Genomic DNA, 138,513 nt, shown 5'->3' on the forward strand with positions numbered 1-138,513 from the left:
AATGGCGCACCTTCCGGACGTCTTCCAGCGGGCAAAGCTAAGTAATCAACAATACCATCAAAATGTACCAGGTCTAATTCATCAGTTCCAGTTAACATGAAGTCAGGCTCGGGCCATCGTGGCCACCTGTCCCAACTGCCAGCTCCAGGCCATGCCATCACTGGGTGTTGGGGTTAACCCCCATGGCCTAGGGAGTTGCAAAGTATGGCAGACAGACATCACACACATTCCCAGTTTTGGTCGCCTAAAATATGTACATGTCAGCATAGACACATATTCAGGTGCGGTTTATACCTCTGCCCACGCAGGGGAAAGGGCTCTGCATGTCAAGCAGCACCTGGTGCAAGCCTTTTCAGTACTGGGGATCCCTAGGGAGATTAAGATGGATAATGGCTCAGTGTATGCCTCCAAGGAGTTCCTAGAGTTTGTCCAGCAGTGGGGAATGGAGCATAAGACAGGCATTCCCCACTCCCCCACAGGTCAAGCTGTGATCGAGCGTGCCCACCAGACGCCCAAACAGGTCCTGGCTAGGCAAGGCAGTTCTGCAGTGTGGATGACACCATAACAAAAGCTCTGCAAAGCCCTGTTTACGATTAATTTTTTGAATTGTTCATTTGAAAACATGAATCCTCCAACAGTGCGGCATTTCCAGAATAACAATCGGTTTAAGTTATCACAGCGTCCACCAGTTCTCATTAAGGGCCCAGAAACTTGGGAAACCAAGGGTCCTTATGAGCTTGCCACTTGGGGGCGTGGCTATGCATGTGTGTCCATCCCCACAGGCCCTTGATGGATACCCCAAAAGTGGGTAAAACCTTTTGTCCCCAAGAATCCAGCTCCAGCAGATGGAGAGAAGAAGCAAGCAGCTGTCGCCTCAAAGAGAAGACGCTGTCGGAAAGAGGAAGAAGAATCTTCCTAAAAGCATTAGCTGCATTCTGGCAGAACCCTGAACTGGAAACAGAGATAGTCCAATGCTTTTCCTTTTTTTTTTTTTTTTTTTTTTTCAGAAAAGAGGAAGGTGTTGTGGCGCACCAGTTTTGTTGTTCTCTTACACTGGGTGATTGGGAATTTGCACAGAATAGTTTTATATTGCACTGTATAGCTTATGTTATATTGTGTGGTTTGTTCCCCCTTTCCTCTATCACATGGTCTTTCCCTCACATATCCCCGTACCACCTGGTGGTCTCTTCCCTGGGTTACCCCTCCCCTTGCCACTCCTCACTGGTGTTCCATTGGCTGTGGACCTCTCTCTCTGCCCCCATCCCGGGGGGTATAAAAGCTCCCTGCCGCCTGGGAACACCCTCTTTTCTCCCATGGGTTTGTCCGCCTGATGTGTGTCTTGGAATAAAGGACAACATTTCCCACGTGGAGGAGAGTGCTTCTCAATCTTTTACCTTCGTCTATGAAGTATCGTGTGGGCAAGGGTCTATAGCTAGCTGGAGTGGACCCCAACAGCCCAGGCAACATGATTCTTCACAGTTTGAGGTGTCTTTCAGGTTGATGAGCCAGGTCATTTCTCCTTTCAGGGGCTTCACTGCCCCTCTAGGAATTTTGGAGCAGAAACTTGAGGCCAGAGGAGTCACTCAGTCACTCATTCTCATCTTTAGAGAATTGCACTGAAACCTTTGGAAACTTCCCTTAGGAAAAGCACGAACCAATGCAGTTCTATTTCTTTATAAAATATGCCCTGGTCCCTCTTAGACCATGCTCTAGGTCATGCAGGGAAAAATGGAAAGATGAGAGATTCAGCAGCAGATTGAGGCACAGGGCTTGTAGCCTCATAGAAATTTCTTGCTGCGATGACTTCGCTGAATGTGTGAGTCAAAGGTGCTCAGGTGCAAACAGAGCAATGTGCAGTTGGCTGCTCCCTCCTGCCCTCCTCTTTCTGTGAGGAGAACAGACCAAGCTGCCAGGGATGAGGGGCATTTGCTGATTGCTTCCAGTACCTCTCATTGACAGATGCACCCCCAACACTTTGTTGTAGGGGTAGGCAGCTGCCTTGGATGTACCTGTTCCTGGGCAACCAGGGAAAATCAGCCCAACGGGAGCAGTGGGGTTGGAGCAGAGCAATTCCAGAGGTACCTCCAAGCTGAGCCAGTGTGTGAAACAGCCCCAGGGCAGAACTGGACAAGAGGGGCTGTGCAGGAGGAGCCCCTTGCAGAGGTTTGCTCTCTGCTTTGCTGTGTTTGTGCAGGCTGTGAGTGTAGAGAGGAAAACCACAGCAGCGAGGCTGTGCTGTGCCCAGCAGCTTGAGAGCAGAGCTTCTGGCCAGGGAATGAGCTGCTTTGGCTCTGGCTTTGATGTAAGCAAAACAGACCTCAGTCTGTGTGAAATTTTAAATGTTCTCTGAACCTTTGCATGAAATTTTAATGAATTGCATTGATAATACCTCTAACAATTGCATTCTCTTTAGATTTTTTGCAATGTTTTCCACCTTCCTAATTACACCACATTTTCCTCTTGGTACCGTGAAAGAAAAGACTGGATTGCTGAAGAGTTCTGAGATGAAACAGGAAGGCTGACATAGAGAAAGAAGTAAAAACTTCAATTAAAATAAAAACAGAGGTGGTAATGCAAGAGAAACTGCAGTGAGCTTCTCAACCCTGAAACTTTTCTAAAATGTTACTGAAGAAAAGCAGAAATGCAGAACACTGTGTCAGCAAACTCCCACATTAATGTCACCTGGAGCTCTCACTTCTTTAAGTTTAGCTCAGGAACTCTCCCTTGGCTCCTAACCCTTACCCTAACCCTAACCCATTCCCAGGGTAACTTCATGTGCTCCAGCTGCTCTCTCACATAATGGACAACTGTCCCACTGCTGCTGCTGCTGCTGGTGAGCTGGGGGATGGCATTGCCTTGGGGCTCAGCACTGCAGGGCTGCTGAGCAGGGAAGGACAGGGCTGGTGCTGGGCACAGGGCATGGCCCAGGGCAAAGGGTGTGTGGAGCAGCCATGCAGCATTGAGGGGCAGACCTGTTCTGGGGAGGGCAGCAAGACTATTGCTTCCTCCAGCTCCCATGGACTGTTGAGCAAAGGGGGCAATTACCAACAGCTCTAAGGAAGTTTCAGGTCATAGTGAGAGACCTGGCAGATACTGAAGTGCTTTAGGAAGCCAAAGGCATCGACCTAGGACCACAAACCAAACCAAAATGAGCTTGGGCAGGTGAAAATCTGGGAGTCAAGGGAGATGCAGGAAGAAGCCACATGGATGGGAATGTGCTGGCCCAGCAAAGACTCAGCAATGGGAATGTGGACAGGGCCACAGGGCTGAGCTGGCTTGCTGTCCATCTGACCCAAACTCCATGGTGCAGGTGCCCGTGTGATGGCCCAGGTCATCTGCCGCTCTCCAGGGGATGGTGGGTAAAGGGATAGGGCCCACAAATGGACTGGAGATGTGGGTCTGGAGATGGGAAGGGAGACGGTCTTTGCTCCCCATGTGTGAACCCCTGGAAAGGAAATTCTTCCCCTTCCAGACATGAGGCATTTCCCTGCCCTGACAACAGAAACACTCTCCATGGCAATTCATGTGCCACCCCCCCACGCCAGGTTGATCTCCAAGCTCCTGACCTCTACATGAATCCCACTGCGGAACAGGAGGGGGAACAGGTTTTGTTTCAGTGCTAAATTGTCCCAGAGTCTCCTGTCACCTTGTCCTGGGGTGACTTTTTGATGCTTGTATCCCCATTCATCTGTTTAGCCCAGAAATAACTTTTGCCCCTTTAAGACTGGTTCTTTAAGTTCTTTACGTTCAGAGAGTGAAGTGGGAGAGAGAAGAAGCGTGAAGTTTGTTTCGTAAAAATTGCACTCAACGCCTCCACATTCCTGCTCCTGGACTGTGCTGTCTGTGGACAGACAGATGGCGGAACAGAGCTCTCTTTTGCTTTTAGTTAGTTTTTGGCTGGCTGAGGCAGTGAAGTTCCCTGGACGGTGGGTTTTCTTTTTCTTTGGACCTATTTAAACCTGTTCTGGACTGAACACCCAGAAGAGCGCTGGCAGCTCGCATCTGTGGCCCACTGGGCTGGGCCTGGGTCACACCATTTCCAGTGCTGAAGGGACTGATAAGAGACTGAGTGAGCCAAGCTACAGCCTACAGAGAGGACTTTCTGAGTTTGTCATTACTTTTGGAGTGGCAAGAAATTTTACTGTTTAATATTGTTCAACTTTTTGTGCTGGTGTCCTGGCTTGACTGTATGATGCTTTTATCCCCAGTCGTCTTCTTCTGTTTATACTGAATAATAAGTTTTACACCTTTAAGACTCTCTTCCAGAGAGTGAAGAGGGGAGGCAAGAAGCGCACAGTTTGTTTTCAGACTGCCCTCACTCCTCCACATTCCTGCTCCTGGACTGTGTTGTCTGCGGATGGACAGACAGCCGAACAGAGCTCCTTTTTCCCTTTTTTTTTTTTTTCTTTTTTTTTTTTTTTTTTTTTCTTTTAGTTAGTTTTAGCTAGCTGAGGCAAAGAAGTTCCCTGGATTGTGATTTTTTTCCTTTTTTTCCTTTTTTCTTGGACCTGTTCAAGCCTGCTCTGGACTGAACACTCAGAAGAGCACTGGCAGCTCCACCTGTGGCCCCCCTGGCCGGGCCTGGGCCACGGCGTTTCCAACAGCAGAGAAAGTGATCAAAGACTGAGTGAGCCGAGCTGCAACCCGGGGAGGGGACTGTTCTGAGTTTGCCTTTTTTTTTTTTTGGAGCAGTGAGAAGTTTTATTGTTTAATATTGTTTGCGTTCTATTGTTTAATAAACAAGTTTCTTTCCACTTTTTCTCCAAGGAGATATTTTCTCCCGAACCGGTTGGAAGGGAGAGGGGCAACTAAATCTGCTTTTGTAGAGAAGCTCCTTTGAAGGTTATCTCCCAAACTTGCCCCAAACCAAGACAAATATAGTTAGTGGCGCCCAACGTGCGGCTTGAGAAAGTGGGAAAAAACCCTTTATTGATTGCAGGTTGGTTGTGCTTGCTGTGTAGTAGGTTAAAGTAGCCAGTAGCCGTGTTTTTTGAATTTGTAATGTCTCTTAGGGAGGCCTTTATGTGGCTCTGGTCTCTAGACCTGTTTGAGGTTTCAATACCTTTTTGGTCACTAGGATTATTGTCCCTATCATGTAGTTTTTGCGGTAAAGGGGCACGGATTGGATTAGCTATTGTGCTGGCCTTAGTGATAATGATCTATAAGGCGTTTACAAAAATACTGGCGTCTGTTTACGATATGTATGGTTTATGGTTTCTTCGTCCTACCCTGCATCCCAGTTCTAGCAGTATGTTTTGGGAATTTTTTAGTAGTTGCACCCAGCTGGTTAGAGGAAGAGCAGGGAAGGAAGCTTTCCAGCCTCTCCTTTCCTTCTTCTCCTTTAAATCTGTTACGTCACTTTTGGAAAATGTTCAGTTTCCCCTGAATGTTAAAGAGACCATCTTTCTGGTATTTAATCTGGTAAGCTTCCTCTATATGGTCTGCAACTTCTCTAAAATGAGGGCTGAGATGTCTAGAAGAGCTGATGAGACCCCTGACCTAGAAGTAGACCCACGTGTGGAGAATCCTAAGTAGTGTGGAGAATGGGAAAATATGGGCCAAATCCTGAAAGAATTCTCTGACCCTATAGTCTGGAACTTTCCCCATGAACAAATTCAGAACCCAGCTGAGGTGGGGAAATAACTGAAAGAGAAATATCATGATGACCCTAAGGAGAAAAAGATCATTGCAGTAAGCTGGGCCCTGGCATATGCTTATCGCACACTGCTAGATACTGTAGGGCAGCAGACAGAGGAAGGGGGGCAGGGAGATACATCAAGAGCTATCCCAGTCACTCAAGCTGCAGCCAACACCCCAGGCTCAAAGCCAGCAGCTAAACCACATAGTGAGCCTAAGCCAGCAGTTAAACCAGACAATAAGCCTCAACCAATGGCTGTTACTACTAGCACTAGAAGTGAGAAGTGCACAGACAAAACCGATCGACCAGTGAATGATGATGATGATGATGATGATGATGCAAGAGAAGGACCCTCAACGTTTCCTGACATAAAATCAAGAGTCAAAACAACTGGCACAAGATCAGAAGCCAATATTGAGTCCTTCTCCCTGAAGGACCTGCGGGGCCTAAGGAAGGATTACACCCGACGATCTGATGAATCCATAATTAGTTAGTTAGTTAGTCCATCTTTGAGATGCTGCAAGCGAGGCTACAATTCTGAACGGCACGGAAGCAAAGCATTTGAGACCCCTGTCACATGATCCTGTCATCGACCAAAGCATGATGAGGGGGGCTAACCCTCACAGCCTCTGGGCACGGGTCTTGGACAGTGTAGCGCAAAGATACCTGTGTGCCGATGATTTCTACATGCAGCAAACACAGTGGAAGACCATAAAACAAAAGATTCAACGCCTGAAAGAAATGGCAGTAGTGGAGATTATCTTCTCAGATGACGTAACAACTAGGAATCCAGACTTGGTACCTTGCACATCTGTGATGTAGCGAAAACTAGTACGACTTGGGCCACATGAATATGCTCCTGCTCTAGCTATCATGAAGCGGGATGACAGAGATAAGACCGTGCTTGACATGGCAAAGAAGCTCCGAGCTTATGCAAATGCTGTACATGGCCCAACACATGCCAGAATCGCAGCGGTGGAAACACGTCTGCAGAGATGAGAAGATAAGATAGAGGAGAATCATAAGAAGCTCAGAGAAGAGATTAAAGAAGACCTTCTCCAAATCTCAACGGTACAGATCAGAAGTTCTGGTACCCAACGCAGACGTTCCCCAGATAGAGAGAGAAAGTACACCCCATGAGCTAAGCTGTAGTTCTTCCTGCGCGATTGTGGAGAAAACATGAGGCTATGAGATGGAAAATCCACCGCTGCTCTGGCACGACGGGTGCGTGAATTGAAAGAAAACAGAGCTCAAAGAAGAAGTTCCACAACAAAAAAAACCAGCTCCAGTTGCCCGTAGCCGAACTGCCAGGCATGACAATGATGATGATATGTCCGATCCCCTTGAAAGAACCTCTAAAACATATACCCAAAGAAAGAAAGATAACCAGGCTTAGAGGGGCCCTGCCTCTAGCCAAGTAGAGGCTAAAGACAATCATGTTTTCTAGACGGTGTAGATTCGTTAGCCTGACACATCAGAACCACAAGAGTATAAAGCTTTAGTTGACACTGGTGCGCAGTGTACCTTAATTCCATCAAGACATGTAGAGACAGAATCTGTTTCTATCGCTAGTGTGACAAGGAGATCACACGACTTTGGTAGAAGCTGATGTAAGCTTGACTGGGAATAAGTGGAAGAAACATCCTATTGGCTGGCCTAGAAGCCCCATGTATTTTGGGCATAAATTATCTCCAAAGTGGGTATTTCAAAGACCCAAAAGGACTGAAGTGGGCATTTGAGATAGCAGCTGCAGTAACAGAGGACGTCCAGCAATTAAATACCTTGCCTAGACTGTCTGAGAATCCATCTACAGTAGGGCTTCTGAAGGGAGAAGAGCAACAGGTATCAATTGCCACTTCCACAGTGCATCGTCGACAGTATAGAACCACTCGAGATGCTGTGATTCCCATCCATAAGATGATCCGAGAGCTAGAGAGCCAAGGAGTGGTCAACAAGACCCACTCACCCTTCAACAGCCCCATCTGGCCTGTGCGTAAATCTGAAGGAGAATAGAGATTGACGGTAAGCTACCGTGCATTGAATGAGGTGACTCCACCACTGAGCGCTGCCGTGCCAGACATATTAGAGCTCCAGTATGAGCTTGAATCCAAAGCAGCGAAGTAGTATGCCACTATCGATATTGCCAATGCATTTTTCTCCATTCCACTGGCAGCAGAATGCAAGCCACAGTTTGCCTTCACCTAGAGAAGTGTGCAGTACACTTAGAACCGGCTGCCCCAGGGGTGGAAGCACAGTCCTACCATCTGCCATGGACTGATCCAGAGTACACTAGAAAAGGGTGAAGCTCCAAAACATCTGCAATATATTGATGACATCATTGTATGGGAAAAGACAGCAGCAGAAGTGTTTCAGAAAGGAGAGAAAATCATCCAAATTCTCCTGAAAGCCGGCTTTGCCATCAAGAAGAGCAAAGTCAAGGGACCTGCTCAAGAGATCCAGTTTCTGAGACTGAAGTAGCAAGACAGACGGCGTCAGATTCCCACTGATGTCATCAACAAGATCACAGCAATGTCTCCACCATCCAACAAGAAGGAAACACAAGCTTTCCTAAGCGCCATAAGTTTTCAGAGAATGCACATTCCTGAATAGAGTCAAATCGTGAGCCCTCTCTATCTAGTCACCCGTAAGAAAAACACTTTCCACTGAAGCCCTGAACAGCAACAAGCCTTCGTCCAGATTAAACAGAAGATCGCTCATGCGGTAGCCCTTAGCCCAATCAGGACAAAACCAGATGTAAAGAATGTGCTCTACTCTGCAGCCAAGAACCATGATTTGTCCTGGAGCCTGTGGCAAAAGGTACCTGGAGAGACTCGAAGCCGACCACTAAAATTTTAGAATCGAAGCTACAGAAGGTCTGAAACCAATTATACTCCAACAGAAAAAGAAATTTTAGCAGCCTATGAAGAAGTCCAAACTGCCTCAAAAGTAATTAAGCACTGAAACACAACTCCTCCTGGCACCCCAACTACCAGTACTGGGGTAGATGTTGAAAGCAAAGGTTCCCTCTACCCACCATGCCACCAGTGCTACATAGAGTAAGTAGATTGCTCTCATAACACAGCGCGCCCGTATTAAAAAGCTGAATCGCCCTGAGATTCTGGAAAGAATTACAAACTAGCCAGAAAGTAAAAACTTCAGTCTCACTAATGAAGAGGAACAAGAAGTAACACGTGGTGAAGAAGCTCCTCCATATAACCAACTGCCAGCAGAAAAAACACAATATACTCTTTTTACTGATAGTTCCTGCCGCATAATAAGAATGAATCAGAAGTAGAAAGCAACCGTATAGAGCCCCACACAACAAGTTGCAGAAACCACTAAAAGAAAAAGTAGATCAAGCCAACTTGCTGAACTCAAAGCTGTTCAACTGGCCTTGGACATTGCTGAAAGAGTGAGGTAGCCAAAGCTCTACCTCTACACTGATTCATAAATAATAACCAACGCTCTGTGGGGATGGCTGGAGAGGTAGAAAGAAGCTAATTAGCAGCGTAGAAGAAAACCAATTTAGGCTGTTGAAGAGTGGAAAGACATCGCTACCAGAGTAAGAAAGCTATGTGTGAAAGTCCGCCATGTAGATGCCCATGTCCCCAAGAGTAGAACCAACAAAAAACACCAAAACAATGAGCAGGTAGACCAAGCTGCAAAGATAAGGGTGTCCAAAATAAACCTAAATTAAGAGCACAAGGAAGAGTTATTCCTAGCTCGATAGGCCCATGATGCCTCAAGTCATCAGGGTAGAGATGCCACCTATAAGTAAGCACGAGACCGAAAGGTAGATTTAACCATAGACAATATTTCTCAAGTTATCCACGACTGTGGGACGTGTGCTGCCATCAAACAAGCCAAGAAGGTGAAGCCCCTATAGTATAGTAGGCAGTAGTCCCAGTACAAGTATAAGGAAGCCTGGCAGATTGACTACATCACACTGCCCCAGACACACCAAAGCAAGCGCTACGTGCTCACAATGGTAGAAGCCACCACAGGGTAGTTAGAGACCTATCCTGTGCTGCATGCTACTGCCCGTAACACCATCCTGGACCTTAAAAAGCAAGTCCTGTAGAGACATAGTACCCTTGAAAAGATTGAATCAGACAACAAGACTCATTTCAAAAACAGCCTTATCAGCACCTAGGCCAAAGAACATAGCATTGACTGAGTATACCATATCCCCTACCATGCACCAGCTGCAGGCAAAATAGAAAGGTACAATAGGCTGCTAAAAACCACCTTAAAAGCCTTAAGTGAGAGATCTTTCAAAAATTAAAAGCAGCATCTGGCAAAAGCCACCTGGTTAATTAATACCCGAAGCTCTACTAACCGAGTGAACCCTGCCCAATCTGAGCCTTTACATAGAGTAGATAGAGACAAAGTCCCAGTAATACATGTCAGGAGTTTGTTAAAGAAGACAATTTAGATCAATCCTGCCTCGAGTACAGACAAACCCATTCGCGAAGTTGTTTTAGCTCAGAGACCAAATTATACATAGTAGATAATGCAAAAAGAGAGAAAAACACGATGTGTACCTCAAGGAGATCTGATTGTTGAGTGAGAACTATGTATAAATATCACTGTTTGCTGAATGTTACCACCATTGTCTGTGTATAGCTATATATTAGATGTATAATGTATGTGTTTGTAGAGTTAGAATATATATTAGTTTTAGTAGTAAGCTGACGATATGAAGATAAGGAGTAGAATGTCCTAGGTTGACTATATGATGCTTTTATCCCCAATCGTCTTGTTCTGTTTATACCGAATAATAAGTTTTACACCTTTAAGACTCTCTTCCAGACAGTGAAGAGGGGAGGCAAGAAGCGCGCAGTTTATTTTCAGACTGCTCTCACTCCTCCACATTCCTGCTTCTAGACTGTGTTGTCTGCAGATAGACAGACAGCCGAACAGAGCTCCTTTTCCCCTTTTTTTTTTTTTTTTTTTTGCTTTTAGTTAGTTTTAGCTAGCTGAGGCAAAGAAGTTCCCTGGACTGTGATTTTTTTCCTTTTTTCTCAAACCTGTTCAAGCCTGCTCTAGACTGAACACCCAGAAGAGCACCGGCAGCTCTACCTGTAGCCCCCCTAGCCAGGCCTTCAAGCCTCCTCCGTGCCACTCCTGGGAGCACCGGCGGCGTGGGCGCGACCCGTCGATTTCTCCCCACCTGAGCTGATTCTTTTTAAAAAAGGCCTTAAAAAGGAGAAAGATCTCCTGCCCATTTATTTCAGACTACAGAGCTATTTGTGGTCATTATGATAAGAAAACAACTGGAAATCTTGTCCCGATATCACCCTTTCTTCCTGTCTCTGGGATTATGCCTCCAACACTCCCTGCAGTCTTCTTTCCATAATCTACTCCTCTGCAGCTGGGATGTGACAAGTCAGCAGGGGGAAGAGGGAGGACAATGGACCATTAAAACTGCAAATTCTGTTTTTACAGCCTCTGGATTTCCAGTGCTTAGAAACTGTCATGTTTTCAACTCTCTGAACAAATCCCACATTTCTCCCTTTTTTTCCCTGGCAGAAAACCTTCCTTTGGCCCCATTTAGGAACCCACCCTGGGAAACACCTCAGTACAGATGCTGTTTTGTTGATTTTGCTAAGAGATGACAAGAAAATCAGCACAAGGGGGAGGGATGAGCCAGAGCGAAAAAAACAATTCCTTTCTTTTATCTTCCTTGTGGAAGCTTTCCTCTAGAGGTTGTGCTTCAGCCAGATACTTCTTGGGCCAAGGGCTGAAGGAAGCAATTCAGCTGAGGCAGCTGAGTCATCTCCTCCCTGGTTTGTAACCCTGGGGCTGGGAGGAGACACAGGTGCCCCCCTTGCACCCCACAACCCCCTGGAATGGGGGATTCCTCCTGCCTCTGCCAGGGGCTCCTTATCCTGGCATTACCCCTGGCCTGGGTGCTCCTGCTCTGAGCTCCCTGCCATGGTCATTCCTGGAGGTGGAGGGCAGGAGGGAGGCATTCAGTGCAAACCTGGGAGGTGCCAGTGGGGTCAGAGATGTCTGGAGGTGACAGTAACAGAGTGACGGACACAGGGAGAAGACAACACCTCTGGGAAAACCTCTTGGAAATTTGGGGGACTTTGATTGTAAAATACACATGCACACAGACACACAGACACAAAATGCTGCAAGGGTGTATTGATAATTCAGGGGAAACGGCCCAGGGCTCAAAGGGGTCAGGGTGTTCCTCCAGGCATGATCATCTCCTCATACTGCCAGGATCAGGACACCAGTGTTCCCACAACTTCCAATCCTAAAAGACAAAACCCAGAAGGTGACCTCTGATGCCCGCTGGGCTCTGAGAAGGGCCTTGTCCCCAGCCCTCTCCCTGCAGGCACTGCTCACTTAGGCATCCAGAGAGGCAGCCAGGCCACAGAACACCCACCAGCTTTTCAGCCACAGGGGGCTGGGGGAAAAGGCAGCAGCGTTAGAGACACACTGGGGACACTGGGCTGGGCTGAGAGGAAAGGGGGAAGCAAGTAGATCCATAGGGGAAGGGTCTGTGGAAGTCATGAGGTGCAGGAGCTGCTGTGCTCCTGCCCAGAAGCACTGGGCTCCTGGCCAAGAGGCACAGCTGGGCCAGGGGCTGTGTCCTGGGCCATCCAGGCAGGTCCTGGGGTGACAGCGATGGGAATGCAATGGGGGCCCTGGGAAAGGATCTGCAGGGCAGGGGTATTGTCTAGGGCATCAGCAGGGCTGCACTGGGCTGTGCTGGGACAGACTGGGATGGCCTGGGCTCTGCTGGCCATGCAAGGGCAGGGTCTGACACCAGCAGAACTCGTGCTACTGGAGGCATTTGCAGGATCTCAACATTGTCTCAATCCAACTGCAGAGAGACCAGGAGACCTCGCTGGTCACTGGGATGTCCCCAGTGCCAGCAAAGGATGCGGGGGAACAAACTGCTCCCCAATTCCCTGAGGGGATGCCCTCCAATCCCAGCACCCCACTCACCTCCCAGAGATCATCTTGGGTTCCATCCAGGAGTGCCTGGGGAAGGAGAACAAAAGTTTAGTCTGGCTTGGACCTTGTGGTGCTATTGGAGGACACGGGTGCAGGGAGCAGGCTGGAGGCAAAGGGATGAGAATTCAGGGCCTCCTGGGACATCTGTTTCAGGGGGGAGACCCAAAGACACTGACCTGGGCTAGCTTGAGAGTCCAATGGGCTGGGCTTGGTTGTGGAAGGAGCACGGTGTAAGGTACAGGGGAGGATAAAGGAATTGCAGTGTAGGGACATGGGAGTGCAAGGGAGGGGCTTGGTGGGGACAGACGAATAAGGACGGGTGAGGCCAAAAGTGACAGGACTGAGAGAGGGTTTGGGGGCGGTGTGAGTCAGGGAGTTGTACAGGGGGATCCTGCTGCAGTGGCCAGGAAGAAAGGCAAAGGATTGAGGGGGGACATGGAAGGAAAGGCCTGAGGAACTGCCAGTGGGAGGACATTGGGGACCCTGGATAGGACACAGAGCAGAGAGCAGGGAAAAAGTTTCTGAAGAGACCAACAAGGTGGGATGGGAGGCTACAAAGGGCAGGATGTGGGCACAGTGTTTCGCTGGTGCCTCACCTTGGCCTGTGCTGGGGGGCACAGCAGGGTGGAGAAGAGCAGGGCCACGCTGAGCGCAGCCAACTTCATCTTCCTCTGGCACTGAGCAGCACTGGCTGAGGCGGCATCAGGGCAGAAGCAACTTTATTCCTTGCTGGACTCCTCCCTGCACCCTCCCTGACAGCCCCCAGGCCAAAGCCCAGCTTGGCACAGTCTCCTGCCCTGGCAGAGAGTCCACCCTACCTGTGGCAGACATCCAGCCCCCTTGCCCAGCATCCCTCCAGCTCCCTGCATGGGGCAGCTGCCCCTGGAAGGGCCCAGGCACCTGGGGGGCAAAGGGGGGCAGGCAATAAGGTGAAGGCAGCTGGATCCCCTGTGCAGACAACCCCCCACTCCAACACAATCCACCCTCCAACAGCTCCCCAGAGCCAGATCCCCCATGTCCTGATGTCCCTCCTCTCCCAGAGCTTTCCCTCTGGGAGACCCCAGAGCTGACCCCAGCCCCAACATGTGGTAGGACATGGGGAACAAGGCACATGGGATCAGGTGAGTAATTGGCATCTCCAATCACAGGAGGCACTGGGGAGCACTGGGCAATGTTGATCACCTGCAGACAAGGCTGAGGGCTAGGCAATTGCTCAGGCGTGGCAATTGCCACATCCAGCCAACCCTCTATCCCTTTCCCTGCAGATCCCTAACCATCCAATCTCCAGCTGCAGAGGTGAGTCCAGAAGGGAATAAGCCCTGGCCTGACCCTCAGCCTTTAACACCTGTAGCCACTGTGCCCTTCCAGAGCAGTTGAGTCAATTCCCTGGCTCTGGGCCCAGGCAGGCACAGGCCCTGAGCAGGATGTGTCCATCCCAAGGGACATGGGGAAGCTGGAACCTGTCTCCATGCAGCCACTCAGAGATAATTGGGGTAGCAGAGATACCCTGTGAGGAGGAGGGATGCTGGTCCCCTGCCAGCATCTGGGATAAGCCCTGTTCACCCAGGGCCCAAAGCAGCAGGAGGACATTCAGACCTCTTGGGCTTTCTGGGATTCCCTGATGGAGGGTGGTCTGCACATGGGAGAGCTGGAAGCAGATGGATCCCTGGTGGGGACAATCCCCCAGTCCAACACAATCCATCCTACAACGGCCCCCAGAGCCAGATCCCCCCATCTCCTGCTGAACCTTCCCTCCCAGAGCTTTCCCTGTGGGACAGCTCAGAGCTGATCCCATCCCAAAACCCATCAGATCTGAGCAGAGTTGCCCCTATTCCTGTTCTGGCACTTTGAGGAAACAGCAGTGGGCACTGACCCCTCTTCCTGGGGCAGGACGAGCCCAGACCCAGGGAAAACAGGAATATGGCAGGACTTTAAATCAAGGGTAGGCAGGTGATTGGGATCTGCAGTCACTGGAGACACTGGGGAGCACCGGGCAATGTTGATCACCTGAAGACAGGGCTGAGGCTTGGGGAATGCCTCAGGTGTGCTTGTTCCCACAGCCAGACCACGCCATTTCCCCTTCCCTGCAAGGCCGAAACCATCTCCAGCCCCAGAGCAGATTCCAGATGGGAATGTCTGCTGGCCTGACCCTCACCCTGTCCCACCCAGAGCCACCATGCCCACCCAGAGCACCCGTGTCCTGCTCTGCACAGCTGCCACACATGCAGGGTGCCAGGGACCCCATCCCTAACAAGGCTCAAACTCCAGCCCTGTCCCTGGCTGCAACAGGCTGCAGCTTCCCTAGGCCCTTGTCCCAACACTGCGGCTCTGCCATGCCCTGAACCTGAACCAAGGCCAGCGCTGGCCCTGAGCAAGATGTGCCCATCCTGAGGGATAGAGGGGTGCAGGTGTTTGTCCCCAGGCAGCCACTGAGGGCTAATTGGGCAAACAGAGCTGCCAAGTCAGGAGGAGGGGTGTTGGTCACCTGCCAGCATCTCCGATTAGCCCATTTTACCCAGGGCCCCAGGCACCAGGAAGATATTCAGACATCTTGGCCTTCCAGGAAGCAAAATCCACTGAGAAGTGGTTCCCGAGAGTTGTCAAAGGCAGTGAGTCTTGTTTGCCGTTCCAGGGCCTTAGTGAAGGCTTCTGCTTCTCTCTTTCCACAGGGACCTGTGGATCCATCGGAGATGTGTTGTGGGCCAGGGAAACTGTCCCTGCAGTTGTGCCAGCATTTCAGGAAGGATGGGTTTCCCCTCTTCTACTGACTGTTCCATTCTCAGAAACAATTTTCAACAGGGTCTTCAGCACAGCACAATCTTGGACCCGATGGAGCAGTTCCAGAGCAGGCTGCCAAGACACTCCAAGGGCTGGAGCACCTCTGGGACAGAGCCAGGCTTAGACAGTCAGGGCTGTTCAGTGTTTGCCCTGGTCCAGGGCAAATCTGGGAGAGAGCCTCTGAAGGGGTTCCTCTAGAAAGCAGAGTCAATCGGCCCCTCCCTCAACTGCTTCATGAAAAATACTTCCCTGGAGAAAAGTGGAGAACACTGTTTCTTTCACAGGCAAAGCATTTACCAGCTATCTCAGGTTGGAAATGGGGGGTGTATTCTAGTCCTATCTGATGGGGCAGTTATCTTCTGTCAGCTGGGCAGTTGTCTTTATCTCTTCCACAACCCATCCTCCCTGCTGGGAGATATCTTCTGCTAATGAGCCATTGAGTCCCACTGCATGACTGATAAAAGCCCATTATCCCATTGTGAGAAGCTCCGCCCAGGGGGAGGAGCCAAGCTTTCCTACCTGGATATAACCAGAGGTTGGAAGACCAGAGCCAGCCTTTTCCACTGGATTCCCAGAGGAAGACCAGGCCCAACACCACCACCACTGGATCTTCAGAGGAAAACTCCACCCTTCTACAGGAACACTGCTTCAACAGAACCACACCTGCCACTGCAGGAGGACTGAAGCCACCATTTATTGGGACTGATGCCACCACTGTGACCCACAGGTTGTATTCTGAACCTGTCAGTGTTTTTGATTTTTACTATTGTATTTATGTTTTCATTTTTCTGCTAAATAACTATTATTCCTATTCCCCTACCTTTGCTTGTGAGACCGTTAATTTAAAAATTATACTAATTTGGAAGGAGGGGGTTTACATTTTCCATTTCTAGGGTGGTTCCTGCCTTCCTCAGCCAACACCTGTCTTTTCAAACGGAGACAATGCCCCAGGACAGCCAGGCAGGTGAGGAGGAAGTCAGCGCCCCTTTCCGCCTCTCTCCTGCTCCATCTCCCAGCCCAGCATGGCCACTGGCTGCAGGACAACCCCGCTCCAGACACCGTCCTGCCAGGGATGCACTGGGAGGATCTCCTTCCCCTTCCCTGTGGCACAGCGGCAAATCCCCTCCTGTCCTTGTCCTTCCTCCCCCAGGCAAGGAGCTGAGGATGGAGAGCAGGGAGGACAAATCCCCGCAGCAGCACCTTGTGGAACAGGCTGTTTTGAGTGGCTCCACGGCACAAGAATCCAACAGGGAGGAAAAGCCCTGGAGATCTCACAGGAGGAGGCGCTCCAAGCCCAGCCCAGGGTGCTCTGAGGAGGAAAGATCCACCCTGTGCCAGCAAGGTGGACAAAGCTTCAGACAGGGCTCAGAGCTGGTGGTGCATGAGCAAGAAGAAGCCCTACAAGTGCTCGGAGTGTGGGAAGAGCTTCAGGCAGAGCAATCACCTGCTCCGCCACCAGATGATCCACACTGGGGAATGGCCCTGCAAGTGTGGGGCATGTGGGAAGGGCTTCAGCTGCAGCTCCGACCTGACTGTGCACCAGAGGGTCCACACCGGGGAGAGACCCTATGAGTGTTCTGGGTGTGGGAAGAGGTTTCGGATAAGCTTCCATCTCCTTCTGCGTGAGCGCATTCACACAGAGGAGAGGCCTTTTCGCTGCCCTGACTGCGGAAAGGCCCTCAAGCAAAACTCCCACCTCGTCATCCACCGGTGCACACACACTGGGGAGAGGCCCTATGAGTGTTCTGAGTGTGGGAAGAGGTTTCAGACCAGCTCCCATCTCCTTCTGCATGAGCGCATTCACACAGAGGAGAGGCCTTTTCGCTGCCCTGACTGCGGAAAGGGCTTCAAGCAAAACTCCCACCTCGTCATCCACTGGCGCACACACACTGGGGAGAGGCCCTATGAGTGTCCCCAGTGTGGAATGAGCATCACCCAGAGATCTGCCTTGACCAAACACCAACGGAAGCACCAGTAAGGGAAGCCCTGCAAATGCCCCAACTGCAGGTAGAGCTTTGTGCACTGCTCCAGCTTCTTCTCCCACTGGGGGACCCGCATTGGGAAGAGCCCTGACAATCCATGTTCTGTGTGAACCATGCTGGGAAGACACCTGTCCCTTCTCCTGCCCCTGTCAATGACATGACGTGGGTCCAAGGACATCAGGGTCTGCCCATGGCCGTGTCATTCCATTCACTCCCACCTCAGGTCATTGCCAAGGGCAGGAAAGGGAGTTTCTCTGTCCCCCGTGGAGAAGGGTGTCCTTTCCAGGCAGGAGGATATAGGTGGTTGGGAAGAGACAGTTGGTGGTTACATAGTTTTCCCTGTCAATAGTTTTTCGTATCCCTTCGGTGTTCAATATTGTTGCTGTTTCTGTTTGTTCCTTATCTGGTTGCCGTTCCCAATAAATTGTTCTTATCCCAGCCTGGGATCTTTGCCTTTTGTGCTTTCCCTGGGAGGTGGGAGGGCAGTGAATGGCAGCGCGGTTTTAGTGACAGCAGGAAATTGAGGAATCCCATTCCTAAACTTTGGTCCGTGGAGACCGAGCATCCCAGCTAGTAGCAGCACAGGTTGCCATGGCAACAGCCTAGGGAGCCAGTCCCTGGCTGGGGCTGTGGCAACCTCTTCCCTCTGGTGCCCAGGGACAGGACTGGAGGGAACGGCTGCAGCTGAGTCGGGGCAGGCTTAGGCTGGATCTCAGGAAAAGGGTTTTTCCCCAGAGGCTGTCCTTCAGTGGACCCATTAACCCTTCAAGAAAACTTCTCTGTTTCAGTCTGACTTTGAATTGTTTAGAGGTTTTTGAGCACACTCTGAGGCACTGATGAGTCTGTTGCAAACAGCACTAAAGCCCTGAGAGGGGCATTAAAGTCTTTATGCTGTGTCTGTGCTGCTGAGCTGGGCCAGGCTCCTGGCCCAGAGGCAGCTCCTGGCAAGGGCAGCGCTGCAGAGAGACAGCTCTGGCCAGGAGCAGCTCCTGTGCACAGCCCAGCAGGGCTGGGGCACTGCCAGGGCAGCTCAGGCACATGTGCAGGGCACAGACAGAGCTCACAGGGGCTCAGCACTGGCAGGGGCTGTGGGATGTCCCAAACAGGGGCAGTGTCACAGCAGCACCTCTGTGGCTGTGTCATAAAAGCACAGAGCAGCTGTGATGTCAGAAAGGGTCTGTGTGACAGCACAGAGAGTGTTGTGTGACAGCACAGATTGGGCTATGACATCACAGTGTTTGCTGGGTGAGCTCATTGAGCAGCTACAGCATCATAGAGGGGACTGTGTGACATCATAGAGCAGGCTGTGAGGTCACCATGTGCTGTGACATTACAGAGCAGCAGTATGACATCACAGAGCAGGGTTTGTGACATCACTGCGGGAGCCATGATGTCAGAGATCATCCTAGAGTAGGGTGTGAGGCCACAGAGCAGACTCTACCATCATAGAGGGTGGTGCCCTGGGTTGACAGGGAAGTGAGTTTTTCGGGAAGTTGTGGTCAAAGCAATCAATGGTCAGATTTGAATGTTGGCACCTGGTGTGGCCACTGGAGACATGGACATGCCTCTGAGAACACAGGAGGTTAAAAACAGAGAACTCCTAAGGGAACTCTCTCTTGGTTCTGGTCGGTGAAGAGCTCAGACCTTCCCCAGCCCAGCCATGGGCTGGGTGGAGGAGGGGAAGCCATGTGGCCTGGGCTGAGGTTGGTCAGAGCCCCTGCAGGACAGAAGGCTGGAGGAACACTGAGAGGCATCAGGCAGCCCTCCGAGACAGAGAGAGCCTGTGCTTGTGCCACCTTGAAATTTGATGTCATGTGCCCACAGCGCATCCGAGAAAGAGAAGGAGAAGGGGGGCGGGGGGGGGGGTGGGGCAAGAAAGTGCCCGTCGCCATGGGAGTTGTGGGCGGGCAGAGCCCGAGATTTTAACCCTTTTCTTGGACAATGAAAACTTTACAAAACACTAGTCCTCCTTGGTTTGACCGAGAAGAGAGACAGACATGAAATAGAAGGAACTGGGCAGGTGTGGTGAATGTCTGAGCAAGTGAAGGATGGTCAGAAGAAGATGAGGAAGAATCCTAGGTGAGAGGAGATGATAGAGTGGCCTTTGGCTGGACTTTTCTTGTATAGCCGTAGATGGAACTAATTTCCTGTAACACAGAGACTGCATTTAGGGGGTTGCAATGTCTTGAGCCACAAGAGTGACCTGTTGGCAGTGATGCCAAGTGCAGGAGTGGAGGGAACAGAGGAAGATGAAGAGGGTGTGGTGGTGCCCTCTGTCTTCAGGGAAGATCTCTGTTCTCAAGACCCTTGGCCCCAGGGGAAGTGAAAATGTGGGGGACTGTTGTTCCCAGATGAGAGATGGTAATTCTTTGGTACTTGGCAAAGCATCCTTAAAAGGGAACCCTATAAGCAGTTTTGGTCCGTCAACAGTGGTGAGAGCACTGTGTCATGGAAGGAGGATGTCACGACGGCAGATTTTCTCCAGGCAGTGCCATGTGTGACATGGTGTGGCGTTCTGTGTTTTAAAAGTAGAAGTTGTTATAAAAATTAGTTATTCTTTGTTAGTTTAAGACATGGTCTGTTCCTTTTTCCCCTCTGTGTAAACCCCTCATGATGGTTTGTCCTGTTGTAGTGTGCTTTTATACTTTGTAATACTTTGTAATAGTTTTGATTTTGTTTCCCCTTATTTTCCCCAAATGATCTACCCCTTTTGTACCCCCTTCCTCTACCTGTGTAATCATTCTCCTGTGTTGAGATCATCCCCCAAATCCCCGCCCTGGCTCTCTGTCAGTCACTCAGCATCCCATCCCCTCTATCTAGAACTTTCAGTCAAAGTTGTTGAGTGATTAGTCTGAGGCCAGAAGTCAGCCCCCTAAGTATTATTTTATACGCTATCCCAAATGTCCATCCCTAAGGTTTCATCCCTGAAGGGTCTTTATTGGTCAGCAAATGTATCTACCTTCCATTTCCTCCTCCCCTTTAAATGTAACCTTGAGATTTCTTTGTTTTACTGTGAGCAAGGCGCCCACTGAGGTGTGGGGCTCCCTCGGGAGCTCCGAATAAACCTTGGACTGGCCCCCTGCTGAGAGTCGGCCTTTTATCCTCTTCTGATGTCTCCAGCGTCTCTTCTGCTGCAAGGGTGACTAGCCTAGCTGTCCTCAGTACCCTCGGGGCACCAGAGAGTGTCCCACTGCTGTCGGTCGCGTCGGGGCTGCCCCCCCTTTGTCTGCCGACCCGGGGCTGGCCGGGGTTCACTGGGAGGCACCCAGAGAGACGGAGACATTGTCCCAAAGTTGTTTTTCCCCTGTTTTTCCCGCCACTGGCCTGCCCATCAAAGTGAGTAGTCCCTTGTTCCTCCCCTCATGCCCTTATACAGTTATGTCAATCCCCGTGGTGCTGCCTCCCGCCCCTGTCTGTCATGCTAACTCCCCCTCCTTTTTTCGAGAGACTTCCTTATCACTCATCCCCAATCTGGTTCCTGATTTGTCCTCAGGGCTTCCTCCCTCCTCCATGTAATTCTCATTGGTCCTTTTGTTTTATGTAATACTCCCTTTGCCTTCACCTATTGGTTCCCTCATGTCTCCACACCCCACTCCCACTCTCTTCATAAGGGCTAGCCAGACCCTTGTTGGAATAATGTTTCTTTGGAACTTCTACAAGTGTTCCTTCTTTCATTCCTTTGTCTCGGGACCTCGTACCTCCCACCAGGCTGCATCACCCACACTGCAGCTGCCACCGCTACCTGGGCAGTCTCAGCGAGAGCCCGGCAGTGGCCAGTCTTGTAGCGCCCCTTGGGCCATCCAGGGAGCAGCTGGCCGGTGCCCCTTCGCTCCAAGTGACTGCAGCATACGAGAGCTACAGCATGGAATTACAAAAGGTTTGAACCGTGTTTGCTAAGGAAGACTGTGGTCCAAGAGAGACTCCTCTCTCCCTTGATGAACTGAGAGTTGATGATCTGAGTGGCGGTGATGAAGTGAGAATTGATTTTGCAAGGGATGGTAACTTGATAGAGAATCCAAGGTTTTGTCTCACCATGTTCTGGTAGAAATTGGGTGGGGGGAGGATGTTGGAAAGCAGGACATTCCTCTGGCTGCCCTGGATTGCTGGAGACCCTGGCAGGGGGCTCAGAGACCTTGGCACATGGTCAAAGATACCTGTGCCTTTGATTTAAGCCATGGAGAAAATCACCAGCTTTGTATAAGGATTTACAAGCCAGAAGAGTTTATGTAGAATGATAGTTAATTTGTCAGAGGGTAAAAAGTAGAATTTTAGGGTTTTAGAATGGGGATTCAGGAGACAAGATGGAGGGATTTGGGCGTGTCCTGTCCTTCCTCCTGTTTCTTCTTAGCCTCCATCTTCCACTGTGATGGTGGTACTTTTGGATTGGCTTGGAGTAGAGACAGACTGTCTAACATATGTGATAGGTATTGGAAAAGTATTGTAAATCAAGTAGACATCTTTCTTAGTATAAAATGTTAACACCACCCCAAGGGCAGGCAGTGTGCTAAGAATTGACCTGCCAGACAGACCTCTGCAGGTCAGAAAAAGAATGTTACAGATAAGGAGAAATAAACAACCTTGAAAAGCAGAACCGACGCATCTCAGTTTCCTCTTTGGTGGCGGGGCTGGGAAAAAAAGAGACTTTCTAACACCTTAGGGTCATCTTGACCCAAGAATCAAAAGGAGGAATGATTCAGAAGGTTTTCCTTCTGAATTCTGTGTGTTCTTTTTGTTACAGTTGTAGGTTAATAAAGTGCTTCCCAGGAGAAGAATCCTGGGCAAAGGGATTTTTCCAGAAAATATGTCTGTGACACCCAGCTGTTTTAATCTTCTTGCAATCTTCAAAACTGTTTGCTCTTGCCAAGGCTTCCTGTTATCAAATCTATTGTGCTAAAAATGGGCCAAAGTCCATCACCTGTCTTGTGTATCCTAATAGTAAAGATCTTCTGCAGCAATTCTGCCACTTCAAGAATTCTTTCAATTGCCAGATACTGGCTTTCTTCTTCACCACTTCTTATTTTTCTATAACTACTAAGCTGCTAATATATTATTTCACATGCTATTCTTCCATAGCAGCTTGATAGAATCCCAGGAGCTGATTCTCAAGAACGGCTTAGTTCTGTCTTCCTAATTCAGCTATTCATCAATAACAGATACAAACCACATTCTGGCAACTCTCTAGAGTAAAAGCTTATGAAAAATACACCTATCAGGATAACTTGATTCCCCACAGATCCTTAGAGGTAATAATACACAGGCTGTGATGCAGGCAAAGAAAGTGTGGCAATAGATCATCTTTTTCCACCATCTTATGTGCAGCCTATTTATTAAGTGTTCATACAGTATGTCGGTTAGACACCAAAAGAGAAAACCTGCATCAGCAGCAGCTGAAAACAAAGCTAGGATCTAAGTTGACACATTGCAAAATTTAATTTCTGGGCTTTAAAAGTCATTTGTCTCAATCCAGAACTCTATAAAGCAGTTTAGTCTCCTCTTGAAGAAATGAACATTGTCATTAGAACACATTTTCCAGTGATGCAGCTGCTGTTAGACAAGAAGAGGAAACATATAGGCAGGCACATTCCTTGCTCCTCTCTTCTCATCTCCATAAATTTGTCACCATTAGGATCAATCATGAGAAGCTGCTAGAACACAAAATTCTCTTCCAATTACATACATAAAAGGGTTTTTAATTTCTTCTTCCCAAGTCAATTTCTAAGGCTTTGATAAAGATTGGCATTATGGTCTTTTCTATTCCAGATGGACAATGTTTCATTAGACTAATTCAAGACAAGACTTCACTATCAACTCGTAACATGTCAGAATGTCACATGCAAACCAAAAGGCAGATTCTGGCCAGAGCACTGGTTTGAACTTGCTTCAGGCTGGAGTCAGCTGACCGAGTTCTTCTGGAGTGTCTTTAGAGTGTCTTGCATGTAAGCCATGCAAGAGCAAGTCAAAGGCAGGCATCATAGAAATAGACACTAAATACATAAAAGTAACATATTTGATTTTAAAAAAATGTGCTTTTCTAAGCTGAAAATCTTTTTGCTGAGCTGGAGACTGCACTGTATGACTGACATGAGGCTTTGGTCACAGATTATGCATGAACAATGCAGAAACTCCTGACTCCTTCATGAATTTGTGTCTTGTGTATTTCATCCTTGCTTACACAGGCTAGAAAGTGAAGGAAAACATGCACGATGATTAAGAAAACACAGTGCAATTTAGGAACCATTCAAGAAAATCATGGTGAAATCACCTATATGTTATATCCAGAGATAATCCAAACAATTGCTGCTGAAGAATTTGTACTATTAACTTTATTACAAATTTTCAAAGGCAGGTGGAGTTGCTCTTCCTGCTCCAATAATTTAACAGGATTCTTGTTATTAGCAATTAAATTATTATTTGATTCCATCTTAATATGATTTAGAGATTCATTGGAGCTCTAAGACTCTTGAATACTGTGTGCTTTGTGGATAAAAAGACCAGAGAACAGTTAACAATTCTAGGGAATTATGTCTATCATATAGATTGGTCAGGGCAATATGTGAGCTCCTGTGAAACCCTTTTACGAACCCTTTATCTTTTCTCATACTTAATTTGAAAGGATTCCCTGTCTTTATCAGGTGTTCATGTCAGAGAATCACAGAACCAACTGGGTTGTAAGAGATCTCTGAGATCATTAGATCAAGCTTTGGCCCAAACACCACCTTGTCAACCAGAGCAGAGCACCAAGTGTCATGTCCAGCTGGTCCTTGAACACCATCCCAGATGGTGGCTCCACCACCTCCCTGGGCAGTGCCTTCCAATGTTTAAGAATCCTTTCTGTGAAGAAATTCCTCCTGATGTCCAACTTAAGCTCCCTGGTGCCGCTTAAGCCTGTGTCCTCTTGTCCTGTCACTGGTTGTCTGTGAGGAGAGTCCAATCCCCATCTCACTACAGCCTCCTGTCAGGGTGGTGCAGAGAGTGACAACGTTCCCCCTGGGCCTCCTTTGCTCAAGACTGAGCCCTCCCCAGCTGCCCTGCTTCTCTCAGCCATTTCTCATCAGACTTATTCTCTAGACCTTTAATCAACTTCCTTTCTCTTCTCTGGACTTGCTCCAGCACCTCAGTGTCCTTCTTTGGATGATGCCAAGCTGGGTCAGAGGTCAAGCATTCCCAAAGTAGGTGCAGCCTCTGTGTGTTTGTCTGTTTCTCACCCCCCCCCCCCCCCCCCCCCCCCGCTGCTCTGGGATAAAGCAGCGCATCTGGATTCCTTGCATCCAAACCCCATCTGATGTGCCACATCTAGGTTCCTTGCATACAATCACTGTCTAACAGGCTGTGTCTGGCTTCCCAGCATGTGATTCCCAGATAACAAGTCACTACATGCGATTCTTGGATAACATGGCATATCTGGATTCCTTACATTCAATTCCTGGAAAATATTGCACATACACTCTCTGGCCAAGGATGGGGCTGGAACAAGACTTTCCCCTTAAAGTTTAAAGGATTTTTTTTTTTTCTGGAGAAAATGAAGCTTTGGCCTGAATTCTTGGCTGCCTCACAACATCTGTCTTCTACTTCGGCTTTGGCTGCTCTTGGCTGGGAGCCTGGCTGGAAAACAAAGATCCTATCTCCCCCACCCCCTGGGCATTGGGACTGCTGGCCGTGGCCATGCCACCCCTCGCCAATCAGTGCTTACAATAATATTTTTCAGCTGATCTGCTGGAGGACAGGAAGGCTGCAGAGGGCCCTGGATAGGCTGGATCCATGGGCTGAGACCACTGGCATGAGGTTAAACAGGACCAAGGGCCAGGTCGTACATTTTGGCCACACTAACCCTCTGCAGCTCCCAGCTGTGGAAAGTGGTTGGGAAGCTGAATGACAACTGAACCTGAGCCCAGGTGGGTGCCCAGGTGGGTGCCCAGGTGGGTGCCCAGGTGGGCAAGAAGGCCAATAGCTCCGGGCCTGTATCAGCAATAGGGCAGCCCTGAGGACCAGGGCAGCAAGAGCCTGAATGAGAGATGCGGGACTCCAGGCGGCTCTTCAAAATGCAATTTATTTTATCCAAGATGTTTCAGCAGTCCGGGGTTGTGGGTGACAGAGCCTGTGCCTACAGCTGTCAGCTCCAGCTGCAGGCAAGCCTGGAGACCCTTTAATTTTGGTTACAATGCATAATAAAATTTTCTTTGCTGAGTATCCTCATACAGGAAAACCAATCTATACCTTAATTTTTACCTATAGCCTATCATAACTACCATAATTCCCATATTCATGTAACAATTCTCCAGTCACTAAAAGTTAGTACATTACAGTTGAATCTCGAAATTGTTTTTCAGTTTCCTTGCAGTAGAAAATTCTGAGACCTTTTTTCTACTTGCAACATCAGCAGTTGTGTTTGCCTGTGGAATCTTTTTGCTCAGTAAAAACATCTTCTTGTCTGAGGTGGGTTTATCCTTTGCTCCAAGCCATAAAAACACGCTCTAACTAATGTCTCCATCTCTCTGGGAGCCCCCCAGGAACCCCGGCCAGCCCCGGGTCGGCAGACAGCGCCGGGCAGCCCCGGCAAGGCTGACATCAGGGGGACACTCTCCTGTGCCCCGAGGGTACCGAGGGCAGCTAGGCTAGTCACCTTTGCAGCAGAAGAGACGCTGGAGACATCGGTGGAGCATGAAAGGACCAACTCTTAGCAGGGGTTAATCCAAGGTTTTGTTCGGAGCTCCTGGGAGCTCCCCACCTCAGGGGGCCCCTGCCAAGAGTACCTGGGAGAGGTGCCAAGATTACGTTTTAAAGGGAGGTGTGAACCAAAAAGTAGATAAGTTTGCTGACCAATAAAGAACTTTCAGGGGTGAAAACTCAGGGAATGGACATTTGGGATAGCGTATGGGGGTAGCACTTGGGGGGCTGACCCCTGGCCTCTGACTAATCACTCGATGACCTGAACTGAAAGTTCTAGATAGAAAGGATGGGATGCTGAGAGAGTGATTGACAGAGAGCCTGATTGACAGATTGACGGGGATTTGGGGATAATCTCAACAAAGGAGAGGGATTCCACAGGTAAAGGGAAGGGGGACGATCAGGAGGAAACCATTTGGGAAAAATAAGGGGATACAAAACCAAAACCATTACAAAGTATAAAAACACACTACAACAAACTAACATATCCTTTACCTTCTTAGCTATCCAGTAAGACTGGCTCAGCAATTCTTTTCTTCTACATCAAAACTTGCTTTCATTTCTATTCCTTCTTCAGATTCTACATTCAAAAATCTTTCTGCCAAGCATACATATCTGTGAGACATCCTTGTCAAACTTCCACCCTTCCCAACAAGGGCAGTGATTGTCCGGCTGTGCTGGGCACTGGTGAGGCCACACCTCGGATGCTGGGTCCCTTTCTGGGCCCCTCAATAATAACTGAAGTTTCTCTAGCAATTGCTTTATTCATTATTTGCCTCCCTTCCCTGCCTGGTTGTGACAGGAACTACACCAAAGGGAAAGTGCCTACAGCCAAGGGAAGGCTGTGGTTGGCCACCTGGTTCTGTTTGTTGTTGCTGCTGGTGTTGTTGTTTGTTTGCCTTGTTGTACATACTGGCAAAGAACTGTTACTCCTTTCCCCATATCTCTTCCTGAAAGCCCCTAAATGTCAAAGTTATAATAATTTGGAGAGAAGGGGGTCACATTCTCCATTCCAGAGAGGTCCCGCAGACTCCCCTCTTTCAAACCAAGTCAAGATGACAATTAACAATTAACAATTGTTTATTAACAATGAACTGACAATTATCAAGAACTTGTCAATCTAATAAACAATTAGTTGGTTAACTTAGCTGACTAAAATGTAAGATAAAGATGTTCTTGGAGCTTGGGAGGGCAGCTCCAGACGTCTCTGGTGAGGAGTGGGAGATCATCCTTAGAAGGCACGATGTCGCCGGCTCCTGCAGGATGCTCCAGCTCACACAAATGCTGTCCCTCGGGTGGTGGTTTCCAGAGCACCTCCTCCTTGGGTCCCTGGCCTTCCTCCATCTGCACTAATGGTTCCTCGAGATTCTTCCACTCCTGGACGCTGCCTTTCACAATCACCTGCCCCATCTTCTGAGTCGGCTCCAGGTTGGGAATCCTAGGAAGAAAGGGACCGGTATTAGCCAGATGAACATTCCCAGCCAGCTGGTTTTCTATCTCCTTGCAGACCACACAGTGTTGCATCTTCTCTCTGTGCAAGCAGCGAGCAGCAAATGAAACAACTGCACTTGCTGCATGGAGGCTGCAGAGGTGCAAGGGCAGGAACACGACCAGTTAAATGCCTGGGCACCAACTACAGCACACGGGGTCCCATGTAGAGAAGCAGGCCTTGCTTGTCCCAAAAAGAAGCAGAGCTAGGCACTGTCTGGTCCCTGGATCTCTTGTTCCAGATTTGCAAGCCTCCAGGAGCTTACTGTTTCGTACAGTGTCTATTTTCCCAGTGCCTCCCTACCAAGGCCAGATGATGATCTTTCTGTGCTCGTGTGGGTGCTTCTGCCGCCTCTCTGGGGCTGCCTGTCTCCCACCTCCACATCCCAGCCAGAGGGACTGAAGGGAGGGTGTTAGGGGATGAACCAGGCTGTGCTTGGTGATGCCCAGCAGTAGGACCAGAGGCAATGGGCAGAACCTGAACTGGGAATTGCACCTGAAGCTGAGGAAGAACTTTTTTCCTGTGCAGGTAACGAGTTGCCCAGAGATGGTGTGGAGTGTCCCTCACTGGAATTCTTCCAGAGCCCTCCAGACACAGCGCTGTGCCATGTGCTCTGGGATGACCCCACTTGAGCAGGGAAGTGGGACCAGATGACCTACTGTGGCCCCTTCCACCCTGTCCCACCCTGTGATTCAGGGACACCCAGCAGTAGCATGAGTTGGCAAGCATGTAGACGTTTCCCACCTGCACAGCAGGGCGGTCTTAAAATTCCCGGTGCACTTTGGCTTGAACTGCAGGTGAAAGGTCTGCTTCTGGCCAGAAGGGATGGTGCCATCGTAGGGGCTGATGGAGAACAGGTCATGCATGGCATCAGTGAAGACATCCAGGGAGGAGTTGGCACGCTTTGGAGACAGGTTCTTTTCTTTTGAGCGGCGCAGCTTCTTGGAGTGCTCCTGCTGCTCCTGCTGCTGCTGCTCTGGCTGCTCCTCCTGCTGCTCGGAATCCTGCTGCTGCTTGGCAGGCTGCTGCAGCTGCCGCACTTTAGGAGGCGTCTCAGGAAGATGGTCCTGCTCCCACCAGAAAAGACTCAGCAGCTTTCTGCGATGCTTCATGGTATCGTAGGTGAGGAACCGACCTGCAGGGAGGAAGAGGACACCTTTCCAAGACAAAATCCTGTGTTCCCAGCAGCTCTGCCTCTTGCTGCAGGTGGGTGGAAGAGAGCTGGGATGCACTTGGAGCATCTCTGGCCAAGTACTTTCTTCTAGCAGGAAACAGAGCCTCTGGGAGCAGGGTTTCTGCCTGCAGCACACACTCCTGTGCCAAGCAGGAGAGCTGGCTTTAGACAGTGACTTTGCATTTGCCCTGCAGTGGGGAACTGCACACAGACAGTGGCTGCAGGGCAGCTCACTCGTTACACCACTGCTTTCCCCAGTCTCAGACTCCTCAAAGAGATGACCTGATGTCCCCCTTCCCAGTCCTGACCCAGCACGTGGCTGTCCCCAGAGCCTGGCTCAGCTCCTTCGCAGAGCAGAAGTGGCAGAGAAGAACAGAAGGGGCTGAAAGGCAGAAGGGGACAAGGAGAAAACTCTCCAGCTGCAGCTGGGAAGATGCTGATGATAGTGGATGGGTGGACAAGGATGAAAAAGCAATTCATATTTTGGAGTGAAGTGGCAGGGTCTTCTCCCCAGGCCCTCAGCAAGTGAAATGCCCTTACGCATCAGAGTAGTTGAATATGGCTCCTTCACTGGTTCAGTCTCTGCAGCTTTCTCCCAGGAGTATTTCAGGGCTGCCTCCCCTGTGTTGTGCATCGTGAAACTGAAAACCAAGTAGGAGGAATTAGAAAAAACAGAAAGTCCATTAAGTATAAAGCAAATAGTACAGTAATATTGTCTGATGGACTCCTGGTACCACTTTCTTCTGAGAAGCATCTTCCCCAGGCAACCCTGCCATGCTCAGACTGCTGTCCTGGGTGACCCAAGAAAGTATTTCAAAGTCTGGAAGTTTAGAGGAAAGGGCCAACATGGTGCTCAGCACATTGAAGCTAAGGGCCTTACTCTGGCCTTTAGGTCTTGCTTTGACTGCAAACTTATTCTTGAGCAGAGGAGGACAGGTCACCTGCAGGGAAAGCAAAGCCATGGCTGTTCTCAGCAGAAACCTGTGGCAGCATTGAGCCTCTCCTGACCACCATCTCCTGCTTGGCTTCGCGTGCACGTAAAGGGGCCGGTGCTGGTTTTTGTGGGAATCCTTAAAATCAGAGGGTTTTGGGAAAGCTACAAAAGGCAAGCCTCAGGGACAGCAGAACCGTGATTAGAGCTAAGCAGTAGACATAAGATTTGTCAGCAGAAAAATGATGTAAGAAGTAGAAAGTAAGTAAAGACAAATAGAACAATGGTCTGTGTCTTAATGCTTGTCTAGAATAACTCCTTGAGCCGCTGAAAAGTATATCTAGCGAGATATTAGGAAGTTCTAAGCTTAATAATGGAGCTCTGTGCATTGTGTTTTAAGGCTTACAAGCAGGTATTGTGTAGTTATGATATTTTATGAAAAATCCTTTGCTAGGATTTTTCCTGAGGAGCTGAGAGCCTCAGGAAAGAAATGTAAACAATAACTATCTGTTGCTGTGGCATGCAACAGGTGCATCTTTTATTGGTCTAGGTGGATTGTTTTCAGTTGATGACCAATCACAGCCGCCCTGTGTCAAGGCTGTGAGCAGTCACAGCATTTTAGTTATGTATTCTATTCTATTCCTGTTCTTTGTAGCCTTCTGATTATTTTTCTCTCTATTCTTTTAGCATAGTTTTAATGTAGTATTTTAATATAATCTATAACATAATAAATCAATCTTCTAAGAAAAATGGAGTCAAGCCTTCTGTCCCCACACTTAAAAAATTCAACACAATGTTTTGTATTGACAGTATAGCATTCAAAATAAGCAAGCATTGTTTTAACTGAAGGTACATGTGCTTATAGCGGTTGGATGGAACTACTGTCAGTATGCTTTTGCTTTGTGTGATTGGTCAAAAAACTTTTAAGGTAAGTTGTAACATTAAGTTCTTTATCTACTGCTGGGGATGGGAGTTGCTGGCATCTTCCCTTTGTCATAACCGTGTAATGAGACTGATGCTGGAAAATAAAACGGCTAAAGACATATTCCCCAGCAGTCCCGTCCCTCCCTGATTTGTACATAGGCCCTGGCAGCCGATAGTTTTGGCTGGGGTAGAGTTCTGGGAAGCAGGCACTGCACCAGCCCTGGGCAAAGGCAGCTCCTGCTCACAGGAGGAGCTGTGCCTGGCCTCCAGCACTCACGTGGCTGTCCTTGTCTGGGAGGGCAAGGTGTTGTTGAACTGAACCATGATCGTGTCCAGGTGGAACTGGGCGTAGGCAACAATGGCACTGAGGTACACCTCGACCTCCTGCCTGCTCTTCTCCACCACAGTGTGAGCTGGTTCTGGGGCTGTCTTGACCACCTGCAAACACAGGAGGGAGGAATCACTGAGCAGAGCCCAGAAAGTAAGGCTGAGAAGGGCAGTCTTCTGGCCTCCAAGATCAGTCTTACAGAGAGACTAGAAAGGACCATTCACTTTTACTTCCCTGGAAAGATGACCAAATTGGGACTGTTCTGCTGCAGTAGTTTTTTCTAGCCACTGATCCAAGCAGTCACTACCACAGCTGTTAATATCCCCATGAGACTATAGCTGCATTCCAGTCCCTTTACTTCAACCTTGCAGAGTGACTGGCTTTTTTCCTGGTCCCCTATAAATCCAGCAGGTCTCAAAATTAGGGTTAAGTTCCCCTGCCAGAGCTCTGTGGATGGAGGACCCCAAGACTGAAGAGTTCTAGAAAGCATCTTTTTGTTCTTGTCTTAGGAGAAAGTGCTCTCCAGATGTCATGTCTGGAGCAACAGCCACACTGCTGGGAGCTGGGGATGGGCATTTTGGAATGTGAAAGATCTCCCTGGGAAAGTCTCCAACTGCAGATGTTCTGATAGAAAAGAGGATGCTTTAGAGGCCTAAAAATGGTCCAGAAACTGGGAAAGAACCTTCACCCTAGATGACTGTGTTTGGAACTAATAATGACAATAAAAGCAAGAGTCTCTGGAGATGATCCTTCTCTGGCCTCTTCCATAGAGTCATACAGTGCCTGGGCTACTCCATGATGAGATATCCCACACAATACAGAGACCACAAGCAAATTCTCATGCAGACAAAACTTGGAGTTCACCAGCATATGCAGGAGAAGTGGATTTCTTTCCACTTCAAAAGAAGAGACAGACTGCAGCAGACTTAATTCCTTGTTGGTGAAAAGATACCAAATTAGATGAAGAGATTTCTAACAGCATAAAATGGAATAAAATCATAAAACATTGCCTTCCATTCAATATGGGCTGCAACACTTATGCTTGTGGCCCAGACTGATAGTTGTGTGTGGCTAAAGGTCTCTTGTCAGAAGGCTTCCCCATCTTGTGTGAGTGTATCTGGTCATTGTGCTTCCACCTCTCTTCTGGAATGCACAGCTGGTGAACCTCACAGCTGTCCAACGTCCAGAGGACACAGGAGCTGCTCAGCCAGCAGTGATGGTGCTGTGGTGGTTCTTTTTGTAAAAGCTGGGTTGGGGTTTTATTGCTATTTTGCTTCTTACCTTCTGTATTTTAGGCCACCTGGCTGCTGGGTCTTTCCTGGTGGAATTCTTCCAGATGACAATGGTCATTTGGTCATCCCAGTCCTGAACCTTCCTTTGTGGCAACTCAAAGTTGATCTTGGTCACCTTACATTTCACAAGGTGCCTCCTGAAGGTGACTGGGACATCTGACATCAGGGTCACTGTGATGTCCTTGGCACAGCCAGGATGGAGGTGTCCCACCTAGGGAGAATCAGGGAGTCAAGACCAAACTGGAAGCACTGCCAAGGGCAGGACAGACAGCAAAAGGGACCGATGGGGTGAACAGCTGTGCCAGGAATCTGCACCTCGGAGTGGATTTACATGAAGTTTGATAGACAAAAGGATGAACAGAAGGTGCCACCTCCCATGACATGAAGCCTTTTCTGCAAGGCTAGCAGCCTTGGCCCAGCCAAGCCAGGGACTGCATCTCCTACATGGCACTGGAATGGGCTATCAGTGAGGGCTCCCTGCCAGCTCCTGGGCACACCAGGGCAGGGCTTGAGAATGGGGAAAGGCAGAGGCAGTCCATGCTCACCTTGGGGGAGAACCGGAATGGGGCCTCTGCCTCCCACTCAAAGCGCATGACCATCTCGGCGTGGCTGGTGATGGTGAAGGTCCTGCAGTAGGGCTCCCCAACGTGACAGTCCCCAAACTGAATGTGATTCACTCTGACAGCTGTTGAGGAGGAGAGCAAGGGATCTCAGCATGGAGGGAGCTCCACCTGCCCCCGTCACGTGCATAGACACCTGCATGTTCAATGCTTCCTGGCTCCAAACCTTTCCCCCTCTGCCAGGGAGTTCCCTAGGCAGTTCCACCACTTCCAGGGAAACACCCTGACACATCCCTAAGCCAGTGATGTGCAGCACAGCACACACTGCTCTGCATGCATGGCTACCACCCCCAAAGGCCACCAAGTCCCATGGGTGACAGCCCAGGCCTGGCTAGAGGGAAGACATATATGATCAGATATTTTCCTCTTCCTTGCTCCACCTTGGCAGTCTCTCCTCTTACCATCAGTGATGTTTTCCTTCAGGCTGCCATCAGCATTCCTCTCCTCAGGGCCTTCCTCTAATCCATCGAGGGTGAATTCGTCCTCGTGGCCTTCACCCACCAGTTCAATTACGGTCTTGTTAGAGTAGGTGTCCACCACCAACACACCAATCTGCCTTTCCACACGTTGAGCCAGGGTGGGTTTGAAAATGGCATCAAACTCTGCCGATTGGCCGCGATTCAGAAGGAAGAAAGGCTTTGTGGGCTTGCTCTCTGCACAACAATGGAAATCAGAGTTAAGTGGTGCAGCTGTACTGAGGAGAAATTTCACAGGATATATGAGGAATAAGAGGTTGAAACCAGCTGCCTTCTAAGCACTGGTTCTACCCCCAGTGGCTGCAGACCCTCTTCCTATGTTCACAAGCCTGCCAGCCCCAGACACAGCACCACTTAAGCAGCTTAACCTCAGGTTGATGCCCAGCCCTCATTCCATCTACTTCCCACCAGCTCCAGCCATATGGAAAGCTGAGCCAAAGAGTGCTTTCGGCTTCTGCTTGCTATCTGAGTGCTCAAGGGCTGTGTCTGCTCAGGCTGGTACCATGCCACGTGCAGCAAATACCTCAGAGGGTCCACTGAGGTAGTGACAGTCCCCCACAACTCAACCCACCATGTCTAGCAGAACAGAAGAACTTCCTGCAACTTCCTAGGAGGAAACCCTGCAAAAAGCCCCCAAGAAAAGGCTGGGAGACAGAGGGCCCAAGGGACAAAACTGTGCCTAACATGTGGCTGCTGCTCAGAGAAGCCAAGAGCAGGGCACACGTTTTCCCTCTGTGCATGGTTGCACTTCATGGGTAATGAATTTACCGTTTCCAGCTGAATCCTGTTCCACATCTCCATTGTGGAACACCTTGACAGCAGAGGCCCTGCCTTTCAAGGAGAACATTCTGTGCTCATCCTCCAGGTGTAACATAAACTGAGAAAAGGGAACACAGAGCACAATGGTACTGGTGTGAGTACAGGATGGCACGAGGCCTGACACTGCAGTGCTGCTGTTCCCGCATGGGAGCCCAGCACCTCTCCCACTAGAAACAGCACTTAGACCAAAAGTTAAGTCAAACCAGCCGGGAAAAAAAGGGTGCTCAGAGGCATCTGGATATAACTGACACAGAACCAAATGGGACAAAAAGTAATTGGCGGGACGTAACGCAACCACAATTAAGTTTACTTAAAATGTACTAAAGTCGGCTGAAATACAACCTAATGGAACTGGGAAATCACACATGTCCATGAGAACAAAAGGTGACCTGAGAGACAGGGGGGAAAATAATCCACCACCTTTCTGGTGTTCAACTTAAAGAAGAAAGACTGGACAGAACATTTCCAAGAACTCCCTTCTTAGAGAACAGACATCAGTCACTTGTTTCAAAAGAATTTCTGACACCTCCTCACAGGTCTGCCATGTTTTTTGGGACCCTTCCCCTGTGCCACAACCACTTGCTCCCAAACCAGACCATTCCTTGAGCAGGTCCTCCGCACCTTGACAGGTATGATGCCATCGTTACGGATGACCAGGGGCAGCATCTCTGAATCCCCCAGACGGAGCCTCTTGAAGCGCAGCACAGCGTTTCCCCTCTTGCTGCGAGCGCTTGGGCACACGACTGTCACCCGTGGCTCATGCCCCTTCCCGCTGATGGTGAAGGTCAGGCTTTGGGGTTTAATTTCCACAGAGCTGCAGGAGAGGCACAGAAACAATTTCAGCTGGCACTAAACCATTTCTCAGTGGGCAAGCAAAGCTGCAAGGGCCACCCACAGTCTTTTCCCTGCCTGCTGTTCCTGTACCCCACAACACAGCCCCCACCAGCCTCATCCCAATCCACTCAGGGCCATTCACAAGAGGAATCTGCTCCAAAGAGCCAAAGCCTTCCATAATAACAGTTACAAATAACTTCACTTAATTGAATCATGCACTACAGCAGGGGAAAAACACGGCACCAGACGAGATATGGCAAATCCCCATGCTGCAGTGAGGTGAGACTTATGCAACAAGCAAAAGCACAGCATGAAAGCAGTACAAAAGCAAGAAGGCAAAAAGAAATCATTGTCGTTCTCAAGGAAGATCTTTTCCAAGAACAGTAAAAAAACAATCGCTTATTAGCAGTTAGTCTTCTCTTGGTTCAGCCACTAAAGGGTTGAGGAAGGGCAGCTCAAAGCCCCAGTCCACGGGTCCCAGGGCAGAGGAATTCAGCTCCTCTTTCATACCAGCTCCAATCACTCACATAACAGAGCTTAATGAATGCCAGGGAGTCACAGAGGATCACTTAATTTTACAGAAACAAAAGAGGAAAATGTGACTGCTGACTGCTGGCACAGAAACTGCTTCATCTAAGCCTTTGCTGTTGGAAACCCCAGCTCAGCTGAAGCACATCTCAGCAACTTACAGCTGGCTACCTAGTATTTGCCTGTCTTCACAGTTCCTCACACAGGCTAAACCATCAGCCTCATGCTTCTGCTCTAAGAGTTCTTAGAGCCTCCCAGATCATCTCATGCCAAGTACTCTGCCTAAGGCTACTGAAAGCATTAGAGCTAACAAGAGGTCTGTGCCTTCCCAGTGGAGAGGCAGCTACGAGAGAGTATTTCACAGGGTCTCTTACCCATTTGGGATGACAAGGGAAGCCTTGAAAGTGCAGTTGTAGTTCTGCTCCTCTGGTGGGGTGAAGGTCACCGTAGCAATGGCACAGGATGAGCCGGGAACAGACATCTTGACTGGATGTAACTTGAAAATGTTGTTGATAGGGCTTTTTGCCTTGGGGGAACCCAGAGAGCAGTGTTAGGAGAAAACACCTTTCAACATGACGTGGTTTTATCCATAAATGCATTACTGAGAGCAGTCCCAGACAGTGTGTCTCCTTTCTGCTTCCCTAGGCAGCCTCCCTCCCTCCTGGGGAATGCTGACCTTGTGCTAAAGCAGTGTATGTTTTGAGGGCTGGCAGCTGCACCCACCTATATGGGAGGTGGGCACTGCACGGAAAACCCTGCAAATAACCTAGAGCTGGCCTTCAAAGAGAAGGAAAAGCCAGGGAGCCTGAGGAAATGCCCTGCTTTGAGCCTTGGCATGTCAGTTCATAACAGCCCCTCTCTGCGTGTGCTTCCAAGAGAGGTTCAGAAGGATTCACTTCTCCCATCAAAGACCCAGCGGTTTGAGCCAAAACCTTGCCCCTGACATGCAGAATTCAACACAACTGCTCCCTGGCTCTGCTGCTCTCCCCTGCAGTTTGACCTGCACTGAGCTAGCCTAGTCTGGGCCACAGGCAGCAATGCATCTGGAGAACAAAACAGGCTCTCACACGGCCCTTAGAGGGCAGCCACCACCTTGGCCTCCTGTTCTTACCTCTCCAGGCAGGGGTTCGATGGAGAGGACCACATCGCATGGCAGACAGCTTGCGTTGTAAATATTGAAATGAGCTTCAGCCTCTTGCCCAACCTGAGCCTTGCTGAAGATGAATCTGTTCTCATCTGTGACAAACAGGCTGGCGCATTCCACCGACTGCAGCTTGTGGTCGAGGTCGGTGCTGCTGCAGATCGGGTACTCCTCGAAGATTAATGTGACATCCTCGACGAGTGCTGTGGACACACCAGAGGGATGAGCAGGGAGAAGCCTCCCTGATGGATTTATCTGGACTCTGCTGGCCTCTCAGAAGGCTTGATAAGCCCTTTCTGCCCGGGTGACTGCTAAACCCAGCGTTGGGTAGGGGAGCTGGCTGGGAGGATGGAGCTCGGTCAGCCTCAGTCTTAGAGAGCATTGCTTTCCTTTTATCCTGCCTTCCATGCATCCCTCTCAGCCTGGGAGGGACGAGTCCACTGGTGGACTCAAAGAGGGTTGGAGCTTCTGAGGATTTTAAGGTGGGACACCAGGGCTAGTGTGTCTCTCTATGCAAGCAGCAAGTTTAGGTGCTGATCAGCAGCAGGTGTGACCAAGGGCACTGTGGCCAGTATGTACCTGGGATACAGGACTGAGCAATCAGGGTGAAGGGAATGCCAAGGGGATTGTCCTTGGGGTGTCTGCCTGTGATGTCAATACAGAGCTGCTGCTCACATGTCCCCTCCTGCCCTGCGAGGCATTTCACTGGGATCTTCTGCTGGCCCCACGGACTGATGGAGCCGGAGCAGGGGACACCGTGAACATGCCAAGATTGAGGCGAGCCTGCAGAAAAAGTTCCAGGAGAGGCTGATGGTTAATAAGTGTGCCTTGAGCACCCCAGAAAAGATTATGTCCTGCCTTGGACTCCAGCTGGGCCCAAGCAGCCAGTCCCAGGGCAGGGAAGGATGACTCCATGGCCCAAAGGCAGCCCCAGGCTGAGAGCAACAAGCCAAGAGGAGCTGCACGAATGTCCCAAGTAGCAGAGAGAAAGGAGTTTGAGTGTAAAGACTGAAGGTGGTAGCTGTGATCAGCCTCCACAGGTAACACAGGAGAGCAGAAATAGCTGTGAGAAATGATGGGAGAGAGGTGCAGGACTGGGAAGAAGAAAAAGCAATGTTGTCTGAGCTCTGTGGACTGCGAGTTCACTGGGGGAGGTTTTTGCTTTTGTGGTGTTCACAGACCTATGCTGGCCAGCAGCTACCAAACAGGCGACCTGCTCCCCTCTGTTGACCCCACAACTCCAAGTCACAGCCAGAGTACAGGACTGCCAGGAGGACTGAGCAGATGCTGGACTCCATCCTGCAGACCACATTCCACCCTATGGCAATGAGCCCCCAGCCCAGCACAGCAGCATCTTCTCCCATCCCCTGCAGCAGCTCTGTAGGGGAGCAGGAGTCACCCACCTGTGTCAAGGAGGTTGATTTCCTTCTCATGGAGCACTTTTCAGCTTCCACTTGCTTTGAGCTGAGAGGAGAAAGCAGAGGTATCTGTCATGCTGAGCTCCCCTGCCTTCCTCTGAGGCCAAAGCTGGCCTTCCTCCTCAGAGGGAAAAGCCTTTGTGCTCCTGATGGCTCCCAGGGAGCAGCCTGCAGCACCCATTGCTGGACACAGCAGCTCTATCACCAGCTTCGCAGCACACATGGGGATACCGAAGTGGTTTTTTGCTCCCTCTCCCCAAGCCAGGGATGCAAATGGACCACAGCCCAGGTCTCCTGGCTGCCTGCCACATACCAGCTGTGGTGTGGTGCCTCCTTGGACAGGAAGGGTGGTGCAGGCTTTCTCCTACCTTTTGCTTCCCAGTGCCTCCTCGGGTGCTTGGCAGATGTGGAATTTGAAGCTGAGCAGCCCTTTGTTCTCCAGCATGACAGTCTGGGTCTTCTTGGTGCCCTTGAGCATGGCTCCAAAGTTGATGGGTGAGGCAGGCTCAATGCTGTACTTGCTGTACTCAGCTATGGCAGACACCCTCAATGGGATGTTGAGGACAGCCTGGCCTCCTTCACCTGAGCTGGCATCTATCACCTGTGCCCACAGGAAGGGGTGGTAAGCAAAGCAAAGAGGCCAGACTCTACCCCGGTGTCCAGCCTCCACCCCAGGCCTACATCAGTTTACCCCTCCTTTTTTAAGCACCTCCTCCAGATTCAGATTCTCAGCTCCACACAGGAAGCCTCACAAATGCTTTTGAAAGACTTTGTTTGTGTGTGTCGGAGAGAGGATTCTCCAGTTAAAGCCCTCCTTCCATTAGACACCTATCCTGTTTACCCTCCCAAAACACCGTGTGATAACACAGCCTGGCCCGGGCAGCTCACCTGGCAGTACAGGATGGGTTTGTTCCTGAGGAACATTTCTCTTGTGGGTTGGAAGAGCATCTCAACATTCACACCAGGCTGGGAGGGAATCAGCAGGCCTGACTGAGGCTTAACAGTGAAGTGGGATGCCACGTCTCGCGTCCTGCGACCTGCAGCCTCAAGTGTGAACCTGGAGAGAAAGGGAAGGAATGGAGATCTCTGCTGTTAAAAGCACAGGTGTCACCAGCACAGCCAGGAGTTTGCATAGGACCAGAACAGAAGAAAAGGGAGAGTCCAGCTCTGCTCAGGGAATCCTGGATCTTGACAGAGAGAGCAGACAATCACAAGGTTGTTGCAAGAAACCTTGATACTGAAAGTTTTCATTTACTCCTATAGTCTCAGAAAGAGAAAGGTGGTGACACCAAAGAAAGGCAATGAATCTCAGCATTTCAGTGGCTGAAATTTCTGGGGCTCTCCTTTGGGCTCCAGCTGAGCTGTGAAGAACTGCTGGTTTATGGCTGGATTCTCTGCTAAAAGAATTGATATTGGAGAGCCCAGAGTGTGTATTTACCATGAGGTAGGAAACAGGTTCTAGCCATTGACAGAGGGACAATGCAGACCTGGGAACCCGAGGAAATGCTCACTACCAGGACTCACCTGTACTCAATGTTGTATACCCCCGTGCTTTCTAGATGCAGGACTTTCTTGACATTATCTTGGACATTAATGGTTCCAAATTCCAAGCTTCCATCTGGACCTGCAGAAAACCCACAGAGCGAGGTTAAACATGGTATTTATGAGCTGCTGCAGAATACCCCAGGCCACAGGCTCAATGGAGGTCGTGGCACAAAACCCTTTTCAGCAAGTTTCCATTCTTGGAAGTGTTTTCCAGCTACTTGTCTGCCCTTTCTCTTCTTACTCAAAATATCTGCAGCCTTAGTACCTAAGGAGCTCAGCTTCCATTTCCTCACTTCCAAGCACAAATCCAATTAATTATATGCTGTGCTGAGCCTGTGGGGGTTGCCAACCACCTGTTCATGTCAGTGTTGTTTCAAAGCCCCCAGATCCAATCTGCACATGAAGCTGCACACTTCAAAGTTCAGAGGGGAGAGACTTAAGGCTGTCAGTGCCCTGACAATGCTTTATTCCACGCAGCTGGCAGGGTATGTGCTTTATGTATCCATCCCATCCCACCCCACCCCACCCCATCCCATCCCATCCCATCCCATCCCATCCCATCCCATCCCATCCCATCCCATCCCATCCCATCCCATCCCATCCCATCCCATCCCATCCCATCCCATCCATCCCAAGGTAATGCAGTGCACCTGGACTGTTTTGTTTGAGAGGCACCCACTGACCTTCAGGCATGTCAATGCTCAGAGAAACATCACAGACCTCTGCAGAGACTTGGATGTTTTCAGTCTGAGCAATCCCCAGGATATTTTCTGTATCTGAAACCTGAGTCAGCAAGAAACAAACACTTAGATTATTTTATTAACAAACAAATTATTAAATTAAAAGATTATTCTTTTGGTAGACAGCCTGTAAGTCCTTGTCTCTGCTGCTGCTTCCCCTGTGGCCTCCCTGGCTTCACAAGCATCGGTGGACTTCCAAGCTTTGCTAACTTGTTCCTGTCATGGGCTGCGCCAGTGGGATTCTGCTGCAGTAAAAAACCCTATCAGCCCAACTTTGCACTCCTACAGCAGGGAATGCTGTCTTGGAGAGGCACACAGATGTAAGAACAACCACAAGAAGTGTGAGGTGTCTCAGAGCAGGTGGCATTGACAACCCTCTCCAGTCACCTAGCACCCTCTCTGAAATGCAGCCCCTAAACCATGGGGAACAAAATCCCAGGGGGAGAGTTTATTGCACTATACAAGAGCTTCAGACAAACTCCAATGCAGAGATCATGCTGCAGTCTCTACAAGCAAACAACAACCTTCAGCCATTCACAGGGACAAGGCTGTGGCACAGGCTCAGGATGCAGTGTCTGCTTATGTGGGGGGATGTGGATGCACTGCACATTCTGGCAAACGCTGTGTAGAGGCAGAAGTTGGGGTCACAGCACCCTTGTGTCTGTCAGGTGCAGCTCTTCCCGACTCTGCCCCTGTGCTCAGTGTGCCCTGCTGGGCCAGGCAGGACAGAGTCCCTCTCACCTCTAATCGGAGGGTCTTCTCAATGCTGCCAGTCTGCTCGGCCTGGAAATGCAGTGTCACTTGAAACTCTGTGTGGGGATCAATGATGCCCTTATCTTGTGATAAGGAGAAGGCCTCAAATAGGTCATTCAGCCCACGCAACTGCCAGGCCATGGGCAGCAGGGTGTTGTTTCTCAGGACCAAGGTCCTGCTGTCAGTCCTGCAGAGACAGCAAGGCACTTGGCATCAGCTGCTGGGTGCTCACACCAGCCTGGCTACTGAATGCAGCTTGGAGCAGCTCCAGCCATGCCCTGGAAACCAGAGTGTGGCCACAGCTCCCTTCAGAGAGCAGCAAGCACAAGTTCTCAAGGATTTTTTTCCTGGAGAAGGTGGTGAGAATCTCAGAGAAGAAGAGAAAACAATTCTTATCTGTATTCACTACTCCTGTTGTTTTACACCCGTAAAATGTGTTCCAGAAATTGTTTACTGAAAGTGATTTAGTTATTAGGCACAGGTAAAAGTTGTTTTGAGTGATTAACCAATCACTGAAACCTGTGTCTCACTGTCTAAAGACAGTCGCGACGTTTTTTTTTCCTTAACATAGTATACTATCTCTTTAATATAATTTTAATATAATCTTAGTGTAATACAATATAATTTTAATAAAACAATTGTTCAGCCTTCTAAATCATAAAATCAGAGCACATTATTCCTAGCGTCGGGAGCTCCCTACAACACCGGAGTCAAACTTTTTCTCTTTGTCACAAGTCTTGGAGTGCTTGTGGGATGACTGACCTGTGCAGAAGCAATTTGTCAAAAGACAGCTTCAGGGGGCTGACCTCCAGCTTCATGTCCACCCCATGGCAGCACAGGCTGAAGACCACTGGGTTGGGGTTCTTCCCAACGCTGCAGATGAGTTTGTCTTCCAGGATGCCAGGGGAAGTGGGGTATGCCCAAATGGTCAGCTCCTGGACACGGTCCCACAGGAAGAAATAGAAAGAGCTCTGTGTGTGAGCAGGAGGAGCAGCCCCTGGGCACTTCTACGGTGCCTGCTGTACCTGCCCTTCTCCCACCTGCTTCTCCTTTGGTTTCAGTGTCATGCTGGGAGGGTCCAGAAGGAATGTCTCTGCTTGCCCAGCATTCTCAAAGGAGAAATGGACCTCCACGTCCCTGGGGGAGTTGTTGAAGATGCTTAGATTCTCCGAGTTGCCAGGACAGTTCTGGGCCTTGTACCTGCCCACAAAAGGGGAAAAGGCTGCAGAGCAGACTCTTGCCTTTCCCACACACTGAGGAGAGCACCGTGGGCACCTGAGGAAGTGATGCTGAGAGACAAGCGAGGGAAATGGATCCCAGACAGGTGCATGGGCGTATGCTCATCCTTGCCTTACTCTGATGCCTTCCCCTGGACTTGGTGCCTCCAGCTCAGAAGCCTGATGATGCTCAGGCCACCTCAAGAGTTTTTAAAACCATGTAAATTCAAAGATGCCTAGAAAAATAACAGTACACCAGGTACATGGGTTCTTTCCCCTCCTTTCTTGGGATGCCTTCCCTACAGGGTATAAAGAAAGGCTTTTGGAAAAGGAGTTTAGCTAATTTCTTTCATAAAAGTCATGAAACTGCTTTGGATTTTATGGGTTAGCTCAAAGTCTGAGAAAGAAATATAAAACATCAATTCCCAAGAGGAATGCAAAACAGATAACAAATGACCGTTCTCTCAGGCGTGGAGTGAAAGGGTTAAAGAGGCAAACAGAAATCCCAGACCATCCATCAGTCTGGCTAAAGATTGTATGTTTTTTAAACTATTTTGATTTCATTTACTTGGGTTGTCAAAATAGCCCTAGAGCTCCAGAGCTCCCACGGAGACAAGAACTTAAAGTTAAATGGCATTACAATAAAAGCAGAAATACACAATAGCTTCAATGACAAAATGTTTAGGCAGACTTTATCCAGCATTGAGGATGCAGTGTCATTACAGGAAAATGTAATTCCTGCTGTACGTTACCCCCAACACCCAGTGGCAGGTCAATAATAAAATCTCATTCATAATTACAGATAATTGAAAGATTTACAAAACCATCTGCAGAATAATTGTTCGGTCAGGCTACCTGCAGAGCTCAAAGCACTTCAAAAACCACCATGAAGTTCATTTCCTAAGGGTTGAAGCTGAGATGTGGAGGGGAACAGAAGCTGCCTCCCAAGTCACCTTTGCACTGGCAGCAGCATGCGGCTCTGGCCACCAAGGCACCCACTGGGTAGGCAGAGCAGCTCATTTGCCTCTTATCTGCTCAAGTTCACACATCTGTGGTCCTTCCAACCCATGTGGCTCCCAGGACAGTGCCCTGGATTGTGCCACAGGACAGCCTGTCTCTCCAGCTGTGTCCAGAAGAGTACAAGGCCCAGCAGGGAGCACATACCACTCTCTTGATTTCCCACACTGCAGAGGTCCAAAGTGGAATTGCTTTGTGCTCTCAACATATTCCTTGAAGATGACTTCATCTTTCTGCATGGTTTTCCTCCACTGTGGAAACACCACCCTGGGCAGAAAAGTTGGGAAGGAGGAGATATGAGATGCTCCAAGCAGTCAGAAAGCCATAACTCTTCCTGGTGGCCAAGGTACCATCTGCCTTCCCAGCTCCCAGCACAGGAAGAGATGCTGGGCAACCTCGGCAGCACGATCTGCCCAGGCCAGAAGCCCCAGGGGGCAGCCCTGGCTGTGAGTTCAGGGGCACCTATGGTGTGGGAGGCTGCCAGGGGCCAGCCTTACCGAGGGTTCTGGCAGATGCTAGGGTACAGGCCGGTGCCACTGAAGGGCAGCTCGTACTGGCTCTTTGTCTGCACGAGCTCAAACCTCAGTGTCTGCACAAACTTCCCTGGCTTTTTGGTGGAGAAGTGCACCTTCAGTTCCACCTGACCGTGGGCAGACACTATCCACCGGTACCGTTTCAGCCTGGCAGTTAAAGAGAAGGCTTCAGACATTGCTGAGGTGAAATGAAACACGGAGGGTGCGCTCGCCATCCCACAGAGGCACTGGCACAGGGTCGCTGTGCAGCTGAGGATGATGGACCTTGTTTGGCAAGAGGACCAAGAAGCAGAGGCATCACCTCCTCCTGCACAGCTCACCTGAGGAATTCTGTGGAGACTGAGGCACTTTCCAGAAGAGTTTTGGATCTTGTGGTGGAGGAATGCTGGGGACTTTCTGTTCTCTGTGTGGAGATCAGGTTCTCCTTTGTAGAGCTGTCTCTGCTGGTGGCTTTACCCGTCTTTGGTTGGCCCTTGGCAGAACTGCCCTTCACATCTGGGCCCTTGGCCTAAGGGGAGGGAGAAAAGGGAGGGAGAGCTGAGCCCCGAGACAACATCTTGGAAAGCAAAATGGGGCTTTGTTCACCAGCAGAAGAGAGAATAAATAAATAAGTCCACCTGCCCATGGACTTGGTCTTCCTTATTGGTGTTTGCTTTGCCTAGGACACCTCTGCTCACTCAGGACCCTCTCCTCAAGGGAAGTGGAGGGTTTAAGTGATCTTTTTCCCTCTTGTCTTACAGAACTGCTCTGTCTCCAGAAGAGCTGTCTCTTTTGTCCCACCCCTGAGAGAAAGGAGACTTGCAGACGTGGGGCCCCATCACATCTTCACTACTTCTCCACAATGATCCTCTTCCATCCAACCTGTCCCCCATGCCCCCATCTAGCCTGGTCCCTGCCCTGGCACCTTCAGTGCCAGCACCAGTGGAGCACCCACCAGATTGTCTTCCACAGCAGCACTTTCAGGTGCCACAATGATGAAGGGCTCCACACACTCTGCAGGGCCCAACCTCTCCTCTGGGTACTCCACTATGGAGAGCACAGCACCGGGGGGACGGGGAGGCCTTTTGGGATGCTGGCCCAGATGTTTCAGCATCTAAAACAGAAGACAAAATCCTGCTTATCCTTCTGTCACCTTCATCCTCACAACTCCTCCTTTAAAGGCACTGAGCTTTTGGCAATGGGGTTTTTGACTTGCATGAAGTACAAGTGCTTTCTTATGCTCAGTGGGGTGAACGGGCTCCAGAGCAGAGGCAAGTTCTACAAGCAGGACTGGGAGAGAAACCTCTCCCAAGTGACTCAGCTGGAGAAAACAATGACCATGAGTTGCCCTGTCATGGACTGTTTATAATGATTTCCAGGCTGGGAAGCTCTGAACAGGCTTGTACACAGAGCACTTTCTGCCCATCAGAGGGATGGTGATAACCTTCCCGTCCACACAGATGATACAGAGTCATTGTGGAACATCATCAGGGGCCTGGACAAGGCTCTGGGCCATTATCAGCTGTGGGGACACAATGCTCCAGGACCCACGACCACGGCAAGCTCAAGATCTGAGCCTTGCAGGGTTTTACCTGGACTTCCATTGGCAGCTTCCCATCGCTCAGGATCTCCCCAGTCATGGCCTTTGGATCTGTGACCTGCATGTCCTGGCACGGCACCCCGATATGCTCATCTCTGACTGCCCCTTCTGTAACTTTGCTCTGTGTCTCCAGCCGAGATGACTGAAGACTCCTTTGGCCTTGACGGTTTTGTTTAGCCTTCTTCTTCACCTTCTTCTGAGGCTTCTGACCTTAGTTTTCAGCTGAAGGCTGGGCCTCTGCCATGGCCTTGAGCTCTGCCTGTTGAGTCTTCAGCCTCTTCTGTGCTTCATACTTCCTCAGCACCACTGGGGGCAGCGTCCCACCCACAGTGCGTGGAGGCATTAAAAAGCTCTTTTGCTTCTCAGAGCCCAGTGCTATCCGCAGGATCTGTGTGTGTAGGGAAGAGAAACCATAGCAAGATTCCTTTTCTCGCCTTTCATCTCACACACTCAACAAACCCGACTTCTGTCTTCTCCCTCCCAACAACACCAACTATTGAAGTCTTCCCACAGCATGTCAGTAGAGCTGGCCTTGCCCTGGCCATTGCCTCCATCTCCCTGGCACAAGCCTGGGAATGCTGGAGTGCTGTGAAGCTTGGGCAGCGTGTACATGGGGACCAGACCTGCCTTCTCACCTTCTCCTCCTCAAGGTACTGCTGATCAAAGTTCAGGGAGTAAAACTCAATGGGGAAGTCACATGGGTTCTTCACCACCACTGTGGCCTCCACCCCATCAGTGTCCACCAGCACCCGTCCCATCTTTAGTGCTGGGGGGCTGAACTTCAACCGTGGCTCTAGACCTTGTCCCGAGAGGTGCAGCCTTAAGTGATTGCTGCTCCCACCAATGTTGAGCTTCAGCTCATTCTTGTAAGACCTCTGAAAAGAGAAAAGTGCAGAAAACTCATCCATGAAGTCCCAGGTGACAGGACTCCAAATACAACAATGCTTGCCCCAAGGTCAGGGTGTTATCAGTCCCTCCAAGGCGAATAGAAACCAGGTATTTATTTATGCTAGGGACTACAGCATCTGTATCCTGGGTCTGAGTAACTGCGATGAATCCTGGTGTGCACTCAGACTAGGTATTTGGGTATCAGATGGATGTACAATGGACTGTCAGGCATTTTCACCTAGTCATGGAGGAGTGCAATGCTCATGGAAAGGGCCCTTGGGGTTGCAGTGTCCAGACACCATCCTGGCACTGCTGCATCAGGCAAATGGCAGCTCCAGGAGAGAGGCAAATGAGCTCTCTCTGGCCAGAAATAAGGGTCATCTTCCCTGCTTTGTGTTTGGCTCTGGTCCAAGCCAGACACAAGATGGTTACATCTCTCAAGCAATTAAAAGATCCCTGGGACCATCTGTGGGCACAGAAGCACTTGTGTCCATGCTGGTACACACTGCCAGTTTCTGAGATCCAGCGGCCACAGGCAAACCACTTTTGGGAATACTCCATCCCTTAAGTTGAATCCCCAGCTGCATGGGATTGTGCAGGCAGGCCAGAGCCCCAAGGACTGCTGGCAGCACACCACTGCAGGTGACTGTCCTGCTGTGCTCAGGAAGATGTCTGGTGGCTGTTTGGTCTGTCAGTGCTGCAGCAGGATGAACCATTCCAGGATTATCCTCAGCGAGTGGGCAGCTGCTCTGCACCGAGTGTTGCAGCTGCAAATACAGCCAGGCAAGGGGGAGGTTGAGGGGAGTTGGGCACATTCCCCCACGTGCCAAGAGGCAGCCTCAGAGCCCTGATGCTCTCCGTGCAAGTTCCCTGTGGACATTTCAAAGCCCATCTCACGGGAGTGCTCTGTGGGCTGAACTGAGCCATGCTGAGTACGGGGCTTGCAGAAAGCTCCCTGTGAAGGCAGAGCTCCTACCACACTCTCTGCACCAGGCCCTCATTTCCAGATAGCCCTGACAGGCCTCCTGGGCTGACACCTGCCAATCTCACCTCCTCCTTGGGTATAAACTGGATCTTTAAGTTCTGCCACCGTCCTGGATCAAGGTTTCCTTGGGAAGGTGTCACTTCAAAGGGACAGGGCTCATCCTCCAGCGCCTGCAACTTCTGACGTACATACTTCTAGGCACAGAAACCAATCGTGTGCGGTCTCCTCATGCTCTGAGACACTGATACAGTGCTGAGAGCACCCACAGCCAAACCAAGCGTGGCCCCCATAGCCTAGAGCTGGAGAGAAAACCACAGGACAGGCAGACAGGGAGCTACTGTCCTCAGAGGAGGAGGAATGGGTGAAGATGGCAGAAAAGCAAAGCATCCACTAATGGAACAGGTCCAGCCTTGATCTAGACCCTCAGAAGCTTCCTCAAACACACTGTAGAGCCAAGTGCTCAGGCAGCCACAGGAGCAGAAAGGGCAAGAGACACAAAGAAAACCCAACCCAGAAGTTCTGTGTTCAATGCTGCCTGTGCTTTACCTTCAGAGCAGGCTTGATGGCAGTAATGGACCATGTGCAGGGTACTGGGAACCGGTTGTAGAGCCGGATTGTCTCAATCTGGCACTGCCCAACGAGGATGTCAGAGAACTGCAGTGCCCTCTTGGAGAGGTTGAGCGACACTTCCAACACAGTGGCACGGAGACGGATGTGAGACGTGGGGCCTTTTGTCACCTGGAGATGGACAGAGAATTCAGCGGAGGGTGCAGGTGACATCTGCTGCTGTGCCCAGCCTGCTGCCTGCCCCAAGAGCTGTGGTACCTCTATGGGCAGCAGCACATCCACGTCACCCTGTGGCCGCTGGGCGCTTTCAAAGCGCACGTCAAACTTCATGCTGTGCTTGGGGGGCAGGCTGTTCATCAGGTCCAGGTCCACGCTGAAACCTTGAAAGGATGAACGCAAAGCAGCTGAGATGCACATGAAACACAAAATGTGTTATGGCCTTAAGCACATTAAGGCCATACAGGTATCCTGGCTGAGAGGTCTGGGAAAAGCCCCATGCCATGCTGTGACCTGGACAAAAAACGTAGAGGGCACCTGAACACCCCTCAGACACAGTGAGCCACTGTGTGATGGAAGCCCAGCCTTGTCTCAAGGCCTCTTTGGAAGTCTCTTTTGATCCACCAGAGGATCTCACAGGCCGCTTCCTCAACCAAGGCTGAATACAAGTGCTGTGACAGTGTGAACTCCAAACAAAGCATTTCCAAAACACAGCAGATGCCACTGGTTGGCAAAACAAGCCCACAGAGTGCCCAAAGAAACTTGCTGCTCATTGGAGCCAAGGGCAGAAGATGCTGACAGGTGACCAGGGTGGTGAGCCCATCTGGCCCCTGCACTGAAGCGTTAGGGCAGTCACAGGCAGGCCAGGAGAGGTCCCTGGGCATGGATGGCCAGAAGAATTCTTCCTCTAAAGCTCCCAGCAGGGGCACTGAGAAGAAAAAGCTCAAACTGCCCCCCCCCCGCCAAGTTCAGTGGCTTAAGCTAACCTGTCTGAGACACCTCCTTCAAGCCCACAGGAAGCGTCTCCAGAACTGCTTACCTGTGTCCTGCAGGACAGATCCATTGACCTGGAAGAAGACTGGGATCTGCCCAGGGTTGGTGATCTTCACAGTGCTTTTCCCAGTGAAACCCTTAAGGACAGTGCCCATGTCCAGGACATACTCGGGCACCTCAACTCTGCAAAGAGATTAAGGACAGTCCTTAAACCACAGCCTGGCTACATGTCCAAGTGGACAGCCACAAATCAAGTGGCTATTTCTTTACTGACTGCTGTAAAAACTCAGCTCAAGCCCATGAAACCCATGGCCTGACTCACCTGGCAAAGAGTTTGGGAAGTCAGGAGGAGTACAGGTCCTAGGTTTTATCAGCTACTAATGATATTTATCATTAGTAAATAGATATTTATTTTATTTATTTAAAATGGACACTGGCCACAGCTCCCCTGCCATGAAAAGCCAGTGCAGGTGAGTCCACTGGTCTCTGTGAAACTGCCTAGCCTGGTGTACAGCCTGAGCCTGAAATTGCTTTGGGGCCTAGGAATAAGATTTTCCTGCACAGGAAATCTTCATTGTTCTGCAACCAGATCACATGATCTCGTCTGCAGAGCATCTTCTTCCTGAATTAAAGCCTCCTGTGCTTGTGCTGCATCATGATGGTGCAAAGGGACCGACCAAGTTACCTGGATAAGCCTTGCCACCCCACCAAGGTTCAAGCCATCTGATTTTGGGTTTTAAAGGCTTTGCTGACGTGCAGTTCCTTTCTCCTTTTTTTTAGTGTGCTCTGTTGGTTGGAACCAAGACATCAGCTGGGAGTTGTCTCTTTCAGAGCTAGGCAGCAGGGACAGCATTTATGCTGTCTGGAAGGGCTTGAAGGTGTGCACTGGGTCCCCTCAGCTCTAGGGACAGAACCCCACACCTGAGGGGAGCTGAGCAGGCCAAAGCTCAGCGTGGTGCTGGGGAAGGGAGGACACCCTGCTGCTCACATGTAGCGTGTCACAGCCACCAGGACCAGACCCTTTCTGAAGTCCAGGCTGTTCCCAGCTCTGCAGAGCCAAGGAGCTCTCAGGAGAAGGGGACATTGCTGGGTGTTCCCCACAGAGCACCTGGAGATGGGGATGGCAGTGCCTACTCACTTGACAAGGCTCTGGCACAGCTGCTTGTTAGGGAACCCGCACTTTGGGACATGGTATATGACCCTTTCCTGCAGCTCCAGAGCAGCCTCCACTATCAGCATCTTCACTGTGTGCATCTGCAGCTGACTGTTTGGCTGCGGAAAGGGAAGACAGTGGCTGGTTAGCAAAGGTCCTTCCCAAAGCCCAGCTTGCACCTGAGAAAGGATCCCACCCTGCTCTTGTTGGGAGGGGCTGTGGGGTCCTCCTGTCTGGCTGCTCAGTGTCTGTGACACCTCCTGCTCTCTTAGCCAGCACCTCATCTCCAGGGAAGCAACTCCAGCATCTTTGCCTGCCCAGACACTGTTAGCAAAGCTGCTCTGGCCAGGCAGACAGACAAGCCAGGAACCTTCCAGGTCTCCAGATACCTGCCTGCCTCCAGCCAGTACCAAGGCAGCTTGGACAAAAACTGTCTTGAAAGGGAACCGGGACCAAGCTGGTGCCTCTTGGAGATGAGCACTGCCAGCACAGCCCCAGGGCACAATCAGGCAGGTGTTGTTAAGGTCTGTAAACCTGGCAGGGCTTGGGTTGGGACCAAGGAATTCCCCAGCAATAAGCTTCATCTCCTTCAAAGCACCATCAACTCCATCCCTGGAGCTTGGTCTTCAGGGTCTCTCCCTGGGGTAGCCAGGAAGCTGGTGCAACCCCAGAGGAGACCATGAGCAGAGTGGCAGCCCTAGGGGCAATGCTGAGGTGACACATGGCTGTAAGTGGGCAGGGAGGTCCCAGGTGCCATCAGGGCACCAGGAAGCTGCTGTGGGCTGCACGGGGCTCAGGTGACAGGGAGAAGGTGGCATGTGCCAAACGGGGCTGCAGCTGTTCTTACTGCAGTGCCAGAGCCAAGCAAGCGGGGCTGCGGGTCCCAAGTCTTCCGATTCCCTGTCTCCAAAGTCTGAGTCTTAGGGGTCTGAGTCTTCTTCTGAACAACTTGTTCCTGTAATTTGTTCCTTTGATTGTACTGTTGCAGGTCTTTTACAGGCTATTTAAGTGGCTTCTCATGTTCTTCATGAAAATGAAGGAAGAAAACATCCACAAAGGGAAGTGTGAGCAAAGTGCCAGTCCCATTTAAGCTGGGAAGTCCCCAACTCCCAATGCTGGTTTCTTCCAGAACGAAATCCCTCAAGCTATCTATGGAAAGTGGATGGTGCTGCTCCTCTCTGAATCCTCATCTCCACTCCCAGCCATCTGCCTCCCCATCGAGGAGCATCTCATGCCCTGCAATGTCACACAAATCCAACCCTGCCAGAAGCCCTGCCAGCCTCTCTTACAGCTTTCCCAAGCCTTTCAGTCTAGCCATCATCTTCAGGACCCTGTCAGATGTGCTGGCAAGTTTTGCAGGACGGTTCCTGGGACAAAGCCCACATGGGATCCCCTGCTCAAGGCTCATGAAGCCACCAGGGGGCTTGACTTGGTCTGGGAGTCCTGCAACACTCCAGGCTTGGTGGAGGTTGGCATGAGCTGCCCTATGGGCATAGGGCAGGGAACAAAACCAGAGAGGCCCTTCCTGGGGCAGACAGGCAGTGCCCACCTTTGATGATCCAGGGCAGGTTTACACTGATCATGGGGCAGGTCGCTTCTCCTTTCAGCAAGATATTTTCTGGTTCCAGGTCACCCACTGTAAGCTGGTAAGTCCTGCTGAAAGGTCCTGGTATTCCCGGCAGGTAAGAGAATTTCAGCACTTTGTTCTTGCCAGGTGCAATGGAGCCCTGCAGGGACAGGAGAAGAGGGAGGAAATGCATCAGAGCATTTGATGGGGATGGCTCAGGGGACAGACAGGCTGAGGAGACAGGTTCTCATCTAGAAGAAACCACCAGACCACATCACCTTTGTGATAAAGATATTACAGTGTTGGCTTTCAAAACTGTTAAATACATGTGTTTTACAATGTTGACTTTTGTCAAAGAAGTTTTGCTAAAGTTTAGAGTTCTTTTAATGCAAATGTTCTGTTGTGATACCAGTGTTGGTGAAGAGTTGTTGTAATATTAACATTTAACCAGTGAAGGAATGAAAACCTGTTGAATATGTTGAAAAGCAACACATGACCAGCACTAGGACAACTGCACATGCTCCAAAGAGGTGGGACAGAGGAGGAACTATGTTACAATGTTTGAAGATGTATAACCATTTGTAAATATGTATTAGGCTGATGCAATACCCAGGGTATAGAAGGGGTGCGGCTGTGTTGATTGGTGTGCCTCTGGCTGCAGCTAAGCACCCAGCGCTGTTACTTCTGGCTTATTGACTTTGTCCCCTATTGTCTCTTCTTCAATTTTCTTTAAATTTTAACTGAGGAGTGGCCTTCCCTTCTCACACCTTCTGCCTTCCTTGTGCCCAAAAGGTCGAGCCTCTGACCCAGGGCTCATAAGGCTGCAGCCCCAGCACAGCCCGATGTGAGCACAGCTCTGCTGCTCATGGGGTTTGCCCTCTGCCAGCAAGAGCCTGCCTCAACAAAAAAAGGCTTTTCTGCTGCCACTGTGGAAGAGAAGTCCCTGCTGTCAGCAGGGGCAGCAGCTCCTCTCGTCCCCTGTAGGAGACAGGCATGAAGAAACGGGAAAGCCAGTTGCTTTCTCTTCCCACCGCAGGGAGGGACAAAGGCAGGAGAGCTGCTTTGGCTCAAAGACATCCAGGCAGGACTGAGAAGCTTGGACAGTGCTGGGATGCTGCTAATACTTGCTGTGTTTGTGCCTTATTTTTGTCCGAGAAATCTATCAAAAAGAATTCTCCTCTGCTCCCCTTACAGCAGGACAGGACAGTGACCAACACACTTGTGCCTGCCCTGTGACAGCACAGCCAGCCAACAGCCAAGGCTGTGGGGGAGTCTATCAGGAGAACACTTGTTTGACCTCCTCTGCCCCCAGCAGAAACTGCTGACAGGCCTCTCTCTCTCATGGCTGGGTTTGGGTTTTCCCCTCTGACTTTCTTCCCCCTTTCCCCCTGGCTCTTTTTTCCCTTTGACACTCTCCTGGGCCACCTGACACAGGGCTGGGGTCAATCACTTGTGCTACTTACACTGGTGGGCCAGACCAGAAACACACCAGGCCGATTCTTGTCTGCAGGGCAAGGGTTCAGCACCCATCTGAATTCAGTCCTGCCAGTGTTTGCCAGGGTGACCACACTGTGACCAATTTCATTAAATATCTGGAGAGGAGGCACAGGAGAGAAAAGTTACAAACCCAGGCCTGCTGCTGGGAATCTCCTTCCTCTCTCCTGAGGCTGGAAGCAGACACATCCTGGGAGCTGGGAGCGGGGACCAGGGAGGAGATAGGGGCACTTGAGAACCGGGGGAACCCCCAGGCCCAGGGCACCTGCACAGGTCCAGGGAGCTCTGGCAGCACACAGAGGTGTGGTAACAACCATGTGAGGGCCAGCAACAAATGAACCAGGGGACACAGGCCCTCTGCACTCTGAGGGGTCACCAACAGCCAGGAGAAACAGAGACAGCACTGAGGCATTCCAGGAGAAAAGGCAACTGCATGCAAGTACTGGCAAGCAACATGCATGCAACAAGGGAGTCACACAGGGCAACACAGACAGGGCCAGCAGCTGGAAATGTCTGTGGGCTTTCAACTGAAAAAGACTGGAGTGGGGATTATTCTGGGACACTCCAACTATAGTGACTGGAAGCCCAACATCTTCCCTTGATTATTTGTGAATTAAGCAAGAGCTTTAGACAAGAGCATCTCCTTGGAGGTCAGGCTTTAGGAGTGGATCAGCAGAGGGATGTTTCAGAGACATGCCCCTCAGAGCATCCCCACTGGAACCCTGCCTGGCCCAGGAGGCAGTGTTAGGTACCCTGAAAAAGAGGCATTCCCAACATTTGTGGAGATGGCTATTTTAAACCAGCTTGGATGCCGGATGTGTCCCTCAAAGGTTGTACTTCCAAGCCCCAGAGCCAACAAAGGGGCTGGGAAGGGGAGCGAGGCCTGGACCGAGGCGGGCAGGAACCTGCTGGCCATGGTTCCAAGGCAAGGAGCTGTGCCAGGGGCCACGTGTGGTACCTGGAAGCCACAGTCGATCTCCAGGAGGCTCAGGGAGTAGCTGACCCGTGGGATGATCAGCTCTGCCACGTAGCTCAGGCATTGCCCCACGTGGCACAGCGCCTTCACACTGGTGGGGACGTCCTGGTGGCCAAAGAAGGTGATGGACACCTGCCGGCTCTCTCCTGGCTGCAGGATATCCAACTGCGGCATGATCCTGAAAGCCTGGATGGAGGACAGGAGAGATGGAGGTGTTGAGCATGGAAATGGATGCAGAAGAGCATCTTGGAGCAAAGTGCAGCTGTAGCCGGAGGGGCTGTAAGACACAGTCCGAAGTTCCCCTCATTTGCCTCACAACCGTCACAAGGCCAGAGACCAGGACCCTGAAGACCCTGACTGGAGTTCCTGCCTGGTGGAGGTGGATGCTTGCCAAGTGTGCAGCTGTGTTTGCAGTGCACCATGGTACACTGCTTTGAGCAGGGCCTGGCAAGGAGCGGCTTGCTCTGTACACTTACACCTGCTTCCCGATCCCCACTCAACACAACAGCCCATGGATTTCCCCACCTCTTGGCCAAATGAACTTTCTGGGGTAACTTTGGTGATCCCCCATGGAAAATTCCTCATCTGCCTCACGACCACCGTGATGGATGGAGATTGAGCTCCCTCCCACGGACTGAGACTGAGACCCCTATAATTCTCACACAGGGGTGCTGGGCTGACTGAAGCGGGATGTTTGCCAAGTGGTGCCTGCAGGTGTGTTCACTGGACCAAGACTATTTTCCCAGAGAAACCAGTCCTGAAAGAATGGGTCCCACTCACTGCTGAGATTGACTTATCCTGTTTTGGAACATGGGCTGTCTGTACCCATTTTCAATAGGCTCATTCTCCATTGTCTTTTACCTGTTCTCCTCTCGGCAGAGGACTATAATGGACCCCTGAGTTAACCAAGACTTTGAGATTCTCCCTGACGTTCTACTGGCCGGACCACGAGGGTTTTCATCTCTCTGTTGGTAGCCATATTCCCCCCTTTTCTCTCTCTCTCTCTCTCTCTCTCTCTATCCTTTTATCTCCTTTCTAATCTCTCTGTCGCATTTGCTTTGGGCACTCAATAAAAGGTGCGTTTGTTTTGATCAATACTGAAATCCCCCTGTGTTGTTTTTGCACTCTGAGATCAGTTAAACCATCACAACCCCCGCTTGTACGAGCAGACTGGGACAGGGGCCTATTCCCCAAATTCAGCCTAAATCATCCTGATCTCATCCTGCATCCATGCCACTGACCAGTGAAGGGACCCTGGGGAAAATCTTCTCCCATACTCAGGGATCAATGCATTAATTAATACGCTACACTGAAGTGAACTGGGATGTCTCCTGGCAGCAGAAATTCTCTCTGATGCACAACTTGCCTCTAAAAAGCATTTCTTACTGCTTTTAGAAAAGGAAGAGACTCAGAGTGAGAGCTCTTGGAGCTCAGGGAGCTCAGGGAAGGACTCCAGCCCCGCTCATCTGACTCCTGAGGCTTTTCCTCTCTCTCTCTCTGATTGATAGCCTGTTTTCTCAAAGTGCCTCAGGAAAAGCTCCTGCAAAAATTTCCTATGGACCACCTGATGGGGTCCAAGGGGAGCAATGCCCTCCATAGGTGCTGCACAGCATCCTTGGGCAGTCCTACAAGATGTCCTGCACGGCCTCTCCAACAACCAGCTGCTTCAGCAGCACTGTGTGATGGGCCTGCAGGGATGGGAGGCCCCTCTGTGGCCAATGCTCAGGGCCACCAGTGAGACTGGGAGCTCCAGCCCTGCTTGCCACACTGACAATGTGCAAGTGAGACAGATCCCCTCTTATCTTCTCTGCTTTGTGGGGAGTGTGCGGCACATCCAGGGAGGATGTGATTCCTGCCAACCCTACTGCAAGGTGAGGGTGTTCAGGAGTTTGTGGAGGCACCTAAAAAACAAGCCATTTTCCATGCTAGGAGGAAGAGACAGCCACCTGGCAAAGTCTCATTTTATGAGACAGCTTTAGGGCCACCAGTGCAATAGCAGCTCTCGGGTGAAAGCAGAGACCTGCAAACAGGGAGTGTGGCTGGCTTGGGAAGAGGCTACATGGAGAGCAGGACTCATCACAGCTTGCTCTGGGAAGGTAGCTGGAGATCTTACCATCATAATGCAGATAAAAACCTCATCTTACATTGTGAAGAAAACCAGGCAAAAAAATCCCACACTCAACACAGGTCTGTAGGATCTGAGTGGGCTTCTTCAAGAAAACTCTCCTATTTCTCCCTCCCACACACCCCGTACCCAGCCATGGGCCCTGATGCCCAACTGTCAGGGCACAGGACAGCAGGGCAGCAAAAAGGGAGCTCAGCATGAGCATGACTTGTTGGCGGCAGGCTGGGGAGGCAACACAAGCACTAGGTGTACAAGCTACCTCCGCTCCTGAAGATTGAATAACATTCTGCTCTTCTTTCAGGGCTTTGATTGGCTCCTCCACGCTTCTAATGTTGATGTGTCTCCTTCGAGATGCCAAGGAACCAAAAGAGGGTCTCTTCTCCTTTGGGGGATGTGGTGTGAATTTAGATGGGTAAGGCTGACATCCACCAAGTAACTGAGCTACGGACGTGGACCTGCAGTGAGAGGGAGGGACACCTGCACCAGCAGCTCCTGGTCAGGATGCAGCCCCTGGCTGGGTGCTGGCACCTTGAACTGAGAAATGGTTTGATCCAGCCCTTCCCAGTCCAGGCTGGAGCAGGTGTGCTCTAAAGGCAGCCCAGGGATGACACTGAGGTAGCAGCAGTGCAGGCAGCTGCAACTGCTTGCATTGAGCAGCTACAGAGGACAGGGATGAACACCTTGTGGGGAGGTAAAAAGCACAGTGAGAGAGGGAAGGACAGAGAAGGCAAGCAAAAAGGTGAGATTTGAGGCACCAAGGGGCAGATCCAGCCAGTGACAAGCCAGCACAGCAAACCCCAGAGCCCCACGTCAGAAACTCTGCAGCTCCACCAAGTATTTATCAGGAGTGTTCCCCTGACAGTGCTGGGGGGTTGGTTGACATTTTACAACACTCCCAGCTGACTCAGGTCACATTCCCCATTTTAAATTGAAGCAGGTGCTCAGGATGACTCTGCTTGTGTTTCTAATGCCACGTGAGGGACACAGCTGAGTGCCAGCCTGTCACCCTGCTGAGCTGCAAGTGCTCCCCACACAGTCAAACACAACCTGGATGCTCCATTCCCAGACAGGCATTCAGTGCCTGCAATGACCTGCTCCCCAAAGAATCACTGTCTTTAGCTTTGTTGCTTGTGACCTAAGGCTGCGTTTCATTTCTGCGTGAGGGGCAGTCTCATCATAACCCCCAAGAGATCCCTAATCATCTACTCCACTGTCTTTAGCTCTAATGAATGGTTTGAGGCAACTTCCCAGGACTGTGGTGCCCAGACAATGACATTTTGCACTCTAAAGTAGAAACCCTCTGGGACGCAGGGATAGGAGATGATGTGATGAACAAGTCCTGCTGTCAAGCAGTACAGAACTCATAAGGGACATGTTGCAGGGGAAAAGTCAAAAGGAGTAACAAGTGTCACAAAAAAAAGGGAGTGAAGAATCCAAGGTGTACCCTGAATGCTGACCCCTGGGAAAGAAATTGTCTTGGCAGTAAAGGAGCTTCTCAGAAAAGAAGGAAAGGGAAGGGAACAAGATCTTCAGCATCAGCCCAGGCACCAGGTAGCTCTTCCTCTGGTGTTGGGACTTTCTGGGCATCCTCCAGCACAATGCCAGGGAGGAAGGCAAGGAGCAGAGAGCAGCAACTGCAGAGAGGACCCATCCCAAAGCAGAGGGGCCAAAAGGGCCTCCAGCAGCACTCTGGGAGCTGGGACTAGGAGCCCTTCATCAAGGTGGACATTGCCTCAGGCCACAGAGGTCTGAGAAAGCAGTGTTCACCTCAGCTTTCCTTCCCAGGGGAAACCACTGGGGGCTACAAAGCACCAAATTGGTGGAAAACCTATTCCCTGAGCATCCAGCCTGAGCACAGCTGGTCAGTGTTAGCTGAACAAGGAAAAGCCAGAAGCAGTCTGTCAGATCCCAGGCAAACAGCTTTGTTCTTTGCCAAGTACAAACAGGGCACCAGGAAGAAGAGCTCCAAGGAGAGGGCAAAGGTGCACATACCTCAACCTGGGCTCCTGGCTCTCGGACTGGATCGACCAGTGGTAGTGGACAGGAAGTAAGCTGCAGTTGGTCATCTCCAGAGAACGCACTTCTTTTATAGTACCAACCATGCGGCAGCCAAACTTCAGGGTGCTGGGCTGGATTTGGAGATTTGAGAAGCAGGCTTTTTCACGAGGGATGGTACGGGACATCAAGGAGGTGTCAATGAGGCGAGGGATATTGGAGAAGGGAGAGCCTAGGAAAAGGACACAAATGTCCATTGAGGCACCAATTATGGCATGACTCCTGGTGTGAATATCCTGGCAGGATGAAAGTGGGATTGGAGTTTAGCTCTTTATTATCTCAACTACAGCTCACCCAGAATCTGCATGAGGAATTAATCATCACTGAGTTCCCTTTGACACTGATTCCAGACTGCAGCCTTGAAAAGGCCCACTCTTAGCCCTGCTCAACACTGTAAGCTTCTCTCTCTGATGGAGAGCAGCTCCCTCACCTGCCCCAAACCAGCACCAGTTTTCTCTCAGTGATGAGTGTGCACCCAGAGCGAGCATTTACTCTGAAAATTCAAGCTGTAAAATTCCCTGTTAAGTCTGCCAACACTCCCATTTTCAGGATATATAAACAGCGAGTCAACATGAGTTCACACCCATGTTGGCCACTGTGATTACTGCTGCTTTTCTTGTTTCATTTGAGAAGAATAACAGATTTGTCTTTACAAACAAGCTGTGGGTCTACTTGTAGATAAAACTAGCACTGGGAGATAAAAGAAACAATGGGAAGGATTCCACTGATTAACACATGGAAAAAGATATTTGCTTTTACAAATAAACCTCAGGGTTGCTGATAAATGAAATTAGACTTTGAAAGATGAAAGAAACAATGGGAAAGAAAACTCCCTACATTCCATATCAATTAAAAATTAAAAGGGAAAGTTATACATTAGAGGGAAATCTTTGGTATCAGGTGTATCAGGAAGTCTGTACCTCTCAAGTACCTCAGCCAATGGGGAAACAGAGAAGGGAAATGCAGCTGGGAAATTGGGATAAAAAGGGAGGCTGAGTCCTCCAAAAATTTGAGAGATCCCAGGGGAATGTCCCATGACCTCTCCCTTTATTCCAAGAAAGTAAAAGGACTCCTCTGTCTCCTTTTTGGACATAAACCTCTGATGTTCGTGGATTAATTTTCCTAACACATTTATTCAAAAGGCAACGAGTGCCTCAGTGGTGATGCAGGGTGGGAAAGAAGCAGCTCAGGAAAGGCAATTAGCTTTTTCTAAAAGTTCATTAACTTCACTGTTATGGGTTTAGGCTTCGTAGGGAACTTTCCCCTTGGTCTGGGAAGGGGGATAGGGGTTTTGGGGGCGTTTTAGCCCTGGGGGTGGGCTTTCCCATTCAGGATTTTTTGGGAGTTGTGACGTTGATGCTGTGGGCAGCTGTGCAGTGGGGGCTGAGGTTGGGCAGGGAGCGGAGCTTCCCTTCCTCCCGCTCGGGGATCAAAGCTCAGCCGTGTGCTGCTGCGGGAGGTTGTGTTCTTGGCCCCGGGACTGCCCTGGCTGCAGCTCAGCACTGTGATCAAACCTGCCTTCCTTCCTGCCTGCCTTCCTTCCCTTCTGCCTGCCTTCCTTCCTTCCCTCCTGCCTTCCCTTCTGCCTGCCTTCCTGCCTGCCTGCCTGCCTTCCCTTCTGCCTGCCTTCCTTCCTGCCTGCCTGCCTTCCCTCCTGCCTGCTTTCCTTCCCTTCTGCCTGCCTTGCTTCCTTCCCTCCTGCCTTACTTCTTGCCTGCCTTCCTTCCATTCTGCTGGCCTTCCTTCCTTCCCTCCTGCATTCCCTCATGACTGCCTTCCTTCCCTTCTGCCTGCCTTGCTTCCTTCCCTCCTGCCTTACTTCTTGCCTGCCTTCCTTCCATTCTGCTGGCCTTCCTTCCTTCCCTCCTGCATTCCCTCATGACTGCCTTCCTTCCCTCCTGCCTGCCTTCCCTCCTTCCCTCCTGCCTTCCTCCTGCCTTTCCTCCTGTCTTCCCTCCTGCCTTCCCTCCTGCCTTCCCTGCCAGTGCTGACCGGGAGAGGATCACTGCCCTGCCAGAGCCCACAGCTCCTCCTGCCTGCCATCATAACTACACCAAAGGGGAAAAATAGCACCTGGTGGGTGGAAACTTCTGTTGTTGTGTTGTTGTTTGTGCTGATATATTCTAGTAAAGAACTGTTATTCCTTTTCCCATCTTTTTGTCTGGAAGCCTGTAATTTCAAAGGCATAATAATTTGGAGGGAGGGGGATGATCTTTCCATTCCAGGAAGATTCCTGCCTTCCTTGGCAGACAGCTGTCTTTTAAACCAGGACATGGACACCAGAAAATGCTGACTTTCTATTCCTTCCTTTCTATTTGATCTCACAATGGCAAAACACTGCCTGAGGCACCCAGCAGTCTTGGAGCTCACACCCTGAAGAGGCTGCTGTGGCAGACCATGAGTGACAGATACTTTTGAGTGCTCCATTTTGGAACACACAGATCCCCCACGCTGTGCCCCAGCCGAGGGAACACTCACCAGGGGAGATGCGCCCAAAGTTGAGCTTATTGTCGTCAAGGTATGACCTCAGTTTGGTGACACGCCTCCTGGATGGCAAGGACAGAGGAGGAAATGGCTTGGTTAAAGGGAATTAAAGCAAAGCTGTTGTGGCTCAGGGGTGTAAAACCTGGTGTCAGGACACTGTGGGTTTCAAATCCACACAGCACCATGTGCTCAGCACAGTGCCCCTGTGCACAGGAGGCAGCCAAAGCCAAGTGGCCAGCAGCCAACAGACACTGATGGGGCTTTGGGCACAGGGCAGGCAGGAAAAGCCCCCGGGATGCTGGTGGTCTCATGGAGCACCCTCAACACACACCCAGACATGGCTCCGTGCCTCAGTTTCCCCATCTGTAATGGAGGAGCTTTCTCAGGAGAGTGTGACCCACACAATCATTCCAGATAGAGCTTTGAGACATGAAGCCAGCAGAGCCCCAAACATCCTCTGAAAAGAGCAGCAACAGTTCTTCACAGGGGACAGACGAATCCTGTCACCAGTGCACTAGCTGGCACAGCCAAGAGGAATAGCTTCAACAACCAAACAAGGCTGTCCTGAATCTACTACACCATCTCACATGTGCTTGAACTCAGTCTTCAAAAGTCACCAACACCCACTGAAAGCAGCACTTGAAGCAGCACAACGCTCATGACTTTATTTCATGGGTCATGCCAATCAATGCCCACTCTGCCCTTTGTTTAAAAATCAAGGCCCAGTGACCTGTGCCTTCTGTTGGATTCACAGGACTGCCCCTGGCTCTGCTCCACACATCTCAACAAGAGACAGCTGCCCTTGCTCAAGGAGAAAGGGCAGTTTGGGGGAGGGACAGAGGAGAATCAATTCTATGATGGTGAAAGTTTCCCTCTTGATTTCCAGAGTGAAAAAGCAGCACTTTTCCTCCAAAAACAAAGCCAGCATACTTGTTTCTCTACTATGGGCAGACCTACTCACCACTTTTCTCTTGCTCAGTAATAACTTTCTTGTTCTTTTTTATCCATCTCCCTTTTCTCATTGCTATAATCCAGTGGAGATTGCTTTCATTTCTTCACTGCCTTGCCCCAGTGCCTCCCAAGAGCAGCAGCCTAGCTCCAAAGCTGCAGAGCAGCCAGCATCAGCTCTCCTGCTCCCACTGCATTATCCTAGAAGCACAAGGCTCAAGCTGGCAGGGACAAGGCCCCATGCTGCTGTGGTGCTGAGCACTGAGCTCTGCCTCCCCTGTGAACACCCCTTGTCCCTTGTGCTGGGCCAGGATGATCTCTTGCCATGGCACCAGCCCAGGGGATGGTGCCCAAGTCCTTGGGACAGTTCCTGCTGCACAGTTCCCTGACTCCCACATCAGCCCTTTCCTGGCTGTGCAAAGGAGGCACCAGAGCACTCTGGGCACAGCAGCTGAGAGCACAGCTTGTGCCCCACAGCACGGCCATGAGAGGTGAGGTGAGGCTGCTGCTGCCCATCAGGCATGGATTATTAACAGAAGTTTTTACAAACACTGCTGCTGGTGCAGAGTCACCCAGGCTGGCCCATCTCCAAAGCCCTGGGGGCCTTGCTGGCTGTTCATCTGGGACATCCCAGAGCAGCTGCTGCCCAGAGCTGACCCATCCCACTGCCTGCCATGGCCCAGGGCAGAGGGAGATCCCTGCAGGGAGGAGTCATTCCAGCTCCCAGGTACCACACAGGGCAGGAAGCATCCTCACACTAAAGCAGTGCCAGGATCAAAGCAGAGATTAAGACCTCAGGAAACACCTCTTTTCTCTGCCCAACCCCAAAATGAGGTGGGGGCGGGGGGGGGGGGTGGAATGTCCCAGATGTGCCCACCACGCTCCCAGAGTCCTTACTTGATAGTCAGGATTGCACACATAAGACATCCAGCCACACTGAACTGGAATGCTTCCTTAAACTTCCCCACTACGGTGGCACTGAAGGAGATCTGAATAGTCTGGATCCCATGTGCTTCAATGATGCCCTTCTCGGGTGCAAACTTGAAGCAGAAGCCCACGTTTGCAGTTGAAGGGATATAGGTGAAGGGAGCATCAATAGCTCCTAGGTTAATCAGTTCCACCTGCAGCAGCAAGAAAGCAAAATGAAATACATGTGGAATCTTCCCTTCTTGTGAATTATTGTCTAATGATTCAATTAACACCCAGAAAAGGCAGATGATGCTTTGAATGGCAGAAATTAAAAAAAAAAATACAACAGGACAAGTTCTGCCTTTGGTTTTTCATGCAAAGCAGTGGTAACTCCACATAACTGGAATTCATAACCCTGGGGTTATGCCATGGGCACAGAGCAGTGCACCTCTGGGCAGCATCACCAAGCTCATTGAGACCTGGCCCTGAGAGCAACGGGGGGTGATTGCAGCGGCCTGGTGAATGAGCACAGAGCTGCTGCTGCCCCAGTTAGCACAGCTCCAGCAGTACCATCTACTCGTTCACCTTTTCCCATGTCATGAAAACAAGACATTGATAATGAGGCATCAGCATCAAAATGTACAGACAGCATCATCTTTTGGTTAGAAAAAGACTCAGCATGTCTTTCCCCTCCACAGCCAAGCTTTTGGAAGGGTCTGGCATGATGTAGTGCCTCATTTTCTGTCTCTTTCAGTTGCTCTCTCTTCTTTTTTTTTTTTGGCACACTTGACACTATTAGGGGGGAGGCAAATAGATAGAAAAATCCTTTGCTTTATTCCCAGGAACACTTTTCTCTTTCTAGAGCCAGACATGCACCAAGGCTGAAGTGTGGGGAGGGCCTGGTCAGCAAGGGAAGGAACTCCCAAGCTCTTTGCAAGGGCCAGCACTGAGCCAGGACGCTGGATGGCTTTCCTGTGACTTCCAGGAATGAGCAGGAGACCCTGACTGGAAGCTGTTGGCAGTGGACTGAAGCTCAAATGCAGCCAGTTTGTTCCAGCTGCTTCTCAACAGCCCAGTCCAAAGGTGCCTTGTGTCTGGCACTGCCACAAAAGCTTCTGAACATGCAGCTTTTTTGACTCAGTGTTGGTTTCATGTGCCAAGGGGTTGTTTTGCAGGAAGCCTCCCAGCTGATCCCCAGAGCAGGGGCTGGGGCTTCATGAACAACAGACATACCTTTCAGACGGCCCCAGATTTGGCCAGTAGGTCAAATATTCCCTGCTCACAACTGCCCAGGTTGGCAGGAATTCCACAGCTCCACCAGGCTTGCTGCTGCCTCAGGAGCCATCAGGATCCATCCCAAGCCCTGCTGCTCACCTCAGAAACATGGGAGGTGCCGACAGAAACGTTCCCAAAGTTCAGTGTTTGAGAGTTGAATTGAACCAAGGGTCCTTGGCCTTCCCCTGTGAGGTGCACAGGCATCCTGCTCTCACAGCCTGGGGAGAGATGTCCATTTCAGTACAATCATTCCTTCTGTCACACTGTATTTTCCAGGCTGCCTCAGTGCTAGTCCCTGATTCTGAGCTGGATGCAAACACCTCCTGATGCTGCAGGAGAAGATATGGACCCTTCTCTTCCCTCAGCCTTGGGGCTGATTTCTAATTTCTAACCCATTTCTCGGGCTGATTTTCAATTTCAGTCAGCAGTCTGCTGAGTTTAAAACCTCTGCTGTCCTGTAGTGACAGGCCAAAGAGTAACAGGCATAAATTGAAAGGAAATTTAGGTTAGATATTAGGAAGACATTTTTTACTGTGAGGGTGGTGAGACACTGGAGCAGGTTCCCCAGGGGCACTGTGGAGGTTCCAGCCCTGAAAGAGTTCAAAGACAGGCTGGATGGGGCTTGCAGCTACCTGCTCTAGGGGGAGGTGTCCCTGCCCAGAGGCCTTTAAGGTCCATTCCATCCTTAACATACTGTGATTCTGTGGTTTCCTTCCCATGAACCTAGAGGAGCTTTGAAATCCACTCAGTGCAGGCACACGCTCATCAAGAGTTTGGCAATTGCCAAACTACCTGGCCCAGTAGCACACGACTTTGTTGCCAAAGTCCCCAACTCCTGACCCTCAGCACTGTGCTCTATTTCCACAGACTGAGAGCTGCAAGGTGACAACTCCTACACAGGGAGAGAAGCAGGTGCTGGCCAAGGCTGCTCCTTCTACCAACAGCCTGGGCTCAGTGGGGCTCAGCCACCACTGGTCTGCTGGTGTCTGGGTAGTGGGAGGTGAGCCAGGCTCAGGGAGCACATTTCTAACTCAACTCCTGCCACCTGATGATGGATCCATGTCCAATGGACCCATCCTGGAGATCAGTGGCCTAGAGGGGCTTAGTGCTTGTTCACTAAAGCTGTTCTGCTCTGCAGCTCTCTGGCCTTTGAGGAAATGCCAGCAAAGCCATGGCATGAAAATCACTCCCTGCACTGCCTGGGTTGTTCTGGGATCAGTAACCCTCACACAGGTGTTCTGTTCTGGGGTCAGTAGCCCTCACACAGGTGTTCTGTTCTGGTGTTCTGGGATCAGTAACTCACACACAGGTGTTCTGTTCTGGTGTTCTGGGATCAGTAACTCACACACAGGTGTTCTGTTCTGGTGTTCTGGGATCAGTAACTCACACACAGGTGTTCTGTTCTGGTGCTCTGGGATCAGTAACTCACACACAGGTGTTCTGTTCTGGGATCAGTAACCCACACAGGTTTTCTGTTCTGGGGTCAGTAGCCCTCACACAAGTGTTCTGTTCTGGTGTTCTGGGATCAGTAACTCACACACAGGTGTTCTGTTCTGGTGTTCTGGGAGCAGTAACTCACACACAGGTGTTCTGGGATCAGTAACTCACACACAGGTGTTCTGTTCTGGGGTCAGTAGCCCTCACACAGGTGTTCTGTTCTGGTGTTCTGGGATCAGTAACTCACACACAGGTGTTCTGTTCTGGTGTTCTGGGATCAGTAACTCACACACAGGTGTTCTGTTCTGGTGCTCTGGGATCAGTAACTCACACACAGGTGTTCTGTTCTGGGATCAGTAACCCACACAGGTTTTCTGTTCTGGGGTCAGTAGCCCTCACACAGGTGTTCTGTTCTGGTGTTCTGGGATCAGTAACTCACACACAGGTGTTCTGTTCTGGTGTTCTGGGAGCAGTAACTCACACACAGGTGTTCTGGGATCAGTAACTCACACACAGGTGTTCTGTTCTGGTGCTCTGGGATCAGTAACTCACACACAGGTGTTCTGTTCTGGGATCAGTAGCCCTCACACAGGTGTTCTGTTCTGGGATCAGTAACCCACACACAGGTGTTCTGTTCCGGGATCAGTAACCCTCACACAGGTGTTCTGTTCTGGGATCAGTAACCCACACACTGGTGTTCTGAGCCCTGGCCTTGCATGGGAGATTCCCTGGAAGCTGCAGGGCCACTGGGGATGTGCCAGCACTGCCCTGCTGACCAGGGACGCTTCCCAGCAGTTCCATGGGAGCCCAGTGGGCTCAGGCTTGCACCATGGCTTCACTGAGGGGCAGAGAAGCAAGGCACAGGAGCTGTACCTGAGATGCTGCAATACGCCACACTTATTAATACTCCACTGCTTCCAGGGGTTTGAAAGTCATCTTGATTTGGGCCAAACCATCCGGCTTGATTTCTCCCTCCTACAACAGAAAGAAACGGCAAAACATTTCTCTTCAAACTTCACATTTCTTGTTTTCAACCATAGTCCTGTAAGCCTTTGTTTAGAGCATCAGTGATGAGTGAACAACACAAGGAGCCCAAGGAAACCCTCCAAAGCCAGCTCAACACACTGCTGGAAGCTCTCAATGCTGGTCAGCTGCCACTCTCCACAATTTCCTACTGCTCTGACACAAGCTCTTGCTCACATCATGCTGCTGTCACCTACAGTGGGATGTAACTGCCAATGTGCACTGGTGGCTCTTCACAAGGAGAGATCATGATCCCCTCCCTCAGAAATAAAAATATTAGATTAACCTGTTTTGAAAGAAAGCAGAGGTTGGGATTATTCTGGAGTCTACTCCAAGATGAGAAGGGATTTTGCACTGTGCAGACACCAGGCATTCATCATCTCTCACAATGCTAGTACTCAGCATCAGGGCTCTGGCTGATGGCAGCACATGGCAGTTTGCTTGCGTAAACAGAAAAGGAAAAGGTTTTCTGTCCCTGTGTTCAGGAGAACTCAAGCCCAGTGAAACCTTCCAGCCTTGTGTCCAGGCTCACAGATGACACTGGAAGGGACACTCAGAAATAGTGCAAGGCGTGGTTACAGGAGGGGATTGGCATTTCTATGATTAACCTTGGGTGAGTTTGGCCTCCTTTTCCCAGCAAACCATTGCAAGCTTCAGGTCAGAATGTGAGCTGGCAGTGCTCCAACAGCCTCTGCTGAACCCCACGTGTGGGGGCAGCCCCTACCTACAAGAACTGCTCCCTGTGACACGGCAAGGACACGCGCAGAGTGCCCTGAGCTCCAGCCCTGGCAGCAGAGCTTGGCTTTGTTAGGCTCCCAGCCCTGCCTTGACCCTCCAGGGCAGAAATGCTTTTAGCATTTTAGCATTTTTAGGTGAGCTCTGTGTTATGAATAGAAAATTGTATTTTTTTTTAAGTTTCAGAGTTAAAAAAAAACAAGCCAGACGGAGTCAGACTCCTTTGGTTTCACTGCCGAAGAAAAGCCCTTTATCACCCGTTAATGGCGGGTGATTAACTGATTGTTTCCCTGATGCTGGCCACTTGCCAAGACAGACCCCTCCGAGGTAAAGAAAATAGGAGTGACATCGGAGCCAGTATGCAAATAAGAAATGCAGTGCACCTTGGGTTTTTACAGTTTTACAGTTTTTACAAGAAAAAAACCCCGAAAATCACGAGCCAACAAGTGACGTAAGTGACGTCTAAGGATGGGAGCGTGGTCCCATGCCTGCTTGGACCTTTTTATTTCTCACCCTAACCTGAAAAGAAACTGATTAAAGAGACCCCCCGGGTTTCTAAACAAACAAACCAAGGACTCAACGACTCTCCCGTGAGGACAGAGTCCCCAGTTCTGTCTGCAGACCAGTGGACAAAATTGCATCATCCTCCTCCTTCGTGCCACACCTGGGAGCAACGGCGGCGAGGGCGCAACCCGTCGATTTCTCCCCACCTGAGCTGATTCTTCTTAATAAAGGCATTAAAAAGGAGAAAGATCTCCTGCCCATTTATTTCAGCTTGGGGGACTCGTCTGGGATAGCCACGCCTGAAGAGGACACCAGGACTGGGACGGCCGCCCACCCTGGACCTGCAGGACAGCTGGCTATCGGGACCAGAGAAGATCGGCTTGGGACAGTGACACGGAGCAGCGTCGGATAGGTGAGAATATCCGGCGGCAGGAGAGGGAGGCGAGCGAGTGTGTGTGAGTGAGATGAGGGCCGGAAGCTCGGCCCCTCGAAGCGAGTGAGGACCCCTCAGTACCGCGGTTCCGCACCCCCGCGAGGGGGCCGGCCGGGAACAGGGGGAAGCGAGTGGAACTGGTGATTGAGGCGCCTCCAAAGGGGTAAAGAGGACCCCCCTCCGGGCATGCGGAGGAAATAGCTGTGTGAGTGGCACGCACCCCAAAGGCCCTGATACAGGTCCTAACGAAGGAAGTTAGGATTTAGGATATCAGGCAGTTTGGCCCAGACAAAGGAGGTCGGGCACCTCAGAAGCCAGGGTTTCGAGGTTTGACTGTTTGAGCCTTGGCAAGAGAAGGCCAAGGTCTCTCTAAGTCCTGACGAAGGAGGTCAGGCGAACCTCAGAGGTCAAGACCTCGAGGATGTTTTTTTGTATTTTGGTTGTTTGTTGAGTCTTGGCAAGAAGGCCAAGGTCTTAACAAAGTCCTGACGAAAAGGGTCAGTGAAATTGGAGTTTTGGCAGGAGGTCGAGACTTCTTACATAAGATATATTTCCTTTGGAGAAAAAGACATCTTTGTGATTTGTTTAGAGGCAGAAAAACATGGGAGGGTGCGGTAGTAAGAAAAGTGGCCAAAGATTGAAGAATATACCTCCCCACAGTCCCCTAGGTGAACTATTAGAGAAATGGGACTTTATAGAAGGCACAGAAGGATTAGATAAAGTTAAGATGATTCATTACTGTTCAGAAGTGTGGCCAGAATTAGAAGTGCAAGGAGGATGGCCATGGTGTGGGACGAAAGACAAGTGGATGTGTCAACAGCTGAGTAACTATCTGACGGCTAGAGAAAATACTGATGCTGAGGAATTATTGTATATATCTTGTTGGTTGAATGCTATAAAGAAAGAAGGAGTGCAAATTTGTAAAGTGCAGAGCAAGAAAGAAGGGAATGAAAGAGGAGGAGATGCTAGAATTAAAGAAATTGGTAAAAGGTGGGACCCCCTAGACTACTTGCCTCCTGATGCCCCTCCACCTTATAACCCTCTCCTTCGAGCACCTCAAATAGCAGATCCAGCCCTTCTCCCAGCTGCCATGGGGGCCATTCCCTCACCACCCCCTTTGACTCCTTCAGCTGCTTCTGCACCACCACTAATACCTACTACACCTGCTGCATGCTCCACCCCTTCTCCAGCTCCACCTAACATGCACCCAAGCTCCTCTCCCCCTCCTACTGCAGTCCCTCCACCTCCTCCTAACTGGGACATAAATACCTCCTTATCTAGTAACCCCTTATCACCAGGTACAGCCGTTGACTTACAGCAGGTCCAAGTTAATGCTATTACCCCTCAAGTGAACAATCTTGTGTCTGAAGATGGGCCATACTGTAGTACCCGATCCAAGACCTCCAAGGCAGAGAGACTGTTTCCCCTTAGAGAAGTTCCTATGGGAGGAGTAGCAGGAGGTGTTGGTTTTGTAAATGCTCCTCTAACTGCTTCTGAGGTGAGAGGATTCAAGAAGGAGTTAGGGAATCTAGTTGAAGACCCCGTGGGCATTGCTAACCAAGTGGATCAGTTTTTAGGTCCAAATTTCTACACTTGGGGGGAGATGAATTCCATTCTAAATATATTATTTTCCCCAGAAGAGTCCCGAATGATTAGGGCCGCAAGCATAAGAATTTGGGAAAAAGATAACCGTTCAGGGCCCCAAGTGCCATCAGGAGAAGAAAAATTGCTACTAGTGGATCCCAATTGGAATCCTAACCAGGAGGAAGGGAGGAAGGCCATGATGGAGTACAGGTCTTTGATAATTCGAGGAATAAGAGAATCAATTCCCAAAGGAACCAATACAAAACTGGCATTCGAGGGTATACAGGAGAAAGATGAAACTCCTGCCACTTGGCTTAATCGCCTGAGGCGGAACTTTCAATTGTACTCCAAAACAGACCTGGATACCAGCGAAGGTGAAATGCTACTAAAAGTCCATTTTGTTACTAAATCTTGGCCTGATATACGGAGAAAACTGGAAAAGATTGAGGATTGGCAAGGAAAAGATATTAATGAGTTATTGAGGGAAGCATTGAAAGTGTATTTAAGGAGGGAAGAAGAAAAAGCAAAAGCCAAAGCTAAGATCATGGTTGCTGTAGCCAGAGAAAGTGTAGGAGCAAACAACCCTTTCCTGCAGTCCAAGGCTACAAAAGAGTGGGGGAGTCCACCACCAGGAGCAGGTAAAGATAAGCCAGTACCATCATATACAAGAGGAACGGAGAGGCCCCAAGTCCCTTTAAGTGAAAGGCGTTGCTATTACTGTGGGAGAACTGGGCACATTAGAAGGTTCTGTAGAAAGCTGACTCTGGATGAAGCAATAGCCAGAGAACAAGAAGCCTTAGAGAAAATGCTTAAAGGCGATGATTAGGGGTGTCAGGGGCTCTATACCTTTAGGGGACCCGATGCAACACCTAGAAGAGCCCTTAGTAAACTTTGAAGTAGGACCCCAAAATGAAGAATTTGAATTTTTAGTTGATACAGGAGCAGATAAGTCCTGTCTTAACAAATTACCAGAAGGTATGGTAATTGGTAAAAAAATTTGTGAAGTATTAGGGGCTGAAGGGAAACCATTTAGAGCCTCAGTGATTGAAAATGTAAAAATAATTGGAAATTCAAGGCAGTGTGAAGCAGATTTGATCTATCTGCCTAACCTAGAAAAAAGTTTGTTGGGGAGAGATCTACAAGTTCATTTGGGAGTAGGAATTGTCCCGAGAGAAGGGAAAATGGTAGTACAAATAATGAAGTTATCCCAAGGTGATGTTACTGAAATAAGCCCAGAGGTGTGGGCTGAAGGAGGAAAGCGAGGCCTACTGGACATTCCTCCAATAACAATAAAAATGCAAGATGGTACTTCACCCATACGGGTCAAACAGTATCCAATTTCCCTAGAAGGAAAAAAGGGGCTAGCCATAGTTATTGAACAATTGCTGCAAGAGGGAATTTTGGAACCCTGTATGTCACCACATAAAAGCTGAAGGGAAATACAGGTTGGTACAAGACTTAAGAGAAGTGAACAAAAAGACCATTGTTAGACATCCAGTTGTGCCCAACCTGTATAACCTTCTAAGCCTAATTCCAAGGGAACATGCTTGGTTCACTATTATAGACTTAAAAGATGCTTTCTGGGCATGTCCTCTGGCAGCTGAATGTAGAGATTGGTTTGCTTTTGAATGGGAAGACCCAAATACAAAAAGAAAACAACAGCTAAGATGGACCCGATTACCGCAAGGGTTTACTGAGTCACCCCACCTCTTTGGACAAGCCCTAGAGGGTTTGTTAGAACAGTTTGTTCCTGAAGAAGAAGTACAAATCCTGCAGTATGTTGATGACCTGATGGTGTCAGGGAAAGGAAAAGATCAGGTCAGAACAACTAGCATTAAACTTTTGAACTTTCTGGGAGAGAAAGGATTAAAGGTCTCACAAGAGAAGCTACAGTTCGTACAATCAGAAGTAACATACCTTGGGCACATAATAGGAGAAGGATATAAGAAATTGAGCCCTGACAGAATTTCAGGCATCATATCTCTCCCAGCTCCACAAACAAAAAGAGATGTGAGAAAGCTTCTAGGTCTGTTCGGGTACTGCAAGTTATGGCTAGATCAATACTCACAAAGTGTGAAATTTTTATATGATAAGCTGGTAGCCCCAGATCCCATAATTTGGACAGCAGAAGATGATAAACAACTAGAGAACCTAAAAGAGAAGTTGTCTTCTGCTCCAGTCCTAAGCTTACCAGACCTCAAGAAAGGCTTTGATCTGTTTGTAAGTGCTGAAAGAGGTATAGCTTATGGTGTACTAACCCAAGAGTGGGGAGGCTGCAGAAAACCTGTAGCTTACATCTCCAAATTGTTAGACCCAGTAGCTAGAGGTTGGCCAGTTTGTATACAAGCCGTAGCAGCAACTGCTATTCTAATAGAAGAGACCCAAAAATTAACCTGGCAAGGAAAAATTAAAGTACATACCACTTACGATCTTAAAACAGTGCTGAGCCAAAGAGCTCAACAGTGGCTAACCAATGCAAGAATATTAAAATATGAAATAATACTAACTAACACAGAAAATTTACAATTCATCACATCAAACACCCTCAATCCAGCACAATTCCTTATGGGAGAGCCTATAGAGAATCTAGAACATGATTGCCTTGAAGTGATAAGTCTCCAAACCAAAGTAAGAGAGGATTTAGAAGATCAACCTCTAACAACTGGAAGAATTTTGTTTATAGATGGCTCTTCGAGAGTAGTAGATGGGAAAATACCTTCAGGTTATGCCATCATAGACGGAAAAACTTTACAAATTAATGAAAAAGGAAAACTACCCCAAACCTGGTCAGCCCAAAGTTGTGAAATATATGCCCTGAAAAGAGGATTAGACTTATTAGAGGGAGACCGGTGAACCATTTATACAGATTCCCGATATGCATTTGGAATAGTACACACTTTTGGGAAGACATGGGAGGAGCGTGGATATCTAAGCTCAAAGGGAAAAAACTTAGCTCATGAGAATCTAGTCAAGTCTGTATTAGAATCTCTACAAAAACCAACAGAAATAGCAGTAGTCCATATAAAAGGGCACCAAAAAGGACACAGCTTCGAAGTTAAAGGAAACCGATTGGCTGATCAGATAGCAAAGGAAGCAGCTTTAGAACCAGAAGATCCAGTAAGAGTTTTTAAAGCAGAAACCACACTCAAAGAGAATGAAAGAGAAACCCCCATATTTAGTGAAAAAGAATTAAAGGCTATAAAAGATTTAAAGTTACGCCAAGGGCAATGAGGGGAGTGGTTAACATCAGACGGACGGGTGTTCTTAAACAAAGCACTTGCACAGACAGTGCTAACAGAACTACATAAATTAACCCACTGGGGAGTCCAAGGACTATGTGATCATTTCCTAAGAAATAACCTGTGCATAGGTGCATATGACCTAGCAAAAGCAATCACAAAAGGGTGTTTAATTTGCCAAAAAGTAAACCAGAAAGTCATGAGAAAAGTAACACCTGGAGGGAGAGAACTAACTCTAAGACCTTTCCAGAGCATACAAATAGATTTTACTGAGATGCCCCCAGTACAAGGATACAAATATTTACTAGTTATAGTAGATCATCTCACTCACTGGGTAGAAGCCTTCCCAACCAAAAGGGAAACAGCCCAAGTAGTAGCAAAGGTAATCTTAGAAAACATTATCCCCAGATACGGAATGGTGAATACCATAGACTCAGACCGAGGTCCACATTTTGTAGCTCAAACATTGCACAATATAATTGAAGTTTTAGGAATAAAATGGAGATTGCATACTCCGTGGCAAGAGTTCTGGGAGGGTGGAACGAATGAACAAAACTCTCAAAAATGTATTGACTAAATTGATCGAAGAAACAAAAATGAATTGGCTAAAGTGTTTGCCCCTAGCGCTCTTGCGCATCAGAACAAGACCCCGGTCTGATATAGGGATTTCACCCTATGAAATGATGTTCGGATTGCCATTCTTGTTAACACCCTATAGCACAGGAGACTACCTGGAAGGAGAAGAAGCTACAAGGAAATATTTAGAAGTAATTGGAAGAACTCTAGAAGGACTTAGAAAAAGAGGATACCTCCCCCAAACCTCCCCTCTTGATACAAAAGCACATGACATCAACCCAGGAGATTGGGTTTTAATAAAATCCTGGAATTATAGACCATTAATGCCTAAATTTGAAGGCCCCTTTCAGGTACTCCTCATCGCTAATTCGGCTGTGCGAACCAGAGAAAAAGGTTGGACTCACATTACGAGAATTAAAGGACCAGTCCCACCCCCGAGCATTGGACAAGATTCTTCAGTGTCTGGTATTGGACCAGATTCCACACCACTCTCACCCCCGGGCATTGGACAAGATTCGTCAGTGTCTCCCTCTGGTATTGGACCAGATTCTACACCACCCTCACACTCTAACTCAGGACAAGATTCAACCGCATCAGGAGTTAATTCAGCTGAGTATACTATTATAAAAGGACCAAATGACTTAAAATTGACATTCAAAAAGACTGATGAACTGCATAAGAAAAAAGTTTAGAATCATAACATGTCTTAAAGTGTTTTAAGAAATTTGTAAAAGTTAAAAATTGTTAATAAGTAATTCTGGTTAAGTCGTCCCAACTTGGTACCAAAGACCCCAGGTTAATCTTCTCCAGAGTGCTCCCCTAAGAGGGACCAAATTAGCAGGGACAGATCAAGAGAGGTTTAACCAGAGGAGCAAGAGACTCTAAAGAACTTGGAGACTTCTTCTCAGTAAAATCCTCAAGAGGCAAGGCCGGGTGGGCAGGCTGTGCAAGATGACCCATACCGGACTCTTGGGAAGGGTAGTAGTGCTGGCTCTGATTGCTGGTGGTGCTCTGGAGAGCCCAGGAGAGCTGTGCAATGAGTACTACCAACCTTTCTATGAGAAAGAAGTAAGCTCCTTGCTGAGAGTCCACAACAATTGTGTTAACCTCTCCCAATTGATCTTTTATCAAGAGAATAAGAAAATATATTGGATGACCCGGAACACCGCCACCTTTAGGCAGCCACTCCTAGGAGAGCACCCTGTAGGAGAAACCTGGTGGTGCTTTGAACATAATGCTACTGAAGCAAACCTGGTAAATCTGATAAAAGGAAAAAGTATTTCTAAATATTGGGAGGGCACGACAAAAATTAATATCTTTCAGGAAACCCCTAAACACCTGTTTTGGGTCAATAGTACCACAACATCCACTGAATTGCCAAGAGACTGGTCTAGTGGTAGCATCATTAAAATTATAAAACAAACTGTCTTTATAATACACAAAGAATCTGGATCAAGTTTAAGAGTTCCTATATATGAGGATTTGAGAAAAACAAAACTGAAGGAACAATATATGTTAAACAAAATTTTGAAACTACAATCAGAACTAGAAGTAATATCTAATCAGACCGCATTGGCTCTTAATCATATTAATGACCAACTCAACCAAACCAAAACAGTAGTTTATCAAATCAAATTAATTGTGGCAGTCATTAGAAACACTTTAAACAAAATAAAAAAACTAGCATATTTACGAAATCAAAGGACTCCTACACTTGATTCCAGTTGGTGGGATAATCTATGGATTTTCAAAAAAAATTGGAAAACTATAACCTTCACTGTGGGTACACTTGTTAGTCTGTTCTTATTTCCATGTTTAACAAAAATAGTGACATCTGCTGTACAGAATAACCTAAGGATCTCTAAAGGAATTAACCTGAAAAAACCAAAAAAGGTAATGAAGTTTAGTAAATATGATCACCCGAGTGCTGAAGAAATGTATTATCAATACAAAAAATATAGGAAATTCTATGTTAATGAGCCAAAAATTATAAGTTGATGCAAGCTTAAGCTTGATCAAAGAAAAATAGGGGGAAGCTGTTATGAATAGAAAATTGTAATTTTTTTAAGTTTCAGAGTTAAAAAAAAAAAAAACCAAGCCAGACGGAGTCAGACTCCTTTGGTTTCACTGCCGAAGAAAAGCCCTTTATCACCCATTAATGGCGGGTGATTAACTGATTGTTTCCCTGATGCTGGCCACTGGCCAGGACAGACCCCTCCGAGGTAAAGAAAATAGGAGTGACATCGGAGCCAGTATGCAAATAAGAAATGCAGTGCACCTTGGGTTTTTACAGTTTTACAGTTTTTACAAGAAAAAAACCCCTAAAATCACGAGCCAACAAGTGACGTAAGTGACGTCTAAGGATGGGAGCGTGGTCCCGTGCCTGCTTGGACCTTTTTATTTCTCACCCTAACCTGAAAAGAAACTGATTAAAGAGACCCCCCGGGTTTCTAAACAAACAAACCAAGGACTCAACGACTCTCCCGTGAGGACAGAGTCCCCAGTTTTGTCTGCAGACCAGTGGACAAAACTGCATCATCCTCCTCCTTCGTGCCACACCTGGGAGCAACGGCGGCGAGGGCGCAACCCGTCGATTTCTCCCCACCTGAGCTGATTCTTCTTAATAAAGGCATTAAAAAGGAGAAAGATCTCCTGCCCATTTATTTCACTCTGCAGCTGCACCAGAAACTTGATGCCCTCCCTCCCAGCATGTGGGGCCAGCTGAGGATCTGCCAAGTGACCAGAGCTGGGGTTGGAGTGGGTGGGAGGAGGAAGAAGGAGAGGAGGAGGAGGAGGAGGAAGAGGAGGAAAATGAGGTTCTCAGCTATCACTTACCATTGGCTCAATGAAAAAAACGTCTTCAGAGAACATGGGGTCTTGGTGCACTTTTGCCATCTCCCGCGGGGCCCTCCAGAGGGCAGCACAATCTTCACAAGCGTCCTTCTCCTCCCCTGTTTCTTTATCCTCCATTAATTTTTCCTGCCACAGCTCTCTCTGTGACTGCCAAATAAGACGCTGCCTGCAGCCAGAGGAGAGACAAAGCAAGCAGGTCGTTTAATAAGCCACAGATTTGCAGAGAGAAGTGCAAGTGCAGGAGAGCAAAGAACCTGGGGAAGAGCAGCAGTGTGACAGATGAGCAATGCCACGACTGACTCTCACCACTAACAGACAAATATCATGTCTATAGGTTAAGAAAAGGTTTTTTTACCCCCTGAGTTGTTATCAAGGGACAGCTGGGGTTGGGATATTTGGGAGAGTTGGCTTGTCACCATGGTGACATCTGACCTCCAATCAAGATTGGAGGAAGTAAACTCCACCACAGGACAGCAAAGAAGAGGTCCATGGAGAGAATTTTGGGAGGGGCTAAGGGTTAAAAGGCAAAACCTCCATTGCGTGGGCGAGCACACGGTGGGGAAAATCCTTCCGTAACATCTTCTTTATCCAGTCTTCTGTTGTATTTTTGATAAGGTTTAATCAACCTTTCTAAACTTAGGAAAATGAGTGGCTATTTCTCACAAGCAGCCGCTCCCCAGCAAGGGCTGACCCCAAGCCCTGGGGGTCCCAGAGGGATCACAGGATAACTTGTTGTTCACTGGCATAGCAGGTAGTTTTACTCCACACCTGCAGGCTCAAGAGAGGTTTCCAAAGCCAGAATCCCTCAAGGGAACCTCCTGGCTCAAAGCCTCTGCTAAAACTCAGGGACAATCCACCAGCAACTTCAAGTGGCTTTTCCTCCCACTGAGCTGCTGGGGGAGGCAGATAAAGATTATGGAGTAGGACTTCCCTGGGGAGGGGAGACAGAGCTGGGTTGCAGCTCCATGTTACCAGCACTGTGAAAAATGCCTATTATATTATTGGCTTTTTGCAAATATTAAAATGAATACTATATGTATGATGTTGGAAAGTGATATTGTATTAATCCTTTTTTACAGTGCTGTACTAATCTTTTTAAGTAGTGTGGTGCATATAGTTTTAGGCTACAGAAACTATGTGGTGTAAGATCCTTTTCCTAACTAGTTCAAGGAGAGATAACAGCAACAGGACACCCAAAATCCCAAGAGAAGAATTATTGCCTCCTTATTGGGGAGAACCAAACTTCAAGGGACCGAGATGACTGATTTACAAGATGAGGGAAGAAGTTGACAAGAAACTGAAAACACCCTTTTTTTGAAAAGAATGTTTGCATCATGTATGAGATATATGAATATGCAACAGGCTATTGCTTTTAAGAGTTAATCCTTTGTTAGCAAAACGTGTTCTGTGGCAGAGCAGAGCACCCGGATGTCTGTAATTCTTTGCTATTTTATTGTCCCTTTATTGTCCTAACTCTCATTGTCCAAATTCTTATTGCTCTAATTTCTATTACTATTTTTATAACTATTTTATTACTATTAAACATTAAAAAATTTTAACATTTTGATTGGTGTTTTTCACAAGCATCACTCTTTGTTTCTTCCATTTTGGACCTGTCCTGTTCCCTACTCTGCCTTTCACAAGAGCATCCCATGCATTTCCAAAGGAAATTGATGAATTCAGGCGCCACACCCTTTCACCCTTTCTATATGCATGAAAAAAGAGGCTCTGAGATGGGAAGAGACTTTGTTGTGCAGGAGGGAGACAGCAAACTCCTAGAGAGACCTTTTCACCATCCAGAGCTTTTTGGCTCCCATCCCAGTGCATGGTAGTAGAATGTCCTGAGAGGGAAAGGATCCTGCATGATCTCCTCTCCTCAAAAAGTCCTCTCTGCTCTGAGACCTCAAAAGCTGCCCTGACAGCAGGACAGTGGCCTTGGAGCTACAACCATGCCTAAGACTGGAAGGAAGGAAGGAAGAGCAAAATGTCCTGGTGGCAGTCTAGGACACAAACTGGCACAAATCCAGATGCAATTACAAAAAAACCCCACAAAACCAAAACCAGGTTGAAGTTTACTTTGAGGAAACCTCATTGCTTCTGATGGGAAAGTGGATCACCTGGGGTGCAGGCTGAGGCAGGAAAGTGGGAAAAAATGGAAATAAACAGCCTAGGGAAGTAGCCAGAGAAGGTAATGGGATTTCTTTTTAACACCCAGAGCTTGTATGGAAGTCAGATACTGTGCAAGAGATCGAGAACAGTGGGAAACCAAGAAGCCCAGGGCACTAAAGGACCCTCTCAGCAGCCATTCAGGTGGGCAAGAGTTGATCTCCTGGTCCTTTGCAGGCAATTTAAAATGGCTCTGGGGAGTGCAAGTGACCTGGTCCACAGCAAACAGGGGCTTGCCATGGCAGTTTTGGCCCAGAACTTTTGGCCCAGCATTTTTCAGTTTTTGCATGGCAATTGGCACAAACAGGCTGAGCAGAAAGGGTGCAGCCACCCATCCTCCTTGTGTACTGGGCTGTGTCTTTTTGCTGGTTGTGAGGTGCTTGCCTTTTTTTTTTCCTTCTTTCTTTCTTTCTTCTCCCTGCTTTCCCCCACCCCTCAACCCTCAGCTATGGTTTACAAATGATGAAAAGCCAATGCTGCTGCTGCTGCCAGCAGGAGTGTAGGAACTCAAAGAGAAACCCCCGGGAAGGACGCAGCTGTCCAGGCTCCTGGCTGCAGGGAGGGTCTGAGCCTGGTGTTAATATCAGAGGACAGTGCACAAGACACCTGAGTGTGGTGTGAGCAGCTGAATGGTCTGCTCTGTCCAGTGGTAGAGCTTAAGGAAGAAGTGGAAAGACTGAGGAGTGTTAGGGAGAGTGAAACAGAAATAAACTGTTGTGGAGTTACACCTGTCCAACCCTCAGAGAAGCTCAGCAGGAGTCAGAGGAGCCCTGCCCTTCCTGGGATCAGGCAGAAGGAGGAGACCTAGTGACACGATCCATCCTAAGGACGTGATTCGTGAAGGTTCTTTTTCACTGATCTCAGGGTGCAAAAACTGTCACGACAAGGGGATTTGCAGTAAAATCAAAATACATGTACTTTTATTGAATAGCCATAGCAAAGATGTGTTAGAGAGAGAAGGGGAATGAAGAAAGGGAAAGGAATAAGGAAAAGAAAAAGAAGAGAGGGAGGGCAAGGAGGTATATAGCTACCAGACGTGCGGATGACAAAGTCCCTCGAAGTCCGGTCGACAAAGAGCCTGTCGTCTTCACGTCAGGGGAGATCTCCAAGGTATCAGTCAGCTCTAACCCTTTTTATAGTCCTTTTGAAATGGGGGAAGGGGACACATTTCAAAATAGTCTATTGATAAAGGGTACAAGGAGTCCATCAGTAGTCCATCAGGAGCAGGCGTCATCAGCAGCAGACGTCGTAGGCAAGAACCATTGTGTTCTCGGTCCAGTGGTCACTTGCAAAACTTGCTCCGGTCCCCACGCATGCCTTCCTTCACCCTACGGTAGGGATTTCAGTCTCAGTCCTTTTGGGAAGAAGAGGGGAGCTTTTCGGAGCTTTTCCATGTAGGGGTCGCATGTCTCAGTCCTTGAGGGGAGAGCCCTCTCCCATCTCAGTCCATCTGTCACGGTGGTTGATGTATGGTGAATGGAGGGTCTTTTAGTGGTGACCACCGAGAAGGTCCTTCCAGAGAGAAAGTCCAGCCAAGTCAGAAGGGTGGAGAAATTCCAGCAGCAGCGTTGCTAGGTGATGCAGGCGAAGGAGAGCACACTGCCCCTTCTTGGGTGCAGTGTTCCATGAGTTGTGCAAACACACCCATAGGCAATAATCTGGCTTGGTGGACCAGACAGACCTGGATTTTCAGAACAGGATCTTTCCTTTCCCTGGTGGTCTTGGTTTTCATGACGATCAAGAAGCAAAAATTAAGGGAAGTTTCGGACGGACATTTACACCTAGGAGACAGTGGGGAATGGAAGTGGGCCTCTACTGGGCAGATAATAAATTCCATCCTGAGCCCCATCACCTACCCAGGTGCCCTGACAGGACAGGTATGAGGCCCTGGCTCCAGAGGGTCAGGCAGATGACAGTAAAGAAAAAAATTCAGTCTGGAGAGTCTCCCAGCTGCACTTGGTCTGTCAGACAGAGCACAGCCTCAAGTATTGAGAAGAAAAGAAGGGTAGTGGTAGTAGGTGACTCCCTTCTAAGGGGAGCTGAGGGCCCTGTGTATTGACTGGATCCATTCCACAGGGCAATCTGCTGCCTCCCTGGCTCCAGGTACTGGATATCACCAGGAAATTCCCTAATGACTAAATGAACTTCATCTGTTCACCTTCATCTGTCTGGGCTACAGTGACCGGGAAATAATAGAGTTCTCAATATTTGGTGAAAAGAGAAGGGGATCAATAAAACTTCCACTCTGGCCTTCTGGAGGGCAGATTCGGCCTGTTGAAGAGACTGATTTGGAGAGTACCCTGGGAAACTGCCCTTAAAAACAAAGGGGTCCACGAAAGATGGACATGCTTCAAAAAAGAAGTCTGGAAGGCACAGGAACAGACTGTCCCTGTGTGCTGAAAGACAAGCTGACAGGGAAGACAACCAGCCTGGATGGGCAAGGAGCTTTTGAAGGAACTAAGGTAAAAAAAGAGGGCGTATCACCTTTGGAAAGAGGGTGAACTGTTTAAGGATGTTGCCAGGCCGTCTAGGAAGAAGATTAGAGAGAAAAAAGGCTAATTAGAACCTGAGAAAATCCAGTCATTGCAACCACATTTCCTTCCCAAAATGCCATCCTTGGTTGGAGCATAAATGGAACCGGAATGCTGAGTGCTGAGCTCCTGAAGCCTAGGGACACACACCCTGGTGCCAGGGATGGTTTACTTAGCCTGAACCATTCAGAAGCACCAACACTCCCCTGAGGCCACACGTCAGTTTTAGTCTTGGGCCATGTGTCCCACTGAAATGCATCTTCCAAACCAACCTCCTCTTCTCTTGTTTCTTATTTTGCTTAGCAGGAAAAGTCTTCCACTGGAAGTGGGGTGGGATGCTACTCCTGTTTTCGATGAACACGGTTGCATGGCTTGACATAGTGATGAAAGTCTTCTCAAACGCCACGAAATTTGTGCTCAACTCAGCATTGACAGCATTGTCTACAGCTTCTCCACGGAGGTTTGTGTGGATAGTTTCTTCACCTGGAACAAAGCACAGGGGAGTCTTGGCTCAGCTCACTGGCTGATGGAAGCACAAGTGTTAAACTGACTCAAAGCAGCAAAAATAGATGAGAAAACAGCTGCACCCAAAGAGCTCCTGCACCTCTGGCTTGGTGTAGAAACATCAGTTGGCTCAAAACTCCCCTCCAACTTTGCCTCTCCAACCAAGTCAGGAGGAGAACAGTGGTAACACTGCTAACATCGCTTTCTAGCATGCTGTTGGAAAGAGCCTCTCTTTGTTTCCCTGCAAGGCTTCCTCCCTTCCATGCCATGTCCTAAACCCTTCTGTATGAACAAGCCCCCAGATCACAACACTGACCACCCAGTTCCCAGCACTGAGATCAGACTTGCCAGGGCCTCAGCACCGGTGTTCAAACCTCCACACAAAAGAACCTTTGGCACGGAATGGGTGCCAGCTGACAGAGCAAGCACAGGCACAGGCATGAAGACAGAGGCACAGCAGTGTCACTGCCACAGGCTCTGGGCTCACAGCTCTGCCTGCAGCTTGGACCTGCCCTACACCAGCTACTGCAGGCAGGTGTCCAAGTCCCCTGCAGCTCCGCAACCTCCTGCTGACCAAGGGCACCCAGCAAAAAAAAAAAAAACTGGCAAAAACCTACTAAAAACCCGGCAAAATATTCAGAAAACACGCCAAAAACCTTCTAAAAACCCGCCAAAAACCTTCTAAAAACCCACCAAAACCCTTCTAAAAACCCAGCAACATCCTTCTACAAACCCGCCAAAAACCTTCTAAAAACCTGGCAACAGTGTGCCAGGCCGGGCTCATGGGCACAGCACATCCACTGCCCTGGCCCTGCAGCTGTACCATGCTCACTTGTGCTCTGCGACAGCACAGCTGCAAGGATGCAGAACACAGGCTGGGAAAAAGCACCGTCCTTGCTCCAGCCCAGGCTGAGGCAGGGAAGCTGTTGCCAGTCACGAAGGAGGAAAGCTCTCTGACCTCTTTGTTCCTCCAGTGTTTTCCATCATCATGAAACCCCTTCCACTGTACCTAGAGATGGCCCAACATCTATCAACACCCCCCTGTCATTTTCACTGTTCCCTGTGCATCTTTCCTTGGGAATGCTCAGGGATGTGCAGGGAGGGGAAGCAGAGCCTGTCAGGCCTGGCTGCAGTGCCTGGAAGCCTGTGCCAAGCTGGGACTGGCTGCAGGCTGCCTGCCCACAGCCTGGAGCCAAGCTCACAGCATGGAACGGGCTGAACCCAAAGTGCAGGGAAAACAGTGGCTTTGGAGAGAATTCTGTGTTTTGGCTCCTCCTGTCTCACCTTGTTCTCGTCAGGGATGAAGCGGATGCGCACAGGGACAGACGCGTCCGGCACCAGGAGACGGTAGGCATCGTTGGAGCCCATGACCTGGAAGTAAGGTGATCTCTCCATGGAGACCTTCACCGCATGAGGAAACTGCAGGAAAGACATGAAACAATGATTTTGCCACTTGTGGAAACAGGACACCTGTCCATGCCCTGGTGTCATCCCTTCTTGACCCCTTTTCCAAAGCACTTTCAGCTGTGCATGTACAGGCACACAATTAATGAAGGTGAACTCAAATTCCTTCTGTCTGGGTCCAGCATTTTGGTCAGGGCCAGTCGGGCAGTGCCTGCTGGGAAGGAAGGGCCAAGCACGTCAGCACCAGCAGGATGGAGACACAGCACCTGAACCAAGTCATCTGCACATTCAACAAGGCCAAAAAACCTGCTGGCTCCTGCCAGCACACAGCCATGCAGTCATGTTCCAGAGGGGGAATGTGCTACCTGAAAGCAAACCAGCACATTGTCCTGGGGGAAGGAAGAACTTCTAGTACATCAGGTTTGGCTAGGGACATTCTGGGGATACAGTCATGCAGGCAGACCAGCAAGAGAGGAGACCAAACGCTGTGGCCTTACTGGGAATAAAAGCAAACCTGGAAAGCAAACAAAGGAACACAGCAAGACAACCCCTAAAATAGGAGATGGCAAAGAGAATTTAAATGGGCAGTAAAGCAGCAAGGAAGAGTCATAAAACCATGAGAGCAATCAGCTTGTCAAAAGTGACAGAAACACAGACAGGCTGTGCCTATCACTATGGGCTTCAAAGGCATTTTCTGCCTGGAGAAACATGACCAGCAGTGATGCACAGTGTGGTTCCAAAACTGAAAGACAATTTTGGCTCTCCAGGGATTCTTGCTGCCTGTGCAGGCAAGCTGGGCTGCTGGGCATTCCTGCCTGCAGCCATCATGCCAGGTTCTGCCCTCTGGGATACACAGACACAGCAAACAAGCATTTTCTAGCACATAGATATCAACCCCCAAGCACTAAAAATGCTCTCCAAAAGTCTAAACCAGATGACTTTGACTCCCTCCTGTCTCTTCTCACCAGCCCACTCTTGGCACAAGCCTCTTTTTAGAAAATGTTTCCCTGACTGAAATTCCAATGGTCTCCATTTTCCTTTTTACATTGGAACACAACTGCTGACATTTTCAACTTTTCCCCTCAAAGCTCTCTTGGGAAACTGCAAAACAACCACAATTTCTACAAGTGAAGGTGAAAACCTCCAGGAGCACATGGCTTTGGATGTGCTGTGGTTCTCCAAAGGGAAAGCAGAGCACAGTGTTGCTTTTGGAAAAGCTGAGCAGAGCTGGATGAAGCTTAGCAGGAGCCTGAAGTGGCACCTAAAGGGCTCCCGCTGCTTCTGCTACGTCAGTCTGATTCCAGGGCTGTTTCAGAACACACCTCCTGCAGTGCCAATGCCATTAATGAAAAGTTATTCCAGCATAAAGTGCACAAGACTCAGCCCCTGAGCTTTGACTGTGAGCTGCACAAAGGGAGCCCAACAGGCTGAGAGAGGCAGAGGAGCCAAGATTAACCAAGGAGACACAGGATGTGGTAAACACTCAAGGCAAAGCACGAGAGCAGATAAGAACTGTACAGGCCTCAACATTGCTACCAATCCAGAGCTTTCAAGAGAAGGCACCTCCTTTGGGATAGATACCATCAACACATGGCCAAAGTCAGGGGACAATTCCCAGCACAGGAAGGTTTCCACAATCTTGCAGAATAAAGGTGCTGAGACATTTTCTTCTGGACATGCTGCAGCAGATACCTTGCTTTGCTGTACACTTTGGGAATTACAGCTCTCTCCTCTTCCAGCACAGTGTTAAAGCTCTGTAGAAACATAGGCCAGGGCACTGGGAATATTCCTCTGTCTGCTCTGGGGTGTCCTGACCCCCGAGGGAGCACTGACTTTGACCCTCATTCATGGAGACACTTCCCTAGATGTCAATATAGACTAGAATCCACAAAAGTGTGGAATAGATTATAGAGAGTAGTGTAGATGTATCACTTGCTGAGAAATTTAGGGTTTGGGACTTTTGTGGATAGAAGCAAGATGGAGGGCACAGAGTGTCATCCTGAGTTTCTTCTTCATGCTTCTTCTTCCTTCTCCTTCATGGGTTTGGGTGGCAGTGTGTAATTGGGCAGAAAAGTCCGCATTGCATGCTTCAGGGATCAGTTATTGGCTTAAAAGGGAAAATAATCCAGGTGTCCTTTCTTAATTGGATAGCTTAGTCTTAAAGACCTTGTAACAAGAGACTGTTAGCCATTTTGTGCCTTGCTAATGAAAAGCTGCCAAACTCATGGTTGTGAGACTGTTTTACTGATAAGAAACAATAAACACCTGAGTCTGACCATGAACTACCATCTCGAGTGCCTTCAATCCCGACCCAGAGAAATCGATAAAGCTCCATGTCCCAGCACTTACCTTGTCCACATTCATGAGAGACAGTGTCATTTCAGAGACATCATGAGTGTTGAAGTTCTGAAATATCACCTCTGGTGGGGAAATCTGCAACATGTTCTCCTTTGGGGGAGCTGACGGCAGCTGGAGAGGCGAGAGAGACCAGGGAGAGCTTCAGCTGCTGGGAGGAAGGGTCATGAAGGACAATCTTACACTGACCGCAGTGAAGTGCACACTCTGGAGGAGCACATCTGCCCAGCCCGCACTGGGCAAACAGTGGCTCACCCACCTATGCTCTGAGCTGATGGAGAGCTGCTGGGCCACACAGAGTAGGCTTGAGCCAAGCTGCTCTTTTGGCATGTATTTCTCCAGCTTTCATTCTCCACAATGCCAGGCAGCACTTACCTTAAGCACAGCCCTGTGCCCATGTGGTCACAGAGCTCTGGGGCACTGCCTGAACACTCATGGAGTAAGTAAAACCCATACATTTACATCAGACTCCATGGGAAACAATTTTGCGATGTCCTTCACTCTGACACAGGGAAACCGAGGCCCAGACAACTGCAAATACCTTTTTTTGATCTAGAACTTAGGCATCAGTAAGAAGAGAACAGTACCAGAGGAGGTGTGAGAGATGAGGTGATATTTGGCTGAAGCCAAAAGGTTATCAAGTTAAAGAATGAAAGCTGCTGATTCTCTGTGTTGTTTGTGGTTTGGATTTGTTCAGGTTGGTTTGTTGGGTGTTGCCGTGAGAGGAACAGGGTTGAAGACCTGACCAAAAGGAAGCAGGGTGAGAGGGGAGGGGACAGAAAAACTGGCGTTTGGAGGGAATGGAAGTTCCCAAGTACCCATCCAAAGGGAAAGGGGACAGAACAGCCCTCACTGGGTATAAAGGGGATAGAAAGATTGCCATTTTCTCAGAGGCTGTGTTTGTTCATCTCCAGGAGGAGCGAGACACGCCCGGCTCAGCTGAGTCGTTACTAATAAACAGTTTCCTTTTGCTTCAATGATTTTGTCCCCTTTAATTGTATTTAAAAGTGAGTGCGTTTCTAACAGAGGTAAAGGCAAAAATAAAGTAACACAGAAGTTAGGAAAAAGACAAATGAGGTGAATGCTGAATGAGGATAAGGTTCAGTTATTTTCTCAGCAACTTGGGTAAAAGTAGAGTTGGTACCTCCTTTCATGAGCTTTAAATGGGTGCTTTCTTGTAATTATTGCTACCTTACTTGATAACATTGTAGAGACATGTCTAGAATGACACAACAGCAGCAAATGCTTCTGGAGCAGAGACATTACTTGGAGAAAACTCTCCCCTTCTCCAGCCACACTGCTGTCACTCCAGAGACACCAGCCGGTCTCCTATGTGACTCCACGGCAGACACAGCCTGCTGAAGGGAGTGCCTGCAGCACACTGTCCCCCAGTTGTGCCCTTCCCTGAGGTGTTCCCAACACCCCTCTCCAAGGCAATCCTTAACCAGTGTGTTAAATGTCTCTTGCTGCCAATTCACTGCTCAACAGTGTGATAAATGAATGGGATTCGTGCTAACAATTGTACCTATATCAATATTTTAGAAAATATATGTTAAAAAGTAATAGAGGAAAAGGATATGTAATTAGTGTCACAAAACAGATGTTTTCAGATGTTCATGAGAAAATAGGAGACAGGATGTAGTGTGAGATAAGTAAAATCCCAAAACGGAATAGGCCTCGGGATAATTAAAGAATTGGCCTTGAAATGGACAAAATTCAGATGATTCCAGGTGTTTATGAAATAATAAGGCTTATTTTTGGAATATAATGCTGGCTTCTATAACACAAGACTTGGGGTGCATGTGCAGCCTGTGGGGTTGTTCAAAGGACACTGACGATGAGGAGAAGCCTTCATCGGAAGCGACCACTGAAAAGCCAAAAGACCCCTTGGAAACAAGCTGAGCATGCACTGTGCAGTACAGTGACATAGATTTCAAAAATTGAAAACAGGAGGAGATTTACAAAAAATTATTGATGAACATGTATTAGCATACAGTATATAAGTTGTGTTTGAGTTCTTTTCTCTTTTGTACGGGAGGCAGGGTGAGAAACCCCCCCATACCCTGATTGTACCCCAATCAGTTTTGCTTGTGCTTTATCCTAACCACTGCCAAATTATTTTGTATCTATTTGATTACATTTGATTGCATAATTTTATATAAAATTGCTGCTCAATTAAAATTGCTCCTAAATTCTAATTTTGTGGTTTATTAAATTAGACATATAGGACCTCATTCATAACAACAGCCCACCTCGGTCACCTACCCTTTTGGACTGTGCTTTATACTGAGTCAGTCCTGCCAGAAAAGCAGCTTTAAACACACCTGTAAGTAGACACTGATCCAGATAGAGCACATCCATTCCCCTCTGCCCAGGGTGAGTCCCCTGTACATCTGGCATCCTGCAAAATCTACAACCCCGCCAGGGTCCAACACATTGTTCCAGCCCAAAGCATTAATGCAATTAGTTTTGTTAAATCTGAAGTAATTACTGCAGGTCCTCGGCCTTCAAAGGCAACGCTGCCACTGTGGAGGGAATCCTGTGACCCCAAGCATTCGATGGTGACCACAGCAAAGCAAGAGGTGGCTCCTTCAGCAGGAGAATGACAAATGGAAATGTTGTGCCTTTGTGTCCCCAGCCTTCCCCCATTGTTTTAGCAATGGCAGCTACACTTAGGCAGCTTCAGCAGAGGTTATTTGTGTTGGCTTAGTGCACATCAGGACTCCCAGTCTACCACTGCCAACAGCTTGCAATGACAACAGCACCCGGACACTGAGGTATTTTGCTGGAGGCAAGCCTGTCACAAGCACACACCCTCTTCAAACTTCCCATCAAACAGAAAGGAAAAGAGCAGGAAAAGGCTACCTTTGGACCAGTCTCACTCAGGTCTACACACGGGCCAATTCTGGGCAGAAAACTTCCCCCAGTGCTGGCCTCCTTCTTCTTCGTGTTGACAAACTTGTCCCACAGGAACTTAGAGGGAAGCAGCTGAAAGGCAAAAATAAACCAGCTGGAGCCTCAGAGATGCCCTTGCTCAGAAAGGCATTTCTTGAACAAGTGGCACTGGTGAACAATTTGTGATCACATAGTCTAGGACAGTCCTGAAAGCCCTGGAAGTTACTTGCTGAAACACTTAGCATCAATAAATTAATAATACAGAGCACAATACACATCCTTCAACCACATGGCTCTGTGCCATTAGCTTCTCCGTGATTTGATGGGACATGTTTGGAGATTTCTGCTCTTTGGGCATTTGTTTCCTCTTTAGTTTCATTGGACTAAGGCAGTGACCTTTTCAGAGAGTGGGAAGGAGCTCTCAGAACTCCCCGAACTCCATCCCTGCACAACACTCAGAACTCACAGCAAGGAGATATCCCTGCTGGGTGAGTCCAAGAGAAGCAAGGGAATGTTGTACCAAGAGTGAGGTGCACAGGAATGTGTCCAAGTTTTCGTTCTCTCTGTTAATTAGCATTTGTTTTCTCTGTCTGGGCTCACAGACCCCTCCAGAGAAGAAAACAGAGGGGTCTCCTTGACAGAGCCTCAGCAGTGGGGCATCTTCAGCTAAGTGAGCTCCAGACAGCCAAGGGACCTTTGTGACTCCAGTGAGCACGTAAGAACTGTACAGGCCTCAACATTGCTACCAATCCAGAGCTTTCAAGAGAAGGCACCTCCTTTGGGATAGATACCATCAACACATGGCCAAAGTCAGGAGAGAATTCCCAGCACAGGAAGGTTTCCCCTATCTTGCAGAACAAAGGTGCTGAGACATTTTCTTCTGGACGTGCTGCAGCAGATACCTTGCTTTGCTGTACACTGTGTCTGCAGGGCTGGAGCTGTGCCCACCCAGGAGATGAGAGGGAACAGCTGGTTTGGGACCTCTTCTGGCTGGCACCAGCCCTGTCTCTCAAGGCTTTGGGCAGAGTTTGAGCTTCCCCCCACCACATGCCCAGGTGCCCAAGGGGAGGTGGGCCAGAGCAGCACAGTGTCCAGCCTGACAGAAGGAATTACTGTGACAAAGGGAAAGGGACAGAACAGGTGCTCAGGGCTTCAGCTGCACATTGGTTTAACTTGGCTCTGGTGGCACAGCCAGGTGAGACCCTGAAGCAACACACAGTTATCCCTACTGCACCAGGACAGCCCCCACCAACAGGAGCAGGGCACAAAGAGCTGGGGAGGGGCTCTGCAGCTTCACAGCGCTGCTGGACAACAGGGGCAGGGAGAGGACGGACAGCAGGGGAGTTTCCAGCCTTAACACAGCCCCAGTGTTACTTACAGTTAAAGACTTCAGCTTTTCCCTGGACAAAAGACGAGGTGTCGAGGTCTTCTCTGGGAATCCAGAAACCATTTTGAAGGGAGGATATCCCAGATGAGTGACAATGCCTCAACAAAACTGGAAGGAGCAACAATGGAACTCTGAAAATCCAGAACCCAATTCATGGCAGACTCAAGGCATATACTGCTGCTATTTTATATAATATTGAATATTATTTGAAAGTATATTTTATATAATATGAAATATATATTTTATATAATTTGAAAGTAACTAAGTGCTTGTTTGGTGTAAGTAGCTAGTAGGGTTAGGTCTCCAGTTGGACTTTATTTGAACTAGATGGCTATGTTGTGCAATTCAAAGATGGATCATACTGAAACCTGGAGCTGAAAATCTGAACATTAATAATAGTTACAACAGACAAAGCTGTATCTTAAATATTACTTAAAAATAGCTAGAGTGGACCTCCTCTCCTTTAGGCTAAAGCACCCCTGCTCTCTCAGCTGCTCCTCAGAGGACTCATGAGAGACTGGAATGTTATGGCTTAATGGCTTCAATACTGTTATAAAGGACTTTCTGCCCATTGTGACAACACTGGATAAAGAAGCTGAGACCACTGAAGCCCACCCCTCCCTGAAAATGCCTCCTGACAGGAACTTGGGACTGTGAGTTAAGCTGCCTAAGGGAACTTGAAACAAGACAAAGGTGACACTATTGTCCTGTTATCTCAGGCCTGGGGAGAAGTGAACAAGGCTGAGGAGAAAACCCTATCTACAACAAAGCCAAACCCAGCAGGTATCCTGAAAATCAGCTCTGTCTGGGTTCAGGCTGGGGAAGTCATAGCCACAGACTCATCTACTGAGGCCAGGTTTGCACACAAACCTCCCATCAAAGACCTCCACTGTGTCCCCAGAGCCATTTCTGAGGCCTTGCACCAGATGATTGCAGGGCATGCAAAGTAACAGAACAGATCTGAAAATCCAGAACTCAATTCATGGCAGACTCAAAGGATATACTGCTGCTAAAGATTTTCTATTATTTGAAAGTAGCAATAGACAGCCAAACTTGCCCCACCCCAGGGAGGTACCTGGGAGGTCCCACCTTGCCCAAATCTGCATTAATCCATTGGAATCTTACATTTTGCAATACCTCACCACAGACAAGACCAGAAGAGGATTTTATGGCATGTCGATGGGATCCATGGAATGGTGATATTTTTTACTTAATCTGTCTCTGTCACTCTCTTTCTTCCCCCTCTTCCCAACCCCCATCCCCCCCCTTCACTCCCCCCCCCCTTTTTCTATTCCTTTCGCTCTCTTCCTCACATTTACTGTTCCATAAAATCCAGACTAGTGACTTTGGCAAATTGCCTCGTTTGCACCTCAATTCAGAGGTCTCTCCCTAATAATTTTAATAACCAGATGATAACAACCCACGGAAACTTGAACAAAACTCATTCACCTTGAAGCAGTTTAAGCAATCACTGTAGGGAAAAAAAAGTATAGATGAGTACAGTTAGAAAATGTTGCATTTCTTCAGTGCAAAAAAAAAGCACAATCAGTAGACCACCTATTGTTCATCCACTCAGCTGTGCATGCCACTGAACTACTGCACCAGAAGACTGGCATTATCCCATCCTGTATTTCCCTTTGGCATTCTCTCTCAGAGTGCACATGAGACAAAACCAAAAAGTTCAACTTTAGTCAATCTTTACCTTCAAAGGAAATTCACGATCTATTCCAGAGGCCAATGCTCTGCACGCTCAGGAATCCTCTGCAGAGACCAATGCTCCGCGAATTGAGGACTCCTAGCAGAGGCCAATGCTCTGCACGTTCAGGATGTTGTTTGCAGAGGCCAATGCTCTGCACATTCAGGAATTCTCAGCGGGGCACAATGCTCCGCGAATTCAAAGGACTCGCTCGCAGAGACCAATGCTCCGCAAACAATTCACTTGGCGAATCGCCCAGTGTAGCTGCCTGTACGAGCCCAGGCTGCGCACACCCAGCCAGGGCCGCGTTCTCGGGCAACTGAGGCCGCGCCGCTGTCACAGACGCTGCCGCCCGCGCGGTTACCAGGCAACCGCGGCGCCCGAACGTCGGGGCCGGGCCGGGTTCCGGCGGGGCCGGGCGGGTTCCAGCGGGGCCGGGCGGGTTCGGACCGGGGCCGGGCCGGGGCCGGGCGGGTTCAGGCGGGGCCGGGCGGATTCCGGCGGGGCCGGCCGGATCCGGGCCGGGTTCCGGCGGGGCCGGGCGGGTTCGGGCCGGATCCGGGCCGGGTTCCGGCGGGGCCGGGCGGGTTCAGGGCGGGGCCGGGCGGGTTCAGGGCGGGGCCGGGCGGGTTCCGCCGGGGCCGGGGCGGGGCCGGGCCGCAGTGATTTTCAAAGGAGATTGTCACTTGAACTACTGCCTTAACTTTCTGAAGAGTCTTTCTGTACGTATTAGCGAAAGCCTAAAATGTGGTGATAGAGGCACATCTGTCAGGTCTGTCCCTTGCTCTTTGTGTAGCACTAGTGTTCTATCCCGGCTGGAACAGCCGGAGGGGCTGAGCGAGCTGGGAAAGGGGCTCAGCCTGGAGAGGAGGAGGCTCGGGGGGACCTTGTGGCTCTGCACAGCTCCCTGGCAGGAGGGCGCTGCGGGTTCAGGAAGAGCCAGAGCGGCGTGGTTCCCTCTCTCCTCTCCCGCTCAACCTCTTCCTCCCTCCCTCCTCCTCCTCCCCCATTTCCGAAGCCCTCACAGCCCACGGGAGGAACGGAGATGGAGCCGGGACAGGGCGGAATGCAGAGAGGGGATGCCAGGAGTAGGAGTGACTGGGCTGTACTGGGACCATACTGGGATCATGCTGGGAGGGAGTAGGAGCAGTACAATGGCTGCAGCGCTGGACCGGGGGGTGCTCCTTGGCGAGAGAGGGGGGGTGGGACCCCCAGCACGGGACCCCCCTGCTCTCTTTATCCTGCACAGGGACCCTCCTGTATCCCCCATTTCCAGACATCAGGACCCCCTGTTCCCCATTTTCCCGGCCATTCCATGGCTCCCAGCCTGCAGACTTGCCGTGGGCTTGACCCTGGGACGGCCTGGAATACCTTGGAACCCCATTCCTGCCTTTCCTAGCCCCTAGCCCCTCCTTTCTGCAAAACCAGAGACCTCCTGAACTCCCCCTTTCCCAACATGCCAGGTGTCCTTACCCTGGACTCCTCTTTCCTGGGCTCAAGGAGGCCCTGGAATTCCCTTCTATCTCTCCATGTCCCTGCCTCCCCCCATTTCTGTCACCCCACTGACACCCTCCTGCACCCCTATTCCTGAGGAACGAGACACCCTTTTACCCCTTTGCCCGGCACTGAGAGCCCCCTGTCCCCCCCAGTTCTGTCCCTGCGTTCCCTGCCCGTGGCACTGTTGGAGCCCAGCCCGGGGTTCCCTCAGTTGGTGTCCATGGGGTCCCTGGACAGCGTGGGCTGAATGACCTATTTGAGGCCTTCTCCTTATCACAAGATAAGGGCATCATTGATCCCCACACAGAGTTTCAAGTGACACTGCATTTCCAGGCCGAGCAGACTGGCAGCATTGAGAAGACCCTCCGATTAGAGGTGAGAGGGACTCTGTCCTGCCTGGCCCAGCAGGGCACACTGAGCACAGGGGCAGAGTCGGGAAGAGCTGCACCTGACAGACACAAGGGTGCTGTGACCCCAACTTCTGCCTCTACACAGCGTTTGCCAGAATGTGCAGTGCATCCACATCCCCCCACATAAGCAGACACTGCATCCTGAGCCTGTGCCACAGCCTTGTCCCTGTGAATGGCTGAAGGTTGTTGTTTGCTTGTAGAGACTGCAGCATGATCTCTGCATTGGAGTTTGTCTGAAGCTCTTGTATAGTGCAATAAACTCTCCCCCTGGGATTTTGTTCCCCATGGTTTAGGGGCTGCATTTCAGAGAGGGTGCTAGGTGACTGGAGAGGGTTGTCAATGCCACCTGCTCTGAGACACCTCACACTTCTTGTGGTTGTTCTTATATCTGTGTGCCTCTCCAAGACAGCATTCCCTGCTGTAGGAGTGCAAAGTTGGGCTGATAGGGTTTTTTACTGCAGCAGAATCCCACTGGCGCAGCCCATGACAGGAACAAGTTAGCAAAGCTTGGAAGTCCACCGATGCTTGTGAAGCCAGGGAGGCCACAGGGGAAGCAGCAGCAGAGACAAGGACTTACAGGCTGTCTACCAAAAGAATAATCTTTTAATTTAATAATCTGTTTGTTAATAAAATAATCTAAGTGTTTGTTTCTTGCTGACTCAGGTTTCAGATACAGAAAATATCCTGGGGATTGCTCAGACTGAAAACATCCAAGTCTCTGCAGAGGTCTGTGATGTTTCTCTGAGCATTGACATGCCTGAAGGTCAGTGGGTGCCTCTCAAACAAAACAGTCCAGGTGCACTGCATTACCTTGGGATGGATGGGATGGGATGGGATGGGATGGGATGGGATGGGATGGGATGGGATGGGATGGGATGGGATGGGATGGGATGGGATGGGATGGGATGGGATGGGGTGGGGTGGGGTGGGGTGGGATGGGATGGGATGGATACATAAAGCACATACCCTGCCAGCTGCGTGGAATAAAGCATTGTCAGGGCACTGACAGCCTTAAGTCTCTCCCCTCTGAACTTTGAAGTGTGCAGCTTCATGTGCAGATTGGATCTGGGGGCTTTGAAACAACACTGACATGAACAGGTGGTTGGCAACCCCCACAGGCTCAGCACAGCATATAATTAATTGGATTTGTGCTTGGAAGTGAGGAAATGGAAGCTGAGCTCCTTAGGTACTAAGGCTGCAGATATTTTGAGTAAGAAGAGAAAGGGCAGACAAGTAGCTGGAAAACACTTCCAAGAATGGAAACTTGCTGAAAAGGGTTTTGTGCCACGACCTCCATTGAGCCTGTGGCCTGGGGTATTCTGCAGCAGCTCATAAATACCATGTTTAACCTCGCTCTGTGGGTTTTCTGCAGGTCCAGATGGAAGCTTGGAATTTGGAACCATTAATGTCCAAGATAATGTCAAGAAAGTCCTGCATCTAGAAAGCACGGGGGTATACAACATTGAGTACAGGTGAGTCCTGGTAGCGAGCATTTCCTCGGGTTCCCAGGTCTGCATTGTCCCTCTGTCAATGGCTAGAACCTGTTTCCTACCTCATGGTAAATACACACTCTGGGCTCTCCAATATCAATTCTTTTAGCAGAGAATCCAGCCATAAACCAGCAGTTCTTCACAGCTCAGCTGGAGCCCAAAGGAGAGCCCCAGAAATTTCAGCCACTGAAATGCTGAGATTCATTGCCTTTCTTTGGTGTCACCACCTTTCTCTTTCTGAGACTATAGGAGTAAATGAAAACTTTCAGTACCAAGGTTTCTTGCAACAACCTTGTGATTGTCTGCTCTCTCTGTCAAGATCCAGGATTCCCTGAGCAGAGCTGGACTCTCCCTTTTCTTCTGTTCTGGTCCTATGCAAACTCCTGGCTGTGCTGGTGACACCTGTGCTTTTAACAGCAGAGATCTCCATTCCTTCCCTTTCTCTCCAGGTTCACACTTGAGGCTGCAGGTCGCAGGACGCGAGACGTGGCATCCCACTTCACTGTTAAGCCTCAGTCAGGCCTGCTGATTCCCTCCCAGCCTGGTGTGAATGTTGAGATGCTCTTCCAACCCACAAGAGAAATGTTCCTCAGGAGCAAACCCATCCTGTACTGCCAGGTGAGCTGCCCGGGCCAGGCTGTGTTATCACACGGTGTTTTGGGAGGGTAAACAGGATAGGTGTCTAATGGAAGGAGGGCTTTAACTGGAGAATCCTCTCTCCGACACACACAAACAAAGTCTTTCAAAAGCATTTGTGAGGCTTCCTGTGTGGAGCTGAGAATCTGAATCTGGAGGAGGTGCTTAAAAAAGGAGGGGTAAACTGATGTAGGCCTGGGGTGGAGGCTGGACACCGGGGTAGAGTCTGGCCTCTTTGCTTTGCTTACCACCCCTTCCTGTGGGCACAGGTGATAGATGCCAGCTCAGGTGAAGGAGGCCAGGCTGTCCTCAACATCCCATTGAGGGTGTCTGCCATAGCTGAGTACAGCAAGTACAGCATTGAGCCTGCCTCACCCATCAACTTTGGAGCCATGCTCAAGGGCACCAAGAAGACCCAGACTGTCATGCTGGAGAACAAAGGGCTGCTCAGCTTCAAATTCCACATCTGCCAAGCACCCGAGGAGGCACTGGGAAGCAAAAGGTAGGAGAAAGCCTGCACCACCCTTCCTGTCCAAGGAGGCACCACACCACAGCTGGTATGTGGCAGGCAGCCAGGAGACCTGGGCTGTGGTCCATTTGCATCCCTGGCTTGGGGAGAGGGAGCAAAAAACCACTTCGGTATCCCCATGTGTGCTGCGAAGCTGGTGATAGAGCTGCTGTGTCCAGCAATGGGTGCTGCAGGCTGCTCCCTGGGAGCCATCAGGAGCACAAAGGCTTTTCCCTCTGAGGAGGAAGGCCAGCTTTGGCCTCAGAGGAAGGCAGGGGAGCTCAGCATGACAGATACCTCTGCTTTCTCCTCTCAGCTCAAAGCAAGTGGAAGCTGAAAAGTGCTCCATGAGAAGGAAATCAACCTCCTTGACACAGGTGGGTGACTCCTGCTCCCCTACAGAGCTGCTGCAGGGGATGGGAGAAGATGCTGCTGTGCTGGGCTGGGGGCTCATTGCCATAGGGTGGAATGTGGTCTGCAGGATGGAGTCCAGCATCTGCTCAGTCCTCCTGGCAGTCCTGTACTCTGGCTGTGACTTGGAGTTGTGGGGTCAACAGAGGGGAGCAGGTCGCCTGTTTGGTAGCTGCTGGCCAGCATAGGTCTGTGAACACCACAAAAGCAAAAACCTCCCCCAGTGAACTCGCAGTCCACAGAGCTCAGACAACATTGCTTTTTCTTCTTCCCAGTCCTGCACCTCTCTCCCATCATTTCTCACAGCTATTTCTGCTCTCCTGTGTTACCTGTGGAGGCTGATCACAGCTACCACCTTCAGTCTTTACACTCAAACTCCTTTCTCTCTGCTACTTGGGACATTCGTGCAGCTCCTCTTGGCTTGTTGCTCTCAGCCTGGGGCTGCCTTTGGGCCATGGAGTCATCCTTCCCTGCCCTGGGACTGGCTGCTTGGGCCCAGCTGGAGTCCAAGGCAGGACATAATCTTTTCTGGGGTGCTCAAGGCACACTTATTAACCATCAGCCTCTCCTGGAACTTTTTCTGCAGGCTCGCCTCAATCTTGGCATGTTCACGGTGTCCCCTGCTCCGGCTCCATCAGTCCGTGGGGCCAGCAGAAGATCCCAGTGAAATGCCTCGCAGGGCAGGAGGGGACATGTGAGCAGCAGCTCTGTATTGACATCACAGGCAGACACCCCAAGGACAATCCCCTTGGCATTCCCTTCACCCTGATTGCTCAGTCCTGTATCCCAGGTACATACTGGCCACAGTGCCCTTGGTCACACCTGCTGCTGATCAGCACCTAAACTTGCTGCTTGCATAGAGAGACACACTAGCCCTGGTGTCCCACCTTAAAATCCTCAGAAGCTCCAACCCTCTTTGAGTCCACCAGTGGACTCGTCCCTCCCAGGCTGAGAGGGATGCATGGAAGGCAGGATAAAAGGAAAGCAATGCTCTCTAAGACTGAGGCTGACCGAGCTCCATCCTCCCAGCCAGCTCCCCTACCCAACGCTGGGTTTAGCAGTCACCCGGGCAGAAAGGGCTTATCAAGCCTTCTGAGAGGCCAGCAGAGTCCAGATAAATCCATCAGGGAGGCTTCTCCCTGCTCATCCCTCTGGTGTGTCCACAGCACTCGTCGAGGATGTCACATTAATCTTCGAGGAGTACCCGATCTGCAGCAGCACCGACCTCGACCACAAGCTGCAGTCGGTGGAATGCGCCAGCCTGTTTGTCACAGATGAGAACAGATTCATCTTCAGCAAGGCTCAGGTTGGGCAAGAGGCTGAAGCTCATTTCAATATTTACAACGCAAGCTGTCTGCCATGCGATGTGGTCCTCTCCATCGAACCCCTGCCTGGAGAGGTAAGAACAGGAGGCCAAGGTGGTGGCTGCCCTCTAAGGGCCGTGTGAGAGCCTGTTTTGTTCTCCAGATGCATTGCTGCCTGTGGCCCAGACTAGGCTAGCTCAGTGCAGGTCAAACTGCAGGGGAGAGCAGCAGAGCCAGGGAGCAGTTGTGTTGAATTCTGCATGTCAGGGGCAAGGTTTTGGCTCAAACCGCTGGGTCTTTGATGGGAGAAGTGAATCCTTCTGAACCTCTCTTGGAAGCACACGCAGAGAGGGGCTGTTATGAACTGACATGCCAAGGCTCAAAGCAGGGCATTTCCTCAGGCTCCCTGGCTTTTCCTTCTCTTTGAAGGCCAGCTCTAGGTTATTTGCAGGGTTTTCCGTGCAGTGCCCACCTCCCATATAGGTGGGTGCAGCTGCCAGCCCTCAAAACATACACTGCTTTAGCACAAGGTCAGCATTCCCCAGGAGGGAGGGAGGCTGCCTAGGGAAGCAGAAAGGAGACACACTGTCTGGGACTGCTCTCAGTAATGCATTTATGGATAAAACCACGTCATGTTGAAAGGTGTTTTCTCCTAACACTGCTCTCTGGGTTCCCCCAAGGCAAAAAGCCCTATCAACAACATTTTCAAGTTACATCCAGTCAAGATGTCTGTTCCCGGCTCATCCTGTGCCATTGCTACGGTGACCTTCACCCCACCAGAGGAGCAGAACTACAACTGCACTTTCAAGGCTTCCCTTGTCATCCCAAATGGGTAAGAGACCCTGTGAAATACTCTCTCGTAGCTGCCTCTCCACTGGGAAGGCACAGACCTCTTGTTAGCTCTAATGCTTTCAGTAGCCTTAGGCAGAGTACTTGGCATGAGATGATCTGGGAGGCTCTAAGAACTCTTAGAGCAGAAGCATGAGGCTGATGGTTTAGCCTGTGTGAGGAACTGTGAAGACAGGCAAATACTAGGTAGCCAGCTGTAAGTTGCTGAGATGTGCTTCAGCTGAGCTGGGGTTTCCAACAGCAAAGGCTTAGATGAAGCAGTTTCTGTGCCAGCAGTCAGCAGTCACATTTTCCTCTTTTGTTTCTGTAAAATTAAGTGATCCTCTGTGACTCCCTGGCATTCATTAAGCTCTGTTATGTGAGTGATTGGAGCTGGTATGAAAGAGGAGCTGAATTCCTCTGCCCTGGGACCCGTGGACTGGGGCTTTGAGCTGCCCTTCCTCAACCCTTTAGTGGCTGAACCAAGAGAAGACTAACTGCTAATAAGCGATTGTTTTTTTACTGTTCTTGGAAAAGATCTTCCTTGAGAACGACAATGATTTCTTTTTGCCTTCTTGCTTTTGTACTGCTTTCATGCTGTGCTTTTGCTTGTTGCATAAGTCTCACCTCACTGCAGCATGGGGATTTGCCATATCTCGTCTGGTGCCGTGTTTTTCCCCTGCTGTAGTGCATGATTCAATTAAGTGAAGTTATTTGTAACTGTTATTATGGAAGGCTTTGGCTCTTTGGAGCAGATTCCTCTTGTGAATGGCCCTGAGTGGATTGGGATGAGGCTGGTGGGGGCTGTGTTGTGGGGTACAGGAACAGCAGGCAGGGAAAAGACTGTGGGTGGCCCTTGCAGCTTTGCTTGCCCACTGAGAAATGGTTTAGTGCCAGCTGAAATTGTTTCTGTGCCTCTCCTGCAGCTCTGTGGAAATTAAACCCCAAAGCCTGACCTTCACCATCAGCGGGAAGGGGCATGAGCCACGGGTGACAGTCGTGTGCCCAAGCGCTCGCAGCAAGAGGGGAAACGCTGTGCTGCGCTTCAAGAGGCTCCGTCTGGGGGATTCAGAGATGCTGCCCCTGGTCATCCGTAACGATGGCATCATACCTGTCAAGGTGCGGAGGACCTGCTCAAGGAATGGTCTGGTTTGGGAGCAAGTGGTTGTGGCACAGGGGAAGGGTCCCAAAAAACATGGCAGACCTGTGAGGAGGTGTCAGAAATTCTTTTGAAACAAGTGACTGATGTCTGTTCTCTAAGAAGGGAGTTCTTGGAAATGTTCTGTCCAGTCTTTCTTCTTTAAGTTGAACACCAGAAAGGTGGTGGATTATTTTCCCCCCTGTCTCTCAGGTCACCTTTTGTTCTCATGGACATGTGTGATTTCCCAGTTCCATTAGGTTGTATTTCAGCCGACTTTAGTACATTTTAAGTAAACTTAATTGTGGTTGCGTTACGTCCCGCCAATTACTTTTTGTCCCATTTGGTTCTGTGTCAGTTATATCCAGATGCCTCTGAGCACCCTTTTTTTCCCGGCTGGTTTGACTTAACTTTTGGTCTAAGTGCTGTTTCTAGTGGGAGAGGTGCTGGGCTCCCATGCGGGAACAGCAGCACTGCAGTGTCAGGCCTCGTGCCATCCTGTACTCACACCAGTACCATTGTGCTCTGTGTTCCCTTTTCTCAGTTTATGTTACACCTGGAGGATGAGCACAGAATGTTCTCCTTGAAAGGCAGGGCCTCTGCTGTCAAGGTGTTCCACAATGGAGATGTGGAACAGGATTCAGCTGGAAACGGTAAATTCATTACCCATGAAGTGCAACCATGCACAGAGGGAAAACGTGTGCCCTGCTCTTGGCTTCTCTGAGCAGCAGCCACATGTTAGGCACAGTTTTGTCCCTTGGGCCCTCTGTCTCCCAGCCTTTTCTTGGGGGCTTTTTGCAGGGTTTCCTCCTAGGAAGTTGCAGGAAGTTCTTCTGTTCTGCTAGACATGGTGGGTTGAGTTGTGGGGGACTGTCACTACCTCAGTGGACCCTCTGAGGTATTTGCTGCACGTGGCATGGTACCAGCCTGAGCAGACACAGCCCTTGAGCACTCAGATAGCAAGCAGAAGCCGAAAGCACTCTTTGGCTCAGCTTTCCATATGGCTGGAGCTGGTGGGAAGTAGATGGAATGAGGGCTGGGCATCAACCTGAGGTTAAGCTGCTTAAGTGGTGCTGTGTCTGGGGCTGGCAGGCTTGTGAACATAGGAAGAGGGTCTGCAGCCACTGGGGGTAGAACCAGTGCTTAGAAGGCAGCTGGTTTCAACCTCTTATTCCTCATATATCCTGTGAAATTTCTCCTCAGTACAGCTGCACCACTTAACTCTGATTTCCATTGTTGTGCAGAGAGCAAGCCCACAAAGCCTTTCTTCCTTCTGAATCGCGGCCAATCGGCAGAGTTTGATGCCATTTTCAAACCCACCCTGGCTCAACGTGTGGAAAGGCAGATTGGTGTGTTGGTGGTGGACACCTACTCTAACAAGACCGTAATTGAACTGGTGGGTGAAGGCCACGAGGACGAATTCACCCTCGATGGATTAGAGGAAGGCCCTGAGGAGAGGAATGCTGATGGCAGCCTGAAGGAAAACATCACTGATGGTAAGAGGAGAGACTGCCAAGGTGGAGCAAGGAAGAGGAAAATATCTGATCATATATGTCTTCCCTCTAGCCAGGCCTGGGCTGTCACCCATGGGACTTGGTGGCCTTTGGGGGTGGTAGCCATGCATGCAGAGCAGTGTGTGCTGTGCTGCACATCACTGGCTTAGGGATGTGTCAGGGTGTTTCCCTGGAAGTGGTGGAACTGCCTAGGGAACTCCCTGGCAGAGGGGGAAAGGTTTGGAGCCAGGAAGCATTGAACATGCAGGTGTCTATGCACGTGACGGGGGCAGGTGGAGCTCCCTCCATGCTGAGATCCCTTGCTCTCCTCCTCAACAGCTGTCAGAGTGAATCACATTCAGTTTGGGGACTGTCACGTTGGGGAGCCCTACTGCAGGACCTTCACCATCACCAGCCACGCCGAGATGGTCATGCGCTTTGAGTGGGAGGCAGAGGCCCCATTCCGGTTCTCCCCCAAGGTGAGCATGGACTGCCTCTGCCTTTCCCCATTCTCAAGCCCTGCCCTGGTGTGCCCAGGAGCTGGCAGGGAGCCCTCACTGATAGCCCATTCCAGTGCCATGTAGGAGATGCAGTCCCTGGCTTGGCTGGGCCAAGGCTGCTAGCCTTGCAGAAAAGGCTTCATGTCATGGGAGGTGGCACCTTCTGTTCATCCTTTTGTCTATCAAACTTCATGTAAATCCACTCCGAGGTGCAGATTCCTGGCACAGCTGTTCACCCCATCGGTCCCTTTTGCTGTCTGTCCTGCCCTTGGCAGTGCTTCCAGTTTGGTCTTGACTCCCTGATTCTCCCTAGGTGGGACACCTCCATCCTGGCTGTGCCAAGGACATCACAGTGACCCTGATGTCAGATGTCCCAGTCACCTTCAGGAGGCACCTTGTGAAATGTAAGGTGACCAAGATCAACTTTGAGTTGCCACAAAGGAAGGTTCAGGACTGGGATGACCAAATGACCATTGTCATCTGGAAGAATTCCACCAGGAAAGACCCAGCAGCCAGGTGGCCTAAAATACAGAAGGTAAGAAGCAAAATAGCAATAAAACCCCAACCCAGCTTTTACAAAAAGAACCACCACAGCACCATCACTGCTGGCTGAGCAGCTCCTGTGTCCTCTGGACGTTGGACAGCTGTGAGGTTCACCAGCTGTGCATTCCAGAAGAGAGGTGGAAGCACAATGACCAGATACACTCACACAAGATGGGGAAGCCTTCTGACAAGAGACCTTTAGCCACACACAACTATCAGTCTGGGCCACAAGCATAAGTGTTGCAGCCCATATTGAATGGAAGGCAATGTTTTATGATTTTATTCCATTTTATGCTGTTAGAAATCTCTTCATCTAATTTGGTATCTTTTCACCAACAAGGAATTAAGTCTGCTGCAGTCTGTCTCTTCTTTTGAAGTGGAAAGAAATCCACTTCTCCTGCATATGCTGGTGAACTCCAAGTTTTGTCTGCATGAGAATTTGCTTGTGGTCTCTGTATTGTGTGGGATATCTCATCATGGAGTAGCCCAGGCACTGTATGACTCTATGGAAGAGGCCAGAGAAGGATCATCTCCAGAGACTCTTGCTTTTATTGTCATTATTAGTTCCAAACACAGTCATCTAGGGTGAAGGTTCTTTCCCAGTTTCTGGACCATTTTTAGGCCTCTAAAGCATCCTCTTTTCTATCAGAACATCTGCAGTTGGAGACTTTCCCAGGGAGATCTTTCACATTCCAAAATGCCCATCCCCAGCTCCCAGCAGTGTGGCTGTTGCTCCAGACATGACATCTGGAGAGCACTTTCTCCTAAGACAAGAACAAAAAGATGCTTTCTAGAACTCTTCAGTCTTGGGGTCCTCCATCCACAGAGCTCTGGCAGGGGAACTTAACCCTAATTTTGAGACCTGCTGGATTTATAGGGGACCAGGAAAAAAGCCAGTCACTCTGCAAGGTTGAAGTAAAGGGACTGGAATGCAGCTATAGTCTCATGGGGATATTAACAGCTGTGGTAGTGACTGCTTGGATCAGTGGCTAGAAAAAACTACTGCAGCAGAACAGTCCCAATTTGGTCATCTTTCCAGGGAAGTAAAAGTGAATGGTCCTTTCTAGTCTCTCTGTAAGACTGATCTTGGAGGCCAGAAGACTGCCCTTCTCAGCCTTACTTTCTGGGCTCTGCTCAGTGATTCCTCCCTCCTGTGTTTGCAGGTGGTCAAGACAGCCCCAGAACCAGCTCACACTGTGGTGGAGAAGAGCAGGCAGGAGGTCGAGGTGTACCTCAGTGCCATTGTTGCCTACGCCCAGTTCCACCTGGACACGATCATGGTTCAGTTCAACAACACCTTGCCCTCCCAGACAAGGACAGCCACGTGAGTGCTGGAGGCCAGGCACAGCTCCTCCTGTGAGCAGGAGCTGCCTTTGCCCAGGGCTGGTGCAGTGCCTGCTTCCCAGAACTCTACCCCAGCCAAAACTATCGGCTGCCAGGGCCTATGTACAAATCAGGGAGGGACGGGACTGCTGGGGAATATGTCTTTAGCCGTTTTATTTTCCAGCATCAGTCTCATTACACGGTTATGACAAAGGGAAGATGCCAGCAACTCCCATCCCCAGCAGTAGATAAAGAACTTAATGTTACAACTTACCTTAAAAGTTTTTTGACCAATCACACAAAGCAAAAGCATACTGACAGTAGTTCCATCCAACCGCTATAAGCACATGTACCTTCAGTTAAAACAATGCTTGCTTATTTTGAATGCTATACTGTCAATACAAAACATTGTGTTGAATTTTTTAAGTGTGGGGACAGAAGGCTTGACTCCATTTTTCTTAGAAGATTGATTTATTATGTTATAGATTATATTAAAATACTACATTAAAACTATGCTAAAAGAATAGAGAGAAAAATAATCAGAAGGCTACAAAGAACAGGAATAGAATAGAATACATAACTAAAATGCTGTGACTGCTCACAGCCTTGACACAGGGCGGCTGTGATTGGTCATCAACTGAAAACAATCCACCTAGACCAATAAAAGATGCACCTGTTGCATGCCACAGCAACAGATAGTTATTGTTTACATTTCTTTCCTGAGGCTCTCAGCTCCTCAGGAAAAATCCTAGCAAAGGATTTTTCATAAAATATCATAACTACACAATACCTGCTTGTAAGCCTTAAAACACAATGCACAGAGCTCCATTATTAAGCTTAGAACTTCCTAATATCTCGCTAGATATACTTTTCAGCGGCTCAAGGAGTTATTCTAGACAAGCATTAAGACACAGACCATTGTTCTATTTGTCTTTACTTACTTTCTACTTCTTACATCATTTTTCTGCTGACAAATCTTATGTCTACTGCTTAGCTCTAATCACGGTTCTGCTGTCCCTGAGGCTTGCCTTTTGTAGCTTTCCCAAAACCCTCTGATTTTAAGGATTCCCACAAAAACCAGCACCGGCCCCTTTACGTGCACGCGAAGCCAAGCAGGAGATGGTGGTCAGGAGAGGCTCAATGCTGCCACAGGTTTCTGCTGAGAACAGCCATGGCTTTGCTTTCCCTGCAGGTGACCTGTCCTCCTCTGCTCAAGAATAAGTTTGCAGTCAAAGCAAGACCTAAAGGCCAGAGTAAGGCCCTTAGCTTCAATGTGCTGAGCACCATGTTGGCCCTTTCCTCTAAACTTCCAGACTTTGAAATACTTTCTTGGGTCACCCAGGACAGCAGTCTGAGCATGGCAGGGTTGCCTGGGGAAGATGCTTCTCAGAAGAAAGTGGTACCAGGAGTCCATCAGACAATATTACTGTACTATTTGCTTTATACTTAATGGACTTTCTGTTTTTTCTAATTCCTCCTACTTGGTTTTCAGTTTCACGATGCACAACACAGGGGAGGCAGCCCTGAAATACTCCTGGGAGAAAGCTGCAGAGACTGAACCAGTGAAGGAGCCATATTCAACTACTCTGATGCGTAAGGGCATTTCACTTGCTGAGGGCCTGGGGAGAAGACCCTGCCACTTCACTCCAAAATATGAATTGCTTTTTCATCCTTGTCCACCCATCCACTATCATCAGCATCTTCCCAGCTGCAGCTGGAGAGTTTTCTCCTTGTCCCCTTCTGCCTTTCAGCCCCTTCTGTTCTTCTCTGCCACTTCTGCTCTGCGAAGGAGCTGAGCCAGGCTCTGGGGACAGCCACGTGCTGGGTCAGGACTGGGAAGGGGGACATCAGGTCATCTCTTTGAGGAGTCTGAGACTGGGGAAAGCAGTGGTGTAACGAGTGAGCTGCCCTGCAGCCACTGTCTGTGTGCAGTTCCCCACTGCAGGGCAAATGCAAAGTCACTGTCTAAAGCCAGCTCTCCTGCTTGGCACAGGAGTGTGTGCTGCAGGCAGAAACCCTGCTCCCAGAGGCTCTGTTTCCTGCTAGAAGAAAGTACTTGGCCAGAGATGCTCCAAGTGCATCCCAGCTCTCTTCCACCCACCTGCAGCAAGAGGCAGAGCTGCTGGGAACACAGGATTTTGTCTTGGAAAGGTGTCCTCTTCCTCCCTGCAGGTCGGTTCCTCACCTACGATACCATGAAGCATCGCAGAAAGCTGCTGAGTCTTTTCTGGTGGGAGCAGGACCATCTTCCTGAGACGCCTCCTAAAGTGCGGCAGCTGCAGCAGCCTGCCAAGCAGCAGCAGGATTCCGAGCAGCAGGAGGAGCAGCCAGAGCAGCAGCAGCAGGAGCAGCAGGAGCACTCCAAGAAGCTGCGCCGCTCAAAAGAAAAGAACCTGTCTCCAAAGCGTGCCAACTCCTCCCTGGATGTCTTCACTGATGCCATGCATGACCTGTTCTCCATCAGCCCCTACGATGGCACCATCCCTTCTGGCCAGAAGCAGACCTTTCACCTGCAGTTCAAGCCAAAGTGCACCGGGAATTTTAAGACCGCCCTGCTGTGCAGGTGGGAAACGTCTACATGCTTGCCAACTCATGCTACTGCTGGGTGTCCCTGAATCACAGGGTGGGACAGGGTGGAAGGGGCCACAGTAGGTCATCTGGTCCCACTTCCCTGCTCAAGTGGGGTCATCCCAGAGCACATGGCACAGCGCTGTGTCTGGAGGGCTCTGGAAGAATTCCAGTGAGGGACACTCCACACCATCTCTGGGCAACTCGTTACCTGCACAGGAAAAAAGTTCTTCCTCAGCTTCAGGTGCAATTCCCAGTTCAGGTTCTGCCCATTGCCTCTGGTCCTACTGCTGGGCATCACCAAGCACAGCCTGGTTCATCCCCTAACACCCTCCCTTCAGTCCCTCTGGCTGGGATGTGGAGGTGGGAGACAGGCAGCCCCAGAGAGGCGGCAGAAGCACCCACACGAGCACAGAAAGATCATCATCTGGCCTTGGTAGGGAGGCACTGGGAAAATAGACACTGTACGAAACAGTAAGCTCCTGGAGGCTTGCAAATCTGGAACAAGAGATCCAGGGACCAGACAGTGCCTAGCTCTGCTTCTTTTTGGGACAAGCAAGGCCTGCTTCTCTACATGGGACCCCGTGTGCTGTAGTTGGTGCCCAGGCATTTAACTGGTCGTGTTCCTGCCCTTGCACCTCTGCAGCCTCCATGCAGCAAGTGCAGTTGTTTCATTTGCTGCTCGCTGCTTGCACAGAGAGAAGATGCAACACTGTGTGGTCTGCAAGGAGATAGAAAACCAGCTGGCTGGGAATGTTCATCTGGCTAATACCGGTCCCTTTCTTCCTAGGATTCCCAACCTGGAGCCGACTCAGAAGATGGGGCAGGTGATTGTGAAAGGCAGCGTCCAGGAGTGGAAGAATCTCGAGGAACCATTAGTGCAGATGGAGGAAGGCCAGGGACCCAAGGAGGAGGTGCTCTGGAAACCACCACCCGAGGGACAGCATTTGTGTGAGCTGGAGCATCCTGCAGGAGCCGGCGACATCGTGCCTTCTAAGGATGATCTCCCACTCCTCACCAGAGACGTCTGGAGCTGCCCTCCCAAGCTCCAAGAACATCTTTATCTTACATTTTAGTCAGCTAAGTTAACCAACTAATTGTTTATTAGATTGACAAGTTCTTGATAATTGTCAGTTCATTGTTAATAAACAATTGTTAATTGTTAATTGTCATCTTGACTTGGTTTGAAAGAGGGGAGTCTGCGGGACCTCTCTGGAATGGAGAATGTGACCCCCTTCTCTCCAAATTATTATAACTTTGACATTTAGGGGCTTTCAGGAAGAGATATGGGGAAAGGAGTAACAGTTCTTTGCCAGTATGTACAACAAGGCAAACAAACAACAACACCAGCAGCAACAACAAACAGAACCAGGTGGCCAACCACAGCCTTCCCTTGGCTGTAGGCACTTTCCCTTTGGTGTAGTTCCTGTCACAACCAGGCAGGGAAGGGAGGCAAATAATGAATAAAGCAATTGCTAGAGAAACTTCAGTTATTATTGAGGGGCCCAGAAAGGGACCCAGCATCCGAGGTGTGGCCTCACCAGTGCCCAGCACAGCCGGACAATCACTGCCCTTGTTGGGAAGGGTGGAAGTTTGACAAGGATGTCTCACAGATATGTATGCTTGGCAGAAAGATTTTTGAATGTAGAATCTGAAGAAGGAATAGAAATGAAAGCAAGTTTTGATGTAGAAGAAAAGAATTGCTGAGCCAGTCTTACTGGATAGCTAAGAAGGTAAAGGATATGTTAGTTTGTTGTAGTGTGTTTTTATACTTTGTAATGGTTTTGGTTTTGTATCCCCTTATTTTTCCCAAATGGTTTCCTCCTGATCGTCCCCCTTCCCTTTACCTGTGGAATCCCTCTCCTTTGTTGAGATTATCCCCAAATCCCCGTCAATCTGTCAATCAGGCTCTCTGTCAATCACTCTCTCAGCATCCCATCCTTTCTATCTAGAACTTTCAGTTCAGGTCATCGAGTGATTAGTCAGAGGCCAGGGGTCAGCCCCCCAAGTGCTACCCCCATACGCTATCCCAAATGTCCATTCCCTGAGTTTTCACCCCTGAAAGTTCTTTATTGGTCAGCAAACTTATCTACTTTTTGGTTCACACCTCCCTTTAAAACGTAATCTTGGCACCTCTCCCAGGTACTCTTGGCAGGGGCCCCCTGAGGTGGGGAGCTCCCAGGAGCTCCGAACAAAACCTTGGATTAACCCCTGCTAAGAGTTGGTCCTTTCATGCTCCACCGATGTCTCCAGCGTCTCTTCTGCTGCAAAGGTGACTAGCCTAGCTGCCCTCGGTACCCTCGGGGCACAGGAGAGTGTCCCCCTGATGTCAGCCTTGCCGGGGCTGCCCGGCGCTGTCTGCCGACCCGGGGCTGGCCGGGGTTCCTGGGGGGCTCCCAGAGAGATGGAGACATTAGTTAGAGCGTGTTTTTATGGCTTGGAGCAAAGGATAAACCCACCTCAGACAAGAAGATGTTTTTACTGAGCAAAAAGATTCCACAGGCAAACACAACTGCTGATGTTGCAAGTAGAAAAAAGGTCTCAGAATTTTCTACTGCAAGGAAACTGAAAAACAATTTCGAGATTCAACTGTAATGTACTAACTTTTAGTGACTGGAGAATTGTTACATGAATATGGGAATTATGGTAGTTATGATAGGCTATAGGTAAAAATTAAGGTATAGATTGGTTTTCCTGTATGAGGATACTCAGCAAAGAAAATTTTATTATGCATTGTAACCAAAATTAAAGGGTCTCCAGGCTTGCCTGCAGCTGGAGCTGACAGCTGTAGGCACAGGCTCTGTCACCCACAACCCCGGACTGCTGAAACATCTTGGATAAAATAAATTGCATTTTGAAGAGCCGCCTGGAGTCCCGCATCTCTCATTCAGGCTCTTGCTGCCCTGGTCCTCAGGGCTGCCCTATTGCTGATACAGGCCCGGAGCTATTGGCCTTCTTGCCCACCTGGGCACCCACCTGGGCACCCACCTGGGCACCCACCTGGGCTCAGGTTCAGTTGTCATTCAGCTTCCCAACCACTTTCCACAGCTGGGAGCTGCAGAGGGTTAGTGTGGCCAAAATGTACGACCTGGCCCTTGGTCCTGTTTAACCTCATGCCAGTGGTCTCAGCCCATGGATCCAGCCTATCCAGGGCCCTCTGCAGCCTTCCTGTCCTCCAGCAGATCAGCTGAAAAATATTATTGTAAGCACTGATTGGCGAGGGGTGGCATGGCCACGGCCAGCAGTCCCAATGCCCAGGGGGTGGGGGAGATAGGATCTTTGTTTTCCAGCCAGGCTCCCAGCCAAGAGCAGCCAAAGCCGAAGTAGAAGACAGATGTTGTGAGGCAGCCAAGAATTCAGGCCAAAGCTTCATTTTCTCCAGAAAAAAAAAAAATCCTTTAAACTTTAAGGGGAAAGTCTTGTTCCAGCCCCATCCTTGGCCAGAGAGTGTATGTGCAATATTTTCCAGGAATTGAATGTAAGGAATCCAGATATGCCATGTTATCCAAGAATCGCATGTAGTGACTTGTTATCTGGGAATCACATGCTGGGAAGCCAGACACAGCCTGTTAGACAGTGATTGTATGCAAGGAACCTAGATGTGGCACATCAGATGGGGTTTGGATGCAAGGAATCCAGATGCGCTGCTTTATCCCAGAGCAGCGGGGGGGGGGGGGGGGGGGGGGGGGTGAGAAACAGACAAACACACAGAGGCTGCACCTACTTTGGGAATGCTTGACCTCTGACCCAGCTTGGCATCATCCAAAGAAGGACACTGAGGTGCTGGAGCAAGTCCAGAGAAGAGAAAGGAAGTTGATTAAAGGTCTAGAGAATAAGTCTGATGAGAAATGGCTGAGAGAAGCAGGGCAGCTGGGGAGGGCTCAGTCTTGAGCAAAGGAGGCCCAGGGGGAACGTTGTCACTCTCTGCACCACCCTGACAGGAGGCTGTAGTGAGATGGGGATTGGACTCTCCTCACAGACAACCAGTGACAGGACAAGAGGACACAGGCTTAAGCGGCACCAGGGAGCTTAAGTTGGACATCAGGAGGAATTTCTTCACAGAAAGGATTCTTAAACATTGGAAGGCACTGCCCAGGGAGGTGGTGGAGCCACCATCTGGGATGGTGTTCAAGGACCAGCTGGACATGACACTTGGTGCTCTGCTCTGGTTGACAAGGTGGTGTTTGGGCCAAAGCTTGATCTAATGATCTCAGAGATCTCTTACAACCCAGTTGGTTCTGTGATTCTCTGACATGAACACCTGATAAAGACAGGGAATCCTTTCAAATTAAGTATGAGAAAAGATAAAGGGTTCGTAAAAGGGTTTCACAGGAGCTCACATATTGCCCTGACCAATCTATATGATAGACATAATTCCCTAGAATTGTTAACTGTTCTCTGGTCTTTTTATCCACAAAGCACACAGTATTCAAGAGTCTTAGAGCTCCAATGAATCTCTAAATCATATTAAGATGGAATCAAATAATAATTTAATTGCTAATAACAAGAATCCTGTTAAATTATTGGAGCAGGAAGAGCAACTCCACCTGCCTTTGAAAATTTGTAATAAAGTTAATAGTACAAATTCTTCAGCAGCAATTGTTTGGATTATCTCTGGATATAACATATAGGTGATTTCACCATGATTTTCTTGAATGGTTCCTAAATTGCACTGTGTTTTCTTAATCATCGTGCATGTTTTCCTTCACTTTCTAGCCTGTGTAAGCAAGGATGAAATACACAAGACACAAATTCATGAAGGAGTCAGGAGTTTCTGCATTGTTCATGCATAATCTGTGACCAAAGCCTCATGTCAGTCATACAGTGCAGTCTCCAGCTCAGCAAAAAGATTTTCAGCTTAGAAAAGCACATTTTTTTAAAATCAAATATGTTACTTTTATGTATTTAGTGTCTATTTCTATGATGCCTGCCTTTGACTTGCTCTTGCATGGCTTACATGCAAGACACTCTAAAGACACTCCAGAAGAACTCGGTCAGCTGACTCCAGCCTGAAGCAAGTTCAAACCAGTGCTCTGGCCAGAATCTGCCTTTTGGTTTGCATGTGACATTCTGACATGTTACGAGTTGATAGTGAAGTCTTGTCTTGAATTAGTCTAATGAAACATTGTCCATCTGGAATAGAAAAGACCATAATGCCAATCTTTATCAAAGCCTTAGAAATTGACTTGGGAAGAAGAAATTAAAAACCCTTTTATGTATGTAATTGGAAGAGAATTTTGTGTTCTAGCAGCTTCTCATGATTGATCCTAATGGTGACAAATTTATGGAGATGAGAAGAGAGGAGCAAGGAATGTGCCTGCCTATATGTTTCCTCTTCTTGTCTAACAGCAGCTGCATCACTGGAAAATGTGTTCTAATGACAATGTTCATTTCTTCAAGAGGAGACTAAACTGCTTTATAGAGTTCTGGATTGAGACAAATGACTTTTAAAGCCCAGAAATTAAATTTTGCAATGTGTCAACTTAGATCCTAGCTTTGTTTTCAGCTGCTGCTGATGCAGGTTTTCTCTTTTGGTGTCTAACCGACATACTGTATGAACACTTAATAAATAGGCTGCACATAAGATGGTGGAAAAAGATGATCTATTGCCACACTTTCTTTGCCTGCATCACAGCCTGTGTATTATTACCTCTAAGGATCTGTGGGGAATCAAGTTATCCTGATAGGTGTATTTTTCATAAGCTTTTACTCTAGAGAGTTGCCAGAATGTGGTTTGTATCTGTTATTGATGAATAGCTGAATTAGGAAGACAGAACTAAGCCGTTCTTGAGAATCAGCTCCTGGGATTCTATCAAGCTGCTATGGAAGAATAGCATGTGAAATAATATATTAGCAGCTTAGTAGTTATAGAAAAATAAGAAGTGGTGAAGAAGAAAGCCAGTATCTGGCAATTGAAAGAATTCTTGAAGTGGCAGAATTGCTGCAGAAGATCTTTACTATTAGGATACACAAGACAGGTGATGGACTTTGGCCCATTTTTAGCACAATAGATTTGATAACAGGAAGCCTTGGCAAGAGCAAACAGTTTTGAAGATTGCAAGAAGATTAAAACAGCTGGGTGTCACAGACATATTTTCTGGAAAAATCCCTTTGCCCAGGATTCTTCTCCTGGGAAGCACTTTATTAACCTACAACTGTAACAAAAAGAACACACAGAATTCAGAAGGAAAACCTTCTGAATCATTCCTCCTTTTGATTCTTGGGTCGAGATGACCCTAAGGTGTTAGAAAGTCTCTTTTTTTCCCAGCCCCGCCACCAAAGAGGAAACTGAGATGCGTCGGTTCTGCTTTTCAAGGTTGTTTATTTCTCCTTATCTGTAACATTCTTTTTCTGACCTGCAGAGGTCTGTCTGGCAGGTCAATTCTTAGCACACTGCCTGCCCTTGGGGTGGTGTTAACATTTTATACTAAGAAAGATGTCTACTTGATTTACAATACTTTTCCAATACCTATCACATATGTTAGACAGTCTGTCTCTACTCCAAGCCAATCCAAAAGTACCACCATCACAGTGGAAGATGGAGGCTAAGAAGAAACAGGAGGAAGGACAGGACACGCCCAAATCCCTCCATCTTGTCTCCTGAATCCCCATTCTAAAACCCTAAAATTCTACTTTTTACCCTCTGACAAATTAACTATCATTCTACATAAACTCTTCTGGCTTGTAAATCCTTATACAAAGCTGGTGATTTTCTCCATGGCTTAAATCAAAGGCACAGGTATCTTTGACCATGTGCCAAGGTCTCTGAGCCCCCTGCCAGGGTCTCCAGCAATCCAGGGCAGCCAGAGGAATGTCCTGCTTTCCAACATCCTCCCCCCACCCAATTTCTACCAGAACATGGTGAGACAAAACCTTGGATTCTCTATCAAGTTACCATCCCTTGCAAAATCAATTCTCACTTCATCACCGCCACTCAGATCATCAACTCTCAGTTCATCAAGGGAGAGAGGAGTCTCTCTTGGACCACAGTCTTCCTTAGCAAACACGGTTCAAACCTTTTGTAATTCCATGCTGTAGCTCTCGTATGCTGCAGTCACTTGGAGCGAAGGGGCACCGGCCAGCTGCTCCCTGGATGGCCCAAGGGGCGCTACAAGACTGGCCACTGCCGGGCTCTCGCTGAGACTGCCCAGGTAGCGGTGGCAGCTGCAGTGTGGGTGATGCAGCCTGGTGGGAGGTACGAGGTCCCGAGACAAAGGAATGAAAGAAGGAACACTTGTAGAAGTTCCAAAGAAACATTATTCCAACAAGGGTCTGGCTAGCCCTTATGAAGAGAGTGGGAGTGGGGTGTGGAGACATGAGGGAACCAATAGGTGAAGGCAAAGGGAGTATTACATAAAACAAAAGGACCAATGAGAATTACATGGAGGAGGGAGGAAGCCCTGAGGACAAATCAGGAACCAGATTGGGGATGAGTGATAAGGAAGTCTCTCGAAAAAAGGAGGGGGAGTTAGCATGACAGACAGGGGCGGGAGGCAGCACCACGGGGATTGACATAACTGTATAAGGGCATGAGGGGAGGAACAAGGGACTACTCACTTTGATGGGCAGGCCAGTGGCGGGAAAAACAGGGGAAAAACAACTTTGGGACAATGTCTCCGTCTCTCTGGGTGCCTCCCAGTGAACCCCGGCCAGCCCCGGGTCGGCAGACAAAGGGGGGGCAGCCCCGACGCGACCGACAGCAGTGGGACACTCTCTGGTGCCCCGAGGGTACTGAGGACAGCTAGGCTAGTCACCCTTGCAGCAGAAGAGACGCTGGAGACATCAGAAGAGGATAAAAGGCCGACTCTCAGCAGGGGGCCAGTCCAAGGTTTATTCGGAGCTCCCGAGGGAGCCCCACACCTCAGTGGGCGCCTTGCTCACAGTAAAACAAAGAAATCTCAAGGTTACATTTAAAGGGGAGGAGGAAATGGAAGGTAGATACATTTGCTGACCAATAAAGACCCTTCAGGGATGAAACCTTAGGGATGGACATTTGGGATAGCGTATAAAATAATACTTAGGGGGCTGACTTCTGGCCTCAGACTAATCACTCAACAACTTTGACTGAAAGTTCTAGATAGAGGGGATGGGATGCTGAGTGACTGACAGAGAGCCAGGGCGGGGATTTGGGGGATGATCTCAACACAGGAGAATGATTACACAGGTAGAGGAAGGGGGTACAAAAGGGGTAGATCATTTGGGGAAAATAAGGGGAAACAAAATCAAAACTATTACAAAGTATTACAAAGTATAAAAGCACACTACAACAGGACAAACCATCATGAGGGGTTTACACAGAGGGGAAAAAGGAACAGACCATGTCTTAAACTAACAAAGAATAACTAATTTTTATAACAACTTCTACTTTTAAAACACAGAACGCCACACCATGTCACACATGGCACTGCCTGGAGAAAATCTGCCGTCGTGACATCCTCCTTCCATGACACAGTGCTCTCACCACTGTTGACGGACCAAAACTGCTTATAGGGTTCCCTTTTAAGGATGCTTTGCCAAGTACCAAAGAATTACCATCTCTCATCTGGGAACAACAGTCCCCCACATTTTCACTTCCCCTGGGGCCAAGGGTCTTGAGAACAGAGATCTTCCCTGAAGACAGAGGGCACCACCACACCCTCTTCATCTTCCTCTGTTCCCTCCACTCCTGCACTTGGCATCACTGCCAACAGGTCACTCTTGTGGCTCAAGACATTGCAACCCCCTAAATGCAGTCTCTGTGTTACAGGAAATTAGTTCCATCTACGGCTATACAAGAAAAGTCCAGCCAAAGGCCACTCTATCATCTCCTCTCACCTAGGATTCTTCCTCATCTTCTTCTGACCATCCTTCACTTGCTCAGACATTCACCACACCTGCCCAGTTCCTTCTATTTCATGTCTGTCTCTCTTCTCGGTCAAACCAAGGAGGACTAGTGTTTTGTAAAGTTTTCATTGTCCAAGAAAAGGGTTAAAATCTCGGGCTCTGCCCGCCCACAACTCCCATGGCGACGGGCACTTTCTTGCCCCACCCCCCCCCCCGCCCCCCTTCTCCTTCTCTTTCTCGGATGCGCTGTGGGCACATGACATCAAATTTCAAGGTGGCACAAGCACAGGCTCTCTCTGTCTCGGAGGGCTGCCTGATGCCTCTCAGTGTTCCTCCAGCCTTCTGTCCTGCAGGGGCTCTGACCAACCTCAGCCCAGGCCACATGGCTTCCCCTCCTCCACCCAGCCCATGGCTGGGCTGGGGAAGGTCTGAGCTCTTCACCGACCAGAACCAAGAGAGAGTTCCCTTAGGAGTTCTCTGTTTTTAACCTCCTGTGTTCTCAGAGGCATGTCCATGTCTCCAGTGGCCACACCAGGTGCCAACATTCAAATCTGACCATTGATTGCTTTGACCACAACTTCCCGAAAAACTCACTTCCCTGTCAACCCAGGGCACCACCCTCTATGATGGTAGAGTCTGCTCTGTGGCCTCACACCCTACTCTAGGATGATCTCTGACATCATGGCTCCCGCAGTGATGTCACAAACCCTGCTCTGTGATGTCATACTGCTGCTCTGTAATGTCACAGCACATGGTGACCTCACAGCCTGCTCTATGATGTCACACAGTCCCCTCTATGATGCTGTAGCTGCTCAATGAGCTCACCCAGCAAACACTGTGATGTCATAGCCCAATCTGTGCTGTCACACAACACTCTCTGTGCTGTCACACAGACCCTTTCTGACATCACAGCTGCTCTGTGCTTTTATGACACAGCCACAGAGGTGCTGCTGTGACACTGCCCCTGTTTGGGACATCCCACAGCCCCTGCCAGTGCTGAGCCCCTGTGAGCTCTGTCTGTGCCCTGCACATGTGCCTGAGCTGCCCTGGCAGTGCCCCAGCCCTGCTGGGCTGTGCACAGGAGCTTCTCCTGGCCAGAGCTGTCTCTCTGCAGCGCTGCCCTTGCCAGGAGCTGCCTCTGGGCCAGGAGCCTGGCCCAGCTCAGCAGCACAGACACAGCATAAAGACTTTAATGCCCCTCTCAGGGCTTTAGTGCTGTTTGCAACAGACTCATCAGTGCCTCAGAGTGTGCTCAAAAACCTCTAAACAATTCAAAGTCAGACTGAAACAGAGAAGTTTTCTTGAAGGGTTAATGGGTCCACTGAAGGACAGCCTCTGGGGAAAAACCCTTTTCCTGAGATCCAGCCTAAGCCTGCCCCGACTCAGCTGCAGCCGTTCCCTCCAGTCCTGTCCCTGGGCACCAGAGGGAAGAGGTTGCCACAGCCCCAGCCAGGGACTGGCTCCCTAGGCTGTTGCCATGGCAACCTGTGCTGCTACTAGCTGGGATGCTCGGTCTCCACGGACCAAAGTTTAGGAATGGGATTCCTCAATTTCCTGCTGTCACTAAAACCGCGCTGCCATTCACTGCCCTCCCACCTCCCAGGGAAAGCACAAAAGGCAAAGATCCCAGGCTGGGATAAGAACAATTTATTGGGAACGGCAACCAGATAAGGAACAAACAGAAACAGCAACAATATTGAACACCGAAGGGATACGAAAAACTATTGACAGGGAAAACTATGTAACCACCAACTGTCTCTTCCCAACCACCTATATCCTCCTGCCTGGAAAGGACACCCTTCTCCACGGGGGACAGAGAAACTCCCTTTCCTGCCCTTGGCAATGACCTGAGGTGGGAGTGAATGGAATGACACGGCCATGGGCAGACCCTGATGTCCTTGGACCCACGTCATGTCATTGACAGGGGCAGGAGAAGGGACAGGTGTCTTCCCAGCATGGTTCACACAGAACATGGATTGTCAGGGCTCTTCCCAATGCGGGTCCCCCAGTGGGAGAAGAAGCTGGAGCAGTGCACAAAGCTCTACCTGCAGTTGGGGCATTTGCAGGGCTTCCCTTACTGGTGCTTCCGTTGGTGTTTGGTCAAGGCAGATCTCTGGGTGATGCTCATTCCACACTGGGGACACTCATAGGGCCTCTCCCCAGTGTGTGTGCGCCAGTGGATGACGAGGTGGGAGTTTTGCTTGAAGCCCTTTCCGCAGTCAGGGCAGCGAAAAGGCCTCTCCTCTGTGTGAATGCGCTCATGCAGAAGGAGATGGGAGCTGGTCTGAAACCTCTTCCCACACTCAGAACACTCATAGGGCCTCTCCCCAGTGTGTGTGCACCGGTGGATGACGAGGTGGGAGTTTTGCTTGAGGGCCTTTCCGCAGTCAGGGCAGCGAAAAGGCCTCTCCTCTGTGTGAATGCGCTCACGCAGAAGGAGATGGAAGCTTATCCGAAACCTCTTCCCACACCCAGAACACTCATAGGGTCTCTCCCCGGTGTGGACCCTCTGGTGCACAGTCAGGTCGGAGCTGCAGCTGAAGCCCTTCCCACATGCCCCACACTTGCAGGGCCATTCCCCAGTGTGGATCATCTGGTGGCGGAGCAGGTGATTGCTCTGCCTGAAGCTCTTCCCACACTCCGAGCACTTGTAGGGCTTCTTCTTGCTCATGCACCACCAGCTCTGAGCCCTGTCTGAAGCTTTGTCCACCTTGCTGGCACAGGGTGGATCTTTCCTCCTCAGAGCACCCTGGGCTGGGCTTGGAGCGCCTCCTCCTGTGAGATCTCCAGGGCTTTTCCTCCCTGTTGGATTCTTGTGCCGTGGAGCCACTCAAAACAGCCTGTTCCACAAGGTGCTGCTGCGGGGATTTGTCCTCCCTGCTCTCCATCCTCAGCTCCTTGCCTGGGGGAGGAAGGACAAGGACAGGAGGGGATTTGCCGCTGTGCCACAGGGAAGGGGAAGGAGATCCTCCCAGTGCATCCCTGGCAGGACGGTGTCTGGAGCGGGGTTGTCCTGCAGCCAGTGGCCATGCTGGGCTGGGAGATGGAGCAGGAGAGAGGCGGAAAGGGGCGCTGACTTCCTCCTCACCTGCCTGGCTGTCCTGGGGCATTGTCTCCGTTTGAAAAGACAGGTGTTGGCTGAGGAAGGCAGGAACCACCCTAGAAATGGAAAATGTAAACCCCCTCCTTCCAAATTAGTATAATTTTTAAATTAACGGTCTCACAAGCAAAGGTAGGGGAATAGGAATAATAGTTATTTAGCAGAAAAATGAAAACATAAATACAATAGTAAAAATCAAAAACACTGACAGGTTCAGAATACAACCTGTGGGTCACAGTGGTGGCATCAGTCCCAATAAATGGTGGCTTCAGTCCTCCTGCAGTGGCAGGTGTGGTTCTGTTGAAGCAGTGTTCCTGTAGAAGGGTGGAGTTTTCCTCTGAAGATCCAGTGGTGGTGGTGTTGGGCCTGGTCTTCCTCTGGGAATCCAGTGGAAAAGGCTGGCTCTGGTCTTCCAACCTCTGGTTATATCCAGGTAGGAAAGCTTGGCTCCTCCCCCTGGGCGGAGCTTCTCACAATGGGATAATGGGCTTTTATCAGTCATGCAGTGGGACTCAATGGCTCATTAGCAGAAGATATCTCCCAGCAGGGAGGATGGGTTGTGGAAGAGATAAAGACAACTGCCCAGCTGACAGAAGATAACTGCCCCATCAGATAGGACTAGAATACACCCCCCATTTCCAACCTGAGATAGCTGGTAAATGCTTTGCCTGTGAAAGAAACAGTGTTCTCCACTTTTCTCCAGGGAAGTATTTTTCATGAAGCAGTTGAGGGAGGGGCCGATTGACTCTGCTTTCTAGAGGAACCCCTTCAGAGGCTCTCTCCCAGATTTGCCCTGGACCAGGGCAAACACTGAACAGCCCTGACTGTCTAAGCCTGGCTCTGTCCCAGAGGTGCTCCAGCCCTTGGAGTGTCTTGGCAGCCTGCTCTGGAACTGCTCCATCGGGTCCAAGATTGTGCTGTGCTGAAGACCCTGTTGAAAATTGTTTCTGAGAATGGAACAGTCAGTAGAAGAGGGGAAACCCATCCTTCCTGAAATGCTGGCACAACTGCAGGGACAGTTTCCCTGGCCCACAACACATCTCCGATGGATCCACAGGTCCCTGTGGAAAGAGAGAAGCAGAAGCCTTCACTAAGGCCCTGGAACGGCAAACAAGACTCACTGCCTTTGACAACTCTCGGGAACCACTTCTCAGTGGATTTTGCTTCCTGGAAGGCCAAGATGTCTGAATATCTTCCTGGTGCCTGGGGCCCTGGGTAAAATGGGCTAATCGGAGATGCTGGCAGGTGACCAACACCCCTCCTCCTGACTTGGCAGCTCTGTTTGCCCAATTAGCCCTCAGTGGCTGCCTGGGGACAAACACCTGCACCCCTCTATCCCTCAGGATGGGCACATCTTGCTCAGGGCCAGCGCTGGCCTTGGTTCAGGTTCAGGGCATGGCAGAGCCGCAGTGTTGGGACAAGGGCCTAGGGAAGCTGCAGCCTGTTGCAGCCAGGGACAGGGCTGGAGTTTGAGCCTTGTTAGGGATGGGGTCCCTGGCACCCTGCATGTGTGGCAGCTGTGCAGAGCAGGACACGGGTGCTCTGGGTGGGCATGGTGGCTCTGGGTGGGACAGGGTGAGGGTCAGGCCAGCAGACATTCCCATCTGGAATCTGCTCTGGGGCTGGAGATGGTTTCGGCCTTGCAGGGAAGGGGAAATGGCGTGGTCTGGCTGTGGGAACAAGCACACCTGAGGCATTCCCCAAGCCTCAGCCCTGTCTTCAGGTGATCAACATTGCCCGGTGCTCCCCAGTGTCTCCAGTGACTGCAGATCCCAATCACCTGCCTACCCTTGATTTAAAGTCCTGCCATATTCCTGTTTTCCCTGGGTCTGGGCTCGTCCTGCCCCAGGAAGAGGGGTCAGTGCCCACTGCTGTTTCCTCAAAGTGCCAGAACAGGAATAGGGGCAACTCTGCTCAGATCTGATGGGTTTTGGGATGGGATCAGCTCTGAGCTGTCCCACAGGGAAAGCTCTGGGAGGGAAGGTTCAGCAGGAGATGGGGGGGATCTGGCTCTGGGGGCCGTTGTAGGATGGATTGTGTTGGACTGGGGGATTGTCCCCACCAGGGATCCATCTGCTTCCAGCTCTCCCATGTGCAGACCACCCTCCATCAGGGAATCCCAGAAAGCCCAAGAGGTCTGAATGTCCTCCTGCTGCTTTGGGCCCTGGGTGAACAGGGCTTATCCCAGATGCTGGCAGGGGACCAGCATCCCTCCTCCTCACAGGGTATCTCTGCTACCCCAATTATCTCTGAGTGGCTGCATGGAGACAGGTTCCAGCTTCCCCATGTCCCTTGGGATGGACACATCCTGCTCAGGGCCTGTGCCTGCCTGGGCCCAGAGCCAGGGAATTGACTCAACTGCTCTGGAAGGGCACAGTGGCTACAGGTGTTAAAGGCTGAGGGTCAGGCCAGGGCTTATTCCCTTCTGGACTCACCTCTGCAGCTGGAGATTGGATGGTTAGGGATCTGCAGGGAAAGGGATAGAGGGTTGGCTGGATGTGGCAATTGCCACGCCTGAGCAATTGCCTAGCCCTCAGCCTTGTCTGCAGGTGATCAACATTGCCCAGTGCTCCCCAGTGCCTCCTGTGATTGGAGATGCCAATTACTCACCTGATCCCATGTGCCTTGTTCCCCATGTCCTACCACATGTTGGGGCTGGGGTCAGCTCTGGGGTCTCCCAGAGGGAAAGCTCTGGGAGAGGAGGGACATCAGGACATGGGGGATCTGGCTCTGGGGAGCTGTTGGAGGGTGGATTGTGTTGGAGTGGGGGGTTGTCTGCACAGGGGATCCAGCTGCCTTCACCTTATTGCCTGCCCCCCTTTGCCCCCCAGGTGCCTGGGCCCTTCCAGGGGCAGCTGCCCCATGCAGGGAGCTGGAGGGATGCTGGGCAAGGGGGCTGGATGTCTGCCACAGGTAGGGTGGACTCTCTGCCAGGGCAGGAGACTGTGCCAAGCTGGGCTTTGGCCTGGGGGCTGTCAGGGAGGGTGCAGGGAGGAGTCCAGCAAGGAATAAAGTTGCTTCTGCCCTGATGCCGCCTCAGCCAGTGCTGCTCAGTGCCAGAGGAAGATGAAGTTGGCTGCGCTCAGCGTGGCCCTGCTCTTCTCCACCCTGCTGTGCCCCCCAGCACAGGCCAAGGTGAGGCACCAGCGAAACACTGTGCCCACATCCTGCCCTTTGTAGCCTCCCATCCCACCTTGTTGGTCTCTTCAGAAACTTTTTCCCTGCTCTCTGCTCTGTGTCCTATCCAGGGTCCCCAATGTCCTCCCACTGGCAGTTCCTCAGGCCTTTCCTTCCATGTCCCCCCTCAATCCTTTGCCTTTCTTCCTGGCCACTGCAGCAGGATCCCCCTGTACAACTCCCTGACTCACACCGCCCCCAAACCCTCTCTCAGTCCTGTCACTTTTGGCCTCACCCGTCCTTATTCGTCTGTCCCCACCAAGCCCCTCCCTTGCACTCCCATGTCCCTACACTGCAATTCCTTTATCCTCCCCTGTACCTTACACCGTGCTCCTTCCACAACCAAGCCCAGCCCATTGGACTCTCAAGCTAGCCCAGGTCAGTGTCTTTGGGTCTCCCCCCTGAAACAGATGTCCCAGGAGGCCCTGAATTCTCATCCCTTTGCCTCCAGCCTGCTCCCTGCACCCGTGTCCTCCAATAGCACCACAAGGTCCAAGCCAGACTAAACTTTTGTTCTCCTTCCCCAGGCACTCCTGGATGGAACCCAAGATGATCTCTGGGAGGTGAGTGGGGTGCTGGGATTGGAGGGCATCCCCTCAGGGAATTGGGGAGCAGTTTGTTCCCCCGCATCCTTTGCTGGCACTGGGGACATCCCAGTGACCAGCGAGGTCTCCTGGTCTCTCTGCAGTTGGATTGAGACAATGTTGAGATCCTGCAAATGCCTCCAGTAGCACGAGTTCTGCTGGTGTCAGACCCTGCCCTTGCATGGCCAGCAGAGCCCAGGCCATCCCAGTCTGTCCCAGCACAGCCCAGTGCAGCCCTGCTGATGCCCTAGACAATACCCCTGCCCTGCAGATCCTTTCCCAGGGCCCCCATTGCATTCCCATCGCTGTCACCCCAGGACCTGCCTGGATGGCCCAGGACACAGCCCCTGGCCCAGCTGTGCCTCTTGGCCAGGAGCCCAGTGCTTCTGGGCAGGAGCACAGCAGCTCCTGCACCTCATGACTTCCACAGACCCTTCCCCTATGGATCTACTTGCTTCCCCCTTTCCTCTCAGCCCAGCCCAGTGTCCCCAGTGTGTCTCTAACGCTGCTGCCTTTTCCCCCAGCCCCCTGTGGCTGAAAAGCTGGTGGGTGTTCTGTGGCCTGGCTGCCTCTCTGGATGCCTAAGTGAGCAGTGCCTGCAGGGAGAGGGCTGGGGACAAGGCCCTTCTCAGAGCCCAGCGGGCATCAGAGGTCACCTTCTGGGTTTTGTCTTTTAGGATTGGAAGTTGTGGGAACACTGGTGTCCTGATCCTGGCAGTATGAGGAGATGATCATGCCTGGAGGAACACCCTGACCCCTTTGAGCCCTGGGCCGTTTCCCCTGAATTATCAATACACCCTTGCAGCATTTTGTGTCTGTGTGTCTGTGTGCATGTGTATTTTACAATCAAAGTCCCCCAAATTTCCAAGAGGTTTTCCCAGAGGTGTTGTCTTCTCCCTGTGTCCGTCACTCTGTTACTGTCACCTCCAGACATCTCTGACCCCACTGGCACCTCCCAGGTTTGCACTGAATGCCTCCCTCCTGCCCTCCACCTCCAGGAATGACCATGGCAGGGAGCTCAGAGCAGGAGCACCCAGGCCAGGGGTAATGCCAGGATAAGGAGCCCCTGGCAGAGGCAGGAGGAATCCCCCATTCCAGGGGGTTGTGGGGTGCAAGGGGGGCACCTGTGTCTCCTCCCAGCCCCAGGGTTACAAACCAGGGAGGAGATGACTCAGCTGCCTCAGCTGAATTGCTTCCTTCAGCCCTTGGCCCAAGAAGTATCTGGCTGAAGCACAACCTCTAGAGGAAAGCTTCCACAAGGAAGATAAAAGAAAGGAATTGTTTTTTTCGCTCTGGCTCATCCCTCCCCCTTGTGCTGATTTTCTTGTCATCTCTTAGCAAAATCAACAAAACAGCATCTGTACTGAGGTGTTTCCCAGGGTGGGTTCCTAAATGGGGCCAAAGGAAGGTTTTCTGCCAGGGAAAAAAAGGGAGAAATGTGGGATTTGTTCAGAGAGTTGAAAACATGACAGTTTCTAAGCACTGGAAATCCAGAGGCTGTAAAAACAGAATTTGCAGTTTTAATGGTCCATTGTCCTCCCTCTTCCCCCTGCTGACTTGTCACATCCCAGCTGCAGAGGAGTAGATTATGGAAAGAAGACTGCAGGGAGTGTTGGAGGCATAATCCCAGAGACAGGAAGAAAGGGTGATATCGGGACAAGATTTCCAGTTGTTTTCTTATCATAATGACCACAAATAGCTCTGTAGTCTGAAATAAATGGGCAGGAGATCTTTCTCCTTTTTAAGGCCTTTTTTAAAAAGAATCAGCTCAGGTGGGGAGAAATCGACGGGTCGCGCCCACGCCGCCGGTGCTCCCAGGAGTGGCACGGAGGAGGCTTGAAGGCCTGGCTAGGGGGGCTACAGGTAGAGCTGCCGGTGCTCTTCTGGGTGTTCAGTCTAGAGCAGGCTTGAACAGGTTTGAGAAAAAAGGAAAAAAATCACAGTCCAGGGAACTTCTTTGCCTCAGCTAGCTAAAACTAACTAAAAGCAAAAAAAAAAAAAAAAAAAAGGGGAAAAGGAGCTCTGTTCGGCTGTCTGTCTATCTGCAGACAACACAGTCTAGAAGCAGGAATGTGGAGGAGTGAGAGCAGTCTGAAAATAAACTGCGCGCTTCTTGCCTCCCCTCTTCACTGTCTGGAAGAGAGTCTTAAAGGTGTAAAACTTATTATTCGGTATAAACAGAACAAGACGATTGGGGATAAAAGCATCATATAGTCAACCTAGGACATTCTACTCCTTATCTTCATATCGTCAGCTTACTACTAAAACTAATATATATTCTAACTCTACAAACACATACATTATACATCTAATATATAGCTATACACAGACAATGGTGGTAACATTCAGCAAACAGTGATATTTATACATAGTTCTCACTCAACAATCAGATCTCCTTGAGGTACACATCGTGTTTTTCTCTCTTTTTGCATTATCTACTATGTATAATTTGGTCTCTGAGCTAAAACAACTTCGCGAATGGGTTTGTCTGTACTCGAGGCAGGATTGATCTAAATTGTCTTCTTTAACAAACTCCTGACATGTATTACTGGGACTTTGTCTCTATCTACTCTATGTAAAGGCTCAGATTGGGCAGGGTTCACTCGGTTAGTAGAGCTTCGGGTATTAATTAACCAGGTGGCTTTTGCCAGATGCTGCTTTTAATTTTTGAAAGATCTCTCACTTAAGGCTTTTAAGGTGGTTTTTAGCAGCCTATTGTACCTTTCTATTTTGCCTGCAGCTGGTGCATGGTAGGGGATATGGTATACTCAGTCAATGCTATGTTCTTTGGCCTAGGTGCTGATAAGGCTGTTTTTGAAATGAGTCTTGTTGTCTGATTCAATCTTTTCAAGGGTACTATGTCTCTACAGGACTTGCTTTTTAAGGTCCAGGATGGTGTTACGGGCAGTAGCATGCAGCACAGGATAGGTCTCTAACTACCCTGTGGTGGCTTCTACCATTGTGAGCACGTAGCGCTTGCTTTGGTGTGTCTGGGGCAGTGTGATGTAGTCAATCTGCCAGGCTTCCTTATACTTGTACTGGGACTACTGCCTACTATACTATAGGGGCTTCACCTTCTTGGCTTGTTTGATGGCAGCACACGTCCCACAGTCGTGGATAACTTGAGAAATATTGTCTATGGTTAAATCTACCTTTCGGTCTCGTGCTTACTTATAGGTGGCATCTCTACCCTGATGACTTGAGGCATCATGGGCCTATCGAGCTAGGAATAACTCTTCCTTGTGCTCTTAATTTAGGTTTATTTTGGACACCCTTATCTTTGCAGCTTGGTCTACCTGCTCATTGTTTTGGTGTTTTTTGTTGGTTCTACTCTTGGGGACATGGGCATCTACATGGCGGACTTTCACACATAGCTTTCTTACTCTGGTAGCGATGTCTTTCCACTCTTCAACAGCCTAAATTGGTTTTCTTCTACGCTGCTAATTAGCTTCTTTCTACCTCTCCAGCCATCCCCACAGAGCGTTGGTTATTATTTATGAATCAGTGTAGAGGTAGAGCTTTGGCTACCTCACTCTTTCAGCAATGTCCAAGGCCAGTTGAACAGCTTTGAGTTCAGCAAGTTGGCTTGATCTACTTTTTCTTTTAGTGGTTTCTGCAACTTGTTGTGTGGGGCTCTATACGGTTGCTTTCTACTTCTGATTCATTCTTATTATGCGGCAGGAACTATCAGTAAAAAGAGTATATTGTGTTTTTTCTGCTGGCAGTTGGTTATATGGAGGAGCTTCTTCACCACGTGTTACTTCTTGTTCCTCTTCATTAGTGAGACTGAAGTTTTTACTTTCTGGCTAGTTTGTAATTCTTTCCAGAATCTCAGGGCGATTCAGCTTTTTAATACGGGCGCGCTGTGTTATGAGAGCAATCTACTTACTCTATGTAGCACTGGTGGCATGGTGGGTAGAGGGAACCTTTGCTTTCAACATCTACCCCAGTACTGGTAGTTGGGGTGCCAGGAGGAGTTGTGTTTCAGTGCTTAATTACTTTTGAGGCAGTTTGGACTTCTTCATAGGCTGCTAAAATTTCTTTTTCTGTTGGAGTATAATTGGTTTCAGACCTTCTGTAGCTTCGATTCTAAAATTTTAGTGGTCGGCTTCGAGTCTCTCCAGGTACCTTTTGCCACAGGCTCCAGGACAAATCATGGTTCTTGGCTGCAGAGTAGAGCACATTCTTTACATCTGGTTTTGTCCTGATTGGGCTAAGGGCTACCGCATGAGCGATCTTCTGTTTAATCTGGACGAAGGCTTGTTGCTGTTCAGGGCTTCAGTGGAAAGTGTTTTTCTTACGGGTGACTAGATAGAGAGGGCTCACGATTTGACTCTATTCAGGAATGTGCATTCTCTGAAAACTTATGGCGCTTAGGAAAGCTTGTGTTTCCTTCTTGTTGGATGGTGGAGACATTGCTGTGATCTTGTTGATGACATCAGTGGGAATCTGACGCCGTCTGTCTTGCTACTTCAGTCTCAGAAACTGGATCTCTTGAGCAGGTCCCTTGACTTTGCTCTTCTTGATGGCAAAGCCGGCTTTCAGGAGAATTTGGATGATTTTCTCTCCTTTCTGAAACACTTCTGCTGCTGTCTTTTCCCATACAATGATGTCATCAATATATTGCAGATGTTTTGGAGCTTCACCCTTTTCTAGTGTACTCTGGATCAGTCCATGGCAGATGGTAGGACTGTGCTTCCACCCCTGGGGCAGCCGGTTCTAAGTGTACTGCACACTTCTCTAGGTGAAGGCAAACTGTGGCTTGCATTCTGCTGCCAGTGGAATGGAGAAAAATGCATTGGCAATATCGATAGTGGCATACTACTTCGCTGCTTTGGATTCAAGCTCATACTGGAGCTCTAATATGTCTGGCACGGCAGCGCTCAGTGGTGGAGTCACCTCATTCAATGCACGGTAGCTTACCGTCAATCTCTATTCTCCTTCAGATTTACGCACAGGCCAGATGGGGCTGTTGAAGGGTGAGTGGGTCTTGTTGACCACTCCTTGGCTCTCTAGCTCTCGGATCATCTTATGGATGGGAATCACAGCATCTCGAGTGGTTCTATACTGTCGACGATGCACTGTGGAAGTGGCAATTGATACCTGTTGCTCTTCTCCCTTCAGAAGCCCTACTGTAGATGGATTCTCAGACAGTCTAGGCAAGGTATTTAATTGCTGGACGTCCTCTGTTACTGCAGCTGCTATCTCAAATGCCCACTTCAGTCCTTTTGGGTCTTTGAAATACCCACTTTGGAGATAATTTATGCCCAAAATACATGGGGCTTCTAGGCCAGCCAATAGGATGTTTCTTCCACTTATTCCCAGTCAAGCTTACATCAGCTTCTACCAAAGTCGTGTGATCTCCTTGTCACACTAGCGATAGAAACAGATTCTGTCTCTACATGTCTTGATGGAATTAAGGTACACTGCGCACCAGTGTCAACTAAAGCTTTATACTCTTGTGGTTCTGATGTGTCAGGCTAACGAATCTACACCGTCTAGAAAACATGATTGTCTTTAGCCTCTACTTGGCTAGAGGCAGGGCCCCTCTAAGCCTGGTTATCTTTCTTTCTTTGGGTATATGTTTTAGAGGTTCTTTCAAGGGGATCGGACATATCATCATCATTGTCATGCCTGGCAGTTCGGCTACGGGCAACTGGAGCTGGTTTTTTTTGTTGTGGAACTTCTTCTTTGAGCTCTGTTTTCTTTCAATTCACGCACCCGTCGTGCCAGAGCAGCGGTGGATTTTCCATCTCATAGCCTCATGTTTTCTCCACAATCGCGCAGGAAGAACTACAGCTTAGCTCATGGGGTGTACTTTCTCTCTCTATCTGGGGAACGTCTGCGTTGGGTACCAGAACTTCTGATCTGTACCGTTGAGATTTGGAGAAGGTCTTCTTTAATCTCTTCTCTGAGCTTCTTATGATTCTCCTCTATCTTATCTTCTCATCTCTGCAGACGTGTTTCCACCGCTGCGATTCTGGCATGTGTTGGGCCATGTACAGCATTTGCATAAGCTCGGAGCTTCTTTGCCATGTCAAGCACGGTCTTATCTCTGTCATCCCGCTTCATGATAGCTAGAGCAGGAGCATATTCATGTGGCCCAAGTCGTACTAGTTTTCGCTACATCACAGATGTGCAAGGTACCAAGTCTGGATTCCTAGTTGTTACGTCATCTGAGAAGATAATCTCCACTACTGCCATTTCTTTCAGGCGTTGAATCTTTTGTTTTATGGTCTTCCACTGTGTTTGCTGCATGTAGAAATCATCGGCACACAGGTATCTTTGCGCTACACTGTCCAAGACCCGTGCCCAGAGGCTGTGAGGGTTAGCCCCCCTCATCATGCTTTGGTCGATGACAGGATCATGTGACAGGGGTCTCAAATGCTTTGCTTCCGTGCCGTTCAGAATTGTAGCCTCGCTTGCAGCATCTCAAAGATGGACTAACTAACTAACTAATTATGGATTCATCAGATCGTCGGGTGTAATCCTTCCTTAGGCCCCGCAGGTCCTTCAGGGAGAAGGACTCAATATTGGCTTCTGATCTTGTGCCAGTTGTTTTGACTCTTGATTTTATGTCAGGAAACGTTGAGGGTCCTTCTCTTGCATCATCATCATCATCATCATCATCATTCACTGGTCGATCGGTTTTGTCTGTGCACTTCTCACTTCTAGTGCTAGTAGTAACAGCCATTGGTTGAGGCTTATTGTCTGGTTTAACTGCTGGCTTAGGCTCACTATGTGGTTTAGCTGCTGGCTTTGAGCCTGGGGTGTTGGCTGCAGCTTGAGTGACTGGGATAGCTCTTGATGTATCTCCCTGCCCCCCTTCCTCTGTCTGCTGCCCTACAGTATCTAGCAGTGTGCGATAAGCATATGCCAGGGCCCAGCTTACTGCAATGATCTTTTTCTCCTTAGGGTCATCATGATATTTCTCTTTCAGTTATTTCCCCACCTCAGCTGGGTTCTGAATTTGTTCATGGGGAAAGTTCCAGACTATAGGGTCAGAGAATTCTTTCAGGATTTGGCCCATATTTTCCCATTCTCCACACTACTTAGGATTCTCCACACGTGGGTCTACTTCTAGGTCAGGGGTCTCATCAGCTCTTCTAGACATCTCAGCCCTCATTTTAGAGAAGTTGCAGACCATATAGAGGAAGCTTACCAGATTAAATACCAGAAAGATGGTCTCTTTAACATTCAGGGGAAACTGAACATTTTCCAAAAGTGACGTAACAGATTTAAAGGAGAAGAAGGAAAGGAGAGGCTGGAAAGCTTCCTTCCCTGCTCTTCCTCTAACCAGCTGGGTGCAACTACTAAAAAATTCCCAAAACATACTGCTAGAACTGGGATGCAGGGTAGGACGAAGAAACCATAAACCATACATATCGTAAACAGACGCCAGTATTTTTGTAAACGCCTTATAGATCATTATCACTAAGGCCAGCACAATAGCTAATCCAATCCGTGCCCCTTTACCGCAAAAACTACATGATAGGGACAATAATCCTAGTGACCAAAAAGGTATTGAAACCTCAAACAGGTCTAGAGACCAGAGCCACATAAAGGCCTCCCTAAGAGACATTACAAATTCAAAAAACACGGCTACTGGCTACTTTAACCTACTACACAGCAAGCACAACCAACCTGCAATCAATAAAGGGTTTTTTCCCACTTTCTCAAGCCGCACGTTGGGCGCCACTAACTATATTTGTCTTGGTTTGGGGCAAGTTTGGGAGATAACCTTCAAAGGAGCTTCTCTACAAAAGCAGATTTAGTTGCCCCTCTCCCTTCCAACCGGTTCGGGAGAAAATATCTCCTTGGAGAAAAAGTGGAAAGAAACTTGTTTATTAAACAATAGAACGCAAACAATATTAAACAATAAAACTTCTCACTGCTCCAAAAAAAAAAAAAGGCAAACTCAGAACAGTCCCCTCCCCGGGTTGCAGCTCGGCTCACTCAGTCTTTGATCACTTTCTCTGCTGTTGGAAACGCCGTGGCCCAGGCCCGGCCAGGGGGGCCACAGGTGGAGCTGCCAGTGCTCTTCTGAGTGTTCAGTCCAGAGCAGGCTTGAACAGGTCCAAGAAAAAAGGAAAAAAAGGAAAAAAATCACAATCCAGGGAACTTCTTTGCCTCAGCTAGCTAAAACTAACTAAAAGAAAAAAAAAAAAAAAAAAAAAGAAAAAAAAAAAAAAGGGAAAAAGGAGCTCTGTTCGGCTGTCTGTCCATCCGCAGACAACACAGTCCAGGAGCAGGAATGTGGAGGAGTGAGGGCAGTCTGAAAACAAACTGTGCGCTTCTTGCCTCCCCTCTTCACTCTCTGGAAGAGAGTCTTAAAGGTGTAAAACTTATTATTCAGTATAAACAGAAGAAGACGACTGGGGATAAAAGCATCATACAGTCAAGCCAGGACACCAGCACAAAAAGTTGAACAATATTAAACAGTAAAATTTCTTGCCACTCCAAAAGTAATGACAAACTCAGAAAGTCCTCTCTGTAGGCTGTAGCTTGGCTCACTCAGTCTCTTATCAGTCCCTTCAGCACTGGAAATGGTGTGACCCAGGCCCAGCCCAGTGGGCCACAGATGCGAGCTGCCAGCGCTCTTCTGGGTGTTCAGTCCAGAACAGGTTTAAATAGGTCCAAAGAAAAAGAAAACCCACCGTCCAGGGAACTTCACTGCCTCAGCCAGCCAAAAACTAACTAAAAGCAAAAGAGAGCTCTGTTCCGCCATCTGTCTGTCCACAGACAGCACAGTCCAGGAGCAGGAATGTGGAGGCGTTGAGTGCAATTTTTACGAAACAAACTTCACGCTTCTTCTCTCTCCCACTTCACTCTCTGAACGTAAAGAACTTAAAGAACCAGTCTTAAAGGGGCAAAAGTTATTTCTGGGCTAAACAGATGAATGGGGATACAAGCATCAAAAAGTCACCCCAGGACAAGGTGACAGGAGACTCTGGGACAATTTAGCACTGAAACAAAACCTGTTCCCCCTCCTGTTCCGCAGTGGGATTCATGTAGAGGTCAGGAGCTTGGAGATCAACCTGGCGTGGGGGGGTGGCACATGAATTGCCATGGAGAGTGTTTCTGTTGTCAGGGCAGGGAAATGCCTCATGTCTGGAAGGGGAAGAATTTCCTTTCCAGGGGTTCACACATGGGGAGCAAAGACCGTCTCCCTTCCCATCTCCAGACCCACATCTCCAGTCCATTTGTGGGCCCTATCCCTTTACCCACCATCCCCTGGAGAGCGGCAGATGACCTGGGCCATCACACGGGCACCTGCACCATGGAGTTTGGGTCAGATGGACAGCAAGCCAGCTCAGCCCTGTGGCCCTGTCCACATTCCCATTGCTGAGTCTTTGCTGGGCCAGCACATTCCCATCCATGTGGCTTCTTCCTGCATCTCCCTTGACTCCCAGATTTTCACCTGCCCAAGCTCATTTTGGTTTGGTTTGTGGTCCTAGGTCGATGCCTTTGGCTTCCTAAAGCACTTCAGTATCTGCCAGGTCTCTCACTATGACCTGAAACTTCCTTAGAGCTGTTGGTAATTGCCCCCTTTGCTCAACAGTCCATGGGAGCTGGAGGAAGCAATAGTCTTGCTGCCCTCCCCAGAACAGGTCTGCCCCTCAATGCTGCATGGCTGCTCCACACACCCTTTGCCCTGGGCCATGCCCTGTGCCCAGCACCAGCCCTGTCCTTCCCTGCTCAGCAGCCCTGCAGTGCTGAGCCCCAAGGCAATGCCATCCCCCAGCTCACCAGCAGCAGCAGCAGCAGTGGGACAGTTGTCCATTATGTGAGAGAGCAGCTGGAGCACATGAAGTTACCCTGGGAATGGGTTAGGGTTAGGGTAAGGGTTAGGAGCCAAGGGAGAGTTCCTGAGCTAAACTTAAAGAAGTGAGAGCTCCAGGTGACATTAATGTGGGAGTTTGCTGACACAGTGTTCTGCATTTCTGCTTTTCTTCAGTAACATTTTAGAAAAGTTTCAGGGTTGAGAAGCTCACTGCAGTTTCTCTTGCATTACCACCTCTGTTTTTATTTTAATTGAAGTTTTTACTTCTTTCTCTATGTCAGCCTTCCTGTTTCATCTCAGAACTCTTCAGCAATCCAGTCTTTTCTTTCACGGTACCAAGAGGAAAATGTGGTGTAATTAGGAAGGTGGAAAACATTGCAAAAAATCTAAAGAGAATGCAATTGTTAGAGGTATTATCAATGCAATTCATTAAAATTTCATGCAAAGGTTCAGAGAACATTTAAAATTTCACACAGACTGAGGTCTGTTTTGCTTACATCAAAGCCAGAGCCAAAGCAGCTCATTCCCTGGCCAGAAGCTCTGCTCTCAAGCTGCTGGGCACAGCACAGCCTCGCTGCTGTGGTTTTCCTCTCTACACTCACAGCCTGCACAAACACAGCAAAGCAGAGAGCAAACCTCTGCAAGGGGCTCCTCCTGCACAGCCCCTCTTGTCCAGTTCTGCCCTGGGGCTGTTTCACACACTGGCTCAGCTTGGAGGTACCTCTGGAATTGCTCTGCTCCAACCCCACTGCTCCCGTTGGGCTGATTTTCCCTGGTTGCCCAGGAACAGGTACATCCAAGGCAGCTGCCTACCCCTACAACAAAGTGTTGGGGGTGCATCTGTCAATGAGAGGTACTGGAAGCAATCAGCAAATGCCCCTCATCCCTGGCAGCTTGGTCTGTTCTCCTCACAGAAAGAGGAGGGCAGGAGGGAGCAGCCAACTGCACATTGCTCTGTTTGCACCTGAGCACCTTTGACTCACACATTCAGCGAAGTCATCGCAGCAAGAAATTTCTATGAGGCTACAAGCCCTGTGCCTCAATCTGCTGCTGAATCTCTCATCTTTCCATTTTTCCCTGCATGACCTAGAGCATGGTCTAAGAGGGACCAGGGCATATTTTATAAAGAAATAGAACTGCACTGGTTCGTGCTTTTCCTAAGGGAAGTTTCCAAAGGTTTCAGTGCAATTCTCTAAAGATGAGAATGAGTGACTGAGTGACTCCTCTGGCCTCAAGTTTCTGCTCCAAAATTCCTAGAGGGGCAGTGAAGCCCCTGAAAGGAGAAATGACCTGGCTCATCAACCTGAAAGACACCTCAAACTGTGAAGAATCATGTTGCCTGGGCTGTTGGGGTCCACTCCAGCTAGCTATAGACCCTTGCCCACACGATACTTCATAGACGAAGGTAAAAGATTGAGAAGCACTCTCCTCCACGTGGGAAATGTTGTCCTTTATTCCAAGACACACATCAGGCGGACAAACCCATGGGAGAAAAGAGGGTGTTCCCAGGCGGCAGGGAGCTTTTATACCCCCCGGGATGGGGGCAGAGAGAGAGGTCCACAGCCAATGGAACACCAGTGAGGAGTGGCAAGGGGAGGGGTAACCCAGGGAAGAGACCACCAGGTGGTACGGGGATATGTGAGGGAAAGACCATGTGATAGAGGAAAGGGGGAACAAACCACACAATATAACATAAGCTATACAGTGCAATATAAAACTATTCTGTGCAAATTCCCAATCACCCAGTGTAAGAGAACAACAAAACTGGTGCGCCACAACACCTTCCTCTTTTCTGAAAAAAAAAAAAAAAAAAAAAAAGGAAAAGCATTGGACTATCTCTGTTTCCAGTTCAGGGTTCTGCCAGAATGCAGCTAATGCTTTTAGGAAGATTCTTCTTCCTCTTTCCGACAGCGTCTTCTCTTTGAGGCGACAGCTGCTTGCTTCTTCTCTCCATCTGCTGGAGCTGGATTCTTGGGGACAAAAGGTTTTACCCACTTTTGGGGTATCCATCAAGGGCCTGTGGGGATGGACACACATGCATAGCCACGCCCCCAAGTGGCAAGCTCATAAGGACCCTTGGTTTCCCAAGTTTCTGGGCCCTTAATGAGAACTGGTGGACGCTGTGATAACTTAAACCGATTGTTATTCTGGAAATGCCGCACTGTTGGAGGATTCATGTTTTCAAATGAACAATTCAAAAAATTAATCGTAAACAGGGCTTTGCAGAGCTTTTGTTATGGTGTCATCCACACTGCAGAACTGCCTTGCCTAGCCAGGACCTGTTTGGGCGTCTGGTGGGCACGCTCGATCACAGCTTGACCTGTGGGGGAGTGGGGAATGCCTGTCTTATGCTCCATTCCCCACTGCTGGACAAACTCTAGGAACTCCTTGGAGGCATACACTGAGCCATTATCCATCTTAATCTCCCTAGGGATCCCCAGTACTGAAAAGGCTTGCACCAGGTGCTGCTTGACATGCAGAGCCCTTTCCCCTGCGTGGGCAGAGGTATAAACCGCACCTGAATATGTGTCTATGCTGACATGTACATATTTTAGGCGACCAAAACTGGGAATGTGTGTGATGTCTGTCTGCCATACTTTGCAACTCCCTAGGCCATGGGGGTTAACCCCAACACCCAGTGATGGCATGGCCTGGAGCTGGCAGTTGGGACAGGTGGCCACGATGGCCCGAGCCTGACTTCATGTTAACTGGAACTGATGAATTAGACCTGGTACATTTTGATGGTATTGTTGATTACTTAGCTTTGCCCGCTGGAAGACGTCCGGAAGGTGCGCCATTTCTGCTGGGGCGGCAAGGGAATCTGCTTTGCTATTACCTTCTGCAATCTCACCTGGCAAATCGGTATGTGGCCTCACGCGCATCACGTAGAATGGATGCTCCCGCTGCGAAACTAAATCAATTAGTTTTGAAAGCAACCTAAAGAGATGTTTGTTCTCGATGTCTTTGAGAACTGCCTGCTCTGCTCTGGACAGTATCCCGCCACGTAGGCTGAATCGGTGACCAAATCAACTGACTCCAAGAACTTCTCAAAGGCTCTCACAACTGCAGCCAGTTCAGCGACCTGGGGCGATCCCTCCACAAACTCAACATCAGCTTCCCAATGCCGAGTCTGGGGATTTCTCCAAGTCATCACCGACTGTTGTATTGTGATTCTTGTTTTATTAGTGGTTTGATTTAGTGGTTTATCAATGGTTTGATTTGTGGTTTGGTGGTTTTCCAGGTTGCTGTTTTCCTTTTGTCTTCACCTTTTCCCAGTTATTTCATCAGCTAGTTTTTAGTTTCTATTTCTCCAAACTTTAGCAGTTTACTGAACCTATTTTCCTCCCTTGGAATTTTATTGGTTCACACATTGTGAACCCCGCCTGGGTTTTTGCTCCCAATTCTCCTGATTTGTTGAAGACTGTACCTTCCCCTGAGATCTGCCCCCACATGTAAGTCTTTGTTTGCCCCTTGATCGGGGTCCCGGGAGAGGAAAAGGGGAAGTTTACCATCAAATAAAGTTACCCTGGGACCCGTGTGCTTCCCTGTGTTTTATAATGCGCCGAAACAACTGACAGCTGGGATTCAACGGAGCTCCAGGGGAAAATCTGCCGTGCCCCCTCCCCCCCCCCGCCCCCACCTTGTCATCAGCTAGCCGAGGGAAAGAGAAGCAGCACCTTGGCGCTCCCAACGCGGGGCAAGATAAGATCATTTACGAGCTCCGTTTGCGACTCTAAGAAGAGCCCAGTGGTGAATTTTAAGGGTCTGGGACTTTCCTGCCTTCCTCCTCACCCAGAAGTGGAGAAAGCTTGCCAGAAGGCTCGAGTTCCCTAACTGAGTCAGGGCTTTGCTCAGACAGCAAAAGAAAAGCTGCTGGGCTCCTGCAGCAAGCCTGGGACCACAGCTCACGTCTTGCCCTGCAGCAGAGAGGAAGGTGTTCCACCCTACCTCCCCCCTTGTCTTTTTCTCTATTCTGTAGAACGGAGAAGAGACCCGCCAAGACAGCCCAGGGTGGCCTGGGAGGAGGTGGCGGCTTCTCAGGAAAGCAGCTCTGCAGTGGAGCCCATCAAGGTGACCACGGTGGAGCCACTGCAGCCCAGTGAGTGAGGGGCCCTGTGGAACTGGGCAGGGCTGGGTCCCCACACGAGGATCAGGTTTCCCCAGCACACAGGCAGCAGGGATTGCAGAGGTGGGAGTGATACCAGAGTGCCTGGGCTGCTCAGGGCAGGACACCAGCCCTGGCACAGGCTCTGCCAAGGAGGGGGACAGCAGAAGGGCCCCAGCTCGTTCTCTGCGTCGTGGGCAGCGAGGGTTAGTGGCTGGCAGGAGGCAGTGGTGCTGTGGGATGCTGGACATGTCCTGCCCTTCTGCCAACGTGCTCCTCAGCCCAGGGCACTGGGCACTGCCCCGCCATGCCATGCTCCAGCATGGCAGCTCCTCTGCTGGATACCCTCCATCCACAAGGGAAGGCGGTTCCAAGGGAGCAGGCCTGGCCTGGGCAGAGGGCAGGTCTCCTTCCTCTGCTGTCTCCTGTCACAGCATCCTCTGCAACTGCCCCTTCTCTTAGATGCCATGTGCACACAGGAAGCCATGGACTTCATCCATGCCTTTGCCAACAGCCCCAACAAGGTACCCACAGTCAGTTGGATGGTGGCTGTGCCTGGCCAGGTGTACTCGGTCTGTGGAGAAGGTGCTCCCACAGGGCACTGCACCCCAGGGCTCTGGTCACACTGGCTGAGTGTCCTTGCTTCACGCTGCCCTGTTGTCTCCGATCCCCAGTTCCAGGACAAAGACCTGAAGCTGAATTTCCTTGACAGCATCTGCACCCTGTGCAGAGCTGCCAAGGACAGCAGCTTCTCCCAGGACTTGGATGTTTTGTGCGGCAGATACAAGCTGGGAGAAATGATCCAGGTGGGGGGGGCACACGGCACTCTGGGGAAGGGGGAAAGGACCCCCAGCAGCCTGTGAGGGCAACACCTGGGCAGGACGAGGATCTGGTGGCAGTGGGTGTTGGCAGCTGCCATGTTCCAGCCCAGCTGTTCTCTACAGGTGCTGCTGAAATTGGAACCCAGGAATAAGATTTGCACAGAGGTGCGGTGGCTTGCCATGCTTGCTCTTGCTGGACTGAGGTACTGGCCCAAGGGCCCGCAGATCCTGCCCAGTGCTCCATGCTCACCTGCCCATCTCTCCAGGCAGCCGTACCCAAATGCTGCAGGAGACCTTGAGGCACTGCTCCCAGCACCAGTGTCCAAACAGGCCCCTCTCTCTTTACAGCACAGTGGGGCAGTGCTGGAGAAGAAGAGGAAACTGTTAAGAGTGTGCTTGGATAGCACCTTTTTCCTTCCTCCAAAGTGGGAAATGCAGAGCCTGGAAGCGTCCCTCTTTACATGGGTAAGTGCTGGGTGAACTGGAAGAGGTTGCAGTCCCCCTGGGCTAATCCTGGCCACCCCATGCTGCCTTAGGACCAAAGATCCAGGGCAGGCCACGGTCTCAGCTGCACTTTCCCATCCTCATCCTTTTGTCCCTTGCTGGGCTCCAGCCACATCCAGCAATGCTGGCTGCTCTGCCCCCAGCACACAGCCTGTTCCTGTGTCCCTCCCCTCACACTGGGAGTTCAGATCAGTCTCCCTGGGCTGGGATGGACAGCAGAATCAGAGCACTGCTCTGTGCCATCCTTGCAGACCCTGCGTGCCATCGACACCATGCTGGAGGTGATGGTGCTCAGTTCTCCTGCCTCCATAACCATCAAGATGCTTCAGAACATCTTGGAGGTCTGGCCTGTGCACAGAGTGGGGGATCAGAGGACTGTTCCTCACTTCAGAGGGGAAGGATCCCGGGGTTGTCTCCAGTCTTGTTCTGGCTTCTGCCAAAGGAACCCTGTCCCAGGCAGAACCGGGACACCCGCCAGTGCTGTGCAGGCAGAGCGCGCTGTGGGGAGGGTGCCCATCTGCCCTGGGGAAGCAGGGACTGTCCCCAGGCTCTTGTGGAGCAGAGAGCAGCTCCTGCCTTCCTTGCTTCCCACCAGCTTCTCCTGGGGCCTTTTTGCCAGGCCTGCCACGGCCTCCAGGGGCAGGAGCTCAGGCTTTGGTTGAGGACAGAGGAAGCCTGGAGGGATGGTGCAAGTGTTTCTCAGGAGAGCGGCCATGCTGCTGCTGGAGTGGGTGTCTGCTGCTCACCTGCAGCTGCTCTCCTCTCTTCCAAGGAACTGCTGGGCTACATTGACAGAGTGGCAGTACAGGAGAGGGTCATGCGCAGGATTGTGCTGCTGAGCCATTTGGTGGCCAACTCTTCCACTGTGCAGGTAAGGACCGGCCACTGTCCAGTCAGTCCATTTCCTCTTCCCTGTCACCAGGTATAGCCACAGCTCTGAGGGGCCTTCAGGGCTCAGCTGCCTACCCCCAGCCCTTCTGCTCTTCTGACTGCCTCCCCCAGGCTGGTCAAAATGAGAACAGAGTTGCTGCCACTGGACAGGTCAAGATCCCAGTCCTTGGAAAGCTGCTGGGATGTCTCCTGTTCAAGTCGTTCAGGACAGAAAAGACAAGCTCTATGGCTCTGGATGGTCTCTGCTCTCTCTTCACATTCTTCCGTCATCAGAAAGGTCCGAGAAGCTGTGGTGGTCTGTATCCCCCCATACAGCCACATCCCCAGATACATCTGCTTGTCTTCCTGGGCCTTGCGATGGCTCCTTCTGTTGATTGGTGCAGGTACCACCGTGTCCTCAGCACTGCTGTCACCTCCACTCCTGCCCCACACTGTCTGCCAGGCTCTTGCTGAGCTGCTCCTTTACACAGGACTCAGCCCCACTCAGCCCCTTCTCTATGTCCCCTGGACAGTTTGTGTCCCACCCTGCCACACTCCAGTCCAGTGACTCCTACCCCCCGACCAGTACTGCAGCCACCGTGTAACTGCATGCAGAGCTCCAGGGACTCAGAGCTTCCCAGACCAGCAGCACTGGGTACTGACACTGGAGGCAGGTCCCCCTTTTGACCAGCGTCCACCATCTCCTCCCACAATGGACTGCTCCCCATCCATTCCTGCATCCCGACGCTTGTCAGGGTGGGGTCAGCTGCCAGCCCAGAGGCTGCGTCTCATCAATACGTCCATGTTTCCGCTCTCTTTAGGTGCCACAGAGGTTCATGCCCAGTCCCCAGCATACTGGGAATCTGAGATCACCTCCTTGTTGAATACGCCCAGCACCTGGAGAGTTCAGGTATTGAGCCCTCCCCCTTGCTGGGCCCGTCATCCCTGGAATCAGCAGGGGAT

The 138,513-nt window shown here is 49.7% G+C and overlaps 9 protein-coding genes across 9 annotated transcripts; 3 read left to right on the forward strand and 6 right to left on the reverse strand.

Annotated features, from left to right (window-relative positions):
* The first annotated feature begins 16,772 nt into the window (after window positions 1-16,772).
* On the forward strand, window positions 16,773-17,369 carry LOC135291752 (zinc finger protein 239-like). The gene has a single exon (XM_064406019.1). It carries the CDS (start codon window positions 16,773-16,775, stop codon window positions 17,367-17,369), a length of 597 nt encoding a protein of 198 aa, XP_064262089.1.
* A 9,724-nt stretch (window positions 17,370-27,093) lies between these two features.
* On the reverse strand, window positions 27,094-36,762 carry LOC135291744 (hydrocephalus-inducing protein homolog). The gene is made up of 11 exons (XM_064406011.1): window positions 36,564-36,762; window positions 35,827-35,978; window positions 34,712-34,904; window positions 34,040-34,148; window positions 33,197-33,448; window positions 32,721-32,860; window positions 32,165-32,386; window positions 30,833-30,993; window positions 29,241-29,341; window positions 28,271-28,661; window positions 27,094-27,475 (listed from the first exon to the last, which is right to left on the reverse strand). The coding sequence occupies exons 2-11, from the start codon at window positions 35,931-35,933 to the stop codon at window positions 27,190-27,192; spliced, it is 1,962 nt and encodes a 653-aa protein (XP_064262081.1). The 5' UTR covers window positions 35,934-35,978; window positions 36,564-36,762; the 3' UTR covers window positions 27,094-27,189.
* Window positions 36,662-45,597, reverse strand: LOC135291745 (hydrocephalus-inducing protein homolog). Its single transcript, XM_064406012.1, has 14 exons — window positions 45,388-45,597; window positions 44,751-44,909; window positions 44,137-44,324; window positions 43,781-43,963; window positions 43,431-43,550; window positions 42,090-42,249; window positions 41,812-41,984; window positions 41,038-41,236; window positions 40,240-40,339; window positions 39,536-39,635; window positions 38,900-39,068; window positions 38,380-38,612; window positions 37,997-38,057; window positions 36,662-36,796 (listed from the first exon to the last, which is right to left on the reverse strand). Exons 1-14 carry the CDS (start codon window positions 45,457-45,459, stop codon window positions 36,773-36,775), a joined length of 1,941 nt encoding a protein of 646 aa, XP_064262082.1. The 5' UTR covers window positions 45,460-45,597; the 3' UTR covers window positions 36,662-36,772.
* On the reverse strand, window positions 45,596-50,950 carry LOC135291748 (hydrocephalus-inducing protein-like). The gene is made up of 8 exons (XM_064406014.1): window positions 50,826-50,950; window positions 49,964-50,097; window positions 48,872-49,008; window positions 48,094-48,215; window positions 47,815-48,006; window positions 47,334-47,462; window positions 46,031-46,270; window positions 45,596-45,783 (listed from the first exon to the last, which is right to left on the reverse strand). Exons 2-8 carry the CDS (start codon window positions 50,077-50,079, stop codon window positions 45,607-45,609), a joined length of 1,113 nt encoding a protein of 370 aa, XP_064262084.1. The 5' UTR covers window positions 50,080-50,097; window positions 50,826-50,950; the 3' UTR covers window positions 45,596-45,606.
* LOC135291747 (hydrocephalus-inducing protein homolog) lies at window positions 50,834-79,529 on the reverse strand. Its single transcript, XM_064406013.1, has 12 exons — window positions 79,393-79,529; window positions 76,178-76,361; window positions 66,122-66,223; window positions 63,911-64,029; window positions 62,525-62,748; window positions 60,674-60,741; window positions 58,133-58,367; window positions 56,400-56,595; window positions 53,998-54,201; window positions 53,009-53,137; window positions 51,528-51,705; window positions 50,834-51,001 (listed from the first exon to the last, which is right to left on the reverse strand). The coding sequence occupies exons 4-12, from the start codon at window positions 64,013-64,015 to the stop codon at window positions 50,979-50,981; spliced, it is 1,362 nt and encodes a 453-aa protein (XP_064262083.1). The 5' UTR covers window positions 64,016-64,029; window positions 66,122-66,223; window positions 76,178-76,361; window positions 79,393-79,529; the 3' UTR covers window positions 50,834-50,978.
* Window positions 79,253-91,440, reverse strand: LOC135291749 (hydrocephalus-inducing protein-like). The gene is made up of 6 exons (XM_064406015.1): window positions 91,140-91,440; window positions 89,429-89,545; window positions 88,021-88,143; window positions 85,150-85,269; window positions 82,681-82,815; window positions 79,253-81,375 (listed from the first exon to the last, which is right to left on the reverse strand). The coding sequence occupies exons 2-6, from the start codon at window positions 89,498-89,500 to the stop codon at window positions 81,334-81,336; spliced, it is 492 nt and encodes a 163-aa protein (XP_064262085.1). The 5' UTR covers window positions 89,501-89,545; window positions 91,140-91,440; the 3' UTR covers window positions 79,253-81,333.
* A 330-nt stretch (window positions 91,441-91,770) lies between these two features.
* LOC135291755 (hydrocephalus-inducing protein homolog) lies at window positions 91,771-97,404 on the forward strand. Its single transcript, XM_064406022.1, has 9 exons — window positions 91,771-91,855; window positions 92,964-93,005; window positions 93,704-93,803; window positions 94,413-94,512; window positions 94,980-95,148; window positions 95,436-95,668; window positions 95,991-96,051; window positions 96,672-96,875; window positions 97,252-97,404. Exons 3-8 carry the CDS (start codon window positions 93,794-93,796, stop codon window positions 96,750-96,752), a joined length of 654 nt encoding a protein of 217 aa, XP_064262092.1. The 5' UTR covers window positions 91,771-91,855; window positions 92,964-93,005; window positions 93,704-93,793; the 3' UTR covers window positions 96,753-96,875; window positions 97,252-97,404.
* On the forward strand, window positions 97,047-106,954 carry LOC135291753 (hydrocephalus-inducing protein homolog). The gene is made up of 12 exons (XM_064406020.1): window positions 97,047-97,053; window positions 97,252-97,484; window positions 98,070-98,221; window positions 99,144-99,336; window positions 99,900-100,008; window positions 100,600-100,851; window positions 101,188-101,327; window positions 101,662-101,883; window positions 103,055-103,215; window positions 104,707-104,807; window positions 105,387-105,777; window positions 106,573-106,954. Exons 1-12 carry the CDS (start codon window positions 97,047-97,049, stop codon window positions 106,856-106,858), a joined length of 2,247 nt encoding a protein of 748 aa, XP_064262090.1. The 3' UTR covers window positions 106,859-106,954.
* A 9,725-nt stretch (window positions 106,955-116,679) lies between these two features.
* Window positions 116,680-117,276, reverse strand: LOC135291754 (zinc finger protein 239-like). Its single transcript, XM_064406021.1, has one exon. It carries the CDS (start codon window positions 117,274-117,276, stop codon window positions 116,680-116,682), a length of 597 nt encoding a protein of 198 aa, XP_064262091.1.
* Window positions 117,277-138,513: the final 21,237 nt, after the last annotated feature.

Source organism: Passer domesticus, unplaced genomic scaffold, assembly GCF_036417665.1.
Source record: "Passer domesticus isolate bPasDom1 unplaced genomic scaffold, bPasDom1.hap1 HAP1_SCAFFOLD_111, whole genome shotgun sequence".
Lineage (NCBI taxonomy): Eukaryota > Metazoa > Chordata > Aves > Passeriformes > Passeridae > Passer > Passer domesticus.

Coding starts and splice junctions, on each gene's coding strand:
- LOC135291752 (XM_064406019.1), top strand. CDS start 16,773: ATGAGCAAGAAGAAGCCCTACAAGTGCTCGGAGTGTGGGAAGAGCTTC.
- LOC135291744 (XM_064406011.1), bottom strand. CDS start 35,933: ATGTCTGTTCCCGGCTCATCCTGTGCCATTGCTACGGTGACCTTCACC. Junction 32,861..33,196: donor GAAGGAAAACATCACTGATG/GTAAGAGGAGAG, acceptor CCTCCTCAACAG/CTGTCAGAGTGAATCACATT. Junction 28,662..29,240: donor ATATTCAACTACTCTGATGC/GTAAGGGCATTT, acceptor TCCTCCCTGCAG/GTCGGTTCCTCACCTACGAT.
- LOC135291745 (XM_064406012.1), bottom strand. CDS start 45,459: ATGCAGGTCACAGATCCAAAGGCCATGACTGGGGAGATCCTGAGCGAT. Junction 43,551..43,780: donor AGCATCTGCCAGAACCCTCG/GTAAGGCTGGCC, acceptor TTTTCTGCCCAG/GGTGGTGTTTCCACAGTGGA. Junction 40,340..41,037: donor AGAAGACCCTCCGATTAGAG/GTGAGAGGGACT, acceptor TTGCTGACTCAG/GTTTCAGATACAGAAAATAT.
- LOC135291748 (XM_064406014.1), bottom strand. CDS start 50,079: ATGCACACAGTGAAGATGCTGATAGTGGAGGCTGCTCTGGAGCTGCAG. Junction 48,216..48,871: donor ATCTGTCCTGCAGGACACAG/GTAAGCAGTTCT, acceptor CATCCTTTCAAG/GTTTCAGCGTGGACCTGGAC. Junction 47,463..47,814: donor CCATCAAGCCTGCTCTGAAG/GTAAAGCACAGG, acceptor TTCTGTGCCTAG/AAGTATGTACGTCAGAAGTT.
- LOC135291747 (XM_064406013.1), bottom strand. CDS start 64,015: ATGCCTGTGCACCTCACAGGGGAAGGCCAAGGACCCTTGGTTCAATTC. Junction 54,202..56,399: donor TTCAATCTTCAGGAGCGGAG/GTAGCTTGTACA, acceptor TCCTCCATCCAG/GCTTTCAGGATCATGCCGCA. Junction 51,002..51,527: donor CCTGCCCTGGATCATCAAAG/GTGGGCACTGCC, acceptor ATTTTCATGAAG/AACATGAGAAGCCACTTAAA.
- LOC135291749 (XM_064406015.1), bottom strand. CDS start 89,500: ATGGTTTCTGGATTCCCAGAGAAGACCTCGACACCTCGTCTTTTGTCC. Junction 85,270..88,020: donor TGAGTGAGACTGGTCCAAAG/GTAGCCTTTTCC, acceptor TCGCCTCTCCAG/CTGCCGTCAGCTCCCCCAAA. Junction 82,816..85,149: donor CTCTCATGAATGTGGACAAG/GTAAGTGCTGGG, acceptor TCTTTCCTGCAG/TTTCCTCATGCGGTGAAGGT.
- LOC135291755 (XM_064406022.1), top strand. Junction 95,149..95,435: donor AACCCATCCTGTACTGCCAG/GTGAGCTGCCCG, acceptor CTGTGGGCACAG/GTGATAGATGCCAGCTCAGG. Junction 95,669..95,990: donor GAGGCACTGGGAAGCAAAAG/GTAGGAGAAAGC, acceptor TTCTCCTCTCAG/CTCAAAGCAAGTGGAAGCTG.
- LOC135291753 (XM_064406020.1), top strand. Junction 98,222..99,143: donor TCCCTTGTCATCCCAAATGG/GTAAGAGACCCT, acceptor CCTCTCCTGCAG/CTCTGTGGAAATTAAACCCC. Junction 101,328..101,661: donor CATTCCGGTTCTCCCCCAAG/GTGAGCATGGAC, acceptor GATTCTCCCTAG/GTGGGACACCTCCATCCTGG.
- LOC135291754 (XM_064406021.1), bottom strand. CDS start 117,276: ATGAGCAAGAAGAAGCCCTACAAGTGCTCGGAGTGTGGGAAGAGCTTC.